At 42.6% G+C, this 144179-nt stretch overlaps 1 protein-coding gene and 2 pseudogenes across 2 annotated transcripts; all 3 read left to right on the forward strand.

Annotated features, from left to right (window-relative positions):
- Window positions 1-15995: 15995 nt before the first annotated feature.
- Cemip2 (cell migration inducing hyaluronidase 2) lies at window positions 15996-98737 on the forward strand. 2 transcript variants are annotated; one of them, XM_036207518.1, is made up of 24 exons: window positions 15996-16470; window positions 32034-32376; window positions 36375-36515; window positions 36904-37465; window positions 42229-42398; window positions 47764-47952; window positions 49641-49810; window positions 52022-52231; window positions 52495-52700; window positions 52820-52889; window positions 55840-55968; window positions 58990-59078; window positions 63829-63960; window positions 65240-65275; window positions 66163-66318; window positions 69608-69785; window positions 71164-71379; window positions 75412-75620; window positions 81158-81340; window positions 83647-83866; window positions 89094-89192; window positions 94206-94360; window positions 97221-97324; window positions 97744-98737. In XM_036207518.1, the coding sequence occupies exons 2-24, from the start codon at window positions 32046-32048 to the stop codon at window positions 97935-97937; spliced, it is 4149 nt and encodes a 1382-aa protein (XP_036063411.1). In that variant the 5' UTR covers window positions 15996-16470; window positions 32034-32045; the 3' UTR covers window positions 97938-98737. The 2 variants fall into 2 exon arrangements, with proteins under 2 accessions (XP_036063411.1, XP_036063419.1); XM_036207526.1 differs by lacking the exons at window positions 83647-83866; window positions 89094-89192; window positions 94206-94360; window positions 97221-97324; window positions 97744-98737 and adding an exon at window positions 81795-82061.
- LOC118587420 lies at window positions 77078-78260 on the forward strand (annotated as a pseudogene).
- A 13998-nt stretch (window positions 98738-112735) lies between the features above and the next one.
- LOC118580648 lies at window positions 112736-116473 on the forward strand (annotated as a pseudogene).
- The last annotated feature ends 27706 nt before the right edge of the window (window positions 116474-144179 follow it).

A 144179-nucleotide genomic window follows, 5' to 3' on the forward strand; every position in this document is an offset into this window, starting at 1 on the left:
CACAAGGAGTTGTCTAATATTGTCTAGATATGGGTCTTGTTTTCTGAAACAAGCCAACCAACCAACCAACAAAAAAACCACGGGAGTTGAATGGGATAATCTCTAAGTTTCCCTCTGTCTAAGAATCTAATTATGGCAGATATCCCTAAATTATAACATGGTTTTCTTGCTTTTGCATAAATATATCTTGCACAGATCAGATAAAATACTCATATCTTCCAAGGTTCAAAATAAGTAAAATTAACAGAGATGAGACTCAAATTTCTAGAAATCCCTGAAGAGTTCTTTGATAGCATGTTTTAATACTAAGTTATTTTAGCTGTTTTAATTTAGCTTAGAGCTGATTCTGTCAGGGAAATTTATTCAATTAATTTTTTTTCATTAGTAAAGTCTATCTTAACCCGCTACAGGATAATGCTCTTCATGGATACTTAGTAGGTTTAACAGTTCATTTTATCTTTTCTTATGAAACAGTTAGAGCTGTTCTTTACAAAAGAGAAAGGTTGAATTGACAGAAGCCATGATAATAAACAGTCACTAGCTTTTCTGCCTACACTAAGGGACATTATTCAAAACAATGCCTATGCTCTTTAACACTTATGTCATAGAGGACAGAGAAGTCCTGATAAGCTAGTTTAGACTAAAGGGCATGAAGGGACATGACAAGTGTGACATACAACCCTTGGCTGGATCCTGAGTTCTGGACTGGGGACATTATTGAGCCCATTGATGAAGCCTGAATGTACTGTGTGCTGAATTTGATTATGTGTTGTGCTGTGTCCTCAAGTTCTCAGGAGATGTACTGTTTAGGTATTAAAGGGAATGACATCTGTAATTTCTTTTCCAGTGATTCAGACACAACATATCTAAATGTAAAGAAGAAGGAAAGAGTGGAAGATGAAAATGTGGCCAAGTGTCAACAATTGATGCATATGGATGGGTTAAGGATTTTTCACACTATCCTTAGAAGTCCTGTAAGCTTGAAATGATGCCAAAATGAAAAAGAAAATCTGTGCCTTATGGCACAAGCCTGTAATGTCTGCTTCTCTCAGGAAACTGAGGCACAAGACCCAAGCCTCAAGGCCTGTCTGGGCAACTTAGTGGGACTGTCTCACAATGAAAGTGACTATGACTAAATAAAGAAGCCAGGAGGCATAGCTCAGATGTAGCTCAGTGATCTAAGTCATAGCGTGCTTGTCTTGTATGTACTCAATAATGCAAAAATGAGAGAGAGAGAGAGAGAGAACAAAGAAAGAAAGGAGAAGGAAAAAGGCCTTAAAACTTTTTCCGTGTGTTATGTGTTAGAATTGTATAAAAGATACAACCCTAAAATGTCAATCAAAAATGAGATTAGGCTCAGTCTTCAAATTATGTCTCATATTTACCAAATTTTCTGTAAAAAAAAAAAAGTGAAGCAAAAGATGAAAATTTAAAATAAAACAGACAAGGGCATTCAAGAGAAAACAAAGTAACTTGTAACAGGTTTTTTTTTTTTTTTTAAGATTTATTTATTTATTATGTATACACTGTTCTGCCCACATATATGCCTACACACCAGAAGAGGGCACCAGATCTCATTACAGATGGTTGTGGGCCACCATGTGGTTGCTGGGAAATTGAACTCAGGACCTCTGGGACAGCAACCAGTGAGTGCTCTTAACCTCTGAGCCAGCTCTGCAGCCCAACTTGTAACAGTTTTAATGAGAAAATAACATACAGAAAAATACTTATAGAGAATAGAAAAATCAACACTCATATTCACAACCTGGAGTTAGCAATTATCACCAGATTGCTACCAATGTTTCACTTACTGTTTGTGCTAATGTTTTTAAAATAAGGCCATCAGGACATTTGTAACTATGTTACCATGGTCAAGTCTGACTGGATTAACAGTGATCTCTTAATGACACCTAATTCTTGGTCCATGTCCAAGTATTCTCACTTGATCACAGATGTGTCACACTTTGACTGGTTGGGATCTGGATGCAAAGCACATATTAACTTGGCTCTCCCCCAAATCCCTGCTGCTCTCTCCCACTCTCTTCCCTCCTTCCTGCCCTTAATGGAGGATAATAACCTGGAGTGGGCTGAGATAGTTAACAAGGAATAAGTCTTTACCACATAGGCTAATTATACCAAAATACATGTACTTTTAAAATGAAGGGTGTTTTTCTCCTTAGGAACAAGTTGAATGGAGTTCCAAATAGTGTTAGCTATCCTTAGGATCCTCACTGCTGTCATTGTCTAATGATATTGACAGTCTACTCATGCATTCCAGAAAGTATCTGATGTGTATGGACATTCTTTTCACTGACACACACACAGCAGATTGTTTTTTCATCAGCAGAAAGACTTAACCACTGAACTTGAGAGTTAGCACAAGATACTATATTGTGGAATATTATTTTAACTATGTAAAGATGTGTTACATTTGTTTAGGCTGTGAAATATTACTTAACTATATGAAGGTGTGTTGCATTTGTTTATGCTGCATTTGTTTAACGATGGAAGGATGTGTGTTTAATTATGTAAATATGTTTTGCATCTGTTTCATCTTGCCTGCCTAAGGACCTGTTTGGTCTAATAAAAAGTTGAATGGCCAATAGCTGGGCAGGAGAAAGGAGAGGGAGGGCTAGAAGGCATTGAGAATAAATAGGAGGAAGAATCTAGAAGAATGAGAGAAGAAGAGAGGAGATAATGATGTCTGGGGCCAGAAACCAGGCAGCTGCCAGCCATCCAGACATAGAGAAGCAGTGGAAGTAAGATACACAGAAGGAAGAAAGGTGATAAACCCCGAGGCAAAAGGTAGATAAAGAGCAACAGGTTAATTTAAGTTAAAGGAGCTAGCCAGAAAAGAGCCTGAGCTAGGCCCTCATTTATAACTAATAAGTCTCTGTGTCATGATTTGGGAGCTTGTTAGTGGCTCCAAAGAAAAAGCCTGGTACAATACTACGTCTAAATAATTCTAAAAGTAGAGAGCAAGAGTTCTATTGAGACCACTTTACCCTTTTCTTCCCATTTCCCCCTTAAAATTCAACCTCAAATTGAACCTGGCACTAAAACTTCAAAAACCTGGTTTATAGATATTACAATGGTGGTGGGGGTGTTGAAGAGATGGTTCAGCTGCTAAAAGCTAGGCTCACAACCAAAATGCCAAGCTATGCAATGGGAGTCCATCCTCCTCTGCTGCACACAGACTGAGCTGTGTATGCAGCTGCCCCACATGGCTCAGGGCACAGAACAGGCCCCAAGCAGGCAACCTATTGGCACAAGGAAGCTGCTGTCCCACCTCTGCTTCTACCCCACCCCCAGCTCTGTGCGTCAGCATCCCTGCAATTCACACGGTGGGCAACTGTCAATGACAGTGTTATTTCCTGTGTAAACGCAAGTATGTCAGAGCCCCATGTCACACGGTGAACCCGAGTCATGGCTCTGTCTGAGCAGCATGGTCCAGGAGAAATGTCCCACTCCACCTAGCAGGATTCCTCTCCTTGGCATAAACCATGTCCAGCTTACTATTTTGTACTCTGTCAAGCTTGAATCCCTTCAGCTGTCCACCCCTGACTGGGATCCCTGTGCTTCCTGGATGGGAAATCAAAGTCAATGATGCCAACATCTGCCTCATGACAGTTAAACATCCTTGACACTGCAGATCCTGTGCCTTTGTTTTGTTTTCTTTTTTCTCTTGTGGTGCAGGAAGTGGTTAACAGGCTCATAGCGGCTGTATATGTACCACTATTTATTTGCAGGTTTTGTTCTATGCACTCAGTGGGAATGTGACGCCCCAATGCAACAAAATCAAGCAAAAATCACCAGCTGAGTTGAAGATTCTCTAGCTCCTAAAGTGAGATATGTATCTTTGTTCAACTCCAGCTGTCACACATGGCTTTTGGTATTGTGTGGGCTAGGGGAGGGAGCAGAGTGTTGTACAGGACTCTACTGGGTACCTTGTCAGGTATTTTATTATTTTGTAAGTAGTGTGTTGTCCTCTTGGGAAATTATTCGCTTTCATTTTATTGATTTATGTGTGATAAAACTGAAGCATGAAAGAATTGATAAATCTGTCTGAAGTGAAAGAATGAGTTAATGGGTGAGTCAGGACTTCTTAGGCTTCATTCATTTGTTCAACAGATACTCAATCAGAGATGAAACCTGAAGGAGGTTTGTAGAAAACATAACAAGTGAAATGATACAGAACCAAGTTCTGCATTCCTTGATCTTATTGGCATCACTTCTTCAGCTGCAGAGATCAAAGTTTATTTCTGGTCCTCACAATGACTCTTCATATACTTGAAGATCCTTTTCCAACTGCCTGTGTGATGAAGACTTCTTCTTCTCATGGGTTTCCTGGTGGCTTAGTTAGGGTTTCTATTACTGTAAAGAGACACTATAACCACAGCAACTCTTACAAAGGAAAACATTTCATTGGGGCTGGCTTACAGTTCAGAGGTTTAGTCCATTATCATCATAATGGGAAGCATGGTGGCGTGCAAGCACACGTGGTGCTGGAGAGGGAGCTGAGAGTTCTACATCTGGATCGCCAGGAAGCAGGAAGAAGAGTGGCATTGGGCCTGGCTTGAGCATCTGAAACCTCAGTGTCCAACCCCTGTAACATACTTCCTCCAACAAGGCCATATAATAATAATGCCACTCCCTTTGGGCCTCTGGGGGGCATTTTCATTCAAAACCACACCTTGTAAAGATAGTTTTTTCTTTAATATTGCAGACAACCTAAAGTTGATGAGGAAAAAGGTTTTACTCACTTTCTCTGAGTTTCAGTCATTTGTGAAATGAGGAAAGGTACCCTTAAGAGGAGATTAAAAATTCAGATATTATGCTACTTGTTAGAGGCAGAGTAATCATGTACATGTATTAGTGTGCACAAGTGTATTAGCTAACTTTAGCTGCTCACTCCTCTTTGTCATGTTGATTACCAGTTCACCGCTCTGTGGGCTGAGAATCATTATTCTCATTTTCCAGATGATTAAGTGGAGACGTGGAGAGGTTAAGTAGCTCTTTCAGAGTCACACAGCTGGTCCTCAGTAGAGCCAGGACTGAATCTGAGCCATTGATGGTGACTATTTTTTATATTAAGTGGGTTGAAAGAAAGAGAGAGGTCACAGGGGTCAGAAATTAGAGGGGAGCCAAGAGACTAAACTCGAGTATGACTTCTGCCAAGTCTCACTATTCTTTTAAGTAGTTTTGTGCATTTTGAAATCCAGTTTCTCAGATCCTCAGCTGCCTGGCCTCATAGGGGGCATTCTAGTGTCCTCTTTGAGGTACACAGTCCATCTGCCCCTGCTCATACATGCTGACTCTTTGTACTTCACTGTGTGGTTTCTGGCAGCAAATATTAGTATTTTTTTTCTCCAATACATACATCATTTGTTGGTTTCTTTCACTGGTTCAAGTTGCAGTATAAAAACATATTTTTTCACTTATGTCTACTTTTTTGGGGTATAGTTTGGTTCTAGCTATTTACCACTTTAAGTCAGTTTGCTAAGCAGAGCATCGTTTCAACTAAAACAATAAACAAAGGGACACATCGAAAGCTTTAGCAAATCGACACGAAGGATTGGCAACTTCAAGTGACTGTGCTTGCCTGGGTTTAATCCTCAGCACGATATAAAACATGAATAATCACAGAGAAAGAGAGCAGAGATATGGACAGACAGTATGAAACTACAACTGACTTCCATGTGGGAAATACATCCAGCCTCGTTACTCAAGAGCTATATCTCAAGATCATGGTATCAGTTATTCCTATTGAAATATAGGAATATGCTATATACTTACTAACATATTTCTGTGTGTCTGATGAAGGGACAGGAACATAGGATTTTCATTTAATGTCCTTGGTAGAATACATTGGCATGACCTCTGTGAGGGACTGTGTGACAATGACCTTTTCAAAAATTATACGAGGTTGGGGATTTAGCTCAGTGGTAGAGTGCTTGCCTAGCAAGCACAAGGCCCTGGGTTTGGTCCTCAGCTAAAAAAAATAAATAAATAAAAATAAAAAAAAATAAAAAATTATAGGAAACTGTCTTGTTTAGGTCAGAGTTTCTTAACATAATAGGTATTATTGAGAGCTTGGGAGAGTCTTTGCCCCATTCTGTAGATTGGGGGATATTTAGGATCTTGCCTGGCCCATACCCACTAAATGCCAGTAATACTTTTACCCCCAAAACCTTTAAGTGCAAAAAATCAAAACTGCTTCCAGATGTTGCCAGATACCTTCTGGGAGACAAGATCACCTCTATTTAAGATGTACTGATTGATTTGGGAATGGAGCGTCATAATGTAATCTCAACATGTGGGAGGCTGAGGTGGGATGATGGAGAGTTTGAGATCAGCCTAGGCTACAGAGTAAGACCGATTCTAAAGAGAAAGGGAATGAAAACTGCAGTTCAGTCTGTCATGTGTTTTCTTGGACTCAGCTGCAGTGTTCCTGTATGGTTGGTTACTTTAACAGCTGAATTTATTCAGTAGGGCAGGCAGGATAGGCTCAGCTGGAATATTGAGATGGCTGCATCTTCTCTCTCTGACATCTGTGCTCCTCTTTCCCTACATGTGACCTCTCAGTCTAGTGGCTGAGTGAAGATGCTGTGGTCTATCCCCCGCTCTTTCTAGCAGAATGTGTTCACATAGTAGCTATGTGCTGCCAGTAACACAGAATCCTGCCTGGCATGCGTGCAGTTATTGCTAATTTTCAACTAAGCAGTGTTTCCACGTATTTACTCAGAGTGAAACACTATCCATAAAAATAACTGCACATTCATGACTCCCTATGTTATCTGTGTTATCTGGGTAGAAAGCAGCTCAAGCAGAAATTAGGCAGAAGAGTTTGTAGCCGGTCTATCCCAGGTGCACGGTGTTTCAAGCTTGCCTTCCCAGACTCTCAGACCTCAGTTGACTGTTTTTCACCAACATAGCTTATCTTACTTGTCAAAATTCTCTTCTGCAGGTTAGTTAACTTCCTTTAGATCTCAGCTTAACTATGACATTTTGGGAGAAGCATTCCCTGTCTATGTTATCACACCTTTTCCTTCCCTCACCAAGTCCCATCTCTCCATGAAATGCTCTCCTTATAGAATGTGTGTGACAGAGAAAGATACATGTCTGGTCTAGAGTCCATGGGAAAGAGAACTCACAAAAATGTAAATGCCAGAAGCCAATATTTGGAAAACGTAAATAAGATGCATTGCCTTTCTTATATAAGGGTTAAAGAAGACAAAACTCCATAAAAAGGAAAAAAAAAAAAACTGGGAAGAAGCTACGTGACAGAAATTCAAATTCTTCCAAGGTCTGCATTTCTTGAAATCAAAATATATGCTCGAGTTTCATTTCTCCCTAGAAACCTGCTGCTCTGTGTCAGCCAATAGTGACAGAATGTGAGGCTAAGCTCTGGCCACTCAGGGAGAGCAAGCGAGGCACAGCACCCCATGGCTTAGGAATAAAAACCTTGTGAGACACCCAGATGGGTGGGATTGCTTCTTAGATTTAGCACAGCTATGCACCCTTCTGCAGAAGCAAAACTCTACCACTGAGCTAAATCCCCAACCCATATTTATTTTATGTATATGAGTGCTCTATCTGCATGTACACCTGTATGCCTGAAGAGGGCACCAGATCCCATTACAGATGGTGGTGAGCCACCATGTGGGTGCTGGGAATTGAACTCAGGACCTCTGGAAGAGCAGCCAGTGCTCTTAACCACTGAGCCATCTCTCTAGCCCCGCCTGGTCATTTTCTTGAGAACCCGGGATCATTTCTTACAAACATAACTTCCATCTCACTCAATACTCACAACTTTTGTGTACTTTGGAGAGTTTGTCACAGTCTGTACCATTGTGGTCCTTCGAATGAGAACCATCCCCCAGAGTCTCAGATATCTGAATGCTCGGTCCCAAGTTGGTGGCACTCTTGGTGGATGTTTAGGTGGCCCAGGCTTGCTGGAGGAAGTGTGACACTGGGGATGGGCTTTGAGATTAAACACCTTGTGGCACTAACAGTTTGCTCTCTGATTCATGATTGTGGTAAAGGATGTAGGCCTTCAACTTCCTGCTCTGGTGGACAAACTGCCTGCTTGCTGGCATTTCCATGGCCATTATGGATGCTAACCCTCTGGAACAGTGAGCCAAAACAAACTCTCCTTTCTAGATAGTTCCTTGATTATGGACTTTTGTCATAGCAACAGAAACATAATAACAGCCCCTCCCCTCAAGTGCTAGGGATTTGAATCCAGGGCCTTGTGCATACTCAACAAGAACTCTCCCATTGAGCTGTGAACTCAGCCCAGTTTGCTCATCAGGAGGAGGGACTTGGCCGTCCTTTGCTTCTCTGGTACTGTGATAAAACACTGACCAGAAGCAAGTTGGGGAGAGGAAGGTTTTATTATGTCTTACAGGTTATAGGGAAGTCAGGGCAGGAGCTCAAGGTAGAAATCTGGAAGCAGGAACTGAAGCAGAGACCATGGAGGAGCTCTGCTTACTGGCTTGTTCTCCATGGTTTGCTCAGCTTGATCTCCTGTGTACCTCATGACCACCTGGCCAGGCTTGGGCTGGGCTCTCCCACGTCAATCAGTAATCACAAAAATGCCCTACAGACGGGTCAATAGACTAATTAGTGGAGGCAAGGTTCTCTCTTCCCAGGTAACTTCAGTTTGTGTCAAGGAGACAAAAGCTAACTATCAGGACCCCCGCCCCCCCAAATGTGGGGTTTCTGTGGTTCCGTGTTTAGCACAGGGAGAAATAGCAAATAACTGTGGACTGACTGAGCTCTCTCTGAGTGTTCTGAGCAGCAAGTAGCTCATCTAGAAAAGATGTGGTAGTAGTGCACCAATTCAAGGTTCAGAACATTTCCTCACTTGTAAAGAAACTTACATTTTAACAGTGGCTTTCTGACAGTGCCTTAGATTGAGTATGTAGCTCCCCACCTCCCAAAACAAGGTTTCTCTCTAGCCCTGGTTGTCCTGGAACTCACTCTGTAGACTAAACTGGCCTTGAACTCAGAGGTCTTCCTGTCTCTGCCTCCTGAGTGCTGGTATTAAAGGCGTGTGCCACCATACCTGGCTGCATGTAGCAAATTTTTTATATCCAAATGGAACATAAAACCAGGTTTTCCACTTTTGTTATGAATGGCATTTTTCTATTTCTTTCTTTCTCCTTTTTTTTTTTTTTTTAAAGAAATAGGGAACATTTGACATTTTGTTAATTCGTTAATATTAAATAATTTGTATCTATATTTATTGAGGCATAATAGTATGTATTGGCTGGGCTGTGGTGGCACATGCCTTTAATTCCCAGCACTCAGAAAGCAGAGCCAGGTGGATCTCTGTGAGTTCGAGGCCAGCCTGGTCTACAGAGCAAGATCCAGGACAGACACCAAAACTACACAAGGAAACCCCATCTTGAAAAAAAAAAAGTGTATATTGAAAGCATATATGTGATAGTTTGAGACACGTGGACCTTGCAAGGGTGAGGGCTCACCACACATGGTAGGCCAGTGATCTTGATGGTCTTTCAAAGTAGTTTCATGCTCATTTTTTTCAGAGTGAAATGTAGAAAAGTAATTTAAAACTTGTAAAATTTAACTGGAATGGTAACTTTAAAATTTTGTGAACTAGGATTTCCCAAGTCAAGGTCAGCTTACAATTCCTAGAGAACACTCTTCCCACCCAAAGGGTCTGGGAATGCTGAGGGAATCTGTTGTGACTTTTGCATTTAAATTGGTTTTCGGTAATAACTTTGGGAAACATGGGGAGCTTTTGTATAACACACTTTGGGGTAATTTTAATAGTGACACATTACTGGAAATTACACATTTCCCTTCTAGTTCTCCTGTTTGAAGAGAACACAGGATTCATAACCTTTCGAGGCAGAGGGTATCTATACCTCACTGGGTGCCTGGAAGGAAGGAATAGGGGTTCCGCAATAACACATGATTCAGGATATTGGTGTTATTCCAAGGTGAAGTTTGTGTGCTGGGTTACTCCGTTTTTGGTGGCTATGACAAAACAGCTGGGCAGCTGGTAAAGAAGGGAGGTCACAGTTCTGGAAGCTGATGAAGGGCTTGGGGGAGGAGGCATCCCAGAGGCAGGAGCTCTTGCTGGAGACCACATGGCAAGTCAGGAGGCTCCAGACTCAGAGGTCCTAGTCTCACTTTCTAAAATTTATAATAACCCACTCCCTTGAAGAGCTAACCTAGAGTTTGAATAGGAGAGAACTGTAGATGTAAGTAAGGGTCTTATTAAATAAGAAACACAGAGCCAAATGCAGAATTAAAAGCCCAAGAGGTCAGAGCAGTAGCTGAGAGCTGAGACTTAAAACCGCCTTTCTTACCCTTCGCTGCCATTGTCGTCCTTCCCCTCAGAAAAGAGGGGATACTTTCTGTGTATCTGTCTTTTTATTGACTTTCTGTTCTGCCTTCTCATTGGTGGTAAACCCAACCACATGACCTTGTTACTGCCTGTCTACACAGACCTCCAAGTCTTCTATGGTTGTTATTGAGATTAAAGGCGTGTGTCTCCATGCTGGCTGTAGCCTTGAACACACAGAGATCTGCCTGTCATGTAATCTGGATTAAAGGTGTGCGACACCACTGCCTGGCTTCTGCTGTGGCTTGCTATTAGCTCTGACCCCCAGGCAACTTTATTTATTAACATACAAATAAAATATCACCACAGAGAACTACATTATTTTCCCCAACCTATTCTAGATCCTCTACTCAGCTTCTGCTCTTAGAGGGTCCATCACCTCTCCCATCACCACCTTGGGCACCTAGCATATGAGCCTTTGAGGGCCACACTTGTACCATATATATTTGTGTGTGTGTGCGCGCGCGCACATAAAACAAGTTCTCTCTATTGTCACACAAATTCATTATTAGAAATCTCTCGGTATACTGTATATATGAGCATAATGAAGAACTGCCATGGTGCTTATGTCTTTGTTCTCTTTATGGATGTCACGAAATACAATACGGGAGTAGTGAAGCTGCTTGTATCTTAGGCCTATATGCTAGAAAATCTTAATCCAAATCTTAATCCAAGTTAGGCTACAGAAGCAACTTCATTCAGCTTGAGAGACCTGAAACCACTCATAACCATTTTCAAGGGCAGTCCTCAACTGTAAAATGAGAATCGGCAAGAGATGCCCTTCTCAAATTCTTTGGTCTGGGTGTCGGCGGCAAAGAATACCACGGATGTGAAAGAGAAATACTACAAAGAAGAAAAGAAATTAGGAAAATACATCACTGAAAAGGGGTTGGGGAGATGATTCATTGTATGATAAAGTGTTTGCTGCACAGCCTAGGGACCTGACTTCAGAGCCCAAGCACTCAGGTAGATGGCCAGTGTAGTTGTGTGTCTGTAACAGCAGTTCCAGGAGGCAGAGACATGAGGATTCCGGGGGGTTGTTGGACAGCTAGTCCAGCCAATCAGTGAGCTCTAAGTTCAGTAAAAGATCCTGTGTATATAAAAAAAAAAAAGTGAAGAGGGATAGAGGAAGATGCTCAGTATCCACTTCTGGACTCCACATGTGCATGTGTGCACACACCCAGATACATTTGATATAGCATTCACACACACACACTACCATCACCACAACAAAATAGTTTGTACAATTTTTTTTAAGATGTTACATGAAGCTACCTTTTTCTCAGAGTAGAAAATCTTGGTTTTTTTTTTAATGATAAGAGATTTAATTCTTATCAATCAAATAGAATTTAGAGGTTTGAAATAGAGTAATACATGTTTTTCCTTTTTGTGAAAAGACGGTGTCAGAGTTTTAATGACACCAGGATTGCTTACATCATAAGTGAAGGCAAATGACCAGCAAGCTCAACAGGAAGCATCCAGCCTTCATTAGGATCAAAAAAGTGTGAGAGTGTAGTTGGCTGGACACAGGGAAATAAAGAAAGAAGGTCTGTAGACACACAGTTGTGCCCTGGTGGAGAAAGGTCACACTAACATTCTGTAATGTTATTGCACCCAGTGGGTGGGGCTAGGGCTGCTTCTAAAACGTAATTAAGGTGTGGATGGGAAATGACCTATCAACACCTTTCTCATGAATCATTTCCACACCCGTGCACTCACTGGTGCTAACAGGAACAAGTGTGACCAGGTCTACACAACTCTAAAACACTCGCTCTGACCTTCACAGGGTGCAAGACTGAAGGAACTGAGTTCTAGCAGACTGGAGGAGAGCTGCTGAAGGAGGAGGGGATGAAAGACAAGGGGTGATCTGTCATGAAAAGTTTAAGGCTGGAAACTGCCAAACAGGAGATAGCGACGGACATGCTGAACATGGGGCCCTAATTTGCTCCCTGTCTCAGCCTGAGGGTTTCCCCCCTTCCTCCCCCAAAGCACCTCCATTTTCATCCACCTGGTTGACAGCAGTAGGTAGTGGTTTTTATTTATCTGTGACCTTCAGGTATGGCCTGGGTTCCAAGAGCGACCAGTTTCCTGTGCTTCCCTAAAAAAATCACTGTGTAGCACAAATTGATGGGAACTTATGAGTTGCACAGCTAAGCCGCTCACAGCACTTCTGTATTTAATTCTCACAATGACTCTGTCAGCTAGTTACCATTGCTATTCCTCTTTTAAAATGCAAATATGCAACCCAGAGAGGTTGGGCATCTTGTCCAGAGTTATAGTAGTGAGCTGTGGACTTGGTTCTGACCCAGGCAATGTGACTAGAGGATCTTAACGCGCAGACAATGAGTTATCCTGCTTGAAGACATAGGCATGACCAGAGTGGGGATGGGGGACATGCTCTGAGCACTCCTTTCCCCTTGATGCTTTTAAACATAGTGGTGAGGACAACAAATACCATGTAAGTGGGTGGTATTCCCAGGATGGGCCATGTCCAGTGGCTGCTCCAGAAGAGGATCAAAACACCTCACCATCTAGACCCAGTTATTTTGCTGGACCATGCTAGCCCGAAGCCTCCAGTGGGGTTGGTGGTGGGCATTGAGAACACACTGCCACACAGCTTCTCCTCTCTCCCCTGCTTCTGGGCCCTTCCACTTCCAGGTGCCACCTGGTGGACAGGCCTAAAGAACATCCTGCCACTCTGCCTCAGAGCCTAGTTCCCTGGAACTCCTGGTGAGGGGTCTATTTGCTCTCAGTCTGTCCCTTTGTTGCCCCTTGCTTAGCAGTTTCTTTTGATTTTTCGTGTTCCAGAAGAAAATCTAAAACAAACTTTATAAAATTCTCAAAAGTAGTCCATGAAAAAAATATCCAACCACTCCCTTAACAGCCTTTAGTTTCACAAGAAAACTGAGCAGAAGACACAGGATTGCTGTCTCCCTGACTCTCGTGTTCCTTGGTTTGGCAGTGAATACAGGTAATGGAAGAGCTCTTTACAATCAAAACCTCTAGTAAAATGGCTTATATGAATTTGTGATGACTATTTTTAGTTATGGAGTAATTGGCCAACTTAATTCTAATACACTCTTGCACAGGCTATTTAAACATTCCAGGTTCAGTGTTACATCTCTGAAATTGGCTTCATAACTTTTGGGAGGATTTATATAACATATCTGAACTCTGAGCAAAGTGCCTGATGCTTAATAAAGATTCACAAGAAAGGCATTTTTAACAAATTTGGCACAAGTCAGGATGTAAGGTAACTCAGGACCACATGACCACAAATTGATAGATCAAAACAATAAATTAATTCCTGTATTTCTGGAGGTCTGGCATTTGAACTTGGCTTCACTAGTGTAGTCAGCTTCTAGGGAGAATTCTTCCTGGACCCTTCCAGCTTCTGGTGGCTTCCTGGGCTGTGTCACCCCATCATTGTCTCCCTGATTACACACTTTCCACACCTTGTGGTTTAAATTTCTCTCTGCCTTCCTCTCATAAGTGTGATTGCAGTTAGGGCTCGCCTGGTAACTCAGAAAATCTCTCAATCAAGACCTTTAATCACATGTGCAACGATGCCATTTCCACATTCAGAAGAAGTAGAATCTTGATATATAAGGATGTGTGTGTGTGTGTGTGTGTGTGTGTGTGTGTGTGTGTGAGAGAGAGAGAGAGAGAGAGAGAGAGAGAGAGAGAGAGAGGGAGTGGCCTGCCTCTCTTCTTTGTTTAAGAATAATTTTTATTTTATGTGTATTTTGCCTGCATGTATGTCTGTGTACCTACCGCTGAGGTCAGAAGAGGGCATTGGATTCTGTGGAGTTAGAAACAGTTGTGAGCTGGCAGCATGTAGGTTGCTGGGAATAGAACCTGGGTCCTCGGGAAGAGAAGCAAGTGCTCTTAACCACTGAGTCATATCTCAGCCACCCTCACCCTCAGGGGGCTCTCAAGTTCTAAACATCTTACTTTGAGGTCACTGAGGTATCCTTCTTCCTTTACAGTTTGTCGTAGAGAACCATCTGTGCTATTATTTTTAAGTCTTCCCTTTTCTCTCCCCAGAGGAACCGGAGCTGGAGCTGGCAGATGGTTAAGGAGTCTGTGACATCTCAGAAGTAGGTGGAGCTGCTCCTCGGGTGCATCTTTCCAAGGTTTTATGTTAATTGTGGATATGTTCTAGAAGTGGTTCCAAAATTTGCGTTTTGCAGACTCCTCTGACTCAATCCATAGTGCTTTGTTGGCGGAATCCAAGTTTTTCAGGATCTCAGGAGATTCTTATCCGCCCTAGTCTGGAAACACTGATTCAGTTCTACAATCCTGAACCAAACCTTGGAAATAGGGTTTTCCCCTTCCTGCCTGCTGGTGTGTCATGGTTACATGAGGGAATTTTTACTGGAACGATGAAGAAAGCAAAGCAAAGCAAAACAAAACAAAAAAAAAAAGCAAGCCTGAAAAATGAACAATCCTGTCTGTACAGTATTCACTGAAACAGCTCCTCAAGGGGACATGTCCAACTCTGAGTTAAAAAGAGGATGATGACTGTCTGGATTTAGCAATCTTGCAGCTGTCATTAGCTCCGGACCTCGTGGGTCTAACGGATCAAGTCAGATTGCGCCCTTTGCTGCAGGCAAGGCTTTTCCGCTGCAAGAGCAACTTCCGCGAGGGGACCAGTTGGTGGCAGGGCTACTTAGCCAGTGTATTTTGGTGTAGTGTGGGCTGAGGAGTGGCTTTCAGTGTTTCAACCCCGCCCCCTGCAAGCTTCAGCTACTATAGAATAGCGTGGGTAGAAGGCGTGGCTCGACCTAGGTGTATTTATTCTGGCCTCTGAGCGAGATGCTGGGGCTGCTCCAATCTCCCAACAGAACAATCTGAAGTCAAGAGCACGCTGCCTCAGCGGGGAGGGCTACGAACCCAGATCCCTTGCTGGCCAGGTGGGAACAATCGAGGCGCCATGACCTGAGGCACAGAAAGTTTGGGGTGTGGGAGGGCTTGCGAGATATTATTGGGGGATAATGCGGTGTCAGGTTCATTCGGGAGTGATCAAAGATCATGTCTAACTCAGTTATTGGGTGATGAGGGAAGAGAATAGAGATCAACCCTTGGGAGATGGAGGTGGTGGTAATGTGGGTTCGGCAGCGTGGCCAGACCGGAGAAAATGCAGGCTCAGTTTCGAGTGATGGGGACTGCAGGCTCACACCGGCTTTGTCAAGAGGTGTCAGGGAAGCAGTATTAGACTCAGCTAGGGGTGATGAGGGCAGAGGATCCGGCTTAATCCTGGAGGTGGTGGATGCCCAGTAACGTGGTCAGATTTCTGCAGGTGATGGGGCTGCAGGTTCGGGTCAGTAGGAGACGACGGGAAACCGATTCAGGCTCAGTTAAGGTTACTGAGGAGCGCAGACTCAATTTCAGCTCAGCCGGTTCCCGCGAAAGCCCAGGTAGTCATCTGCAGCCAAGCCCAGGGCGCCGCCTTGGAGCCCCAGCCGCAGGCTGTGCCGGCGTGAGCTCTTCCCGGCTAGAGGCAACGGGAGGCGCTGAGCGGGAGGGGCCTCCGCAGGCCTCGTCCCTCCCACAGCAAGCCCCGCCCACTAGCCGTAGGCCCCGCCTCTGCGCCCGCCTCCCCAGCTCCCCGCCCTCTGCCCAATCCGCAGCACTCTCGGCCCAGCGGAGCCGGCGCTTGTGTGGCCGGCCGGTGGCGGCCGAGGGGGACCCGAGCGAGCTGCGGCGCCCGCCGACCGACCGGGGACCTGCGCGGCTCGGGAACGCGCCCTGTCGCTATTGTCTCCGGGCCGCACGGGCTCGCGCCGCCTGGACGGCGATTCCCCTCCTCTTCCTCCGGGAGGGCAGGATCCAAGAGCGCCAAGCCGGGCTGGCTGGAGGAGGTGGCCGCGGAGGCGGAGGGAGGAGCGTTACTCCCCGGTCGCGACTGCTTCTCCTCCGGCCGAGGCTGCGGCTGCGGCTGCCGCTGCCCTCAAAGAAGCGGCGGGTCCCGGGTTCCTGGCCATGGAGAGGAGATCCGCACGCGGGGACTCCAGGAGCTCCTCTCCGGCTCCTCGGGCCACCGCGTAGACACCTGAGTAGACCACCGACGCCAGGAGGGGGAGGGGAAGGTAAGGCTCCGCTGGTCGCGGGTCCCCAGCCCCGCCTCCTTGGCCCCGAGGGCACCGACCCGGCTCGCGCACCTTGGCGTCCCGGAGGCCTGGCCGTCCCTGCCCTGGCCCTTTTGCCGAGAAGCCCCACATCCTGTGGGTCCCAGCGTCAGGCGCCTCTCTCCGCACGCGCCCCCAGACTCAACGTTCTTCCAGGAAAAGGGGCTCCTTGGGAATCAGGGCTTGATCCCTTTTTCGATCCCTTTGCGTTCCTGGAGAGGGTAACAATGGACTTTTTAAAGTCGGTGTGAACAGCCCTAAACTTTCTGGAGAGGCTGCGTGGAGGATTCGGACTGCAGTGGAAGATGGGTGGAATGTGCATTGTGGAGCCTTGGCGTCCGCAAGCGCGCGCTTGTGTAAAGTTTGTGGGGGGGATCTTTGTCTCCTATTCCCCTGAGTTAACTGTGACCCTGCTCCTTGTAGTAATTCGAGGCTTCAGGATCTGGGCATCGTTAAAATTGGGCACCAGTTTTAGCACAGGACTCCACTCCCTACATTTCCCCGCAGGTCCTGGCAGAGAATGCGGTTCTCCTGCGAGTGCCCCGAGGTGCTGCACTTTATACTACTGACTACTCTCCAGCAATAAAACCAAGCTCCTGCCTTGCCTGCATACCCTCTGCTGCGGTTGGATGTTTGTCACCAGACCTCTCTCTGGAGCGGAAACACCTCGCTTAAATCCTCCGCTTAAAGTTAGGAAAACAGACATTGATATATGTCTCCTTTCATCAGCATTGGGGTTAAAGATAGAGAGCCTAGTATTTTAGGGACTTCTGTTCAGCTCCACTCACGGTCTTGGACGCCCTTGTGCCAATGATGTAGTGTGATGCTGCTGCACAGTCGCACATGTTGAAGGTGTGCCTATGTCTTGAGAGCTCTTGCCAGTGAGAAGAGCATTTAGAAGGAGACAAGGCTGGAAAAAAGTTCCGAGGGAGGCCTGAATCCCCACTGCAGCCAGCCTATCTGTTGGAAGTGGCTGCAAACCCGAATACATACAATTATATATATATATATCCCTGGAGATTAAGGAAGCTTGAACCTTCAGCACTGGTCTAGGTGTCCTACTCAGGTGTGTTGCTCATTATCTGTCGAAGAATTCTTTTGAGTTTGCATTCTTAGGGGAAGCAGAATGTGCTCCCAGCATGCTGTTCATTTCATAAATAGAGGACCACTTGCAATGGTGGTTTCTCCTGCCTTTGAATAACTCGCCTTAGTTATATATATATGTGCTCTAGAATCAAAGGAGGTTGTGGGATGGAGCTGGAAATTTGTCTTCTGACTTATCTGATTTTTGTCCTTACAGGACAGAAAATTAAGGTTAGAAGTGAATTCTGATTCGTCACCTGTTCTCTCTCTGCCTGTGGATGAGAGTAAGCTGAGAAGTGTGTTGAGTGTGTATGTATATCTGTGTGTGTGTGTGTGTGTGTGTGTGTGTGTGTGTGTGTGTACAAGACATTAGGATAGAAATTCTTCCTTGGGCTCCTATGAAGTTCTGTGCAATTGTCTGAGGAAGGTCTGCTTTCTCCATCCAGCCTACAACTAGTAGATTTCCTGAAGCGTGAGAATCACATGAAAGCTGAATGTGGCAACACCCCGGTTCTGCTCTAGGAGGCACAGCCAAGCCTGCCCTCACAGCTACCAAGAAAATGGGCAAAGTGAAGTGGGCTTCTGGGCCATTATGACATTGAAAGGATACATACCACTTACTAGTTATGTGCCTCCGAGCAAGCTTCTGAAACAGAAAGATGAGCCACATTTCAGAAAGAGAAAACCAAAATCACTGTTGGATTTATAGATTGAGACCTACATTTATAAATGTCTATACATTATAAAGTACGCTAAAATACTTAGTAGTAATGCACCCATCTGTCCATCTGCCACAGATCCATTAACTGACGCCTTATAAATCACTCACCATGTGCCAGACATTCTGGAAGACTCTCAGCATGCTCTGTGGCGCTTTCTGTTAGTGGGAGGAGGAAGTGAAGGAGTGGCTACAGATGGGGAAGCCAGAGGGCAGGGGATCCCTGTGTGTTTTCCATGGACAGAGACAGTGAGACTGCAGCTGGGGACCCAAGCAGAACCCTAAGATCTTGTCAGCGTGTGAGTGGAGACTCACTGTGCCTGTGCTTTAGGAGGAAGTACTTCCTGGAGATTGGCAGTTTCTGAAACGATTTGTTAAATCAGATAAAATAGTAGAGACTGAAAACTGGCGTTAAGAAGGGCCACTTTTTTTTCCTCTGTAGTTTTTTGAGACAGGTCCTCACTGTATAGCCTAGGCTGGCCTCTCATTTCCACAGCCGCCGTGACTGTCTGGGTTACTGGCCTGCCGATACACCCAGAAAAATTGAAGGTGAGAAGTCAGTCAGGCTTGGGTCTGAAAGAAGGCTTTGGCAGTTGATAACAGTTTACCACCGGGCAAATCCCTAAATTTCTTCATCTTTGAGATAAGTTTTATAATGCTTGTTTAATCTACTGGAGAAAATTAAATTTGCAATTGATATGAAAATGACTGAGTTAACACTCTCAACCCAAAGGTACTTTATACTGTAGTTTTAAACAAGCTATAAATAAATAACTATAAATTATGGCTTAATCAGACTGGCCTTCGCGATAGGTTTCTATTTATTGGCTCTTTTCAGGTGGAAGCAGGTGTCTGGGACTGCCGCCTGCTGCTCTTCTGTGAGGTGCCTCCCTGTCAAAGCATCTACCCTTCTTCCCACTCACAGGAAATCTTCTTACTGGCTCTGGCTTGTGAGCATGGATTAGAGGGATGGGCGGTCTGGATGCGGCATCACTCAAGAGGGCCTTGTCTGAGTTTGTATCCCAAGCTAGCTAGCTCCCTTCTACTTCACTGTCCCAACAGGTCAACATAGGAATCGGGTGGGGGGGGGGGGTAGCTGTCTCTGAGACTTTTATTTTCCCCATTTGTAAAGAGGTATACTTTTCATCGCGACTGTTAAATGCTCTTCTAATGGCAGCTGTTGTCAGGGGAAACGTGAAACTGTAAGCAGTACTTGCTTAAGTTCTCCACTGGAAATGTGCCCTGGCCAGCTCCTGTGTGATCAGTATAGAAGCAACACTCTTCCTTAAGAGCGGCACAGAGGCCTCCTTGCTGTAAAAAGAGGAGGTTTAGCCCTCGGCGGTTTTGGAGGACCACCTCTGAAAGGGAGGTGAGGGAGGATTCAAGGGCGGAAATGCCTCGCTCGAGCTGTGCTATATCTTCACCTATGGACATTCTAAGCTCTGAATAATGTTGATTAGATAAGACCAGGGAGGTAGTGCCCGTACCGGCCCCTGCAGCCCCCACCCCCAGGAGGACGGCTAAAGTGACTGCGGTCACAGGCTCCCTTTTCGAGCGATGGGGGGGTATGAGGGCAGCTGTCTCTGCCAGAGTCTTCTCTTCCCATCTTCCGGAGAATTGATCTGGAGAATAATAGGTTAGCCTAGGGATAAGCTGAACCAATATGCAAAATAAGGGGGGCAGAGGGATTATTTAAATGAAGAGAAATGCATGGTGTTAGGCCATCAGTACAGGCCTACCAAGTATCATTGGCAGGGAGAAGATATCCAGACTTAAGGGAAGTACTTAGGTTGTCTGTGACATTGCAAAGTGGTTGATAAACAGGGGGAATGATAGCGCCTCGGGTGACAAGGCAGCGGCCTGAGCCCATAACTTGGGAGAGTGTAAGGCGAGATGTGGGTGGCTGTTGCCATCGACAATCATGTGGGTCAGTGGTTAGGGAGAAATCTAAATCAACAGCCACTCCTTCATAAAATGGTGGGGCAGAATGATAGCAAAGCCAGCAGGAGTCAACCAAATCAGGCTTGGAGGTATTAAGTACCTGGTAGGTTTTTGTGATAAGGGTGGTAATCATATCTTTGGTAGTTGGTGAGGGAGGTGGGAACATGGGAGAAAAACCCGTGGATGTCTGAGATGTATTGGTTGTTGCTGAGAAGAGAGTTGGGACCGATGGCAACAGCATTAGGGGAATTAACGGGCTGTTTTAAAAGTTTAATGATAAAGGTGACGCCTGTATCTCTTCCTTACTAATATAGGCGAAAGCCCCAAATGAGACTATCCTCCCAGGCTGGGGTGGGTGGGGAGAGAAGCAGCAAAGCCACTTCACCACTGACCAGACACTGTGGCCGCCACCGCAGCCACCGCAGCCACCGCACCGTTTTAATGGAGCGCTCGAGCTGGCTGGGCTCTTTCTGCCCAGGCGAAGGAGCCGCAGAGAGGTGCCGCTCTCATTCTGCTGTCCTCCCGGCTCCCTCTCCCCTCCGCCTTTCACCGAGCGCGCACACACACACACACACACACACACACACACACACACACACACCCTGCACACCGCACACCTCACACCCTGCCAGAGCTGCTGGCTGCCCTCCCTTTTTTCAGCATTTTCAGCAATCTTCCCTTCTTGGGGAAACCAGTTACAACAGTCCTCTAAGTGACTAAAGAATTTTATGAAGTCCTTTTTCACCAACCCTATCCCTCGTGTCTGGAGGGCATCTTTAACGCCCTTTAGGAACAAGTCCTGAGAAGTTCCCTGCCCCATGGTGAAGTCTATAGCTCAGACTCACCTCGTCCTTCCCGCTTTCCCCTGGATCACCAGGACGCCGAGTCGGGCGGTCTCGACAGGCGAATCGCTTCAAATCTCCACCAGACGTCTGGACTTTCCTGGAGAAGGACGTTCAACTCCCCACGAGGCGAGGGTCGAGCCCCAACGTTGGGTGCCAGATGCCCCGGCCAGCAGGGTTTCAACGGGGGCGACCCACCTGTGGGAGCGAATGAAAGAGACAGGGGACACAAGAGACAAACAGCAAGACAAGATTCTGATCAAGCTGCCAATCTTTATTTCTCTCTGCAAGGCTTATATAGCATAGGAGGGGAGGGGGCAGGAAGTAGGGAAGGGGAAGAGACGTGGAAGGCGTGCAAGACGTGGGAGACGTGCAGGTTGTGCAACTGCAAGATGTCGGCTAAGGTCACTGGTCAGGGGCCATTTGTTCTGTTGCTAGCTACCTGACCATGGAATACTCTTTACATTCAGTTGCCATGGCACCTGATTGTGGAATGTTCTTATCTTTGGGAGCCTCCCGTTAGTAAACAGGTGTTACTGCTCTGGAGAAGAGCAGTGGGCTTATGACTTGTTCTCTGGCTTAGCTAGTTCTTTCCATGGTTCATGTTTGGTTCCTGAAATCTTGGTCCCTAACAGAAATGGACATGAGGCCAGCTGATATTTTATAAATTGCTTTTGATGGAAATCCAAACTCAGATATTTAAAGTATAAAGTTAAATGTGGCTTTTTTTTGGGTGATGTGGATGGGATTGAGGGTGTTGGATACTGCTGTCTATGCCGAATCCCGGCCTGTGGTTCCAGGGGAGCCTAAAAATAATTATAAAGCAAGGAAGTGGGGATCCGAGAGGCTCACTAATTAGGTAAGGTCATGTAGTAAATTGATGGCTGAGCAGGGACAAGAACCCCTTTGTTCTTCTGTCCAGACGGTAATTTCCCCACCTCCCCTATTTATTCTTTTATTCCATTTTGCTTTCGTTGGCAGTTAGTATTTAAGTGTTTAAATAGTTTCACTTGGGCTTAGAAACTCATTGTACCCAAGTTTAAAAGGTAGACCCATGTCTTTTCATCTCCCATATTTATTTATGCATGATATGGTGCATGTAGTAGGTGATATTTGTGATACATTTCTGTCAAATAAGGAACTTCATGTAACAATGTTAGCTTTACTAGCATTTTCTCTAGACAGGATGCAGATTTGCAATATTGTAGAAGTACACTTTTATCTGAGAAGCAAGTTCCTGGAAACAGACATTTTTGTGAATCACAGAATAAAGGCATGCTAGGGATAGTATGGGTGTTCTTTTTTTTTTTCCTCTTTGCTCATTTTGAGAAACTTTTCATACTGGTTGTCAAAAACTATGTTCAGCAAATATTTTATTGCAGTTTTAGACTAGGCAAGGCACATGGCATCTTATAGATAAGGGAAGCATAGGCTCTTAAGTAAAAAAAGTAAAACAGACCCAGAAACTGTAATTATTCTCTCCTTACAAATTAGTCTTTTGATCTCTGAGACAAACCTGTTTTGAAATTCCCTCTGTAGACAGATTTGTAGCAAGACATTGTCTTTACAAGGTGGAAAATGGTGACCTTTTTACATGCCAAGACTGCTTCTTAGTTTGGACAGTAGGCAGAAGTAAAGTTGTACTTAACTAGAGCTTTTGTTGTTGTTTGTTTGAGATAGTGTCTCAAGTAGCTCAGGCTGGCCTTGAATTTGTATACAGCAAAGGATAATCTTGAACTCCGTGTCTGCCTCCTTCCACCTGTCACTTGGATGAGAATTTTATGCTACACAGGTTGCTGAGGAGTGATTGTGGTCGTAGCTTTAGTGTACTATAGTTTTTGCACTGTGTAGAAGTACTATTGGGGTATGGTTGCTGGAAGGAATTGCAGTTTAAGACAATTCATATTGAGCCGCTGAGAAAGGATTGTCCTTATCAACTCTGAGTTTGATGAAATATCTGTTTTTAAAATGTGAATTGGTGTTTTGCCATAGGTATTGAGTCCCCTGAAACTGGAGTTACAGACAGGTGTGAGCTGCCATGTAGGTTCTGGGGATTGAATCCTGGTCCTCTGGAAGAGCAGGCAGTGCTCTGGAGAGCCAGCTCTCCAGCCCCTTAATGAAATATCTTAAAACACACAACCTACTGTACCACAAACTGCGTGTCTTCTTGGTCAGATCTAGATACTGAGTCTCTTGAGTGAACCAGTTATTGATTTGGAAGCTTTTACTTAGTTATTGGCTTTCATTTTGGAGGCTGGAAGCCTTCAGTATTTTATTGGTTTTGGCTATTTGTTCCAATACTCTTTGCCAAAGAATGAATATTTGGCAAGTATGAATTAGTAGCAGAAAAAAATGGCTACATCCCATTTCAGAAGAAATGAGAAAAATTCATCATGGGTGTCTTTTCTTTGGAAATGCCACTACTATACAGCCAACTTTGTTGATTGACTATGAAGTCCTATATGAAGCTTCAAAGATTGTACTCAACAAGTTAAAGATGTGACTTGAATTGCTCAATGGGAATGCACTGATAACCACTCCCCAGCCACCGTATACCATAATCAAATATAAATAAAGGCTGTTCATGGTGAGGAGCTAGCACTGTGAACTGTGAAAGGAAATGGGATGTATTTGAAGGTCTAGCTCACAAGGCCAAATGTAGACCTAAAGCCATTTTCACCAGGGTCAGCCAGGAGCTAACTTCCTAGCTGCCCAGTTACCACCATGCTATCTTTCCTTGATTTGGAATCTTCTAGTCGTTTTTGTTTTCGTTGCTCTTGTTACTGAGTCTGGGACATCTGGGCTGGTCATACTTCTCAGGTTTTCAGCCCTCCCTTGTTTAGCTGTTCAAAGTTCAGCCACTATCTTGCTCATGGGAGAAGCAACTCCAGGGTACCAGGCATTCGGTCTTGGTGACAAGGTGTGTAACATGGCTGCTTTGCTTGGCTGAGGTTTCACATGGTCTGGGAGAAGATGGAGTATGCCTTGTAGTTTGACTTAGAACTTACCTGCAGGTGACATCATGCCTTCAGGATCCAAAGACTACGAGAGACTTCTTGGGTCTGCCATTTCCCCAATACCTCGGTTGTTGTTGAGTGGTGCGCTGTTGTCAGTGTCAGAGCTCAGAGGTGGCTGTTAGTGCACACTCACAAGGTAAGGGAGTTGGCAGGAGAGGTGGCTGTTAGTGCACACTAACAAGGTAAGGGAGTTGGCAGGAGTGGTCTACATTTGGGTGAGCCAGTTTGATGGGGCTTTTAGGAAACACAGTGTGTTGTATTCATGGAAATTGAATGAGATTGTGTAAATTCAGATCTACCAAACTGGTTTCTTTGTCCTACCACGAACTGTTGTTACATGTTGACTTGCATTATCTCCCCACTACCCTTAGCTTAGCGCTAGACTTGGAGCTTCTTGATTGGAGGGCCATCTATGCATGTGCAGGCATGTCTGCATGCTGTGCACATGAGAGAGAGGGAGAGAGAGAGAGAGAGAGAGAGAGAGAGAGAGAGAGAGAGAGAAAGTAAATGTGTATGTTGTAACCACCGTGTCTCTATTGTGAGGCACAACCCTTGTGTCAAGAGATGGTGGTGCACACTTTAAGTCCAGGCAGATGGATCTCTGTTGAGGCCACCTTGTTTACATAATGAATTCCCGGACAGCCAAGCTACATAGAGAAACCATGTCTCAAAAAACAAACACAAACAAAGGAATTTGTTCTTGTGTTCTCTGATTAGAAAGCTTCTTTTGGGGGCAAAGGTATACATGGGTCCTGGTCCCATGATTGAGTAGCCTGGATCATTTCAATTTGGGCATCTTTAATAATTGTCCTTGATTTGAAAGCCAGGCCACACATAGTCTTTATTCTGTGAGTCATAGCATTTCGGTGTCAGTGTGTCACTAGACCATGACCTTTTGGCTCGTCTGCTTAATCAAGCACACCTCTTCTTTTAGCCTTTTCCCTACCTTTCAGCTCTACTGACATAACTCCCTTCCCCACCCCTGTCTTCTTAGACAACATTTTAAAGGGTTGTCCCTGACGGTCTGCAGAGAATGCAACCCGCCAAGGCAGGCCCCTGGCAGCCCTGCCCTTTGCTGTATTAATTCAATTAGCCTCCTCCAGGTCAGACCCCAGCTTTGGGTTTGTCTTTGGAAGGTCAGCTGCAAGGGGCTGACGTATGGGAGCCTCCTTTGTGGGCCTCTGCACAGCCATCTGTCACTGTCAGCAGGTTGGAAGCCTCTCTGTGTCTTTCTAGCCAATGGGGAACAAGGGTGAGGGGAGGGTGGGAACTGGCCTAAGGAGCTTTGGAAGGGGGGAAGGAGCTTTTTAAGAGAATGGATGGTGGTGGGCGGGACTCTGAAGAAGAGTAAGGGGATAAAAAGAAACAGCCGAGGGGAGAGCCAAGATGCAAAAGACTCTTCCCCTTTGTCTAATTCTTCAGATTGAGGAACTTTTGAGGTCTGTCAGAAGTAGGAACCACACAATATACATTCATGGATCTGCTTGGCTTTTATTAGGGATTTGTGAATGGCGGCAGCTCTCACACTTGGGAAAGGGAGAACAGGGGCCTCGGTAGGGTATAGGAAGAAGGAAACAGAAGTCAGTCAAAACTGACTGGCTCGACTCTGCCTACGGCAGGCTCTTGTTTCCTGTGCACTGCAGCAGGAGGGTCCCTCTCACTGCAAGGGCTCAGGTAGACTGCAAGGTCTCTGGATTCAGGGGACGTTTTTGTTTTGAGACCTGTTGTTCTCCTTCTTTGAATTACAGGTTGATTATGTGGCATTGAACATGAGTGACTGGATTCAGTTTGGTTTGGTCTGGTCTCTTCATCCTATTGAAGGAGCTTATTCTAGAAGAATACCATTCATAATTGACAGCCACACTCTACCTGTGTGCTCTGCTCCCTTTTGCTTTCTTTCTGCTTGGACAAGTGGTACTAGCTAGATTTGTTGCTCCCTCAACCCCTCACTCTAGATAGGCAGTATTTTTCCTAACACTGGGGTGATGGTGTAACTTAGCCTTTAGCATGTTTCAGCTATTGAGGACTTAGGGTTGGGCTGTTTAGTATATTTATTATTAGACGCTTCCTCATATGGTGTGATGAACAGGGACATAAGAATTAATTAAAATGCTTAAGGGTTACTTTTACAGTTAGAAAGTATTCACTTGGCTGACTTTTGGTCTCAGACATTTGTAAATATTGGGTTTTTTTTTAATTTTTAAAGATTTACTTATTTTGTATTATGAATATTTTGTTTACATGTATTGTTTGTGCACCACATGCATGCCTCGTGCCCAGGCAGGTCATAAGAAGGAATCATATCCCTGGAACTGGAGTTAGAGATGGTTGTGAGCAGTCACCATGTGGGTGCTGAGAATTGAACTCAGGTCCTCTGCAAGAACAACATATTCTCTTAATCACTGGGCCACCTCTCCAGCCCCCAAATATCCTTTCTATGAGGGGGTCTGTGTCTGACCAGACTATTACAGTATAACTTGCTAAGGACGTACTCAGTGAAATTGTACCTAGGTTGCTAATTTCACTAGGAGCACTTACTGTTTTAAATGTAAGTACTTAGTTGTTATATTGTTTTTTAGGGCAGCCTCTCATTATTTCTAATTTTTGTTTTTTAAGTGCTTACTATATCCTGACTAGTTTTCTAGGACAGTATAACTTAATTGAAAAGTGATTTTTGGAGTAGGAAGAGTAATTTTAAATAAAAATACTTTTTCCAGTGTAAATGATTAGTGGTAGTGATTTTTTTATTTCTTTCTTTTTCTTTTTTCTTTTTTTTAAGTGCACTTGGTCTTTTTAGGGTTGGATATTTGAAAGATCTCTTATATTTTCCCTGTATTGTATGTTAATATTCTTAGTATATTTTAGAGGAGTTTTTGGTGGCAAGGAAGATAATGTGAATACTGCTTAGTATTTAATTTTGGTGATATTTGTCCTATGTATTGATGGAGTGGAGAAAACAGATGGGGATATAAAATAAGTAGTTTCTGAATCCCTGTCCTTTATTTCATGGGGGGATTTGTAGTCAGAGCCCATCTCTTCCCCTTGCACCCAGGAACCTTGACCTGGTACACAGTCAGGTCACTTCAGACAGGATCACTCTAGGCAAACTAGTTGCAATGGAAGTCAGCTGAGGTTTCAAAGCCAGGCAGTTGCAGGGATCGTGACATACCCTGATGTTGAGACTGGGCCGAAACGGCACGGATGCAGAGGTGGCGGAGCCTGGTGTATGTAGTGCAGTCCTTGTGGTAGCGGTCCATATGGGCTGGAGGGCCTGCAGTTCTCTGGGGTGTGCTCATTCAAATTGGAGATCTCAGAGGAAAGTGCACATAACTCTTTCAGCCTGCTGTTTTCTTCCAAGTAGCCATTATATGTATAGACGTGGGATTCATGTTGAATTCCTCACAGTGGTTACTTTGGAAAAACGTATTTTATACTGTATGCTTTGGGAATACAGTGTATAATATGTATTTCCCTAAACTACATCTACACATTCCCCTTTCCAAACTCTCCATTCCACAGAAATCTATATGTGTTCAAATACAAAATTTTTTATGACATTGATGATATTTAAGTATATACTTGGAAGTTTGAGAAATGAAAGGGCCTAAAAAGTCCCTGGGTGCTGTTTATTTCTTTTCTCTCTCTCTTTCTCTCTCTCTCTCTCTCTCTCTCTCTCTCTCTCTCTCTCTCTCTCTCCCTCTCTCCTCTCTCCCTCTCTCCCTCTCTCCCTTCTCTCTCCTCTCTCTCCTCTCTCTCCTCTCTCTCTCCTCTCTCTCTCCTCTCTCTCCCCTTCTCCCTTCCCCCCTCTGTCTCTGAGACAGGGTTTCTCTGTGTAGCCCTGGTTGTCCTGGGACTCAGGCTGTAAGCCAGGCTGGCCTCAGACTCACAGAGCCCCACCTGCCTCTGCCTCCTAGTGCTGGGATTAGAGGTGTGCGCCACCACTGGCTTTAAGTGCATTTCTTACTAAACAGTCTTGTGTGTTCAAGCCTGAGCTCATTGTTTAGCAGCAGGCACAATCTATATAAAGAAAAATTAAATGAGTCACCTAACATCATCCCTTTAAACTAAACCAAAGTACAAACTTGAAAGTCACTTTGATGTTATTCCCTGACATGTCTCTTTCTAAGACAGGAAGTTGGGAATATAGAATCTTAATTGGAAATTCAAAGCAGCTGGGAGCCAACAGCTTGATTGGGTCAGAAGTTCAGATGACTATAGTAGAATATATTTGCTTTTATAATTTGTGTACACCTCTTTTCCAGAATATTTTACTTTTTGTTGTATGTTTTTACATTTTAGACACAACAGTGATTACATTGTGAAGATTTTCTAAGATCTTAATAAAAGATTTAATGAGTCTCGCCAGATTTAATGAGTTACACAGACATTCTTAGAAGCAAAGATTGTTGACCATTCAGTTTATTGTTTTTCAAAAATTACTACCTTGCTTGGGAAATCTTTGATTAGACTATGCTGATATCTTGGCTGTTTGTAGAAGCCTAAAATTTGCATTTAAAAATAGATTCTCTTCCAGAGGTCCTGAGTTCAGTTCCCAGCACCCACATGGAAGCTCACAACTATCTACAGTGGGATCTGATGCTCTCTTCTGTCATGCAGGCACATATGCAGACAGAGCACTCATAACCAAAAAACAAACAAAACCAAAAAAAGTAGATTCTCTTTAAAATCAAAGGAGGAACCAGCCAGTGGTGGCACGTCTTTAATCCCAGCACCAAAAAAAAAAAAAAAAAAAAAAAAAAAGTTATAGGAGGAACTTGAAAGAGTATAAACAAGGCAAAAGGATTGCATTTTTTTTTTTTTTTTTCTCCTTGAGACAGGGTTTCTCTGTGTAGCCTTGGATGTCCTGGGTCTCACGCAGGCTTGGCTTTAGACTCACACAGATCTGCCTGCCTCTGCCCCCTGAGTGCTGGGATTAAAGGTGTGCACCACTACCCCTGGCTTTTGGATTCTAATTGAGTGTTCAGAATGATTGGGTGTGTGCATGTCTGATGAAGGACAGTGGGTAGAAGGGCTGGGTGGATTTAGGAGACTAATGATACAGAACGGGAGCACAGTGTCCTCCATCACTCTGTGATAGGCACCTGTAGTGTGCATCTGGTGTCTCCGCATGGAGGACTTTCCCTTTGATCCATCTCATCATTTCTTCCTGTCAACAAAAAGTTGAAGGGAAGGATTTCCATTTTATTTTTCTTGGTGTCTACATCGTTTCATGCCGTGTGATTGACACCATTATAGCACATTGGGAAAGGGTAACGTTAGCCAGCTGGTTTAATCAGCCTATTAGTCAGCAAGCTTCAGGTCAGAACCACATTTTGTAGTAGTTAAACAAGAACTGACTTTTTTCTCTTGAAATAATAGTCTTAATTTCTCCCAATGCAGTCAGTGACACAGATTAGTGAAGTTTCTCAGAGCCCCAAGAATACTGAAGTAATAGAAAATTCCTGTGGGGAGTGGGGGCACAGGGAGAAAAGACGAGGAGAGATGTGAAGAGAGAAAAATAGAGAAATCTGTAGTTTAACGGATTTTCTGGGATGAAACTTAACGCAAAATCAGATTTTTACCCATCCCTTTTCCTTCAAGTATGTGTGTGTGTGCATGTGTATATATACACGGAATAAATATGTGCCCTATTATACTTGGAACACACACATACACACACCTGTACATTTTTAAAGGCTACTATGGCACAGCACAGCCCCTGAAATAAGCAAGCCATCCACAGTGGGATTACTCAAGTCTTTCATGTAGAGATCAGATGTTAATTCCACAGTTTTTAAACTTTAATTTTTGGTGTTTAATGATATTTCACAAGTCCCTGAAATAATTATAAGTGTTTACTTATATGATGACTTAAAAGTACTTGCTCAGAAGACTTGGTAATAAGTTAAACAAGACTGGTAATGCCGGCCCACATGGTTAAAGCGAAACTCGAGGCTCCCGTAAAACCCATATTACGCCTGATGCTCACACTGAAGCTAGAATACCAGAGGGAACTTCAGTGCCTTTTCGATACAGGATTTTCAGGATTAAATAGCTGTTGTTGAGGGTTTGGGAAGCTGAAAACATTTTGGCAGTATTTCCTGCCTGAATTTTGCCGTATCTTCCAAAGAAGTGATTTAAAACTGAGTTTGGGAGCTAGATTTCTTGAGGATGCTGCAAAGCTTTTGTCTGACCCCCGGCATTGCGCTGAAGACAGTGTCAGCACCGCTGTCTCCTAAATTAGTGAGACATCATTTTCATGAATAATTTAGATCCCTAAGTAGCAATCAATATTTTTTAAACTAATGTATTCATAGTACCGTGTCTAGAGTAAATCCATCAATGTGAAATGAAACCTGAAGGAAACATGTTTGTTTTACAATTTTAATGATTTTTATGAATTGAAAATAAGATTTTTTTTTTTTTTTGCGTTGTTTATTCTAAAATATCATGGAAGTACTATTTCACTTTTGAGGACAAGAATGGTGGCTCATTTTCAGTTTTCAGCCAGTGGGCTAATGGATTCAGAAGGATTCATTTATGGCAGATGCCTTCTGAGTTTTCTTGTGAAGTTGCCATTTTGTGACATTGAGGACATGTTATTCTGTTATTTCCAGTAGATTGGTGATTCCTCGGGGCCTCTCACTGCTTTTTATTTTATTTTTTATTTTTTGTGGCTACATCTGGTGTGAAATATTATCCCCCAAAAGGGCTCTTCAGCTTGATAAATAACGCCAGCCTTCTCACCCCGAGACAATGAGGCAGAAGGATTGAAGCTCTAGGGGCGTCGACCCCATCCCTTTCACAGCAGATCATGGCAGTTGTGTCCCCTCCCAGTGAACCTGGCACTGAGGAACATCGGCTCTATCCCTTTCTTTGTTAATGGATGGCTTTTTTTCTTCTTGTCACACTGTGCTTAGCTGTGTTCGTTGTTTGAGTCTGCTGTGTGGCACATCCAGCAGTTTCTTCAATAGCACCTTGGATGGCAGTGTTTTTTCTTTGTCTTAAGTGTAAGCTTCAACTAAATAATGCCTTTAAGCTTCATCTTAACAATGGCTTTTATTCACACATCGAGCTCCAGGGACCGAATCATTTTGACAGACACACTGACTGGGATAATGGTCTTTGCCTCATGTAAACTCATGACCAATTCCTGATTAGACTTCCTTTGTGCTCCCTATTCATTTCCATGTCATTTGGGTCCTGGAAATACTTACTAGTGGGCCATTTTATGTTTAATGGGTTTGCTGATTATTTGGAGGCTCCCTGCACAACTAAGTTCTTCTTTATTTGGTAGTAGACATGGGAAATTTATTGTGAGGGTATTGGATGCAGTCAGGTGACTTGGGATGCTCTGGTTGTTAAGCAAAGAATGTAATGGGTGAGGTTGGGTATCATATTTCTGAAGCTGTTAAGCACATCACAGTTATCAACAGTTACTGTAGCAAGACATTATATGGTAGAGCTAGCTGGCTCTTCCCTTCCTCCCCCTTCCCTTCTGTATTCTTTCCCTCCTGCCCCTCCCCACACATACACACTAAATTAACAGTTTCATCCCCAACTTGTTCAGCAGGGCCTTTGTGTGTGGCAGTTTTTCTCAGCTTAAAAAAAAAAAAAAAAAATCATGTATGGTTAGTCGGCTGAACTTATTCATGGAAGAGGATAGAGATGAACATGCTATTTGAGGGCTGTTAGGTTCTGATTATGCCCTCACAAACTGTGAAGAGGCCAATCTTTAGAACAGGTGCCGGGGCTAGTGTGGGGCTCGGCTTTTTCATAAACAAAATGGGGATAATGGTGCCTACTTGTAGATTTGTTTGAGGGTTACATAATAAGTTCCAGCCCTCCCTGGTCTAAAGAACCCTGTCTCAAAACAAAGTTTTAAAGCCATTACAGTGTAAAACCTTGTTTTCCTTTTCACAGTGACAAGGTATCATGTATGCCGCTGGTTCCAGGGGACACTCCCCTGCTTTCCTGCAACCTCAAAACGGAAACGGCCATCGCTCACCTGGTTATGTTCCTGGCAAGGTGGTTCCCTTACGTCCTCCTCCTCCTCCAAAGAACCACGCTTCAGCCAAATTGACCTCCACCAGCCAAGAAGCCCCAGCAACCTTTGCTTTCTCCCCGGAGGAGCAGCAAACGTCCAGGGAGAACCAGAAGCAGAAGAGACACAAGAACACCTTCATCTGCTTCGCAATAACCAGCTTTTCGTTTTTTGTGGCGCTTGCAGTCATTTTGGGAATATCCTCAAAATATGCTCCAGATGGTATGTACTGCGTGCCCATGCATATGTGTGTGCGTGCACATAGAGCATGTGTGTGTGTGCACATAGAGCATAGTCTAAAAGAAGAGCTAAGGAGAGGAAGTAGAATACTTTTTTTTTTTTTTTTTAAGAATAAAACCTTGTGTTGCTTAGGCTGGCTCTAACTACGTAATCCACAGGTAGGATGAGGTGTAACGTCTTGTGAATGAGAGCAGTTGTTTGAGGAATCTGTGGGAAACTAGATGGGAAGGCTTGGCTTTCTTAGCATTTTTGGCTCCCCACTGTGTCTCAGGGTTCAAGTTGTTCTTGGAGCATCTCTTAAAATGCTCTTTACTAATTTGTGTGAGTGCAGGATTGTACTTTGTGGGAGCTGTGAGTTCTGGATTGCAATACGTTTATTTGGTCGTACGTATAGTGATAAAGTGGACTTCATTTTAAAAAACCAACAAGTGACTAAAAAAAAAACTGTTTTGTGATATGAAATAGGCTTGATAAACAGTGTAACAATTTTTAAATACTTTTGAGTTATGGAGTATATCCTTAAAAGAAACTTCTGTCCATGTGTGTGAATTGATGTATTTGTCCAGTCCTACCCATTCTGTTCATAGCTAAATATCATATAGGGAGTTTTAATTTCTTAAATGATATTTGTTTGTCAAGAAGTCAGGTCAGAAATTTAATGATCAGTGCTGAGGAGGTAATTCAGCTGGTGAGGATCTGAGTTTAGTTTCCCAAAACCTACAAGGGGTAGGACAGTGGCCCACGACCTCGTTGAGCTCTAGGGGCTCCCATACCTTCTTCTGGTTTCATTGGACTCCTGCATACACATGACATACATTCACAAACAAACACACATAAATAAAAATTTTTTAAAAAAGGTCTTAAAAATAAACAAGGGTTGGGGATTTAGCTCAGTGGTAGAGCACTTGCCTAGCATGCACAAGGCCCTGGGTTCAACCCTCAGCTCAAACAAAACAAAAGAAAACAAAACAAAACAAAACTTGATATGTTTGAATGTGTTTGTAATCCAGCACTGGGAAAGCGGGACTAGAAAGATTCCTGACTCTGAATGGAGCCAACCTAGCCTGACTGAGGGGTGACTCTCTGGGTTGCTCTCATCTCCACATGCATGACCCACTCCCCACTCCTCAGGTACGAGTGCACACACACACACACACACACACACACACACACACACACACACACACACGGGAGGGAGAGAGAGAGAGAGAATGAGAGAATGAATTTATTTAATGGTAATACACTTTATTTTGATTGGATTTGGAGAAACATGTTGCCTGTCAGCTTCAGTGTGTTTTCAATAAACAGTAGGGATTTTGTCAATTTAAAGTCCTGGAGGAAGTAGTTACTAACATTTCTAAAAGAATAAACGGGGTAAGAGAGAGGAGCTTGTCCACATCTTTGTTGGCCACACTGGGAATTTATAACGTTGATTTCCCTTGCATGTAGTACTCACTTTCTATTCCAGGTTCCAAACACAATAACCAAGTTCTGATTCACATTTTCCAAATAATCGTCAGGAGCGGGAAGCCAGGCTAGTGGGAAATCAGAGCTGCAATCTGTGGCTTTCCTTGGCATTTTCTTAGTCCATCTAAAACACTGGGCTGCAGATGTGGGTCTTGAGTCAGTGCTCTTTAGTTCCACATGCTGGCAGTGCAAGTGGAGATGATGGCTGGGAAGATCTAGGGAGCTGGAGGGTTTTCTGGTCAGCTTCACTGTGGCTTTTGCTCTTACGAAGGAACTTACTCCACAAGTGGGCTAGCCTAGGAGATGGGGCTGGCTGAGTTGATTTTAATGATTTCTGCACATCCTACATCTTCTCATTTAAGAATATTTTACTGGAAGGAACAACTCTGGGAATTTTTTGGGTGATAGTTCTGATGGAGTGTGCTCTCTAGGAATTGATTACAAGCAATGAAGAGGAGGTGCATGACTCCTACAGTGGACTCAGATCTCCACAGATTGGAATTCCTTCTCAGCAGCTCGTGACATGTGACATTTGCTGCTTTTTTTTTTTTTTTTGGTTTTTCGAGACAGGGTTTCTCTGTAGCTTTGGAGCCTGTCCTGGAACTCGCTTTGTAGACCAGGCTGGCCTTGAATTCACAGAGATCTACTTGCCTCTGCTTCCTGAGTACTGGGATTACAGGTGTGTGCTACCACTGCCCGGCATGACATTTGCTTCTTACCAAATACTCTGGAGAATTCCAGCTCTATGTTTTATGAGAAAACAGGGAGGTTGAAGAAAAGTCATTTTATTTTTTTGTAGTGCCGGGGGTTGAACTCTGGGCTTTTTCTGTGGTGAACAAGCATTCTACCACTGAGCTACTCCACTGTTTCCAAGGATCGCCTGTAGTATAATGGTTTATAATGAATTACGTGAAGAGTTAAATAGTAATTATGAATCTGCTATGAGAAAAATAATCTCATGAAATAATTGCCAAGGCCTTAGTGAGACTAATTTAATTCTCGTTGCTCACTTCTGAGTGACAGCATAGGCCACTTAAGCACCGAGCAATGGGACAGTTACAGCATTGGATGTGCAGTTCAAAGGCACATTTAGAATGCTTTCTTCTTTATCTGAGTCACCACTGTCACACATGAGCCTTCAGCCTCAGCACAGTGTTTCTCCTTGTTGTCCTCAAGCATCTGCTGCTCATTCCTACCTTGGCTGAATTTAAACACGGGTGCTTAATTTAAATACAGCTGACTTGAGTAATGGCGAGGGTGGTGGGGGATACCTGGAGAAATATGCCCGCCCCCATCTATAGTTTACAAAATTCACAGTAGCTGCTGCTGTAGAGTGGACAAAATGATCTCTGGCAAATCTTGAGTTGTTAGCTGATCAAAAGTGAAGCTATGATTTTTTCTTTCCCCTAGAAGTATTTCACTCATAAACAGCTGCCATTTTATTATCTACTATTCAAGAGACAAGTCCCAGTTCTGGTAAAGGAAGGTTGCGAGTTAACGGACCGCATTTCCTCAGGCGGAGCTTCCGCACCACTCACTTGCTAGCTCATCTTTGCTTGGGCTTCTCTACTCTGCAATTTCCTCATCTCTGAAAATGAGAGGTCATGGTTTGGGGCCCTTGCATTCTGTAGTTTTGCTGAGGAAGTGTCCATAGCGTCCATGTGGGGAAAGAGGTCCCCTTACTGCCCAATTTCTGATTCTCTGTGTTTAGGAAGGAACTTTTGAATAGCTAACATCTATGTTAGAAATTTCCACAATTTCTGTTTCCATTAGTCCAGGTTGGGGGGGGGGGGGAGAGAGAGAGAGAGAGAGAGAGAGAGAGAGAGAGAGAGAGAGAGAATGAGAATATGAATGAATGTGTCTCTTTGGCTGAAATTATGGGATCAAATTCAGGACCTCGGGCATGATAAGCTAGCACTATGCCAGTGTGCTACGTTACCAGCCTATTATTTTCTTTTCTAAAACAATTTCTCTCTCTCTCTCTCTCTTTTTTCTTTTCTTTTCTTTTTTTTTTTTTTTTTTTGAGACAGGGTTTCTCTGTGTAGCTTTGTGCCTGTCCTGGAACTCACTCTGTAGCCCAGGTTGGCCTCGAACTCACAGAGATCCGCCTGTCTCTGCCTCCTGCGTGCTGGGATTAAAGGCATGCACTGCTACCACCATCCATCTTCTAAAACATCTTTATAGTGTGGGTCCAAAAGAAATTTATTCTTACTGTTATTTTCAAAGTAGGTAGTTAGGGGAACTTCATTTTTATCTTGTAAAGTTTGGCCTAAACCAGGTGATGACTTAATTTTGTGCTAACATTTTTTTATTTAATATATTGAAGTAAATAAGTCATATCTCTTCTGTTTGGGAACGGGTGGGATTTCCATCCCAGGGGCAGGAGATCAGTGTCTCTGCACTTTCCATGCAGATCTATGATCAACGACAGCAATTCTTGGCTTTGGCTGGTCATGTGGTTTTCTTGCACTTTGTTGGATTGGATTCTACATCAGCGTTATGTTGTTTTGTAGAGAATTGTCCAGATCAAAACCCTCGTCTCAGGAACTGGGATCCAGGACAAGATTCTGCAAAACACATTGTTATCAAGGAGGGGGATATGTTCCGCCTGACCTCAGATGCTACAGTGAATTCTATAGTCATTCAGGATGGAGGTAGGTAACAGTCCCTGTCTGTGGGAGCCCCATGGATGCTCTGTGACGTGGGCATCATTTGCTATTCCTCATATAGAATAGCTGTAGTAGATTTTCGTCAAAAGAAGAAAGACAAAAGACAAAGGATGCACATTTTTTTCTTGTTACTGGGATTAAGTGCTTACAGGAGTGTATTTGGGCTCAGAGCTCCAGAGGGTGCCGTTCACAATGGTGGGGGAGGCCTGGAGACTGGAGTGTCTTTCTCTGAGGACCTTGTAGGTGGTCACATCATGCTGGCAGCCAGGAAACAGCTGGGATTGGAACCAGGGTACCATGGTCCACCGCCAGTGACCCACATCTGCTAGTCAGGATGCAGTTCCAAAGGGTCAAGTAGTATTGTTCCTTGCAGGACTGCTTGTGTTTGGGGATGATAAAGATGGATCCAGAAACATTACCTTGAGGACTCGTTACATCCTGATCCAGGATGGTGGGGCGCTTCATATTGGAGCAGAAAAATGCCGCTATAGATCCAAAGCAACAATTACCTTGTATGGCAAGTCAGATGAAGGTGAAAGTATGCCAACATTTGGCAAAAAGTTTATTGGCGTGGAGGCTGGTGGGATACTGGAGTTACATGGGGCACAGAGGACATCATGGACAATGCTGGCAAGGACTCTGCATTCCTCCGGCTTGCCCTTTGGCTCCTATGCCTTTGAAAAGGACTTTTCCCGGGGCCTTAATGTGAGGGTCATTGACCAAGACACAGCCAGAGTTTTGGAATATGAGAAGTTTGATACCCACGAGTACCACAATGAGAGCCGGCGACTTCAGGAATTTTTGAGAGCTCAGGATCCTGGTCGGATTGTAGCTATTGCTGTTGGAGATTCAGCAGTCAAGAGCCTGTTACCGGGAACGATCCAGATGATCCAGGACCGGTTGGGAAGTAAGCTGATCCAAGGGCTGGGCTACAGGTAGGTAGACCTTGTTCCTCCCTTCCCAGCTCTGTGATAGACTTTGTATCCTGTGAAAGCAGAGAAGGTGGGCAGAGAACCACAGACAGCTGCTGCTGATTTAGCTGGCTACATGCCCCCCCCCCCCAAAGGCCTTTCCTATTGGTGCAGCAGATTGCCTCTTATTTGCACCATGGATTTAACTACTAGATGGGGTACACAAAACAGTCTTGGCTTTGATTTATGAAGCCCTTTGTGAATTGTCTCTAAGGCCAGTGGAAAACACAGAGATGAGGTTCTGAAAAACACTGGGCAGAGTGAAGATAATTTGCTTCTGAAGAGACTTCCTCTTACCATTACCTTCTAAGCATAATAAAACTGAAGATGCTGAGGCCTAGGTTAATTGAGACAACTGAGTAGCTGAGAGATTAGAGCACAGTTCCATGGAAAGCCTGTCATAAAAGCCCTAAGGGTAGGGGTCTGTCTCTCTTTCTCTTTTGGGATCTTTTGCATGCTAATGACTGGAATCCCGTATATGCTGTTTTGATTCCACTTGCTTCATTGGCTCAGTTCTATCGACTTCTGGCATAGGAGAGGCCGCCAAAAGTTGGAGAGCTAAGCTAATCATTCATACAGAAGTTACTGCTACTAATGCTCTACAAATCACCTTTGATTTCCTTATACTTTCTGGAGGCCAAGGGAAGTGACTGGCTCACCATTTAATCAGAAAGAAAGAAGGAAGGAAGGAAGGAAGTGAGGGAGGGAGGAATGGAGGGAGGGAGGGAGGGAGAGAGAGAGAGAGAGAGAGAGAGAGAGAGAGAGAGAGAGAGAGAGAGAAAGAGAGAAAGAAAGAGAAAGAAAGAAAGAAAGAAAGGAAGGAAGGAAGGAGGGAGGGAGGGAGGAAGGAAGGAAGGAAGGAAGGAAGGAAGGAAGGAAGGAAGAAGGAAGAAAGGAAGGGGGAAGAAAAACAAAAAGCCCGGAGTTGTAATTCTACTGAATGTTCTTAGGAACTTTGGGAAATGTCTACAGAAGTGAGGGGCCTCGAAACTGCGCACTGAAATGACCCACTTAGATTCTCCTAGGCACAGTGTTGTCTACAGAAACTCTGGAAGATGATGTTAGTCGGGGAAAGAGGTCTGTTTTCATCTTGACTTACTTCTTACTCACTTTTTCTTATGAGATGTCAAAACACAAGAAGGAAAACCAACAGCCAAAGCGGGCCTGGGGAAATACTAGCAGGCTGCAGAGGCAAGAGGCCTCCAGGACTTGAGGAGTGTGCTGTCTAGGTAGCAGAGAGTGGCTGTCTAGACACAGGCTATCAGGAGCAAAGCCTCAGAGGGTTTAACTCTGATAACACACAAATGGAGAAGTGCTAAAATAAGAAAACACAGCTTAATGGTAGTTTACAAGGCGATCTCATGTAGTCACCGCCCAGGCCAAGAATCAAAACCTTGTCAGCATTATCTCCGACTAGCACTGCTAGGCACTAATCATTCCTTCCTCTCCAAAAATAAGCATTCTCCTGAAGTAGGGAGCATACTGAGGTTTAGGTTAGTCTTCTTCTGAGATTCATGTAAATGGTAGCAGACCAAATAGTTTGTGTCTGGCTATTTTTGTTCACATCATGAGTTCAGTTCATATTGCTGCACATAGGGCTGGCTTTTTTTTTTTTTTAACACATTTATTTATTTGTTTGTTTGTTTATTTATTTATTGTTTTCCAATACAGAGTCTCTCTGTGTAGCTCTGACTCTCCTGGAACTCACTTTATAGACCAGCCTGGCCTTAAACTCACAGAGATCCACCTGCCTCTTCCTCCCAAGGGCTGGGATTAAAGGCGTGCGCCACTATGCCCAGCTTCCCCCATTGTTTATTTTCTATGAATGAGAATACTGCAGTTTGTTTACTGTGGATATCAGTATGACTTTCCAACTTGAACCTACTATCAGATGTGTTTCTGACTGTTTCTTTACCTGTCTCTCTTCTGATGTGCGTGTGTATCCATTCCTATGATGCATAGACCAAGGAGTAGAAACATATTCTTGGCAAAGTTAGATGCCTATTGTAACTTTCAGTAACCATGACAAAATAAAAATCTAAGACATTCACTAACTTAGAAGGAGAGCTTACTTTTGGCTCACAGTTTGAGAGATTTCAGTCCATGGTCACTTGGCCCTGTGGCTTTAGGCCTGTGGCAAGGCAGAGACATCACAATAATGACAGTGGGTAAAGCTGCTTATCCCATGATGCCTAGGATGCAGAGTGAGAAGAGGGGCCCTGGGGTGCATGAAGCCATGCCAGGGCATGTCCCCAGTGACACGTGTACATGTGTTCGTGTGCGTGTGCGTGTGTGTGTGTGTCCATCCCCGTGTATGTGTCTGTGTTCATGTCCATGTCCCCAAAAGGCCCGAAGAGGGTGTCAAACCCCATGGAGCTAGGTTGTGAGCCGCTTCCTATAGGTGCAGGGTACTTAAGGCTGTTCCTCCAGTGCTCTTAACTTCTCTACAGCCCTTACCTGGCCACCCCAACCCCCTCTTCACCATCTCTTAAAGGTTCATCTACACCTGAGTAGCCCCAATGGCTGGAAAACAAGCCTTCAACACGTTGGGCCTTTTGGGGAACACTGAAGATCCAAACCAGAGCACCTCCTTGGTTTCTGGTGTATCGGTGGCCGCAGTGCCGCTTGTGTTCCTCTGTCTCATCCCTGCTTCTGGTCTTGTGTCGCCATTGGCTGCAACTGTCCCGACTTTGCTTCTCCCCTCTACTGAACTGCTCTCTAAATTCCCTTTAAAATATCCCTGCTCATTTAATGGAGAAGTTAGACTGGTGTTCACCAGCCTTCCATGGTATTGACATTATCTCCAGTGGACAGAAGCAGGCACCCTTGAAGATTGTGTGCAGGGCATTGAAATTTCCCACAAGTGGAGGAGGAAGTGGGTGTGTTCTTGAGATAAGGTTAATAGAACAGAACATTGTTTCATAGTTGCTGAAGCAGTTCTGGGCAGGAAAGGGAGCCTCTGACATTCTTCCTCTCCTCTCTGCTGGGAGATTGCTTGAGACGGTCTTTGTTTTATCCTTTCTGCTGTATCAAGGGATAGAAACAGCTCTGACTGGTTCTCAGCCCCTAATCCTCACGGGGCAGCTGCAGGACTTGGAAGGCTGGAGGCTGGCTTTATGCACTTTTTCTCTGAGTATCTAGCCATCTGTCTGGCATAGATTACATTTAGTATTTTTTTTTTCTCAAAGTATGAAGTTCACATTTTTCTTTTCATGTTTGAACCAGGGGGCTTAAGGCAAGTTTCCTGGCTTTTGTTGCTATACATTTTTTCTTTGACTAACTTTGGATACAAGCTGGGGCGAGTCCGTTAAATATTTGTTATTGTGGAAGTCAGATGGCATTTTAAAAACACATTGCTTTCTACAGGTAATCATTTGTAAAACTGAGATTCTGTTGGATAGTAATTCTGTGGCTTTAAGGATGTTTAGAAACTTCAAACTCAGTGATTCTCCACTGTGCCTAAATACACAGACATTAAAAACTGCTAATGCCCAGGGAGTCTTAGATCAGGTTTTCAAAGGGTAGGACAGCAGCCAAAAGAATGATATTTACTGTTGTAAACTGTGACCTCTAAATTAGGGGTGTGTGTGTGTGTGTGTGTGTGTGTGTGTGTGTGTGTGTGTGTACACCTGTGTGTGTACACGTGTATGTATACATGTATAGGCCCTTGAACAACCTTTAGTGTCTTCCTCAATCACTTTCCCCCTCATATTTTGAGACAGGACCTTCCACTGAACCCGGACTTCATAGATTTGCGTAGGGTAACTAGCCAGTAAACTATAGAGACCTGCTTGTGTCTGCCTCCCTAAGAGTAAGATCACAAATGTGTGCCACTGGACCCTGCCTTTTATGAGGTGGTAAGAATCTGAACTTAGGTCTTTATGCTTTTCCAGCAGGTTCTCTACTGACTGAGCCCTCTCTCTAGACCCTAAGTGTTCTCAGGGTTTGGTTAGGAGCATCATTTAGCATTACTGGGAAATTTGCTAGACATGCAGATTCTTTGATCCTCTGATTCTCAGGCCGTGGTGGTAGGGGAGTGGGGCAGTGATCTGATGTAACAGCTCTTCCCTCAAGTCATTCTCATGCTAAGGCTTGAGAGCTACTGTTAACTCAGTGTTGATCTACTTGAATATCCAGGTACCCAGACCTCCAGCATTAACTTGTAAAGCTTCCAGGCCATGAGTTCTATCCCTAGAAATATCATGAAAGTAACCAAACAAAAAATAAAACAAATTGAGAAGTCAGGTGTGATGGCAGTCCCAGCACTTTGGTCATGGAGGCAAGAGGGTCAGGAATTTAAGATCATTCTCCCAACTATGTAATTCAGTGCCAGCATTAGTTACCCAAGACTCTGTCTCAAAAACAAAAACAGCCAGCAAACACTACAAGAGAGCAGATGGCAGTCTTTTTAGGAGATAGCCAGGGATTTATGTCTAGAATGACACATGCTCATGTGTGTGTGTCCAGGAAGGAAGTCCACTAGTAACTGATACCATAGTCATCACTGTTTTACCTGTGAGCGAGCTGGAAAAACAAGTTTTTGAAAATCAGGTGCATTTGCTTCTGTGACATCAGTTACTTCAGCAAAAGCCTAGAAACTGCAGCCTCGTGGGAAAAATGAGAAATGAAACACAGATGTTGAAAACCAGCCTCCCACCATATCCATGTCTGGGGCTTGGGTCATTCCTGTGACAGATGACCAGATGTGCTTGCTGTTTTCCTTATAGGCAAGCTTGGGCTTTAGTCGGTGTCATTGATGGTGGAAGTTCTTCCTGCAATGAATCTGTGAGAAACTATGAAAACCATAGTACTGGCGGGAAGGCCCTGGCTCAAGGAGAATTTTACACCTTGGATGGTCAGAAGTTCTCCGTGACGGCCTACAGTGAATGGATTGAAGGTAGGCAAAGGGGGTTTAAACTCTGTGAGACACAGGTAAGTACTGTGACAGGTGGCTGTAGGGTATTACTCTTCAAACATCAGTGAGTCTTGGCAGGTTTGTCAGCTAGTTGGAGTTGGAGCTGATTTCCCTACTAAACTTAAATCTTGTAGACTCAGGAAGTCTGGACTTGCAACTGATCTATTTTAGTTTCAGCAGCCCTCCTTGGACTGTGATCTTGATCCTGAGTCATAGTGACTAATTAAGTAGTGTGATAGTTGATCTTGGTTGTCAGCTTGATGAGGTCTACAGACACCTGTCTTCTGGTTCTCCCAAAGAAGAAGCTATTCTTGGATGTTTAAATTTTACATGTACTCCTCCTTTCCCTTTCCATTTTTAACATGTTTTCTTTCTTTTTTAACTTATTTTTATTTTATATGCGTTGGTGTTTTGCCCGAGTGTATGTCTGTGTGAGGATGCCAGATCCCCTGGAACTGGAGCTACAGACAGTTGTGAGCTGCCATTGTGGGTGCTGGGAATTGAACTCGGATCCTTTGGAAGAACAGCCAGCGCTCTTAATCACTGAGCTATCTCTCCAGCCCTTAACCTGTTTTCTTAATCAGTTATTTTTAAAAACAAAGATTTTATTTGTTCCTATTTTATGTGTATGTGTGAATGCCTGTATGTATGTGTACCACATGGGTGTGTGCCTGGTACTTGAGGCCAGAGAGGGCATCAGATCTCCTGAATTGGAGTTGTGGGTAGGGTAGTTGTGAGCTGCCATGTGGGTGCCGGGAACTGAACCCAGGTTTTCTACAAGATCAACAAGTGCTTTTAACTGCTGAGCCATCTCTTAGGCTCCTAGAGAGTTATCTTAATTCTTTAATTTTTTTATTGCGTTTATTTATTTATTATGACATGTGTGTGCACAGTGCATGTACAGCATGTGTGTGGAGAAAACAGCTGAGGGTTGGTTCTCTTCTACCATGTGGGACCCAGGGGTCAAACTCAGGTCATCAGGTTTGATGGTGAGTGCTGTTTCCTGCTGAGCCATCTTTCTAGCTAAATTCTCTTCAATGTAAGTTTTTATTTTAATCCCTAAAACCCTTTTCTTTAAACAGCCTCTCACTCTGTAGCCCAGGCTTGCCTATCACTCATTGTATAGCCCAGGCTGCTATAATTTGTTTGACTAATGCTTTGCATTGGGTATTTAGGGAGTGTCTGACTTTGTGGGATTTCTTAATTTCCCTATTTGCTGCCAGGGGCTTTTTTTGCAATAGTTGTGGATTGGCTCCTTCCTGTCTTTGTTTTTTCAATATCTGCCTTTTCCAAGCAGGTGATGTATGAAATGAATGTGAGCTGAGCAAAATTAAGAGGTACTTACTGTATCTGCAGTTACCCAGGTTTTCTCATCTGTGTAGCAACCCAATTAATTTTTTATTAATTCGGACTGTTATTGATAGTGTGCCTGGGATCCCATCTTGGTTCTTTTACTTCCTTTTGATCATAGACATGGGATTCACTTCCTAACCTCAGCCTTCTCATTTGAAGAATGAGGATAAGAGGAGAAACAGTAGATAGGGATGCCACACATATCCAATTTGAAGTTTTAGCATAGCACATTCAGGCCCTGAATGTGGATTGATGGTGCCGCACACATGACTCGGGTTATAATAAAATCTTTTGTGTGATTGTGATTGAACACAATGTTCTATTTTAAAGCAAATAAATGGGGCCTAGAGAGATGGCTCAGTGGTTAGAAGAACCGGTGCTCTTCCAGAAGACCTGTGTTCAGTTCCTGGCACCCACCTGCAATTTAGAACTGTCTGCAATGCCAGTTCCACAGAATCTGACGTGCTCTCTTCTGTTCTATGCGGACACTGCATGCATGTAGTACATAGACATACATGCAGTCAAAACACCCATATACATAAAATAAACATAAATAAAATATTAAAGAGCCAAATAAATGGAATGTCTGAGATGTGACAAGAACTTCTCACATATTGCTTCTAAGCAATGTGGGTTTAAGAGAGGACGTGGTCTCTATGATGGGTGGAGAAGCTGGACCAAGCCCGGCTTCCGGCCTCAATAGCAGTCTCAGACAGAGGTGTTAAGCACCAGCCCTAGCAGTTTGGTCCTGTATGTGTTCAATAGTCCTGTCTCCAGGAAAGTTCCAGGCTGGAGGCGACTGCACCAAGGGTTGAGTCAGTTTCTCCTGCGTGGGGATCTTATTTTCCACATTATATTGGCTGCTCATTACTGAAAGTGGGAACTCCTGACATCTGCCATGGGCTGATGTCCTCAGTGACTCCTGCTTTCCAGAAGGGGTGGAAATTCTCCCTAGGAAGCAGGAGACTGAACTCACTTCCTTTTTTAGACTTCAATGAGAAGTGCCGGGAGGAGATTATCATAGGCAGGATTTTCTTCTCAGCCTAGAAAAAAGTGAGACCTTAACAAACACTAAAGTTTTCCCAAGACCTTTCTGACTTTTATTGTTTTAAGAGAAATAAATTCTAATGACTTTTCAAATCAAAATTTATTTAGTATCGTTATCTTGGAAAAAAAGAGTTGAAATTTAATGTGAAAAAAATTGAATATTTCCTCATTGTTCCTTTTAATGAAGTATTTTATTTTAATAAAATCTTAAATTTGGAGTAATGATTTGTGGTAGGATTTCTGATGATCTTTGTTCTTAAGTTGTCTATTTCTATTTTTGGAAGGATATATTATATGCAAATGAAGACATGTTATAAATAAACATTTCTTGTTTATAACATTTTATTTGTAAACAAATGTTATAAATAAAATTTATTATAATTCCTGGAGTTATTTATCTTAGTAAATGTGAGTCCAAGAAACATACTGAGAATGCACTCCAAGTGCATTGTGTGTGTATGTTTATGCTTGCATAGATGTGTACACATGTGTACTTTGCAGAAAATAGGCAGGGCAGATTCGTCTCTAGTGACAGACTTCAGACTTGGCCAGGTCAGGTTTTATCTGGACAGTTGACTAAGACTGTGAGACTATCCATATTGTTCTTGTTCTTGCCAACATTTCCTGTCTTCTTATTCTCCCAAATCAAGGAGACCTACTCTTCAGTTCATTAGAGTCAGCAATATCTTGCTGGAGATGTTAAGATGATGCTAGAGAAGCATTTATTCAACATGAATCTTTCTTGTCTATTGATTTTTGTAAAGTAGCTATCTTTTATTCTGTTCACATTGCCCTGAGATCAGCTTTTTGCTCATGACATTTTTTAGAATCACAGATATTGTAGGAACAGTAAATGCTTCAACACTGCACTGAATGCAGCAAACCCAAGTGTAAGCTAGAGAGACACTGGATTAGCACTTGAGTTTGTCTCTGCCTGATTAGGAACCAGCATTGACTTTCAAAGGCAATGTTTGGAGAGACCACCTGTCTTAATCACCTTTTTATTGTTATGATAAGCCACCATGGCCAAGGCAACTTTATAGAGGTAAAGCGTTACTCTGGGGCTTACAGTTTCCGGGGGTTAGACTCCATGAGCATCCTGGTGGGAGCGCAGCAGCATGTGGGAGCAATAGCTGAGAGTTCACATCTTGAGACGACCCTGAAGCAGAGAGCCAACTGGTAATGGCATGGGCTTTTGCAATCTCAAAACCCATGACACACCTCCTAATTCTTCCCTGACAGTTCCTCAACTGAGAACCAAGTATTCAGATATATTAGCCATCCTCATTCAAATTTTCATACCACCTATTAGTAGTCAGAAGTTTCCATCATTTACAATACATCATCCTCCAAAGGAGCTAAGATAGATAGGTCACAATTGTGTACTCTAGGTCACAGTGTATCAAACAGGCTATAATTATCCATTTGGCAACCATCAGTAACCTATACTATGAAGAACAAAGAGTGGTGAATACATGAAGGGTTTTACCCTGCTGCCTTCACTGATACCCCTTGCAAAGATGAGAAAGGTATAAAAACTGCCAGTGTTTTCTCAGGCCCAGAGCAGAGGTTACTTCCAGCAAGGATGGTGCGGGAGTCTTTAAAGACTTCTTGTGATCTCAGTTTGAGGTGCTGGGGGACCAAATCCAGGCACAGTTTGTGTGCTAGACTGGCGTTATACTCACTGAGCTTCCTCTCCAGCAATTTTGCAACATTTTATAAATGGGGTAGTGTAGTAGAATATTATTTTAAGGTGTGTTACTTTTGTTTATGTTCTATTTGTTTAACTCTGTGAAGCTGTGTTACTGTGCCTGTGTAAAACACCTGTTGGTCTAATAAAAAAACTAGCCAATAGCAAGGCAGGAGAAAGGATAGGCAGGGCTGGCAGGCAGAGAGAATATATAGGAAGAGAAATCTGGGAGGCTGGAGCAAAGATTTAGGAGCTAGAGAAGGAGGAGGACTCCATGGGCCAGCCACCCAGCTATAAAGCAAGACACGGAATCAGAGTAAGATTTACAGAAGTAAGAGAACAGGAAAAGCCCAGAGGCAAAAGGTAGACAGGATAAGATAAAATAAGAAAAGCTAGCTAGAAATTAAGCCAAGCTAAGGCTGGGCATTCATAAGTAATAATAAGCCTCTGTGTGTGATTTATTTGGGAGCTGGGTGATAGGCCCCCGAAAGAGCAAAAACCTCCAACAACAGGGTAGATAGTAATTTGTTTGGTGAACAAGAGTGGAAACTCCTCCTAGGCAAAGAATGCAGTGTATGTTTGCCCTTCCACTATGTACAACCAAGAGAGAAGTTGGCATTCACGAGGAGGCCAGCCTTTGCTGACTTTGTTGGTGCCTGGACCTTGGACCTTACAGTCTCTAGAACTTGGAAAAATAGATTTCATTGTTTATAAATTTTTAAAAAGAAATGATTAAAGCATGCACAAAGCACAGAAATGAGGCATGTTTTGCAGTTTACTTTCATTCCTAGCACAAAGAGGGTCTGTGTACCAATGTCCTGTCTCTTCTGATGACTTGGACCAAATAAAGCCACTGGCCATTTATTGCAGACCTATTCTGTGTCTGGCCACTTCTGTTCAAGTGTGACGTGTTCCTGGTATATGTGAGTATTTTGGGGGTGGCAGTTTTTGTGCTAAGATGAAGTAAGCAAAGGATGCCAGCACTGAGAATCTTCAGGCTTTTAAAGAAGGTTTACCGATGTAACAATTTGTGTCATGGCTGGTAGTGTATGGGCTCTCTTCCTTCCGGGGGCCAGAATCTATATTTTCTTATTTTTATTATTCAGAGACAAATGATTAGCATATGCTTAGCATTAGGGGAAAATTTATTGAATTGTATTTATTTTAGCTTTTGATTTGTAACTCAGAGACCCATGTTTATTTATTTAAGAAAACACTTCTCTTGATGCCCATTTGTTTGTTTGTTTGTTTGTTTAGGAATATCTCTTTCTGGTTTCCGGGTGGAGATTGCAGATGGAGCGAAGCTTCACCTGTTGGACGATATTAGCAGCTGGGAAGCTGGAGACCGAATTGTGGTTGCTAGCACCGACTATTCCATGTACCAAGCTGAGGAGTTCACTCTGCTCCCGTGCCCGGAGTGCAGCCGTTTTCAGGTCAAAGTTAAAGGTACGGGACTCCTCACTCTACTCTGGAAATACGCTTTCCTTGGCCTCTGATTCCTGCAATCTTTTCTCCTGATCACCCCGTACCAGCGTGGACGTTGATCCTGGTGTGAGTTTATAGAGGGCGGTGTACAGATTGCTGCCTCTATGGGCAGTGTTCCTGCCACTGGTGAGACAGAGCAGGTGATCAGTGCTCCTCTGTCTCCATTTCCTTGTGAAAGGAAAAGATGAGGACTGGGCAAACCGGTTTTCTAAAGCCCATTCCAGTTTCTTACTAATTTTTTTTTTTTGTCAGATAGTAGTAAACTCGCCTAACAACTAATTAACTTTTAACTTTTAATATTAGTCCTTTTTTTTTTTTTTTTTTTTTTTTGTTTTTCAAGACAGGGTTTCTTGTGTAGTCGTGGCTGTCCTGGAAGACTAAGACTGTCACTCTGTAGACCAGGCTGGCCTCCAATTCATAGAGATCCGCCTGCCTCTGCCTCCTGAGTGCTGGGATGCTGGGATTACAGGCATGTACCACCACTACCCAGCATTTAACATTAGCCTTTCTTAAGTGAAGAAATTATTTTTTGAATTCCTACTTGCTTGACTAAAAAAGAAAAGAGATCATTTAAAATGGACTAAGTAAGCTATTTTGATTAGATTTTTATCTCTTACTGTAATTGTGAATAGTCCAGTTTTTGGAAGAGAGCAGCTCTCGAGGAGATTCCTACTGTGAGCTCTGAGTGGAAAGAATGGCTGCTGTCTGCCGGGTGGTGCTCACCCCTACTCATACCTCCGCTCACTGGTCCTGCCCAAAGCCCCTTGGTACGAGTTTCCCTTGTGGGTTTTAGCACACTGTTTCCTTCACATTGCATTCTTGTTTCTGTACTCATGATTACACTGACGCCAACGCCACAAAGCAGAAGCTACAGATGCCCTTCAAGAAGTACTTGCTTGTTTTTGAGTAAAGAATGTTGAAGTTTGAAACTTTTGTGCTTTCAAAAAGAATAAGTAGAATGTTAAGTAAAATTCTTAGTTTAGAGTTGGCATTTCCCCCCCATGTTTGTTCAGTTTTCTACTTTTCCTTCTTTTCATAATACTAGACACATAGGAAAAAAAAAAGGAAATTCCCAAGTTACAGTGATACCATCCATCATCACTATCTGTGGAAAGTCCCACACTCCTTCCTGAAAAACATCAGAGGGAGAAAACAAACTTCTTTGAAATTGCTTGCAAACTTCCAGGAAAGATATCTGTTTAAAGGACAGTAAGCAGGGGGGAAAAGATGGCCATCTCCACTGGCTAGTGTGCAGAAGCTGATCACATACTTTGAGGTAGAAGCACAATGTGACATGCCCTAAGCAAAAGCGTTTATTTCTAAGATGCCCTGGCATTTGGTTCTTCATATGTCCATCGGGTGGCTGCAGAATAAGGGCAGGAACCAGGGAGAAAGGGTTAGGCTAGTCCCACGGCTTTAGTGCTCACTACGGAAGGGCTGAGCTACAGAGGACGGAGCAGCAGCAGGAGTTCTGTCTGGCTTTGGGCGGGCAGTTGGATTGACAGTCTTTAAGATCCCCGCTTCTGGGAGTCTGTCATCCTGAGGTAGTAGATAATGTCTTGTGATTGTCCAATGACAGAGAATGCTTTTCTGGGTGGTTTCACATTATCTTTGTTCTGACGTTGTCCTTCCTTCATGCACATCACCAGAGACCCCCCAGTACCTGCATGTTGGTGAGATCATAGACGGGATAGACATGAGAGCTGAGGTTGGAATCCTCACTCGGAACATAGTGATCCAAGGAGAAATGGAGGACTCATGCTATGCTGAAAATCAATGCCAGTTCTTCGAATATGACACCTTTGGAGGACATGTGATGGTGGGCAAAAGGATTTGATGACTTCTTTGAAACCTAGTAGCTAAGTACCAAGAAATTTTCAAGTTGCTAAGGAATTTTGAGTGGTGGAGTTAGGTAGATGGTGTGTGTGTGTGTGTGTATGTATGTGTGTGTGTGTTATTCATATATATGGATATTAAAGACATTATAATTCTTTTTTAAATATTAGAAAATGTTTAAAAACAAAACCAAATAAACATAAAAGGGAGCAAAGTGTGATTGTATATACCTGTAATCTCAGAACTTGGGAGGCTGAACCAGGAGCATCAAGAAGTTCAAAGCTAGCTTCGGCTACTATATTGGACTGGACTGTGTGAGACCCTGTTTCTCTCTGTCTGTCTCTCTGCCTGTCTCTTTCTCTCTGACACACACACACACACACACACACACACACACACTCACACAAATGAATAAATAAGAAGAAAGTTGTGCCTTTAGGTAGCCTGGACTGTAGTTCATCCATTAAGAATTATTCTGTGAAGAATTATCAACTCTATGCATCAGGAAGAACCCAGTCACACAGAGAATACCATGATGATCTTGATCCCATGCCTGCAATTTCTCAGAATCTCTTGGCCTCTTAAGAACCAGATACTACTAAAGGACTGACATTACTAATATGCACAATCAAAATCTGGTTCTGTAAAAGTTATTGAGTGCAGATTTTTATTCTGGAGAAATACCATGTGGTAGATGGTATTCTGTGTGCCCAGTTGTTGGGTCTGATCCACATTTGGCTGTGCGTGTCTGAGCTCTCTTTCTGTGTTGGGTGGTCTTTGGTTATTAGCTTTGCTTCTGAATCTATGGCTTCAGAAATGCTGGTGCAGTGTTACTGCTGTATTTTTAGTTATGTGATTGGAATACCCAGTGCTTGAGGAGTGCTCCAACTTTGTATCATGGGGGAGTTTTTTCCCATATGGGAATTTTTAAGAGAGTTTTCACAAACTGAATACTGGTACAGATTTAGAAATTTAGTAGCTATCCAGCTATGGTGGAGAATATAGAGATGAAAGAAAATAAGACTCTGAATGACCAAAATAGAGACAGCCTCTGGTCTAATTTAATGATTATCTTGGCATCATTATGAGTGCACTTAGCAGTCACCATATACTGAAGTTAGAACTTTGATCTCTTTCACTGTGGAGGATGTTCTATGGTTATGGGGCTGAAGTACGTCTTTAGATTTTGAGCTGTTTAGTTCAGCAGTGGCTTTCTAATGTTGCAGCCTTACTGACACTGTTGAGTCTTCCGTGTACTTGAACAGAATACACAGGTAGGTGTAGTGGTGTGCTCCTGTCATCCCAGGGCTTGCTAGGTAGGCTAAGGGAGAAGAATTCTTGTAAGGATGATGATGAGGCCAGCCTGAGCTACATATTGAATGCCAGGACTACATAGCTAGGCCTTGTCTGAGGAATGAAACCCAGCTCTACCCCAAAACTCTATCCTACCCTGTCCCATCCCTAGCCCCAGAAAGCAGTTTGTGATTTTCCTTGTTTCAGTTTTCCTTCTTTCTGATTAGAACTTAGTTCCATGGCTCTTTCAAACATGCACCTGTATAAAGAAGCGGTTACTATTGTGTCCCTTTCACAGCACTGGGAATCAAACTGGAGGCCTTCCTCACACAAGGCAATCAAACACTACTGCTGAGCTACATCCCTAGCCCCTAAAGTACTGAGTTATTAAGTGAGGCTCTGGTAAAATACAAAAGGAAAAGAAATATACTTATTTTATTTTATTGGTGTACGTATGTTTGTGTGGGGGTGCAGGTGTGTGTGTGTGTGTGTGTGTGTGTGTGTGTGTGTGTGTGTGTGTGTTACATGTATGTAGAGATCAGAAGTCAGCGTTGAGGGGTTGTCTGTCCCTCAGGAGTTGTCCACCTTGATTTTGAGACAAGGTCTCATTGGGACCTGGGAATCACCAGTTAGGCTAGAGTGGCTGACCAGCAAGCCCCATGAATCTGCCCGTATCTGCAAACAGTTACCTCTGGTCCTTAGCTCTTTACATGGGGCTGGAGATTGGACTCAAGCCCTTACGTTTGCATAGCAGACCGTCTGCCAACAGATCCATCTTCCCACCCCTCAAAATGTAAGATCTCTGTAGACATCTTCTGTTTCAATAACATATATGCATACTTCTTGCTTCTTTCCTGTCCTGAAAATGATTCCACTTGATTTGGAATACTTTGCCTTGTAGATAGAGAAGAATTTTACTTCCGTCCATCTTTCTTATGTGGAATTAAAACACATGGGCCAGCAGCACCTGGGACGTTACCCTGTACATTTTCACCTGTGCGGAGATGTAGATGCTAAAGGAGGGTACAGACAGCCAGCGTCTGTTGATGGCCTGTCGATTCATCATAGTTTTTCAAGGTGCATCACTGTGCACGGGACCAGTGGCTTGCTGGTAAGTAGCCTCACATTGTGCTGACATGCAATCGTTGTTATTGCCATGTTAGCTCTCCTTGACTCTCAGGATTCCTCCATTTTACACAAGTAAATTGTTTGACCACATGCTGTGCTTCAGCCTGCCCTTACTGGAGATTCTGTCTTTCGGTCTACAGAAGCCTCCTCTTTTTGTTAATCACCTAAATTGTCTTATACGATCACTTTTTACAGAAGCCCCAAGCAGTCTGTGTCCAATGACATTATGCACCTACTTTTCTGCAGATCAAAGACACCATTGGATTCGACACATTAGGTCATTGCTTCTTTTTGGAAGATGGTGTTGAACAGAGAAATATTTTGTTCCATAACCTGGGGCTTCTTACCAAGCCAGGAACTCTCCTCCCCACGGACAGGAACAGCTCCATGTGCACCATCATACGTGATGGAGTGTTTGGAAACTACATTCCTGTGCCTACCACAGACTGTATGTGAGTAATTAGTGGACAGGGAGTTGTGTGGTGGTCAAGGCCTTTGACTTTTGGGAAGATTTTAGTGGAGAGGGTTTTTGGTGAAGAATTCTTCAGTCACCTTCAACAATGCCTTGCAGGGCCGTTTCAACTTTCTGGATTGCTCACCCCAACAACCATCTGATCAATAATGCAGCTGCAGGCTCCCAGGTAAATCACACTCTTTTGGGTATCTTCATGCTTGTGGCTGCTCCGGCTCTTATATGGGTGTGATGTTTGTGGTGAGAGCCCAGTACTGTTTCCTGGTGCTGCTTGTCTGACTGAGAGCAAGCCAACTGGGGTGGTCCTGCCAATTCTCTAAATCCTTGGCAGTTAGGAACTTCTGTCTAGAGACAGAGGTGAGCTGGCCTCTAGGGGAATGCCATCTCCAGGATGGATTGGTAGTGTGTCATATGTGACCTTTATGGCTTCTTGCGTTTACATCTTTGGTGAACAAGCAATAAATCACTTCCAACTCTAGAGCTACACACTGTATGGGAATGAGTCAGTGTGTAGAATACGGTGCCATTCTGGCCAACGTACATATCTTTTTGGTAAATGTAGGGGTTAGTTACATTTAGGAACATCTTGATAAAGCAGCTAAAATCTTAGCTGATTTGTTTAAGACAGACAAATAGGCACATATATACAATGTCTAGGAGAGAAAAAAACATTATTTTTAAATGGTAGAAATTGTCCTGTGGATAAACATGGGATAAGTTATCCTTATAGTTGAGTGTAGTTCAAAACTACTGATTTATATGAATGAATTTTTAACGAAACTATTAAAACTGTAACTGGGCTGAAAATTACAGTGTAGGTCTGTGAACATCCTGTAACATGTAAATGTCCATATGTATACATCACAGTTCAACATGTTGAAAAGGACAGAAACGTGGAACATCATTTCTGAGACATGTAGGAGGGGAACTGAAGAGAGCATTTCCTTGAGCAAACCAGGATGCAGGCATCACTGTGTAACCACTGTACCCACACCTGTGATGTCCTTAAAACATAAAATGGAACTTGAAGGACTCTGACATCTGAAGATTGTCTTTTGACTGGGCAGACACTGGACATTTGATGATTTCATATTTCCACTCATTCGTTCTCCATCAAGTATCTGAGGAGCTTGTGTGAGTCTGTGCTCAGCATTTCTTATTGGAAAGTTAGGCCAGAGAGGCAAGCCTGCAGCCTGGCCTGCTTTAAGTCAGCAGCCAGAGAGCTGCTTCCTCTTATCTTTGCCAGCAGCTAGGACCACAGAGGAGAGCAGTTGTGGAATAGCCCATAAAGAGCCTGGGGCAAGGCTGTGAGACGCCCTCCGGAGCTTGAGCTAGAATAATGAACATGTCTCATGCATGTTCTTCTGATCATTCTTGAATTTTTTATCTTCTCTCTAGAAAAATTGCTTCAGATAGCATTTATCAGGGCCTTCTGTTCCCAGAGTAGGCGAAACCATTTCATTACACCTTTTCCAAAGCGGTCATTACCTGTTTAGACATGACAGTGCCTAACAGTGAACAGCTGCTGTGTGCCTGTACATCCCTCATCCCCCAAACCCATGGCGTCTTGGGAGGGCTAGCTTTGCCCTCCGCTTGCAGGGGCGTAGTCTCAAGCCTCTTCTCCAGCCCTGTTATATTTTCTTCAGCTGTCTGAATTGCATCCAAAATGTTGAGGTGAGCAACGGTTTTTTCATAATAGTTTATTTTATTAAGACCCACTTGTAAACTTCGATCATGGAAAAATGTTGACATTATAGTCATTTGGGTGTGTAGATATATATACTTAACACATTTGTGTTTCCTCTGTGTCCCTAAAGGACTTCAGTAACAACCAACAGGATACTACATATGTCATATTTTAATTCTCTTCATTCATACATATTTTAATTCTCTTTCCCCTCCTTTGCCCCCGTTAGATTGTTAATTACTTGACAATAGTCTTACTATATATACATAAGCACTTAGTGGGCACTAAATAAACACGTGCTGAATTTGAACCAATATCTTTTTATGCTGTATGTTTAATTAAAAAAGCTGTTTTATCAATGTTCCAGAGTGTGAATTTATCCTTCACTTTGAGCTAATTATTAATTCAGTTATAAAATAAAAAAAAATGGGAATGGAGTTAATAAGAGCTTTTATTTCTGTTTTCATGTCTCACTTTATGTCAGAAACTTTTAAACTGTTCTCCTGTTAGGGCCAGTAGTCCTTCAGTAAAACAGACAGGGTCCACACTGAGAGACAGCACCCTGATTCATACATGTGGCGTTTTCTCCCCCACGTTGGCACAAACTTGCCCGAGAACAGGAAGGGCATTGGAGTTGTTTGAAAGAAGCCAGTGAGCTCTGTCTGCCAGCAGACAGTTGTTTAATAGGCATGACTCATCTATTGATCAGGTTTGGAGGTAAACATGAAAAACCACATTGCTCAAAGGCTCTGCTGTCCCAGGCATCCAGAAGGCAAGCAGAGTTCTCCATCTGCATAACATTGTAGACATGGAATGATGGGAAAGCTGGATTTGAGTCCTTGCCAACTACATCTTTTGTCCAATCCTGCAAGTAAAACTGTATTTGCTTTGAAAAATAACCAGATATAACTGCTTGGGGGTTGCTATATAATGTGGGCAACTTTTTGCACTCAATTCTGAAAACAATGGAAAACATTTGTTACAGAGTATTTTATGAGGCTGTTTCACATGGTGGCTTCATAAAAACTGAGGCTTTACATGCATGAAAGGACAATGTTGTATATTCAGAATCCAGATATAATACAAATATGTGTATAGATGACATGAAACGGGGACTGTAGGGGTCAGGAGGAAGTCTATTATGGGAGGGGGGATGGGGACGAGGAAGGGATGCAAGGAGGAAAGAGAAATATCACATTATTTTCTTCATAGAAAGAATCTGGATTGTACATACGTATGTGTGTGTCTGTGTATATAATATCTAAGCAGAGAGGAGGGGGAACTTGAGGGAGGGCCAGAGGTGGATGGGATGCATATGAGCGAGGCATAGTGATCCATGCGTATGAAAATGTCATAACAAAACCTGTTATTTTATACATTTAAAAAAATTTTAGAGATAGTGTTTTTAATGACCTTGCCCTTTCATTTGTAGGATGCTGGAATATGGTATCTATTCCACAAGGAACCCACTGGGGAATCCAGTGGGATGCAGCTCCTGGAGAAACCAGAACTCACTCCACTGGGAATATTTTATAACAACAGGGTCCATTCAAATTTTAAGGTAGGCCTCTGGCTTTTGAAGTTGTGGGATGCACAGGGTAAACCCACTGCTGCAATCAGGTCTTCCTCTTCCTGCTTCCTGTGACAGAGTGGTACAGATGGAGGAATTTATGATGAGCAGATGCTCACTTGGCTCAGGGTTCTGGTGGCTGGGATTCCTAACCTAGGGCCAACATCTGGTAAGGGCTAGTCTAGTCACATCCTCCCAAGACACAGCACACACTTGCATATATAATCTGTGTAAATCTATCGTAGACTCGCTGGTCAGTCCTCCTCTCTTGTCCCTTGCTGTCCGCCTGCCCATCTGCCCTCTTTCTCACCTTCCTGTCTTCAGTGTCGGGTTTCTGGGATCGCACATGTTAGAGGATACATATCTGGAGCTTGGGGCCCCTGCTTTGCTTCCCTACTTCTCTCCACAGTGCTCGTTGGGTGCCTTTTGGCCATTTACTGCTACCAAGTATTGACATGGTGAAATACCATGTAAGAACACTACACTTCATTGAAGTCACCTAAAGGTCTTCCAGAAAGTCCAGTTTCTGTGGTATTTATTGGTCACCCCTCCCTTCCATCATGATGAATATCCATGATTCATTTCCTGCTCACAGGTCACTTTAATCTTTTTTATTGTGTATGTAATCATTAGATCTTTTGCTGTGACATGAGTCGTATCAGAGTTCAACAAACCTTTCCATGTATGACCATCAGAGGATGCTCTAAAACATATCTCAGTGCTGGGGTTAGAGATGGTTTAGTAGGTAAGATGCTTCTTGTGCAAGCATGCGGACCAGAGGTAGGATCCAAGCACCTGTGCAAAGGGCTGGATGTGGCTGTGTGCCCTGTAGTCCCAGAGCTGTTGCAAGCAGAGACAAGAGGACGTCTGGGGCTTGCTGGCTACCAGCCTGGTTCAGCAAAAATCCTGTCTCAAAAGAATAAGGTGAGGAATGATAGACAGGACAGCTGATCTCCATACATAATTTGATTAAATTGCTGTCAATCCACGGAATCAGCTTAATGATCAAAGGAATTTATTTAGGGGTTAACTCACAAGACAGAAATAAGGGGCTGTAGCAGAATCCTGGAAGGGTGAGGCATGGTCCAAGCTGTTCTCTGGCAACCTCTGCCCTGGTCTGTCTCAGCATCCAAAATCCACAAGGTAGAGAGAGCGCATATGTGCATCCCAGGTCTTAAGGGTCCCTGGTGGCTACGCCCCAGAGGCAGCTACCTACTGCCTAACTAGGGGCAGTGCTTCAGGGCATGGCACAAACCACCCACTACACATACACGTGCACACAGGTTCACCCCCCCACACACACACACACATGTGCACATACAACACTCCAACACCCAAACCTAAGTGTTAGGAGAAGCTTTGGGTGACTTAAAGAAGTGAGATTACTGTGAGAAGAAGCTGTGAGATGGGCAGCTGACTAAGGCTAATATTTGGAAAGTAGCATTTCAGAGGGGAAAAAAAATCTTTAATTTTTAAAAGTTACATTTGTGATATGAAAACTCTAATTCTTAGCGTCATATTAATTATAATTATATATATTAATTATAGGAGTAGTAAATCTGAGCATTGAATTAGGTTTTAATTTGTTGAACTTGGGAATGATTATGCAGAATATTTTATAACTAAAGGAAATTGAACTTCGGAGTCCTCAAAAGAAACCTGCCATGTTGGGATCACTTGTCATGAATGTGCACACTCTGACCATCCCCTGTGGCTTTGCTTGTCGAGGCTTCCCGAACCTTTGCTTAGTTCCAGGTCAGCCATGTTTATGTGATGCTCACTGGGTTACACTTCAGTGTTTCATGGACACATTAGAAACACAGTCAAATTGGAAGTCCTTCCTTTTATGCTTGCCCCATTTCTCCATTTCTGCATCTGTGAATCAAACAACTAGTTAACTCCATGTTTGACCTAATTTAAAAAACAACTAGGGGTTGGGGATTTAGCTCAGTGGTAGAGTGCTCAGCTCTAAAGTTCCTCAGCTCCATTAAAAAAAACAAAAACAAAAACCAAACAACTAAGCTGTTCTTCTTGGCCCGATATTTCATCAGTTAGACCATGGCATCACTCTCGGCTCGCCACAAACCCTGGTCATTTCATTTTCCTCCTGAATGACTGCCAGTGTCTCCCGGTTCCTGTCTGGTCTCTTCCCTCCTGCCCCCTTTAGCCCATCTTCAGCAGCAGTACTTTTTTCTTGTTTGTAGAATTGCTTTGATGCTTTGCTCAGGTCCCCATAGTCTTACATCTTCAGCTTACCCTTTTTAAATTATGTTTATGATATGAAAACCATCTCTAATTCTTGATGTCATATGCCATAACAACACAGACTTGTCTCATTAGCTGTGAGAGGATTAAATCTGAGGGTGTAAGTGTGCCCGGCCCGACTTGTGCTCTTCTCTTTTCTCTCCCTTGTTTGTGCTGTCTGTCCTGTTGAGGACATGTTCTCTAGTATTCCATGGCATCTCATCTCTCTAGGCATTTTTTGGACAGCATCTTCATGTGACTACTTTTCTCTGGGACCTTCAGCTGCTTCATGCTCACCCCCAGCCCATTCTTCTGCTCAGTCAGTTCCTCCCCATTTGAGGATTTCAGCATCATGTAGGAGACACATCTGGAGTCCTCTCGCTGTCCCAGGAAGCGTGGTCTCAGTGCTTTTTTCCTTGTCAGTGTCTCCTGTTTCCCTGTCCTTGACCTTGTAGTATTGGACCACAGCTGTTTGTTTAATTGCATGCCCCCCACAGTCTTTATATCAGCAGCAGCAGCAGGGAATGTATTTTACTTGCAAATTAACATATAAACCATTAAGTGAACAATACATAAGTGTCTGTTGAATGACCAAGTGAATAAGCTAAAAATATCCAGGGAGACTGTTGCTTTTCACAGCACCTTTGCTTTGGGGGTCCCCACCCCCCATTCCCAGTTTTAGGTGAACGGTGAGCTGAAAAGTCTTTTCACACCTTGTTATGCATGTGGATGTACCTTAGGATCGATATTCATTGTTGTCTATTTCAGGCTGGTTTATTTGTTGACAAAGGTGTCAAAACAACCAACTCCAGTGCCTCCGACCCAAGGGAATACCTCTGCTTGGATAACAGTGCAAGGTAGGGCTGCCTTTTCACTTACAGCCAGACTTATCCTCTCAGGGCAGAACTTTCAAGTACATGGTGGTCTTTCTGATGGCAGCATACGTAGATGAAGTTTTGAAAGCTCATATAAGAGTTTTGGGAAATGTCTCTGTTGTCCCAGTCCTGAGCGCAGGTACTTTTTAGCGTAACAAAATGCCAAGGAAGTTGATGCCTTTCTCCTTTTTCAAAATGGAAATTGGTGTGAGAGGGAGTTACAGGAAGAAATGGAAACAGAAGAGAGGTAACAAAGGTTTCCAATTTGGAAACAAGTATGAGTCACTGAAAAGCAAGTTAGTCCTCCAAACCTAAGTATATCTGAATTCATGATTAGTGGTCAGATGGAACATTGCATTGGATTTATTTCAAGGGAATGATCCCAGATGTGCTGATCAAGCTGCCTCTGGTTTTGCTGGTAGCCTCAGGTTCACTTCCTGGCAGGTTGTGTTACTTCTCCATGTAACCACATAATGTGTTTGGGATGTGGGTCAGTGTTGCAGCAGGCTCTCTCGTGTGCTGTGTGCCAGCCAAAGTAAACAAAACGTCTCAGGTGGAAATAAAGTGCTCTGGATAATGTGGGAGCCTGAAGCCATATTCAGTAGAAACCATGAACGTACTTTTTTTTTTATACATACTTCAAGTTTATTGACCAGATTATGAAGTTGAATGGGTGATAGCTTGCAAAGGCTTTTGCTAGACACTTGAAAGAATAATGACTGGCTCAGTTGTTAAGAGAAGAAAGCAGGAACCACACTGGAGGCTGATGAATCTGACTTAATGTGCAAGGCAGGGTTCTTGCCATACATGACTAAGATGTGAGGTCAGGAGAAAATGAGAAAGTCCACTTGGTGAATCACCTATTAGGATTGCTCAAGGTCAAGTTAAGCATGAGACCTTCGAAAGCAGTAACCAGGGAACATTTAAGGAGGCCCAAGGTGATCACTATGTAAATAAAACACAAGGTTGGATGATATACCTTGTTAGATGATCAACCTGAAACAGGAAAAAAGGAGAAAAGCTTAAGAAAAGGGAGCAAATAGATGAGAATAAAATTATGAACTACACGTATTGGCTGTCTGTTGCACTGATAAAAAAACACTGTGGCCAGGTGGTGGTGGTACACGCCTTTAGTCCCAGCACTCGGGAGGCAGAGGCAGGTGGATCTCAGTGAGTTCGAGGCCAGCCTGGTCTACAGAGCAAGTTCCAGGACAGCCAGAGAAACCCTGTCTTGAAAAAACAAAAACAAAAATAAAAAACCACCACGACCAAAAGCAAGTTGGGGAGGAGAGGCTTTATTTCCACTTACAGGTGGTTACAGTCCATATTGAGGGAAGCTGTGGGAGGAACTTAAGGCAGGTGCATGAAGCAGAGACCTGGAGGAAAGCTGCTGTTTACTGCCTCTCTCAACTTGCTTTCTTATACAGCCTCTTACAGGCCCAGGGCCACCTGCCTAGGAATAGCGCCACCCACAGTGGGCTGGGACCTCTTTCATTTAGCAATCAGGAAAATACCCCACAGACAGCCCAGCAGGCCAGTCTGATCTAGGAAATTCCTCAATTGAGAGTACTTCTTCCAAGGTAACTCTACTTTATATCAAGCTGACAATAAAAACCAATCAGTATATTGGCAGAGCCAAAATAATAACAAAGTTGCTATGGAAAGTTTCCCCTGGTTTTGTTTGTGTGTGTGTGTGTGTGTGTGTGTGTGTGTATGAGACAGTTTCATGGAATTCTGTCTGTTCTAGAACTCACAGGGAATTGCCTGCCTCTGCATCCCAAGTGTTGAGATTATAGACAGGAGCCACCAAACCTGGCCACACTTGCTTTTAAAAAGTCTTCTATAATTGATAGTTTTAGTGAGGTATGCTTTGTCAAGTTGATGCTGCCAGAAACAGTGTTAAACAATTGGCTCCTTTTCCTGCTTTGAAAGAATTGATACAGGGCTGCAGGCAGAGGGCTCAGCTGGCTCAGTGCTTGCTTCACAAGTATGAGATGTCAGTTCAATCTCTAGCACCCCCATAAAAGCCAGGCGTGGTGGGAGGCAGAGGTAAGAGGAGCCCAGGGAATTGCTGGGCAGGCAGTCTAGAGGAGCCTGGGGAATTGCTGAACAGGCAGTCTAGTGGAATCATCAAGTACCAGTTCGACTGAGGGGCCCTGTCTCAAAAAATAATGTGAAGAGTAAATGAGGAAGCCAGCAGACAGGAACATCTGCCCTCCACATGTGTTTGTTCCCTCACTTGTGAGCATGTGTGCAGAGGTACATTATATACTTTGTATGTTTGTATGTACATGAACAGAGGAGTAGATATATTTAAGAAGCTGTTGACATGTAACTGCACTACCCATTATGGCTTCAGAAGGTCTTTCTAGATGGACATGTGCCTAACTATGAAAATGGTAGTCGTTCTTCTGCACTCCATGAGTTCTCCTGCCAGGTTTCAAATGCATACACGTTGGTAAGGACTCCCCTCCGTTAGGAAGTTGTTACTAGAAAAAACTAATTGTAGAAGAAGAATGACAAGATACTTGGCAGCTGTGTGTGTGTTTAGTTTTGTGTAAACTGGCGTGTAGACTGTGCCCACATGTGTTCAGACAACACAAATGAGTAATGAATCAGGCTGTGACTTGAACACCATGATCGTAAGATCCAGCAGACATATTCATTCTGTTCCAGAGAGGAAGCTGACTCAGTAATTATCAGATGAGTCTTTCTCAGGGTCTGCAAGATATGAAATGATGGATTTCAAAGATGGCGACTCTTAAGAGAACTTAATTTGAAATTGGAGAATTTCGTAAAGAACTTTTTAAAAGGGGTGGGGTGAGACATTATAACCAATTAGTGCATTATAACTAATTAGGACATTTAAATTGGGAGGGGGAGTGTTGTACCTAGTTATTTTTGTTATTGTGACCACATATTTTACAGGAAGCACCTTAAGAGGAGAAGGGTTTATGTTTGCTCACACTTTAAGAAGGGACATCATGGCATAGAAAGAAGGCGTAGTGGAAGGACTGTGAGGCAGCTGGTCACAGTGACTCCACAGTCATTGAGCAGGGAGGGAGGAATGCTGACCGTCAGGTGCTATTTCCTTTTCATTTCATCCAGGACCCCAGCCTAGGGAATGGATCCACTGGCATTTAGGGTGGGTCATCCTATTTCAGTTAACCCAGTCTAGAAAATTCGTCAGACATAGCTAGGGATGTATTTCTGTAATGATTGTAAATTCCGTCAAGTTGTCATCAGTAATAACAATCAAGGGACTCGCGAGATGGCTTAGTGCTCTTAACTGCTAAGCCATCACTCCAGCCCCTGGGTTTTCTAAATGCCAAAGGAAGATGCTGAAATCGGGACCACTGCTTTGGTGCAGTGATTGGACAGTGTGAGGAAGTCAGAAAAAATGAGAAGCTGTAGCAGAGGATCACATGTTGCTTTATGGTACCTGGGTGTCTTCATTTAGAACATTACGTAGTTCCCTTCCAGCTCGTCTAGTTGTTTAACTTTCTGTAACAACTTTAGGTAAAGCTTTTCAACAGTGAGTGCAATGCCAGAAAAGTTTGTATTGGACCAACATAAGGCCTTTTACCTCTTCGGTCTGAGCTAGTTAGGGCACCAGACTTGGGTATACTCTTCATCCCTGATGCCCCGTTCCAGTCTACTCCACCAGCATCTATCAGAAATACATAAGGGGCTTCGGTATGGTCTTACAATCCATTCATCAGATGTCATCCTGTGATATGTTGGGAGGGATGGGAAGTTGGGGGTGGGCTGAGGTGGGGATCTGATCACATGGCTTCCTGGTTTCCTGCATTCCCTAACCTCCCATTGCTTATCGAGTAAAGGGGCACACGTGTGCCTTTCTGTTTCCCTCTTTCCCACGTCATTTCTTCTTCCCCAGTGACTTGTTTGGTGTAGAGTACTGTGGTTGGTATGGAGTGTGGAGCTTACAGGCCTGGGACACCTGTACTGGGTTCTCTTCCCACAAAGATGCTTCTCTTGTTGCCATTTTCAGGCACCTACCACGGGCCCACAGTTATAGTAGCAGCATCATGCAAAAACTCCTTCCTGTGTGATTGAAATACTCAGTGCAATGAATTGATTTTTGAAATTCAATTAAATTTTTTTTTAATTCTTTTTCCCATCTTTGTAAAGTGTTAGGCATATGGAATTGTGTTATGTGACCAATTTTTGACTTTTTCAGTAAGGTCCTTATAAATGTTGTTGAGTGAAAGAAATGAGAAATGCAGTCTTTGCAATAAATTCAGTTGGTTTTTTAGGTTTAGCCATCTGCTAAATTTAGATTTGTCTCTCTAGTTAAAAACATCTAAACAGCATACAATTTAATAACATAATTCATATAGGTGTATGTTGCAATATATGGTTAGTTTTTGCAGTGAGCACATGTTAATAACACATAATTTAAAATTTTGTGAAGATAGAGTGGAGTGCCTGGTCTGCATATGGATTTCTGTGTGCATGTGTTTACAGAAGCCTTCTATACATTAATCTTTTAAGAATACATGAAAGCATTTTTTCTGGAAACTTACATGTAAATAAATATAATTGTTTTATGTATTTGAATATAAATAATTAAGTTGTATTTTAACTTTTTTTTTTTTTTTTTTTGATTTGTTTGTTTTGGCCCAGTTTGAATCCTGCCTCTTGACCTGTAGCATGCATATACATAGACAGTTTCTATTTCCTTTGCTCACTTCACTTTTTCACCCCACAGGTTCCGGCCTCATCAGGATGCGGACCCTGAAAAGCCACGTGTTGCTGCTGTCATTGACAGGCTAATTGCTTTTAAAAACAATGATAATGGCGCCTGGGTCAGAGGAGGCGACATTATTGTCCAGAACTCAGCGTGAGTATTATCTACAGAGATAACGTCTGTTGACATTGCTGGTTATTTTTCAGTTTTTTATTTTTATTTTTTGAAGACAGGGCCTTGGGTACCCCAGGCTGGCCTTGAACTCACTGTGTAACAGTGACCTGGAAGTCCTGATCGTTCTGTCTCCACTTTCCTTCCAAGTACCGTTAGAAGTGAATGCCACCACAGCCGGTTGGATTTTTTTTTTTTAACTGAGGAGAATGAAGGTACAGCTGTAGTTTCCGAAATCATTATATTATTATTATTAATGGACAGGATGAGCTCTGAGGATGAATACTATAATTCACAGACTGCATATGTCTTGAATCTTGTCATTCTGGAGCTTTTGTGGGAACTGAACTTGTCTGGTCACATGAGAAAGCTTCAGTGGGCCGACCAGAAACATGGAATTTAGCTTTAGATAGCCAAACACTATTCATGTTGAAGAGCTAAATAAAAATTTGAAACTACCTGGGGTTTTAAATTCTGATTTTATTGTATTTGTACTGTTGTTGTTTTGGGAATCTCTTTAAAATTTGTCTGATCTTCTTGCCATGCCTCTCAAAACCAAAGTTTCCTAAGCCCATCCTAAGACGCCTGCTGGTTTGTGTGTCTTACTGGAGGCAGAAAGTACCTCCTTTTTTTTTCTCTCCACTTGCATGATTTTAAGAGAGGCCTGGTGCATAGTGAGTTAAGTTTTAGTGTTCAACAGTCTAGAAGAAAAGGTTTCAATTTGCTTTCTCCCACTCACCCTTATTTTCTTGGCTTTTCCCACCATCTCTGGGTGTTTTCACTCCCAACCTTAACACTATTAAATCTGTAGGGATGGCTTAGGTCTCAGACTGAAAAAAATTTAAAGCAAATAGAAGAAGTATAATTCTTTCTGAAAAATAATGATTAAAAACAGACGGTTTAGCTAATACCTTTATATGGTATTTATTATGTTCCAGACACTATTCAAATACTTGAAATGATTTAATATATTTAATTCTCTCAAGAATCCTATGAGAAAGATCGTATTATTATTTCAAAAAAGATGAAAAAAGGGAGGGGAAGGGGTTGAGAAACAGGTCACAGTTGGCAAAGTCAGGATTTGAACCTGATACCCTTAAGGGCCTTGGAACTGATACTTTGGTGACTGGGAGGTTGAACTGTGTGGTTGGAGAGTGAGTGTCAGGACTCTGGGGTTTCCTGGTCACACACTGAGGGGATTACCTACCGCTTCCCTGTTTCCTGATGACTTAGATGTACTGTCATCTTTTTCTTCTTACAGATTTGCAGATAACGGAAAGGGATTGACCTTTGCCAGGTTTGTTATAACTTAAAACATTTGATCACTTTAAAGCTGGAGTATTTTTGTTTGTGTGTTTGGAAATGGGGGTGGGGAGGTTGCTTTATAATTTATTAGTTAAAAAGAAAAGAAAAGAAAAGAAAAAGATCATTCTCTTCCTGGTACCACTAGAGGGCCAAAAAAAACCACTTTTTTTTTTTTTTAAAAGACTAACTGCATTTCTGACAAAGTTGAAGGTTAATTTCTCCGAAATTCCACAGAAGGGTAGGGTAGTTGTTAACTGTGCTTAGAAGAAAACTCTTGAACTTTAGACTAAAAGTCTTTAAAAAATAGAGGATGAAATGAAAGAGGAAAATAAACAGTGTGAAGATTAAAAATAATAACTTTCCTCTTAGAACCTGCTTTAACTTAGAAATGCGAACTAAATATTGTGTGTGTGTGTGTGTGTGTGTGTGTGTGTGTGTGTGTGTGTGTGTGTGTGTGTTTCCACAGTGCTAGGGATCACATTGATCCATTCTGGTGATACACTCTGCAGCTGCCCTGCAACTCCAGCCTTTTATGTAACTCATTTTTTCTGTAGATAATGAGTTTTCTACTGGCCACATTACACATGCTTGTCACTTAATTGCTGTGTTCTATGCAAACTCATTGTTCCTTGAGGCTGATCAGCTGTTGCTAATAAATTAAACTTCATGTGTTTATATATAATTTTCAAGTAACTCACAAATTGATAAAAGGAACTTTTATAGTATAAAGACAATTTCTAAGGATTTCACAACATACATTCAAAAAAGGTATTAGGTTAAGTTTTTACTTTTTAGCTTTTTAAATGATAGCTTCCCTTCTTTGGGGGGCAGTTTAAACTTGCCCAAGAATGTCTCTAAGCACTGTCCTCATTTCACCAGTGATGGGAGCTTCCCAAGTGATGAAGGTTCGAGCCAGGAGGTGTCGGAATCTCTCTTTGTCGGGGAGAGTAGGAATTACGGATTTCAAGGTGGCCAAAACAAGTACATGGGTACAGGGGGAATAGATCAGAAGCCTCGGACGCTACCCAGGAACAGGTGAGTTGGACTTTGGCAGTGGAGAATTAAACAGTGGAGACAGAGCCTTTTCCTGTAATAAGCCTCGATAGATTGCCTTACTCTGGTTCTTTTCCTGTCTTATTAACAGCACTCACTATTACCATTATTACTAGTCTTTATTATCCTCATGGGATTTTGGAGCATTAATAATTATGCATGTCATAGGTTTTATTATCAGTCTTATGAAGGAGCCGCTCTTGTTTCTTATTCCTTACATAAGACCTTATATAAGTGGATTTTTTTTTTTTCCTCTTGATGTTTTTCTTTCTTGAGACCAAGAAGTTGCCAAACCATAAACTATGACATTAGGTCAGTTTCCTTGCAATTCATGTTGCTGGTTTTTCAGAAATAGCCACTGGAAAAGGGAAATTACCTCTGAAAAGAGCCCTAGAAAATGAAAGTCGGTAGATGCCAAAGCCGACTCAGAACCCAGCTGAGGCCATGTAATTACATGTGGTTGAGATGGTGAGGGGGTGGGGGCAGAATGGGGCAGATTTTCTGTCATCATAATGAGTCCTGTTTCTTTGTGTGTGAACCTTTCTTAAAATTGAAAATGGATTCTTCTCCTGTACGATACACCCCAACCACAGGTTCCCTTCCCACCACTTCTAGCTTCCCTCCAACCCCATGTGTCTGCCCGCCCCCACTCTCACCCCCTACCACATTTTCTCTTCTGAAAAGAGCAGGTCTGCCAGGGACAGTAGCCAGACAGGACCAAACAAGATACAATAAGACAGGGCAACAGCCCTAATGTCCAGGCCAGACAAGGGAATCAACAGGAGGAAAAGAGTCCCAAGAGCAGGCAAACGAGTCAGAGACATGCCAGCTCCCACTGTTAGGAGTCTCACGAGAACTCCAGGCTAACAGCCATGACACACGTGCAAAGGACCTGGTGCAGACCCATGCAGGCCCCATACTTGCCCTTCAGTCTCTGTGAGCCTGTGTGAGCCCTTCTTAGTTGATTCAGTGCACCATGTTCTCCTGGTGTCCTTCATCCTCTCTGACTCCTACCGTCCTTCCTCCCTCGCTTCTGTGAGGTTCCCATTCTCTGAGGGGAGGGACCCGATGGAGACCTCCAATTTAGACTCTTCTCTTTCTGGCTGTAGGTCTCTGTATCTGCTCCCATCTGCACTGGAGGAACAGTCTCTGATGACAACTAGGCAAGGCACTGATATATAGCAGAATATCATTAGGAATCATTTCATTGTTTTTTTTTTTTTTTTTTTTTTTTCTTTTTTGCCAATGGTGTTTGGTTCTACCCTAGGTCTCTGGGCTATTCAGTCTCTGGTTTCTGGCCATCTAGGTCATGTAGATCATGAGCTCTCTCTCTCTCTCGTTGAGTAGGCCTCAAGTTAAACCCAATATTGGTTGGCCACTCCCTCATGTTCTGCTCCACCATTGCCTCAGCACATCTTGTAGTCAGGACAGATTGTAAGCTGAGTTGGTTTAAATATTAAGGCAACTTCACATAGTTAAAAGGGAGGTTTATTTTGTGGGGTAACTTACAAGTGAAGGAATAGGTTACAGGGTCTGGGAAAGGTGTAGCACAGTACAGCGGTGTTCTCTGGAGAACTCTGCTTGGTCTACCTCCAGCGTCCAGGATCCAGGAACCAAGAGAGCTCACCCATCCAGATCTTAGGTCTTCAGGGTCCTCTCTTGGTTCCACCTTGTAGGCGTGACAGTTACCAAGGCCTCAAAGGGTGTGGTACTTCCAAGTCAAAACTGGAATAGCTACCCACTATAAGTTGGTGTTTAGGTTTCTCTTAATGTAGCCTACAGAATCCCTTCTTGTGCCAAAGAGACTAGAATGTATGTGTGAAGGCTCCAAGTTCACACTAGACCTCTCTACGTTCAGTGAGCTGTGTAGAAGTCATCCTTGCAATGGGGCCTCTCTGTCAGTTTTCAGAGGGCCACCTTCTGTCCTAGCATCAGCCTGGGTTGTTTAGAGATCTCCACAGGACTTCCTTGGCTAACAACTTAATGGAATATAATCCAGTCCTACCACTGGAAGCCTTCCCCAGCTATAAAAGATGGCCAGTTCAGACTCTGTATCCTTCATTACTAGGAGTCCTCACTGGATTCATCCTCATAGATTCCAGGACAATCAGAGTTCGTAAAACAGCAATTAGCACTGGCATATCCTGCAAAGCTAGTTAATCTAGCACCTGGGTCTGAGGCAGAGGAGTGGGACAGAGAGATTGTCTATGTGAAGTAGTGCTTGTGTTTCCTGAGGGTTGAATGGAGGTGAGCGATTTAGAACAGGCCTTGGCAAACATTTGATAAATGTTAGCTACTCAAGATTCTTGAAGTATGACTGGGGATACAGTCAGGTACAGAGAGCATTTTCCCCAAATATATGAATCCTTGGGTTCGGCCTTGAGCACCACAACATACAAAACGGAGTTCTTTTTCTAGTAGTATTCATGATCCAACAGGATTGGTAGAGTCATACATGCTCACTGTTTCACAAGGACAAGAGCCCAGTCAGGATCTAGCACAGGACACCAGGAAAACGGACAGTCTGTCCCACTCCCCTGCCTCATCATGACTCACACCCAGAGAGAGCATTCCCACAGTGGCTGATTCTCGATGGACCATGGCATCAGCTTGGAACTGGGATCTTGAGAACATCACTGAGATTTCCCACAAATATAATGAAGATACCTCCAAAGTGAGCCTCAGACTCAGGTGCTGGGTTAGCCAGAGTCTATACATGAAGTATATATAGTTTTAATCAGACAGTTGGGGTTCCTTTGAATTTAAACAGGAGGCATTTGCTGTCCACACAGATTTGTCTTTTAGAACAACAAAAACACAGAATTACCAAATGAAACATTCTCCTTCTCCTTTCTTCCTCCTTCTCCTCAGTTTTTGCATGGTACCCAGGACCTTGGACATGCTAGGCAATCACTCTACAACTGCAACACTCTAAACTACATTCCCAGCCCTAAACAAGTAGATTCAGGGAAGTTCTTTAGAAAGACCTGTTGTACCCCAAACATTATGCCCCCCCCCACACACCTGGTCTATTGTATTCCCGAATCTTAATTGTCTCCATAGCACCAATTATGTTCAGTTATCTTTATTTTTATTTTATTTTTGTAATCTCTTCTAAGATATTATATTTTTCACTCTATTAGAACTTGTGTCTTGCTTACCACTATGTCTTGGAATTTTATTTGGTGCTTATGGGATACTTATTCATAAAACATAAATACTGTGAAGGAGATTGGCCCACATTTCTTAAACATACCTTGTATTTTAATAGGACATTCCCAATTCGAGGCTTTCAGATTTATGATGGGCCTATTCATCTCACAAAGAGCACTTTCAAAAAATATGTGCCAACTCCAGACAGGTACAGCAGTGCGGTTGGCTTCCTCATGAAGAATTCCTGGCAGACAACACCCAGGAATAACGTTTCCCTTGTGAAGTTTGGTCCACAGGTAAGTATGTTCTCATGGCTCCTTCACAGGGACTGTGGTGGGGGAGAGGAACAACACATACCCAGAGACAACGTCCAGACAAAGGACTTGCACTGAATCTGAAGTGACAGGAAGAAGTGGGTATATAGTTGCAACTCCTAACTCATGCACTCCATCCCATTGAGTTCAGGGTGGGAACAGAAGTCTGATATGACTTAGGCTATTTTTGACAGTAGATGATATCTTCAACAGGATAATGACTTAGATGGTATGGGGAGATTGTCTAGCTTCCTAGGAGTAAGATGGCATATGATTTTGGGACATTGAGTAGTAAGCTGGACAATAGACCCATCTCCACTGAGAGATTTGGGTCCTGACTAGTGGTTACTTTTCTGTGGCTTGAAGGAACCTTGGGGATAAAAAGCTAAGAGGCATATTGAAGTAATGTGGTAGAAACTGGGTTTGGACAGATACTGTAAAGAAGACTTAGAATTTGTGTTTATGTTGCAGTTGCCTTCAGAATGTTTTTCTTAGCAGTTTCTCCATTACCCACAATGTACAGTCTTCTTGGAAACTCAGGCCTGCTTTCATCCTGCTGATTCCATGATAGCAGCTCCCTGACCCACAGATGGCCGAAACTAGAACATAGCTTACCCACATAAAACGTGGACTTGCCTGGTTTAAAATAGGGCTTGAGATAGCTTTTTCGAAGCCATAGCGTTCTGGGCTACTGTCCCTCTTTCTCTTGTGGCAGTTTTGGGTTATACTGATTTTTTTACTGGGTGGGAGTAGTCAGTATGGATAAGTAACTAGATCATTTGGAGCAAAGTAAAATGATTATTGGTGTATTTATTTAATTCAGGTTTAATTTCCTTATAGGGGAATGCACAGAATCTCATATGTGGCGTTTATTTATTTATTTTTGTTTTTTGAGACAGGGTTTTACTAAGTAACAGTCCTTTCTGGAACTTGATTTGTAGACCAGGCTGACCTTGAACTCACAGATTTGCCTGTGTCTCCCTCCCAAGTGCTGGGATTAAAGGTGTGCACCACCATGCCCAGCTACATGTGGAGTTTATAACAGTTTACAAGTAAACACGGCTGGTTCCACTTTCTCTTCCCCCAGCTTTATCATTTAAAAATATATGATTTAAATATATATCATTTAAAAATATATGGGGGGAGGGGGATAAAAATGAAGTTGCAGTTTAACATTTCCCAGTTGAGCTTCAGGAGGCTTTAGAAATGTTTTCACTCAAGCATATCATTTTATAGAACTCAGATCAATTGGCTACCATGGTCGACGACCTCACTGACCTGTGACACGCCCCCCACCCACCCCCAATGCTCTGTGGCAGGAATCTCCTTCTGTGACGTCTTCGGTTTTCTCTGCTGTCAGGTCTCCCTGAACGTCTTCTTTGGAAAGCCTGGCCCCTGGTTTGAGGATTGTGAGCTGGATGGTGATAAGAACTCTATTTTCCATGACGTTGATGGCTCCGTGACAGGCTACAAGGATACCTACGTGGGACGGATGGACAACTACCTGATCCGCCATCCGAACTGTGTCAACGTTACCAAGTGGAATGCAGTGGTCTGCAGCGGGACCTATGCCCAGGTAGGCCCACAGGTGGCCCAGGCCTGCAGCTCTTGGCAGTACTACCCTCTGGGAGGAGATGGCAACTCCTTAGGGTGATTGGGGGTTTCCCAAGCACAGTTTTTATGGGGGAGGGGAAGAAAGCGAGTGATAATGGAAGGGAAAGGAAGAACATTTTACTGAAAGCTCCCCAAAAGCAGTTAAATCAGAGAAGTGAGTCAGGAGGGGAGGGGAGGTCAATGCAGTTCCTCAGATATAGTTGGGAAAGCTTGGACAAGAGAAGCCATGTTCTCCAATCTTCCTGGCTGTGTCTCCACTTCCTGTGGGCTGAGACTATAGGCAAGTACCATAGTAGGTAGTTAGGTCTGATGTTTCTTGACCCTTAGGTTTTTCTTACAACATTCCAAGTATGTCCTTTGCTTTCGGGGTTCTTCTCTCTGTGAAATCTGACTTTGAGACAGAATGTCAGTGAGTCACTGAGAAAGTTCCAAGGAAAGAAATGAGGTTTGGCAATAAAAAGATAAGAAGGAATCCAGGAAAATCTTAATGGTATTCTAATAGTCTGTGGAGACATGAGAGGGGTAGCACAGACAAATGGGAAATACTTCTTGGAAACCATTAAGCTAGGGTGTATTTTAACGGACGAGAGGCTTATTTGCAAAGTATGCATTAACTTTGCACAGACTCTGAAGTCAGGCTGACTGGAATTGAACCCTGGATTTTGTTATTTGCTGAAAGGAGAGGAGGGTATGTTAAAAGGTAGTCTGTGCCCATGCAGAATTCCTTTGAACCTTTTCATGAGAATACCTTGTCATGAGGAGAGTGACAGGACATTTAGCATGTGGTCTGGCTGGCGGAAGAGCCAGCTGCCATTTGAAGAGCGGGTTCTAAGTCACAAAGCTGGTTTTAACTGTGAGATTTGGGATGATGGAAGATCTTACAGAGCTGAGGCATCAATTACCCTGAAATTTGGAGGAAGAGGACAGAATCCTTAGCCCCATGTTTAGGGCAGTAAAAATGTGGAATTTAGTAATAGATTGCTAGGCTAGGCATGGTGGTTCATGGCTGTGATTCCACCATTCAGGGGGCTAATGAAGATAGATTTCTATTTCATGGTTAGCTTGAGCTACATAGTACAAATGTGTTTCAAAAAAAATAAAATTAAATAAAACAGAGGAGATAAAAGAATAAGAAAGGAGCTGGTTTGAGCAGGAAGAAGGAAACTGGAGGAGGATCAAGAGACAAGAGACGCTCTAATCTCACTAGACTGAAGGCTGTTACCAGATGCCTGTCTTTGTTGTGTGTGTGGTTTTTTTTTTTGTTTTGTTTTGTTTTTTTATTTCCCTGCCACTGACTTTGGCTTAGCAGCCTGCTAAGCACAAGTGAATGCATTTGTGGGTTCTTGCTCAGTGCTTCCCCCAGCACCCCAAGTCTGATGTGGTTTTCATCCTGTTAGCCTTCTGTAGTTGGCTTAGAATGCCTTCGAGCAGAATTCTTCATTACTCTTCTGACTTTGAAATGACTGTAAAATAATGTTACTCTTAAAAAAAAAAAAAGTCTAGATTGTTCTCTGTAGAGCAGCAAAGGGTGTCAGGGATGAAGACTGGACAGCATTTCCTGTAACTCCTTTGTTGTGGGAATTTTTCATTCCTTTCAACAGATGGGGGACAAAAAGGTGACAGAGTACCAAGTCCTTTAGAGGAGTGGATAGAGAGTTAGTTACAGCATAATAAAAAAGAAAAGATGTGATCCCCATCTTTCATTTTGTTCTTCTTCAGACTTGCCCGGATCCACATTAAATGGCCCCATCACTATTTAGACTCCATGGATCCTCTAAAATTAAAACCAAAGAAAAATGAGGAGCAGCCTTTACTCTTTTTGTAGCTGCAGTTCTTATTTAATTATTTTTTTGCTAACCATGCGTACTTGTGTGTGTGTGTGTGTGTGTGTGTGTATGTGCGCGTGCGCGCACACATGCATGCATGTACATGTCAGACTGACTGAAAATAGTGAATGCTCACTAATGAAGATGTTGAGTCTGTAAAGTATGTAGTAGATATTATATACTCATAGTTTTCCTAAGTTCTAGTTTTTAACTAAATACTATATATTCTTATCAGCCATTTGGCCCTTTGCATTTGTAATGCTATTTCAGATATGAACCTAATCATTCCACCCTTAGGAAGCAGGGTAGTCATTTTATTTCTATTTGTAGCTGAAGGAAGGCTTGAGTCATAATGCTTCCCAGGAGATTCTAAGACTGGGAGAACCACAGGTCAGGAATTCTTTCCTGAAGATTTGAAATTTGGGCAGAAGCCCAAATCTGTGGCTGTTTGCCTTCACTTAGAAGTAATATAGTGTGCATTTTTGACATGGGATGTCAAGACACAATTGTTGCTTGTTTGATTGTTTTTCTTTTTGTTCTTTAGAGACAGGGTTTCTCTGTAGTCCTGGCTATCCTGAAACTCGTTCTATATACTGGCTTCGAACTCAGAGATCTTCCTGCCTCTGCCTCCCGAGTGCCAGGATTAAGAACATGTGCCCCCACTCCTGGCTTTTCAGAATTGCTATTCTTTATTTGCTTGCAAATATTTTGAGGTGGAATTTCCATCTGCTCCTGATTGGCCTGAAGGATGAAGCACTCAGGAAGAACAGAGCTGATGTTGGTTATGCACACTACCTCAGATTGTCCTGTGGCAGAAGGCAGAAGGTGTATCTGTCTGTCTGTTTCTCTCTCATGTATATGCTAAATATGAATATACTTATGCTAAAACATCATGTATGCCATGTCTATACTAAATATATATTTAAAGGCTGGGGAATAACACAGTAAAGTAGTACTTGCTTGTGATCCCAATGCTGTGAAGACAGAAGCAGATGGATCCCAGGGACTTGCTGACCAATAGCCTAACCCTAACTGATGAGGTCCATGCCAGTAAGAGGTCCTGTCCAAGAGAACAAGGTGGACAGTGGCTGAGTGGGAATGACCCCTGGGGCATCCTTTGGCCTTCACAATGTCATGCACACATGTGCCCACACACTTGCACACATGCAAGAATATCCAGCTGTGTGCACACTCACACACACACACACACACACACACACTCACACTCTCTCTCTCTCTCTCTCTCTCTCTCTCACACACACACACACACACACACACACACACATATGTAAAGATAATCACTAGTCGTCGTATGTTTCCTGCTTCTGTTTTGAATCTTTGAGTGGTGTCAGCACAGGGTTATGGTTCTCAGCAGGAATGAGTGTTGAGAAGATACTCTGACTCCACATTCATTAAGTGGAGGAGTCGGTATGAGCAAAGTCATAGGAGTCTAGTGCATTGTGGTAAATTGTCAGGAGTCTGCATATGATTTTATTCTCCTGGAGAATGTGTTGCTGGATATTGATTTATTTTAGAAAATTGCTCTGAGGCGTGTCTTGCAGAGGATGCCTTGGCAGAAGGCTTCAGTTTGGCCTGGAACGTGGCTCAAATGCTACTGGAAAAAAAAATCAGGACCTTCCAGTTTATCTAAGCTTACCATGTTTTTCCAGATGCTGTAGAGAGCTTTTTCGCTTTTATTTTTGAATGGTGAAAAATGACTTCTTGGGCAAGTGGAGGACTTCAGCAAGAGCTTTCCGATAGGAATTTTCCACCCCATGGATCAGGGGGGGAGTCTTGGATTTGCCTGGAGGCATATCGTTTTCCCACATTTGCTGATTTGTTTTGGATTGGTGTTCTTCAGATGGAGTGGTTTCTGTGACAAGCTGTGTAAGCCACAGACATTCTCCATCCTGATGAATCAGCTGGGCTGTGGTGGTGGAATTGATGATGGTCTTGGCTGGCAGCACGGGGGTCTGGTTTTAACCATATCTACCTTAAGTGGGCTGGATCGCAAACATGGCTTAGGCCACTTGGCCACTGCTTATTTGGTCTGGCACTTACCACAGAATCTCTTTTCAAAGTACAGACCCTTGATGTGTAGTGGGTAAGTTCTTGGAGCTGTTTCATCTTTTATTCACTTCCCTTCAATTCTTAACTTTCTCTTAAAGGTGTATGTTCAGACATGGAACACTCCGAATCTTAGCATGATCATCACACGAGATGAATACCCATCCCACCCAATGGTGCTTCGGGGTATCAACCAGAGGGCCATTTCCCCACAATACCAGCCTGTCGTCATGCTGGAGAAGGGCTACACCATCCACTGGAACGGTCCAGCGCCACGTACCACTTTCTTGTACCTCGTGAACTTCAACAAGTAATGTTTCTATTTCTGTCTTTGCCAACAGTTGAGCAGACAGTCACAGCAGAGAAAAGAATGATATAACATGAAGTGGTGCATGCACTTTACTCTTGTGGAGAAGCAGTCTACGCTGAAGTATGGTTGTGCAAATTGATTATACAGATCAGTTTGGTTTTTTGAAATCATTTCTTTTTCTCTGTTATCAGGTGTTGTGTACAGAAAAACTACCCCACAGTGGGGTCTGTTTTGCTTTGTTTTTGTCATCTGAGGTAGTCGGGATTAAATCCAGGACCTCAAGTACATTAGCAAGAGCTGTACTCAAAGCCGTATCGTCTACTCAAAGGATTGGTTTTAATACCATCTGCTGAGTCTTGCAGTTTCCTAAAGCTGGCCCCAGTTTTGTGTGGTTTCTGAGTAAGCACGTGGAAAATTAAATTAAGAGGCTGGCTTGCTTTCTTCTCTCTTTCATTCTCCACCACCGCGCCCTTCCCCCTCCCCCACCCAAGTGGGGACGAAGAATGACACACCCTTGCTATGTCCACACTGGCCTTGAAATTGTGACAATCCTCCTGCCTCAGCTTTCTAAGTGCTAGGATTATGGGGTGAATCACAGTAGCTGACAAAATGGAAAGAATTTCGAGCCCGAGCGTAGACTGGACAAAAGGAAGTGCCATGATTAGTTGGTAATGGCTTCCAGGACAAGAGGAAGGAATGCTGGGGAATGAGTAACAGGCATTTCCCACTCCTGCCTTGATGTAGCCTCTGTCCTGTCTTGTGTCACTTAAGTGCAATAATAACGACCTCTGAGTCCCCGCAATGCCATGATGTTGCAGCAAGAAAAGAAATGAAAGCACTTTCCTTCCAGGAGGTTTACCAAGCCCAGATGGGGATTCTCCATTTCTCTTTCTCCACGCCTCCTCTCTGTAATCTGCCCATGGTATGAGTCTGAATCTGCCTGCCTGAATGCCCTTTGTCTGTCCCTGTCCCTTCACTCTGTTTATTGAACAGCACAGAAAGCCTCACCTGGGGAAGGAATCAGGGGCACTTTAGAGAAATCTTCGTTTCACAAGGAATGAGGCTTTACTGACTCACTGAGCCCAACTGTCCCAGATAACAAATAGTACTGTAAACATCACTGCAGACAATCTTCCCAGCCTGTATCCATGTAGCTTCCAGCGTCTATGGTGGATATTTGTTTTCTAAGGTTGCTTTCAACCTATTTGCTGTTTTCAGCATTTATTACCACGCCATACCCTGGGTCAGGAACACAGAAAAGTACTTAACTTGAAATTACAACTTAGTTTGTAAAAGTTGATTACATAGGAAATCCAAGGCCAGTAAGGTTGATTGGTACACTGTTCTCTTAAAGGCAGGCTAATCAGATAGGCTGAGTCTTAAGTTAAAAGTGGCCTCAAGGAGTATTCTTAACTTGGCTGTGAGGTCCAGCAAAAGTTCCAGTCACACTAAGGATCATGTCTATGAGTTGGGATTCTCCATCCAGAGCCAATGGCTCTGATAGGATGGGGTCTGCAGGCATCATCAAGAGTCACTGGAATGAGGTTTGATGACATGAATCTCTCAGAATACCTCCTCTGTAGTATTTATGCCTCTGGTTTTGAGAAGGCCTCTGTCAGCCAGCAGGGAACCATTCTTTTTGTGTCAAGAGGGTTATGATGTGATTGCTCAAGCCCACTCTGGGACTGAGAAAACAGCTATGTTCGCCATATCAATTATTCAGCACATTGGATTACATATAAAGGCCACTCATGAATTGGCTCAGCAGCTACAAAGCATAGTTATGGCACTAGGAGACTGCATGGGTGCCTCTTGTCTTGCCTGTTTGGGGAGCACCAGTGTATATGCTTAGATGCAGAAGCTGTAGATGGAAGCTTCCTAGTATCATTGTGAGTACTCCTGGCCAGGTGTTTGATATGCTTAACCAGAGATTCCTGTCCCCCAAATACATCAAGATGTATAAGGCAGATGAAATGTTAAGCCATGGGTTCAAGGACTGTATCTATGATATATTCAACAGTACCAGGTAGTTTTGTCAACTGCAATGCCTTCTGATGTCCTTGAGGTCACAAGAAGTTCACATTCAGATTCTTGTCAAGAAGGAAGAATTGACCCTGAGGGGTATCTGCCAATATACATCAGTGTGGACAAGAAGAGTGGAAGCTTGACACGCTGCCTTGTACGATACACTGACTGTCACCCAGGCAATAATCTTTATCAATACCACAAGGGAAGTGTGGACTGGCTCACTGAAAAGATGCATGCCCGCGATTTCACCCTTTCTGCCATGTATAAAGATATGGACCAAAAGGAATGCAATATGACCCTGAGGGAGTTCAGTCTGGTTCTAGAAGAGTATTAATTATCACTGATCTGCTGGCCAAAAGCTATCATTTATGACTGTCCCACCAACAGGGCAAACTACATCCACAGAATTGGTTGTGATGGTCAGTTTGACCATAAGGGTGTGGCTTTTAACATGGTGACAGAGAAGACAAGAAGACTCTTTAAGACATTGAGACTTTCTACAATACTTCCATTGAAAAGATTCCTTCCCTCCCCCCAGTGTTGTGGACTTCATTTGAGGTGCTGTCCTGCTACCCGGCCCTAACTAGGGTTCAATCCTGGAGGAGTGACTAACAGCTGGAATGGGAAAGGAAGGGATGTAAGAGAGATTTTCCTAACAACATCTCGCCACAGTGTCACATTTAATCCAAGGCCACAATTTCTCACTGATTTATTCATTTACGTATATCAGTTGGTATAAAGATGAATGAGCTCACATTAGAGAGGTGGGAAAAATATCAAGTAAATAGATGTCTGTTTCCTCCTCTTCCTTGTCATCTTCCAAGCCTTCTTTAGTGGATGCAGGATGGGGATACTAATTCTGCACTCTGCCTAGGGGAATAGAGCCAGGACACAGAGAAGTAGTGAGATTCTATAACTTGTCAGTCTTGTTTGGGAGCCCAGAGTTGAGAAAGGGCCTGCTCTGCTCAGAATGGTGGGCTTGGTGAATAGGAATGTAGGGGATATCAATGAAAGGATAGAAGTTTAAACGGAGAACAGTAGTCTCTGGGGAGCTGTTTTTTTTGTTTGTTTGTTTTTGTTTTTGTTTAGTTTTTTAAGGAAACCTTGCAAATATTAAACTCCATAGATGTTCCCAATCTTGTATAAAATGACATGATATTTGTACACAATCCACACGTACACATGTCCTGTATTTTCTGGTCATCTGTAGATTGCTTTCAATGTTAAAGCACTGTAAGAAGTTGTTGCACTATGTTGTTTAAGGAACAATGGCAAGGGAAAAGTTTGTATTTTCAGAACAATTAGAGTGGTTTCGTTTGGTTTGTTTTTGTACATATTTTCAATTTGCAGTTGGTTAGTTGGATCTGATGATGTGGAAGCCGCAGAGTAAAGTAATCTAGAATTGTGTTGTGGCCAACCTCTTGGGATTCCATGCAGTTGCTCAAACCTGTACCTGAAAATTGATTAGCTTGTTTATCCTATTAGTCCTGAAGCCTTGAGTTATTGGCTTTGCTTAGTAAGCAATTGAGATAAACAGAGTACTGGGAGTTTGGGTGTAAGTAGCTGACTTCCAAGGGTGAGTGGTCATGATGATGGGTGCCCTTGGTGTGAGATTGGTGGGTGCTGCAAATGAACCATCCTTTTCTTCTCTAACATTGCTCTTTACCTGTGTCCTTCTGATACCGCCAAGCCCCAGCACCCAATTCATTCCCTATGGTGATCCTTCTTCCCTTTCCATCCCATGGCTAGCAAACTCTCATTTCTGGCTCCTTAATGTCATTCACATATTTCCAGTCCAGCCTCCATAGTTTATGGCTGAATTGAGGCCCCATCATCTGTGCCCAGATCTTGCAGCAGCCCCCACTCAGTCTCACTTTCAGTTGTTAGTTCACATTGGGTTCCTGCTAAGAGTTCTTCAGGCCCAGCCTCATATTGCCAGTGAGCTGCAAGAAGCCACTGGGAAAAGAGCTGTAGGGAGGATGGGGAGGGATGCCAAGAGAGTCAGTGTTCTGAAAAGTCACATGGAGTGGGGTCATAGGTTCCAGGTGAGGCATTCCAGTGAGATGATGGACAGGTTCTGTAAAGCACAAAGCTAACTTTTCATTCGATTCTGCACAAGTAAAACTCTTAGAGGGAAAGAAGAGTGAGCCTAGAAGTTTCAAAAATCCACATAATAAAGTCATTTTTTCCTTGCCTAATTAGCTTAAAGTTCATAAAAATTACATGATGGGCAGAGGCAAGAGGAAGAGATGAATAATTTTTCTGAATTTAGTGTAATTACAGAGAGGTCATAGCACTATTTCTGAAAATAACACTTTAAAACTTTAAATACTACACTTATTAAACATAATAAGGAAAATACAGACAAACCAAAAAGAAAATTGAGGTAATCCTTAATCCTAACTAAAGCAAGGCAGATCAACATTATGGTCCCCTTGCCCTTCACCCTCAGGTTTTTCTGAACTATGGATGGACTGTAGCTCTTTAAATAATTATGAATATTGAGGATTTCTACCCCCTCTGCTGTTATTAACTATGCCTCATAGGAACAGTGTTAAATTCTCGCTATCTAATAAGGCTCTTTAGAACGATATAGAAAGGATATAGCAAGGGCAGTGGCGGTGGAGCCTTGTGAATGTAATTAATGAACTGAACTGTACGGTTGCAAATATTTAAAATGGTAAATTTTAGGGCATATTTATCTTGTCACAATAAAAAATGTCACAAAAGAAAATACCAAAAAGAAAATATTTTAATTTTTTTAAAGAAATAATTTTACATCTAAGAATGTTCAGGAAGACCATTATAGTAGTTTGGTGGTATGGACAAATGACATGTACCTTCATTTCTCTCAACTGTGCCACTAGAAAAATCACTTAACTGCTGTTTTAAAAGATAGAGCCAGGTGGTGGTGGCACACGCCTTTAGTCCCAGCACTCGGGAGGCAGAGGCAGGTGGATCTCTGTGAGTTCGAGGCCAGCCTGGTCTACAGAGTGAGTTCCAGGAAAGGTGCAAAGCTACACAGAGAAACCCTGTCTCAAGAAACAAACAAACAAACATACATACATACATACATACATACACACACACACACACACACACACACACACACACACACACATATATATATGTATATATATATATATATATATTTGTGGCCAGACACTCTCTCAAATGATTTTATTAGCTGACAAATCCATTGTCAGGATATTGGTGGTTTCATGTGTGCCCATACCCAACTTGAACATCTGTTTGAAGAATATGTTTTCTAACTTTAATTCACGAATAAATTACAACTTCTCTTGAAACTAGGGGTTGTTTTTTTATATTTTTTTGGTAGATTTCTGTTGTATGTATATTGATCCAAGATATTTGGGAACTAAATGAATGTATCAGGCTCAGGACTCAAAAGGCAGAGAGAAATCACGCTTAAAAGTTCCATGTGCTGCAGCAGTCAAAAAGAGATTAGCTTAAGTGTGAATTTTTTGTTTTTCTGTCTTTCCTTTAAGGGATGACTGGATCCGAGTTGGCCTCTGTTACCCATCCAACACAAGCTTTCAGGTTACATTTGGCTTTCTGCAGCGGCAGAATGGTTCTTTATCCAGAATTGAAGACTATGAGCCTGCGCAGTCGATGGAAGAGCTACAGAGGAAGCCATCCGAGAGGAAATTTTATTTTGACTCTGGCACGGGGTAATTCACAAAGCAGTGGCTGAGAACTAATGATTTTTTTCTTTAAGGATGAAATTGCTGCTTCTCTTAGCATAACTAAGAACGGACGGGATGTAACGGCTCTTCAGCAGAGCAGCTGGCGTGGGCACTTGTGCATGTCACCATTAGGTTTTAGGAGTACAGCTCAGATGACTCATTATAGTTGGCCATAGGACTCAAGATATTTGCTGTTTATTTATCAAGGCAATTTAGGGGAAGAGATTATCATTGTCAAGAGCCATCAGTAGGCCCAATTGAAAAGAAAAGTAATTTGTTCTTCCGTAACAATTCTGTAATAGTTATTTGTATAAGATACTGTTTATATTTCACTGAAAACCCATTTCCCCCTTCTAACTTAAGGTTATTTCTCAAGCTGACCATGAGTTTTTAAACATCACTGTGTAACCATGGTATATTTGCTTCCGACTTTCTCTAGGCTGCATCTTTCCACTTTTTAATTCTTAGCCTGCTCTCCTGGGTTCCTGGTGGCTTTGTCTGCTTTTGTCCTGTTACAGTCTCTCAGCCTGTGGGTTATGGTAGGCTTGATCTCCTCTTCTCTCCAGCAAGTAGCATGCTCCTTCCAACTCTATCCTTAAGCTGACCGTCTACTGGCTAGGTATAAAGATACCAGTGGAGACAGGCTTCATCACTGCAGGAAATTCAGTCACTGAAGCAAGTTATTAGAGAACGAAAAGCTTAAATGCTGTAAGTCTGACAGCAGTGTAGTTAATGTGACTTAGGGTTAACTAACAGGTTAGCAGAGAGCACAGTGACATCCTGCAAGGGTTTCACGATAGCTAGTTCTTGAGCAATTAGGGGGAGATAAAAACAGCTGGGTGAGGATGCTCTGATGGAAGAAAGAGCACACAGATGCATGGAGGCATGGACTAACATTGGCATGGCATGTTTGGGAAGGACAAGAAGTTCAGTGGGAAGAAGTGGGAGCAGAGTTGCTTGGGGGAAGGAAGTTGGGGCTCATTTATTAATTATCTGATTAACCTCTGTTGACGAGGCAACTGTTTGCCCTCTAGTATTCCCAGCAGCCAGTGTGGTAAGCTTGAGAGTCTCCAAATTTCAATATGTAATTAAATATAAATAGTCCATTTGGATTTTGTTGACAACAGAATTTCCACATTCTTAGTTGAAAATTCAACTAAGTTGAAAATTCACAAAAATAAAAGGAATGACCAAATTTGTAAGGAAATTCCAATAGCCACAAATGAGTGATGGGACATTATTTTCTGGTTTGGTTATTCAAAAAAAAAAAATCCAGCTTTTGAAGATTTATTTCTTTTTAATTTTATTCATTTTGACAATTTAAATTATATACTAAAAGGCTCTTGCCCATTTAGGCCCCTGTTATTTTTTAAGTATTTGTGCTAAAATTATTAGATGTTGGGACAGTCACCAATTTTCTTACCTTTTTTGGAGGGTAAGTGGGTCTCGTTATAAACTCTGGCTGGCCTGGAACTCTATGTATAGACCTGGCTGGCTTTGAACTCACAGAGATCCATCTACCTGTCCTGCCTCCCTAATGCTAGAGTTAAAGGCATGTAACCACCACGTTTGGCTCTTACCTTTTAAAAACAATTATTATAATGTTTTTATTTCTTCTTTGAGAATTTTGTACAATCTATTTTGATTGTATACTTACCTTTTAATTGGTTTGGAAACACTTGGTTTTCAGATAATGCTGCAGCATTTCTTAGATGTCAGATTTCCCTTTCATCGTGGTAGGGAGACTATGATTCGGAACTGGTAAAACTGTTCCTTCAGCCTGGTGTTGGCCCGTTGAGAAGGATGGACCCCAGGCCCATGTGCTCTTGGAAAGCATCACAAGGTTTTGATTGTCTTGACCTTAGTTACACAAGTCACAGTCACCACTTTATTATCCCTGTTTTCACAACAGTTCATGAGTAGCAACAGCCAAAGGAATAGTTGATATAATGTTCCCTTTCTAAACTCAGTATAAATATAGTTTTCAAAGCAAGCTAAATTCCTTCCTCTCAGATTTTGACCCTTTGAACTAATTTAAACCAGCAATCACCTTTGATGTCTTTCAGGACAACTGAATTTTTATTTTGATATCACAATGCTCCCCAAGGCAGTGACCTGCGACACTAGGGGATAAGGAAGGAAGTGAAACATTTTATTAGCTTTGCAATTTATTTTTCTTGTAAGGAAAGGTTTCTTTATTGGAGAAATATCCCCTTGGCCATGAATCAAGTTGAGAAATTTTGTGCTTCTGAGAGGAACTTATATCAGTTGGCTTGGTTTTTATTTTACAGGTTATTGTTTCTATATCTCAAAGCCCATAGCCACAGAGATGGTCACAGTTACTGTTCATCTCAGGGATGCGAAAGAGTCAAAATTCAGGCAGCAACAGACTCCAAAGACATCAGTAACTGCATGGCCAAAGCGTACCCGCAGTATTACAAAAAGCCCTCGGCGGTCAAGCGCATGCCAGCCATGCTCACTGGACTCTGTCAAGGCTGCGGCACCCACCAGGTAAGCAGGGAAGAGGAGGGGGCCTTTGGAGGGAAATTTTCTTGTCTTGGCAGTAGGAGTACTTGGCTTTGAACCATATATCATGCAACTTTATTAACTCATGCTGATACATGAATTTTGATCTAGTCTAGAATGTATTGTTCATAAGAAGCAAAATAGTCCCCATTTATAGCAAATATGTCTTTTTTCTTGATAGGTTCATTAACGTTGATTAAGAATTTTATAGTTTCAAATTAAAAGTTATTGTGTTGGTTAAAATTGTTTCCTAGGTTTAGGATTCTGTTCTAATATTACTATTGGGTTTATATGTCTAAAAGTGTTATAAAGTTGTTTAATTTATATATGTATGTATGTGTTTAATGTTTTTTGAGACACAGCCTCATCAATTGAAGGATAGCTTTGAACTTACTATATAGCTTAGAATGACCTTGAACTCCTGATCATGCTGACTACCTTTTGAGTCCTGGAATTAGAGGTGCATGCCACCATGCCCCATAATTCTTTATTAGTATTATGAAATTTCAGCTCATGTCATAACCTGCTTTCCTTTTTAAAGGCATAAGGTCACTATTTTGAAGCATATGCTTGTAATTGAAAATACAGACTGACTTTGGTTAGAAGGAAAACTGCTTCTTTTGCTGTGCTCTTGCTTAGACTATATCCCAGTTATCTTGAAGAAAACATGGCAGTACATTTCTAGAACTGCACACAGATGGGGTTCCAAGGAAAGTCAGACGAATTCCAAAGGAAAAAGGAATATAGAACTAATGACCACTTGACATGCTTTTTTCTTAGAGGAAAAAATAAGTGCAGGGAAAGATGGTCTCTTTATGACATTTCTAGTCCTATGCATCATTATACTTTGCTCTCATCTACTCCCACCCAAAACCTCCCTCCCTCTCCTTATAGTTTTCTTCCTTTAATCTTGTAGTCCCCTCTGCTCTGCTGTCACGCACATATTTATTTTAAATCCAGGTTCTGCATAAGTGGGAACTAGTGTTGTCTTCCTCCCCCCATCATCCACTGTGTACCCCTTCCCTGTCCACCCCCATCATCCACTCTGTACCCCTTTCCTGGTCCTCCCCCATCATCCACTGTATACCCCTTTCCTGGTCCTCTGTAGCAGGAATCTTAAAAGTTTTTATGAATAAAATCAAACCTGAGGCCAGGTATTGGGGTGAATGCTGGAAGATCAGAGAAGCAGAACAAGCCACCGCTACCTCACCTTGACAGTTCCTCAGCTGATCCTGTTTCCTCAGACTGAAAGCCTCTGAGTCCTTATCCAAATCTCATCTGAATTGTGCTGCTCAAAAGCCTAAAAGCTTAACCACCAAATGCTTCTAGTTTCTGGCCCTCACACCTTATATACCTATCTGCATTCTGCCATCACTCCCTGGGATTAAAGGCGTGTGTCACCAAGCTTGGCTGTATCTTGTGGCCTTGAACTCACAGAGATCCAGAGGGATTTCTGCCTCTGGAATGCTAGGATTAAAGGCATGTGCTACCACTGCCTAACCTCTTTGTTTAATATTGTAGCTGTTCCGTCTCTAACCCCAGATAAGTTTATTAGGGTGCACAATATTTTGGAGAACACAATACCACTGCATTTCCCCTTTCTTTGTCTAAAATTAAAAAAAGCTTATAACTAATACAAGAAAAACTATCCAATAAGTATATACAATATACACAGTCAAGATTACATTAATGATGTCTAGTCCATTAACATTTGACAGGTTCAGATGAAAAACTCCACTATATATTAACAATGTTCAGTCCAGTAACATTTGATAAACTCAGACAAAAAATTTTCATTACTTATCCTATGTAAAACAAGTTGTTCCTTTTTAAATGTAGATTCAGTAATTGACCTTTTTAATCTTATCATATCTATATTCTATCTTTTTTCTTTTTATAGTAGATTTAGTGATCTACCCATTTATCCTATTATTCTTTATCTTTTTTCTCAGAGTAGATTCATATTTACCTCATATCTATATTCTCTTTTTTCTTTTTTTTAAACAAAACCTCTGAATCTAATCTCCTTGTTCAGCTTTTTTTCTGACCATTAACAATGAACAACTGGTAACCAACCATCATAAACAATAACAATTATCCATAAGCCATTGAACGACCAAAACACACCCACCCCACCTCTTGTGAATATGGGCGTCCTTTTCTTAAAATTACTTCCTGCTTTCTGGGGGAGAAGACATCTTTAGGGGGTCCTGAAAAGAAAATTTTTGAGTTAATTGTCAAGTCCTGTATCATTTGTCCTGCCGCTGCACAATGAGAAAGTGCAGGGCTTCAAGTCCTTGTTCAAGTAGTCTGTCAGGCTGGATCATCTCAGCTAGCTATCTTGAAATTGTCCTGAACAGTTTGTAGTCCAAAGTCGATCTTTCCGTGGTGTTAATCCACTTAATGGCTTTACCATAGTCCATGTGGCATCATCATTGTGGAATCCTATCATCCTTTTGAAGATTTCAAAGTCGCTGTTAGGCATGGTCATGGTTCCCTTTAGAAATTTTTTTTTTTTTTTTTTTTTTTTGTGCCTCTGTGGTTTGGAGCAATCACAGTATGATAAATGTCTGTCTCTCGGAACCACGAATGTTCTTCCCTAGAAGAGAACATCTTCACAGCAATTTCTCCCCACCATTTGTCTTGCCAAACTTTTCCAAACTGACCTTCACCAATGCTTTCTTGTAACACGATGGTCCTGGCAATTCTTCTCTGAACAAGCAGCGGGAAAGCCTTTGTCCCAGACAGCAGCATCACCGCAGTCACCAACACGATGAGAAGGAGCTGGCAACTCGGAGCAGTAGCCGCTGCCTCCTTGGTCCCACAAACCACATTTGTGGTTCGGTTCAGGCTGAAGCTTCTCCTTAGCAAGCTTCCTAGGCCAGCCTCAAACTCCAGATCCTCCTGCCTCACCTCCTTCAGTAAATCCAACCAGTGTGTCACCACAACTGGCAGTGTGTAGCTCGGGCCTGAACTGGGGCCTACAAGGCCACAGGCAAGAGGCTTTTTTGTGAATTCTAACCATGAACGTTGGGTGCCAGATGTAGCATGAATCTTAAAGAATCTTATTAATAAAATCAAACCTGAGGCCAGGTATTGGGGTGAATGCTGGAAGATCAGAGAAGCAGAACAAGCCACAGCCACCTCACCTTGCCAGTTCCTCAGCTGATCCTGTTTCCTCAGACTGGAAGCCCCATCATCCACTCTGTACCCCTTCCCTGGTCCTCCCCCATCATCCACTATGTACCCTTTCCCTTCTTGCTTTGTTTTGTTTTTTTGAGCCTGAGTCTCTGTAGCCCAAGCTGACTTTGAAATGTAGCTCCTCCTGCCTCAGCCACCACACCCAGCTGGCAGTTTTTTAATGGCAATTCACTATCACCACCTCACTCTCTCATATTCATTAAAGATCTCTGCTTTCCCATTCAAGTAAAACAGAAAGCCAGCCACAAACCCCAGACTCCATGTGCATGAAGAGTACTTGCGTGTGGGTATATGTTTTTAGATAGGGGTTCTTGCCTAGCTCAAGTAAACTTTTTCTTTTCCATATTTTTCTGGAATGTAGGGCCATGAACATTCTAAATTCTAAGTACATATACTCTGCCAGAATAAATAGTCCACCACTGAGATTCCAAGCCCCATGCAATATTTTCCCTTTTAATGAATATGGGGGAGACATTGAGTGCTGCTGTAGCTCAGTGTTCAGAACGTCCTTCATTACTAAATAAACCTGATAACTTTTCAAAATGACTTGATCATCACTGGTGTCCCAGGCTTCCTCTCCTATGTTTAGCATTCCTAGTCGCTATGCCATAGACATCTGGAAGAATTCATTTAAAAATATTGATGCCAGGTGTGGTGATATATGCCTCTACTCTCGAGTACTTGAGGCTGAGTCAAGACGATTTCAAGTTTGAGGCCAGCCCGGTCTGCAATAGAGAAAATCCATCTCCCAGAGAAAAAAGGAAGGAAGAAACAGCACTGCTGTTTGGTTGTGCAGTTGCAAAGCATTTCAAGTGTTTGGGAGCATCGTGTTTCCTTGGAAACTCGAGAAGTGTTTGTATTGTGTCGTAGAGCCAAACACATGTGTATTAGAAATAATTAGGTTCACTCAGCTCTGCCCCAAACTAAGACTCAAAAGAAATGCTTAACTTCCAAATGTTGCTTGGTATAACGATGATGATTCTGGCGTGAAATTGTTGATGGTGATTTATGAGGACTGTATGCTGTCCATGCCTGGGGATTGGGAATGAGACACATTGGTCAGGGGAGGTAGACTTTAGGGACCGAGAGTAAAGCGGAGCAGTGAAAGGGAAAGAAGAAGGTGGAGTGGACAGCATCAGAGAAAGCAGAGTCAGGGAAGAATGGGAAGTGGAGGGCTGCCCTGACTCTCGGAGGTGATGGGACAGAGGGAAATGGGGGCCTGAATGTATTGACTGGCTCTGTGTATGAAGCACTTCTCAGACAGTGGAGAGGGGTTAAGACCTGGCCCTGTGCAGGACATTAGAAGTTGTTAAACAGTATAGCCCTCCTAATGTTAGAGACTTTCCTCGGTCCTAGATTGATGAACCCCAGTTCAGGATAATTGATCTGAAAAAGATCTTTTAAAAAGATGTGTCCCAGGGCTGGAGAGATGGCTCAGCTGTTAAGAGTACTTGCTGCTCTTGCAGAAGACAGGCGTTTGGTTCCTTGTACTGACATGGGGTGGCTCAGTTCACATCTATCTGTAACTGCAGTTCCAGGGGATCTGCTGGCCCCTCCCAGCCTCCATGGACACCTGTACACACATGCATACTCACACAAACACACACACACTAACTTAAATACATAAAAATAAAAAAGAAATCATTTTGGAAAAGATGTACGCCTGTTTTCCCACAAAATGTTTACAAAGATTTACATTTAGAACATATTACTGAGTTAATTTTATTGACTTGTGTGTAAGAATGCGTGCTAAGCATGTGATGTACCACTGAGCTAGACCCCCAGCCCCTATTGATTTCATTAACAAGATTACACTTCTTTGAAACTGTAATTGTTTCAGAAACCAAGAAGCATACACTTCCTGTGTTATATGTATGAGATAGAACGACAGGTCATGAAGTGGGTGTTAAAAGTTCAGATAAAGAAATAGCCACTTGAGATAATTATGTTTTGAAGGACCTGTGGGATGTGGATACAGTTGCCTTTAAAGATGCAATGTGTTCTTGTCTAGATGGTGTTCAGCAGTGACCCTCACAAGAGCTACCTCCCTGTACGATTCCAGTCCCCCGGTAAAGCAGAAACTCAGCGTGGAGAGCCGTCTGTTATTTCTGTAAGTCCAGTCTGATGTTGTCTCAGTCTTTGGGGGCTGCTGTAACAAAATGCCATACACTAAGTAGCTTAGAAGCAACAGAACTACTGCTCACAGTTTACAGCTGGGAAGTCCAAGCTGGAGGCTTGTAAAGTGCTGTGGGGAGGAGGGGCCATTTCCTGGCTCATAGACAGCACTTCCTCTCTGTGCTGGTCTCTCCAGCTCAGCTCCTAAGCCTCATTCCTCAAAGACTGCCTCCTAACACCATCACTTTGGGGATCAGAACCTCAGACTATGAATTTTAGGAGAACAGATAACAACCTACAGCATCACTTCTTGGCCTTTGGCCAAGTGCAGACCACCGCATGTCTGTGAACTGCTGTGGCTTCTTGCTTTGATCTTTAATCCCAGTGATATACATTATTTCTGGGACCAGTCATGGGTTTGTCATCCCGTTTGATTTACTGCTGACTGGAATGCAACTGGGGTGTAAATGCCTCTCAAACGGTTGTGTTTTAGTTATTTTTTCAAGCAGATTATTTATTGAGTACTCTTAGGCCAGTGGTTGTCAAGCTGTGGGTAGTGACCCTTTTGGGGTCACATATCAGATATTTATATTACAATTTACAACAGTAGCAAAATTACAGTTATGAAGAAGCAACAAAATAATTTTATAGTTGGGGGGTCACCACAACATGAGGAACTGTATTAAAGGGTCGCAGCATTAGGAAGACTGAGAACCACTGTCTTAGACCAATGTTAAAAATTTGTTTAGATTACTTTTCATTCACCATTACACAGGAAAGGCATCTTTAGTTAGAAATTAATTCTCATGCTCATTAAATATGGAGAAACCCATGTTTAATCTTGTTTTGTAAATTAAACTAAACTCCCAGGTTGTTTAAGATAGGGGTAATGATGGCTTCTAAATTCCTTTGGCCTTTTCTTTGAAGGCCACCTGTCTCTTTTAAGGACAGTAGTGAAGAAAACAAAGAGACAGGGCGTTGTCTCTTCTGAGGGCATCAGTGGAGCAGATGTGAGTCACAGGGTCAGCACTAGAATTTGGGCTTATGGCCCAGTTAGGAACTAGGACTCAAGTGCAGTCTGTCTGAAGTCAGGGTGGTCTGGGGCTTTCTGAAAGGAGTTCTTTGCTAGTGGGTGTCCAGCATCCCTCTCACAGTCTCTTGTGGCCTCTGCAGGAATTCATTTTGCTAAAGTAATGAGTTAAGATCATCGCAAATCTTAGGGTGTGGGGACAAAATTAGGTTTACACCTGCCCTGTTTTTTTTTAAGGCAGTAAGATACACATAACATGAAATTTGCCATCTTACCTCCACTTATGCCAGTCATATGATGTGTATTCACCTTGGGCTGCTGTCAACTCCACTGAGCTCTGGTTTCCAGTGTTTCTTACCCACAGTTGGCACATTTATCCCCAGAACTTTCACATCATGACCCACTTCCGTGATGGTAGCCCCTTCTGAAAGCTGCTTCCCCCTCCATGTGGTTGTTTTTACAGGGGGTGGTGCTTTTGGCAAGCACAATTTAAGTTTCTGAGAATCATTATGGAATTTCTTATGTTACATGAAATTTAAATATTCTGATATTAGTGAATAGTGGATCATGTCCTTTTTTTTTTTTGCACATAAGATTTACAGTGGGTAGACAAGATGGCTCGTTGGCTTGATACAATTGCCATGAAGCCTAACTACCTGAGTTCAATCCCTGGGACCCCACATAGTAGAAGGAGTAAACTGACTCCTGTAAATTGTTCTCTGACCTCCAACACTCACCCCATAGTACACTCACCCCATAGTACACACACCCCATAGTACACACACCCCATAGTACACACACCCCATAGTACACACACCCCATAGTACACTTACCCCATAGTACACACACCCCATAGTACACTCACCCCACACATAAATAAAATGTAATTAAAAGAGAAAAGATTACGTCAGGAATTTGCAGAACTATTTCCTGAATTAGAGAGACTTAAATATAGCTAAACAAGTAGTTTTGAGTTCTCAGGAGCTAAGTCATGGGTTAGAAATGATTTTTCAGGAAGGGCAGGGGTAGTGCAGAGAACCTGTGGAGCTCTTGTTAACTGTCAGTGTAGTGTGATGTCCTCTTAACAGACAGAAGAAGTGGCTGCCTAGTGTGTAGTTTTTTTTTTTTTTTTTTGTTTTCCATTTTTTCATTGAGAAATTAATATTTAATAATTCTGGCTTTCCTCTTGTTATTTTAGAATTTATTTCATTCTCATTCTCTCTCTCTCTCTCTCTCTCTCTCTCTCTCTCTCTCTCTTGAGCTAAGATTTTTGTTTTTTCGAGACAAGGTTTCTCTATGTAGCTTTGTTTCTTTCCTGGATCTTGCTCTGTAGTCCAGGCTGGCCTCGAACTCACAAAGATCCATCTGCCTCTGCCTCCCGAGTGCTGGGATTAAAGGCATGCGCTGCCGCCACCACCACTACCCGGCTGAGCTAAGATTTTTATAAGTAGCCCAGGCTAGCCTGGCACTCATGATCCTCTGCCTCAGCATCCTGAGTGTTGAGATTACAGGCATTGCCTTCATGTCCTGATTGGCATTTCTCTTTCTTGATAAGATCACAGAGCCTGATATAGGGAAGGTATTTGTGAAAGTGTGGTGACACTGTCAACAGTAGGGAGAGGAAGTCAGTATTGCCACTGGAGGCCTTAGGGACCATCTCTCAGCAGATCTGGATCCTTCAATGCCATAGAAAATAATTGCAAGACAAGCCAAAATTAATGAATTTATTAAGTAGAGTGTTTGAGTTAGTTTTTTGTGGCTCTGAAGAGACCATGACCAGAGCAACTTATACAAGAGTTTATTGGGCCTTAATAGTTTCAGAGGGTGAGTCCATGACCATATGACTATCATGGCCCAGAACATGGCAGCAGGTAGGCAGGCATGGCACTGGAGAGGTAGCTGAGAGCTCACATTGTAAGACAGTAGCCAAAAGACAGAGGGAGGGAGGAAAGGAGGGAGAAAAAGAGAGAGCATGAGAGCAAGCTAACTGGTAATGACATGGGCTTTTAAAACCTCAAGCCCAACACCCCACACACACCCCACCCCATACACACCCCCTGTGATACACCTCCTCCAACAAGACCCTGTCTCCTAATCCTCACCAAAGAATTCTGCCAAATGGGGACCAAGCGTCTGAGGCCATTCTCATCCACACTACCTCAGAGGCAGGGGAGAATCTATGCCTTAAATGTCAGCTGAGCACAGGCAGGCAGGAGAGCGAGGGTGTGCAGTGGAGGGCCCAAGGGACAAACTGAAAAGGAGGGGCACACTCCAAGATGTGTGGGCTTCTGAGGAGGACTGGGCTTAATATTTGTCAGCTCTGTGGCTTTCTAACTTATATTGCTCAAGAAACATCATCTGCAGCAGTGTTCAAAGATTAAACATAAAAGTTGAAGGAAACATACAAGCTGGCATTCTTATTCTGTAAGGGAGTTTTGTGAGATGTGTTTTGGGGTTTAGGGTTGGTAGGATGCTTACATGGTAAAGCTCACAGTCACACACACATTCTGACCCTACATGGCTTCACTTCTTTAAGATATCTTTAGGAAGACATGTGCTATTTTAGTGGATGGTTTTGATTTATCAGTGTCTTGACTCAGCCAGGTTCCAGGATGAGGGCTCCTTTCTCTTCCATGTCTCCTCCATCCCCTCATTCTATTTTGCTTCAATACCTCATAGCTTACGTGTCAGTAAAAGTCCCACTTTGCGATTTTGATGTCAGAGGAGGAGAGCTGTGTTTGGAAGAGAAGGGACTCAGCAGCTTTGGTATTCCAGACCTAGATGCCGAAGGGTTGTGTCCTGGGCACCAGCACCTGAGCTCTGACTTCCAGACCCCTCACTTCAGAGTCATCTGTGCGGCTGAATAGGGCCTGCCCCATCTTGCTTAGAGTATGTTAGGTAACCAGTAGTGATTCCCCAGGGCAGCAACTATTCCCCAGGGCAGACCCTAGCAGGACATCTTAACCTTTTCTCATTCGTAGCCTTCTTTTTGCAGAGGAATTTTTATAAAAACTTGGGCATATGTTTATGTAAAATAATGAACACAAATCAAACACTAAAAGAAATATATTTCAAAACAATTCTTTGGTCTGCACATAATTTTACTAAGTATTGTCAAAGATTACATTTGAATAGTGAGATACTTGGGTTTGTTCAATTTCACAAAAAGAATGAAATTTTGGCTGCATTTCTGATACTTTAAGATACAGGACATCTTCAGTGTTTTTTGGAGTTTGTCCATATTTTGATGTTATAGTCATCAATGCTGAGAATGCCACCTCACATAAATACATAGTACAAAAAGGCCAAAGGGTCTTTAGGGCCATTTTAGATTGTTGGTAATTCTGTCCTAATCCTAAGCCAATTTTTATTTGATGATTTAAAAATTTTTTTAATGAGACACAAGTCAGCACTTCAGAGTTTTAAAATCAAACATTCTAACACAGTCCAACCCAAAGATATAACAAGTTGATGCTTATACACAGAGGAATAATGGCAGGAAAATATTAAAGACTTTTGTTTTCCATAATTCAACCATTATTTTTTTTTTACCAGTGGGATGCAGTGCCCTTGACTCAACTGAGGTGTTTGAAACAGCATTTGCTGGGACTATGAGGATGAGAACAAGCACAGTGTAAAATAAAGTATACATGGTGTGTGTTTAGAACACAAGATGCTACATGACTCATCACAGACAAAAATACCCTGGATGCATTATGTGTTTTATTTTTGAGTGGATTTTTGGTTTTTGTGCATCCAGAAACCTTCCAGTCATGGGACTCTATGTGGGATCATGACCTACAGTTGAAGAAGCTAAAATCTGGAGGAATATGGGTAGAATTTTAGACATTTCAGGGAAACAGTAGACCAAACATAATGTATTTTGAATCCTGGGCTTAGAAGAAGCTAGAGAAAATTCAAGCATCCTAGGGATTTTCTGAAATGAGATGACAGCGTGAGATATTTTTGTATTCTCAGGTCAATGGCACAGACTTTACCTTCCGGAGTGCAGGTGTTCTCCTCCTTGTTGTGGATGCCTGCAGTGTTCCCTTCCGGTTGACGGAAAAGAAGATGTTCCTTCCTGCAGATGTCAGTCACATGGAAGAGTATTTAAAGGCTAGCATCCCTCCACGGTAGGTCAAGCTTGCCCTGCACCAGAGAAAAGCTATCCTAAGGTGCTTTTCATTACGATGCCTGAGCTCTGTTCACTCCACGAGCATTTCAGGCTCTGAGGGATTTTTTTCTTCAGTGGCCATTGGTCCCATTGATGGACTCTCACACAGCTTTGTACGGTGACTGGGACTCAGGAAGTCATTGCCCAGGTCACGTGGTATCTGGAAAAGAGTAACTTTTAAGAAATTGTGCATCCCAGCTCTCTTTTAAGAGCAGAGTCTGGCTTTTGTTGTTGTTGTTTATCTCTGAAAAAAAGAACCACTGGAGAACGTTTGTTTGACCAGATTGTGCATGAGGACAAGGAGATGAATCCAATATCCTTGCTGCTCTGTGGTAGATATTAAGTGCAGCCATTTACAGAAAGGGCGTAAGTTTCCTGCGGAGTGAGGCTAGCCTGGCTTTCCAGTCATTTCCATTGATCTGATGATATATGTTCTGGTAGCCTGCAGAACTGGCTCCAATAAGTCTCATAAAGTCTTTAGAATATTTTGGCGTAACATTTGTATGCATATGTTCATGCTGTTTGTGTGGGGAGAGGGGGTAGCATGGCGTGTGTGGAGGAGGTAGTCTTCCCTCAGTATCCAGAGAAGTTTGGTTTTAGTTCCCACTGCAAATACCAGAATCTTCAGATGCCTATTCTCTTATTTAAGATGGTGTGATATTTGCATATGACCTTCATAGGCCTTCTGTACACTTTAAATCCTCTGAATAATGGCAGGACCCATGTAAACGCCATGTAGATACTTGTTCTGTTGTATTGGTTAGGGAACAGTGATAAGGAAGAAGTATGTTTGTATCCAATACACATGTAGATTTGCCCCCCAACTCTTCATTATGTTTCTTTTGTATATGACGGGAATGGAGGCCCACAAATGCCAAGGTGACCACGCATGCACATACAGAGATCAGAGAATTCTGGGAATCGAACTCAGGTTATCAGGTTTACATGACAAGTACCTGTACCCACTGCCATCTGGGTGGTGCTTTTTCCCAAGTAACTTTGATAAATGTCTTGTTGAAATAATGTATGCAGAACCTGTGGATAAGAGGATCAGCTATAGAGCTATCTTATTGTTCAGGATAATTTTAGAGGATTCTTTTCTGAGGCTTCAGGATTTCAAGGTTTTTCTCAGTGTTTAAAAACCCATATACTCACTTTTCCTGAGACAACCCAGCATGTTAGTCTCACCAGATAGAAAACATAGATTTTCAAGTACCCTACGCACGGAAGATTTAAAAACAACCACCTAAGGAGAGACGTTTAGGCTGAGCTATTTCTCCAGCTGCTTGTTGGTTATATTACTTTATATTACTTTTTTTAGTTTGCAGAAGCTTATGCATTGGACCCTAGGATTGCTATGTGTGTATGTTACATTTTAATACAATGTCGAGAAGTTATAGGGCAAGGCCCAGGAGTAGTGGTGATCTTGCATTCTAGAAGCAGAGGCAGGAACATCACCATAAGGTTGATGCCAACCTGGTCTACTTAGCAAGGTCCAGCTGGCCAGGGCTTCAGAATGAAGTTATTGTGTAACTGACAGCGACTTTTTGAGAGCTTGTTGGTGGACTGTGTGCGTGCATGCATGCGTGCATGCGTGCATCTGGTAAGGATCTCTCCAGACTGGCCTGATAATGCCATCCTGTTGAAGTTCAGATGTGCAGGACTTCTGTGGCCAGTCCTCTGCAGCAATGCAGAATCCAGTCATCACTGCTTTAGGAAGAATACAACCAAGAGCCTAGTTCAGTCCTAAGCACTTGTTGAAGCCCAAATTAAGAAAGTATCTGCATTGCTAAAGGAGTTACAGCCAGAGTTGAAAGGAGAGGTTCTTTTTCTGAATGGAAATTAATATTACAAGACGCCCCTAACTAAATTAAATTATATAAGTAGCACACTTTCTGTACCTGGGAGCAAACAGCTTACTTTCCTGTTATGCTTGGCAGCTGGTATTGTAGTCCACTTTGAAGAGTAGTAAGCTTTTTTTTTTTTTTTTTTAAGACTTTCAAAGAGCTTGTTGGTCAGATACAAAATAAACTACGAAGCCATAGCAACAATACCAGGAGGAAAGGCAGGAATCCACAAACAGCTCTGAGTACTGTTGAAGATGACATTTTTTTTTTTTTTAATTTTTACTATTTTATGTGTATGTGTGTGCCTTGTGTCTGCAGAGACCAGAAGAGGTCATCAGATGTGTTTGAACCGGAGTTGCAGGTGGTTGTGAGCTTTCATGTAGGTGCTGGGAATCACACCTCAGTCCTCTTGTGGGACAGCAACTGCTCTCGATGCTGAGCCACCTCAGCAGCCCTAAAGATGGCAATTAAAACAACAAACAAATTAAAAACACTCTTTCAAACCATCGAGAACAGCTTGTGTTTGTATTTGTTTCTTGCTGTTATTTGTAGCACTGGGGAGTGAGTCTAGGACCTCCCCATGCCAGACCAACACCGCACCAATGATCTGCACTCCAACTCTTATCTTTACGTTTTAAGTTTGTTTACCTATTCGTAATAAAGAGGTAATGACACACAGAGTAATAGAGCACTTGAGAAAATACCAAATCACCCTCTCTGAGTCGACCAATCCTGGAAAGACACACCTTTCGGTTTCCCTGTATTACTATCAACTCCTAAGAACATGAGAAGTTCCCTTTGCAGCAGAGAGTTAGGACGTGTGTCATCGGGGATGAAAAGCGTCTGGACTGGTTTCCTTTCTAAATTTGCTTTTATCTAATACTCCTCCACTACTCTCAGTCCAGACGGAGTCTCAGTAAATCCACGCTGATTGGCTGCCATCGGTTCTGATTTTCTGACTTTGACCCACAGGTCAATCGTTCTGTTGAGCACAAGAGGAGAAATAAAGCAGATGAACATCTCTGATTCATTAGTACTTCTGGGATTGGTCAAACCAGCACATCTTTATAGCAAAGGTTTGTATTTTCAGTATCCTATGATGTTCTTATGATGCATACAGCAGGGAAAATATTTTTATGGTGATGTCTTATCTGCTAGCCTGTTTCATGAGCTCTCCCCAGAGTGAGCATCATTGAAACAATTTATTCATAAAGACTATGTCAGAGGAAGTGTGTTGGGATATGGTCTGTCATTTGGGTGGCAAGAATTTGTTGCTGACATAAGTAAGTGCAGGTGTTTTATCAGTGTGTGTGTGTGTGTGTGTGTGTGTGTGTGTGTCTGTCTGTCTGTCTGTCTGTCTGTCTGTCTGTGTCTGTGTGTCTGTGTCTGTGTGTCTGTGTCTGTCTTTGTTTTGCTCAGCTCTGACTCACCTCCCTCATTATCTTGCTGGAACTGGTAGCTATACACTTCAACTTTTCTCTCTTTCTTTTTATAGGCAGTGTTGTATTTTTGGGATTCAGCGGAAACTTTAAACCATCATGGACTAAGCTGTTCACCAGTCCTGCTGAGCAGGGCCTCGGGGTGCTCGAGCAGTACCTCCCTTTGCAGATGGAAGACTATGGGTGCTCCAGGACCAGTGTCCACAGAAGAGACCTCAACCTGTTCCAGCAGGCTTTGAAAGCGCGTTAGAGACTGACTGTAATTTAAGTGCTGGGAAAGAAAAACAATGTGAACTAACTTATTTAATTTATGGCATTTTAAGATGACACTGTTAACCCAACGGAACCATTTTCCTGTTTGATACAGAAGGGAGAGAGAAAGAACTCAAGAGCACCTGGGCATTGCGCCTACGTTGAGAACCCTTTGTCTTCCTGAGGCTGCTGAGTTTGGAGAGCAGTTCTCTCCGCCTTCGCATCATCGATAAGCCAATCAGCAGTGTAGCGGGGTGCGGGGAGAGCTTCCCAGCAGCTGCTGTAGCACCTTGATACTTGAAGTCTAATGCTTATTGTGCAGACGACTCCAGTGGCTGACCTGTTGAGTGATGCCTGGGGCTCATTTCCGGACAGCCTGTGAGGGTTTTATCTGATGCCAGATACGTTTTAAGTGGCAACTCAGGTCCAGCACATGCCCTTCTTGCCTGGACATGGACTCTTTTTATTGACTTGTATATTGATCACTTTTGAGAGTTCACCTTTTAAAGAGGGAACCATGTTGGGACAAAAGGGCTTTTGAAATCTTTTTGATCTGTGACCATTGAGCAAAAAAACAAAAAACAAAAAACAAACCCCATGATCTGAAGCTGGTGGACCTTGTGCAGCTTTAATCCTTATCCAGTCTTGACTATGTATTTGTATTTAAATTGCAGGCTGAACTGACTTTTCTTTAAAAGAAGCAAGCTACTTCCCAAACTGTAAACTCCTGTCATTTGAACTTGCAAAAGGGAGCTGGGCCTGGTGACACATGCCTTTACTCCAGTTCCCAGAGGCAGGCGGATCTCTCGATTTCAAGGCCAGCCTGGTCTACAAAGAGTTCCAGGACAGCCAGGGCTATGCAGAGAAACCCTGTCTAAAACAAACAAACAAACAAAAAACCAACCTCACCTCTCCCCGCAAAAAAAATTAGCTTGCAAAAAGAAACCTATCCTTGGTTTTGATCTTGTACTGGTATTTTATTGTTTTGGTGTGTAGATATTTTAAAAATCCATCTCTGCTCATCATCCTTCCAGAAAATCCCAGAGAGCTTACTGCTTCTCCATAAATATTGTGTCCAAGGGGAGGAAGGAGACACCTTTTTAGGTCGGAATCATGGAGACAACATGAACCTCTTTGTAGCCTTAAAAAAAGGAGTCTCTCTTAAGTGAATGTAGTTGTCAAACACAAGAAGGATGCCATGATGCCCGGTGCCCCTCATACAGGGCTTTTCTCCAGCCTGTGGGGACACATGGCAAAGGAGGCCGGCCTTGCAAGATGAGGAGGAAGATGCATCAGAATGCTGCTGTGCGGCATGAAGGTGGGTGGATGACTAGCCAGGTATGTCCGGGCTGACATTAGCAATGAATACAGACAAGCCCATCTTCCTGTGTGAAGGGCCGAGGCTGATGCCAGACTCTGTGTCTCTGTGACTTGTGTTTCTTTACAGAACATGCTACCTCAAAGTGCTGTGACAAACCATGCCGACTGTAAGTGCTCACAGGAAGGGCACACGTCTTAATCAAAGTCTGGTTATTTGTTTGGTTGGGGCTTTTTCAGATGTGGGTTTTTTGGTTTTTGGGGTTTTTTTTCTCTTTTTTTGTACAGTAAGATCTTACCTATTAAATATATTACTGGGTAATGGTTCCTGAAGGTGATTGAATTGTGTGTGGGGATGTGTGTGTGTGTGTGTGTGTGTGTGTGTGTGTGTGTGTGTGTTATATTATGACCTAAATATATTTGATGTGTGCTTTTTTAGAGTCAGGTTTTTAAAAAAAATATTTGGAGAGGGTATGCAAGTTTCAAGGCACTCAGTTTTTCTGATTTATGTACTAATAATTAGAGCCTAAGTTAAGTAAATAAAAATGTGTGCATGTATTTTGTGTATGTGTGTTTGTGAATCTCTGCGGTTGTTCAGATCTCAGATCCCAGCTTTAAAGAAGTTATTGGGAGAAATAAAGGATGACCATCCATACAGATTTGCAAGACTGAGTTAAATGGTCAGGGAACAAGTTTTACCATGAAGAGGAGCCCAGATTTGGCTATGGGTTGAAATCACCTGGAGAGCCTTAGAAAATACACAGGCCTGGACCCCACTGTCTTACTCCCAGATGGGAGTTAATAAATTAATTGATTTTAGGTGTAGCTGGGGCATGTAAGGTGTTTTGATTTTTGATTTTTTTTTTTTTTTTAAGCTCCCTGGTCATTCTAACATGCAGCCATGTTGGAAACACTACTTGCAAACTCACTGTTCAGCTTCCATGTGCAAAATTGTTGTAATTAAGAAACAATTGCAAGGGGCTGGAGAGATGGCTCAGCAGTTAAGAGCCCTGGCTGCTCTTCCTGAGGACCTGGGTTCAATTCCAAGCACCCACATGGCATCTCATAACTGTTTGTAACTCCAGTTCTAGGGGACCTGACACCTTCACACCAAATGCACATAAAATAAAGCTAAATAAATTATTTAAAACAATTGCATGTATCTGTGTTATTTTGAGATCCCTATGTCACTCACAGGATTCTCAATCCTAAAGTATTTTACTGTTGTTACTTTTTGAAAGGCTTTTTCCCCCTCAAGACAGGCTTTCTCTGTGTAACAGCCCTGGCTGCCTTGGAACTCTCCCTGTAGACCAGGCTGGCCTTGAACTCATAGAGATCTAACTGCCTCTGCCTCCCAGGTGCTGGGTTAAAAGGCGTGAGCCATCACTGCCCAGTTGGAAAGTTTTTTGTTTTTGTTTTTACTGATTCTTTGAGAGTTTCCCATCATATACCCCAATTCCACTCACCTCCTCGTCCCCCCCTGCCAAAAGAAAACAAAACAAAGCAAACAAAACACACATGCAAAAACCTAAACCAGAACAATAAACAAAACTCCCTTTGCTTCCCCTTCTTTCCTGCTTTTCCAACACCTCTTCATGTGTTGTGGGGTGCTCTGGGGGCTGTGGTGTGTCACTCAATATACTCTTTTATCCTATCAGCTTTGCTAGCAAATGTTCATTGCAATGAGTCTGGTTCAGGGCCTCTGGTTTCTGGTACACCATCATCACTGAATCCTCACCAGAACTCCTCTGGGATGTCCTGGTGTCACCCTGAGTCTTGGAGATTCTTTGGGTATTGTCCCACAGGACCAGTCCCTTTACGAGTTCCAGCAGGTCCTAGATGGTGTAGATGCTAGGGTGGGTGATGTGGGCCTGGGTGGTAGCTGAGCTGGTCAGTCTAAACCACTGGAGCTACCCACCTCAGGCGAGGGGGTGGATTCAGCTCCCCTACCTCCATGCCCTCGGAGGCCTTTCACCTTCGCTTGTGGTGAGGGGTGGAGCCATCTCTCCTGAGTGCAGGGGCTAGCACTCCTGCTGTAGTGCCCAGCTAGAGGCAAGACCAGTTTTCCCTGGGCCAGCGAAGGGTGGGACAGTTGAGCATGGTTTCTAAGGCCCCCTGAGGTGACACGGGCCACAGACATCAACACAGACCCCAGCTGCAGCTGGACCACAGACCCAGACATGACCCTCAGTAGCAACTTGGGCTCAGCCGACATCCTGGCCTTGGGTGGAAGCAATGGCCACTCGGATGGTTCTGGTGACCACCTGTCTTTTGGAACACCATCAAGTCCTCAGGTTGCAGCCCCAACCCTTGGCTTCTATGTGACCTCTGGTGGTAATATGAGACTCAGACTTCAACACAGACCCCAGCCTCAGTACCCAGACATGTACCTCGGCAGCAGCTGGGTCTGGATGTCATCACTGCCCCAGGTGGCAGTGCAGGCCACTCAGGTCAGCACAGACCCCAGCAGCAATATGTCCCTCAGACGCCAACATGGCCCTCGATCTCGGGTGTCAGCACAGCATTCCTGGTAACAAGAGCCTCAGACATCATCAGCACAGACCCTGGCTGCAGTAGGGCCACAGACCCTGACATGGCCCTCAACTGCTGTTCTGACCTGTATAGATTACGCAGATTCTGGAAACTGCTATGCCCATTGTGGGATATCTGAGGGGAAAACAAAAAACAAAACAAACAAAAACTATGTACACTATACTCTGTGTCTGTTAACTTTATTCCTCTAAAACAAAATTCTATCTATACAGCTACAGCTCCGTCAGACATTCAGGGCAGGGATAAATCTAGATCCACCAAGCTCTTTGTCCATCTACTTTATTTCTCTGGGATGAAATCCTGTCTACATAGCTTCAGTTCTGTCCTGACACTCAGTTCCTCTTTGTCCCCTCCTTTACTGCCCTCTCATAGTCCTGCTAACAACTAAGCTCTTATGCTTCCCGCTTCATCTTGGTCCTCTGTTTCTTTGCCCTCCATCTCTACTTGCTCTCCACTCCTGGCTCTGATGAACTCTACAAGAGTTCTTCTGCCTTACCATCTACAATACCTCTGTGTTCTTCCCTTCTCTCTGGTCATGCCCGGCTGTCCATCTCTACAGAAAACATCTGTTCCTTCTTCCCTTCACCACCTCACAGGGTTCTCTGCCTCCTCAGGAATATTGCTCCACCCTACCTACCACTTTGATATGTAAAAACCTCTTTTGTTTTCAGTCTATTACTCTGGAGAGCCACTAGGCCTCAAATAAGGGGGTGGTCTGAGCTTCATTAGCACAAGAAACAAAGCTATGTGTCTCTGGCCAGCTTGTCTCCCAGGCTCTGCCAGGGAGTTAGTTACCTAGAAGTTCTGCAGGTCTGAGGAGCTGAACTGTTTGCCAAATGGTCTGGGAATATTTGGACACACAAGAATTTCATAGCAGAAGACACCTGAAATATTAAAAGCTGTATAACACCAAATATTCATAATAAATGTCTTGCCTTTTGACAAACCCTTGGCCGGTCAAAGTATAGCTTTAATACACAGCTGAATCTCTGTAATATATTCTTGTGGCTCGCCACAGACCTGGGCATCATGACATTGAGAAACAGCACAGGACACTCAAATCTGCATGCATCCTGTCCCTTGGACACCAAACTGAACTCAGGTGCCTGACATGACCCTGGGTATCCTCATGGCCCTCAGTGGCAGCAGGAGCCATGGGGTCCTGGCTGCTATAGGGCCACGGACCTAGACATGGCCCTCCACAGCAGCCTGGGTCTGGTTGTCACCATGGCCCCAGATGGCAGTAAAGGCCGCCCAGATCATGCGGCAGTGTGGCCCCTGGACCCAAACATGGCCCCAGGAGGTGGTCCAGACCACTGGAATCAGCATGATACTCAATGGCAACAGGAGCCATGGACATCAACACAGACTCTGGCTACTTTAGGGCCAGGGACCCAGACATGGCCTTGGCAATAGCTTGGCCCAGACATTAACATGGCCATGGATGGCAAGCCGACCTAACCCCTCAGTCTACTCATCACCTTCATTATGGCCCCAGGTGGCAAGCAGGCCTCCGATATCTGCCCACTCCTCACTGCCCTCATTTCTTCCTTTCTGAGTCTTTCCACAGCGCATGAGCCATTGGGCTTCTCTTTCTCTCTATTTCTCCACCACATATTTGTTTATCATAATGAGGCCCACTGGCCTTCCCATGGGTGTCTTTCTGACAGCCAGGGCCTTGAGGATCCCGACTGGCTAGTCCTATCTGAGTGGAACTGCGTCAGGTGGGGCATGGATTTGAAGGGCTTTTTTAAAAATAGTTTTCAGTCTGCAGCAATAGTCTTTGCTTATTAGTCATACAACTGCTGCCAAGGTTCCACTGTGTTCTTTTTGTGCAGAGAAATTGTATTCTAAGGTGGTTTACAACTTGGTGGGCATTTTCTATCAGGCAAGGGGCTTCCCTGGGTTCCAGAAACGAGGCTGTCCACAAATCAGCTGACTGAAGAGAAACACAGTGGCTTTCAGATGTCAACCGATGGTTGTTTTTATGTCTTGGATTGAGGGTCCACCTGAGCCAGCACTGCATAGATTATTTTGAAAAGTGAAGACTGTGTCTGGGAAGATGAAAGGCAGGTGCATGGCCTCATGGGCGATAACTCCCAGGCTGCCTCCAGGCTGATGTTTACACAGCGTGGGGTGGAGACAGGTTCAGGGCTCCTCTGTTTTCCAACTTCACCATACCCTTCTCATATCTATGCTATTAAGCAGGTTACTTTGTGTGGAGGAGGGCAGGGCATGGAGGAGATGGGCAAGGGTTGAGTGCTCCTGATAACAGGGCTTTTATTCCTTAGTGGGTGAAGGAATCTTTGAAGCAGCCCAGTGGAAAAGCATTTCTTAGGAAGGCATGCACTTAACCCCAATGCACATTCTCTTCAGGCTGACAAGTGCTCGGATCCCACTGAGAATGCTTATTAGCTCTGTTCTGCAGACTTGGAGTTTATCCTCTGCAATTCTATTTACTGTTTGAAGGTAGGCTCTGCCTATGTAGCTCAGGCTAGCCTCTTCCTCAAAAAGTTCTTAGCCCCTCAGCCTTCTGAGTACTGGAGATACTGGTAGTTGCAACACTCAGCTTTGTCTAGGACCTTGTACAAGTCAGGCCTCTGGAATTCTTGTTGAGGTTTCAGGTCCTTATTTAGCCACGTTTAATAACCTGAGGGATTCCAGAGTGAAGATCTTCAATGGGGTCACAGATAGTATCTTTACTGTTACTCTGACTTGCTGATGACATACCTCAGGCTGCTACACATGGGAGTAGACACTCTGGACTGGAGCTAGTCTGTGTTCTCTCTGCCCACCCCTTCATGCACTCTCTGGCTCCTTACTCTTCCCACCGCTCTCCCTCCCTCTCCCCCTTTCTGTCCTTCCTCTTGGCATGTCTTATCCATTCCCCCTCTAGTACAGGGGTTGAATACGGGGCCTAGCACATGCTAGTCAAATGCTCTAACTGCTGATCTAGATCCCAAGCCTTTTCAACTGTGAAAAAAGTCCTTGAGAGCCCATCTGGTTCCTTGTTTACAAGAGACAAGATGTTACTCAGAGTTTGTTGGGTGGATGAGTCAAGCCACTGGGAAAAGAAGGTTTTTCACTTTTATTTAGCTTCAATGTGAAGAAGCTAGCTGATTTAAAATACTCATTCAGGTCCTTGTGTTAATCCTGAAATTTGCAGGAGAAAACTCAGTTCCACCATTTTGGCTGAATTTAAGCAAGCTTTTACTAAAATGTTAAATGCTGACCAAGAAGAAACTTGGTCAGAACCACCACCTGGAAACTTCCCAGCTGTGTGTCCTCAAGACACACAGGCGGGCTTACATGAACAAAACCCATAGGCCATTGTACTTTCCCATGAGGCTTTGTTGCTATTTTCCAAGAACTGTAACTCTCAGAATCCCAGAAAGTTGCCTCATCCTTGGGCAGGTGGGGCTTATAGGTTATTTTAGGGTCTAACTGGCACACACTTTATTGTTAGATGGTATAATGAGAGACCAGCTGACTGAACTTTGCTTTCTGAATGAGCAACTCTGCCCCCTGCCCCAGAGGAGCCCCCAAAACGTTAGCCTCAAGATGAAAATGTTTTAACTGAAAATACTATGAAAGTTGGGAAGTATATTCATAAATTATTTTTAAAACTTCCTTAAATAGACAAAATGATTGTCTTATATAAGAAAAGTGACACATTTAAAAGCCTCCCCCTGAAAAGGTCAGGAGCTATGATCATGGTTCTATAATTTGAGTTGCCAAACTAACCCGGTGGCTCCTCCCTCCACATTTAAGAATAGAAATTTTTGCTTTTTTATTTTCTCATGGTTTGAACGTCATCATTGCACATGCAAGGTACATTATAAAGTTTTGATATATATACATTAGATAGTGATCTGCTTCGAGTAATGGCCATATCTATCACTTGATGGTTCATCGTTCATTATAGTGAATTCCTTTGAAATATTTAATACTGGGGTTGGGGATTTAGCTCAGTGGTAGAGCGTTTGCCTAGCAAGTGCAAGGCTCTGGGTTCGGTCCTCAGCTCTGGAAAAAAAAAAAAGAAATATTTAATACATTGTTGTTGATGGAGGAGTAAGTTCTGGTGTTCTGTGGCTCTGCTGAGGGCTAAGAATGGTTTTTGATTTTAGGGATATTATGAAAAGGAAAGCCTTTTACTGTGTGAAAATGATATGCAAATTATATTGACTACTGATAACTTTATGGTGGCTTGGTAACAATGAAGGAGGTTTTTGCCCACAAGGCCCCCAGATTCCTACTGTTAAACTCTTTTCTGGAAGAGTTTGCTGAGCCTTGATCTTGGAGAAGGGACCACTGGTCAGGCACCTTGTTTCATTCTTGGTATTTGTCAACATGTAGAGAACTTAAAAAGTAGTGAGAAAAAAAAACCTTCAACAGAGTCACATGAGGCACTTGAAAGCACAGACTCTGCCCTTCTCCCACCCCACTGGCCTCCCCAGCAGGTGGAGGTGGCCACGAAACTGCAACACAGGCTCTCCAGGAGCTGCTTAAGAAGGCTGCCATTGGAAAACCCCATAGGACCCCCGTAAGCCCCTCATTTCTTCCCCACACTTTCTACAGTGGAAACACATGCAGTGCTGCACATTCTTAGCTTGCTGGTTTCATCTTTCTACGTCTCTCCCAAAATTTGCTTTGATTACTGCCAACCAGATTTGATGCACACCAAAATATATGGCAGTTACCAAGGCAAGCTTTTATATGAAGCCCATGATCAGGTTTCCCCTTAATGATGTCTGAGATTCTTGCTGTTTAAATTATTCCTTTGGCTATGGTTATTCCTAATTAGAAATCTCAGGCGTCTTTTGGATTTTAAAATTCTTTTTAGTTTTTGTAAGGAGTTGAAAGAAAAATATGTAGTTAGCTATGATTAGAATGCAGAATAACAGGCACAGGTGTCTTGGCTTTGGCTATAGAGAGAATTATCTTGTATGTATCAAATCTGTTAATACAAATGTGTTGTAAGCAAATGCCTTTTAATACAAGAACTTTATGGAACTTGGCAAGAGGTGGTTGGATGACTTGGGGATAAGGAAATTGATCCTTGTCTGGGGGAAAGGGTGGGACCTTGGATGGGCACACCCAGTTTCTCTTCTCCATCAGCTTATCAGCACCTACTTCCTGGGGGAGGCACCTAGGCCAGGAAGGCTTCTGAAGGAGGAGAACATGTCTCAGAAGGTAAGGAACATGAGTAACTCCCAACCTTGGAGAGAGAAGAAAGTTCTGATGGTAAAAAAAAAGACCCATTAGAAGAGAAACCTTGTTAGTGCCTTAAAAAATATATGTGTACACACACACACACACACACACACACTTCTGAAGCCATCTTAAGGAAGACAGCTCTTAGTAGTTAAGTGCTGTGGATATGGCTCTGTGTAAATAAAATTCTGATTGGCCAGTGGCCAGGCAGGAAGTATAGGTGGGACAAGAGAGAAGAGAATTCTGGGAGGTGAAAGGCTGGGGCGGAGATTCTGCCAGCTGCCACCATGACAAGGAAAATGTAAGGTAATGGTAAGCCACGAGCCATGTGGCAAAGTATAGGTTAATAGAAATGGGTTAATTTAAGATAGAAAAAGTAGATAACAAGAAGCCTGCCACGGCCATACAGTTTGTAAACAATGTAAGTTTCTGTGTGTTTACTTGGTTGGTTCTGAGTGTCTATGGGCCTGGCAGGTGAGAGAAATTTGTCCTGACTGTGGGCCAGGCAGGAAAACTCCAACTACAGTTAAGGGCTGGAGGAAGTGAAACTTGGTAGCTATTTGCCACTGCTATGATAGATGTTTTGGTAAGCTACTTAGGTCTGATGCCTGTGGAGGCATTCAGTGACATTACTGGGAGCAGCATCCTACTTCTGACCCTCTGCCTTCACAACTGGCAAGTAGGACTATAAACACTTTGTGTAATCACAAGAGGCACTCAATGAGAAGGGCCTGGGCTCACAAACAGCTGGCAATCTAAAACACTGGGTGGGTTGTTTAAAAATTTATATCAGAGTTCCCAATGCTGGTAAGTTCTTTAGTATTTTATAGCAGTTAAGAATTAGGAACTCAATTTTAAAGCAAGTTTGAAAGATAGTGGGGGGCACACTGAGGCTGCCCTGTGCTCAGGCTCTGCCCTTGTCTTATTTGTATCTGGGCAGCAGCACCTGGAGGCAGGCAGTGCTTGTTTAGGGGACTGGTTTGAATACCCACAGGAGGATGGCATTTATGCTGGTGGTTTTGAGGGTGCCACAACTCAGTAACCCAGATGTTACAGACCGGAGCTACGGAAATGTGGAAATGACTCTTCTGCAATGAAAACATGTGGCTGCACCCATTCTACAGCTGGGCTGTATAGCGAGCTGCTCTTGCAATTCTGGTGAGGGGCAACGAGTCTAGCTCATAGTTGGTCTCTTCCAACCCCCTTTACCATAAAGGAACAGAATGAAAATTAATGTTGATCATCTCAGCTTTTCAATCACCTGTGTTTTCACTTCCTACCCAAGAAGAGAAATCGCTAGCATTCAGCATACGGGTTTGAGTTAAGCTTTATGTAATAAGCTAAAACTAAACTGGAGACTTGGGAAGAAATGCTATGGGCAACAAATCTGCCTTCTATTTCTTCTTGGTCACATCATAGCAACACCTCTTGCCTTCTGTTGAAGGTTCCAATAGGTGTGGGTGGGAGGTGGGGGGCTGGGGGGGAGTGTGCGCGCGCGCATGCATGTGTTGTTGGCAAGATTGAATTCCCAGACCTCTTTTGTGACTCTTCATCCTATTTATGAGTTCCCTGTTCAACACTCAGGATTTTTAGTTCTTGATAATTCAGAAATGGCTTCCATGTCCCAAATGCTTTCTCATTTGGGCAATAATTCCATTTAAATATCTGCCCACAATACTTACAGTGCTAAAAGTAACGTGTACCTGAAAGTTTTAATTATCTAATCTGGTTGATTTGTAAGGCAATTTGCCCTCCCACATATTGACCTAAATGCAGAAGTGTGGCCATCTAAGTGTGGGGAGAATTATAAACCTGGAAGAGACACAGCTTGGAGAATGAGTCACTGAGGAATTCAGTCAATACCAGCAACAGCATGTGAGCACTTACTTGGGTTTGAAAGGGGTCCATTCTGTTGACCAGGAATGTTGTAGACGACAGCCGATTTTTCTCCCGGTTTAAGTAACAGTCTAAGAACACAGACCAGACAAGCAGCACTGACAGGCTCTGAATCATCCAGTCGTCTTGAATTTGAGCCCAGGGATTTCGCCACACGAAAGCACATTTACCCCAATGTATTTCCGGAAGTTCTCTGTGTTTGTAGTGTCTTGCATTCTCTAAGTCGCCTTATTTCAATAGCTGAAAGGAAGAGATTTGGAAATTACAACTTTTCCCTGTTGCAGCTCCATATTGGAAGCACATGGCAGCAAGGCTGGGTAAGGCTTCCAGTGGGGAGATGCCACACGAGCAAGATGAGACTGGGAAGGATCAAGGAGTTTCTTATGTGCAGTTTATCCACGGGGAGGGGATCAGTTACAAACATGAATGATTTCAGAGGAGGGGTTGTTTTACTACTCTCTAATTTCTAGCTCTTGTAAACTTCTTGGAACAAGTTGATTTTATCTCAATTAAAAATGTAGTATCTAAAATAGTTGAAACCAAAATCCTTGGATAACTATTGGACATATCAGGTAGTCATCTTCTAAATCATCCCTTCAACATATGTGTCATGACCTGTTTAGAAATGACACAGGATTATTTACTTTTTTATTGGTCCCTTATCTCTCTATATGAGACACATGGTTATTGGGAAATGCAAAGTTAGCCAGTTGGAGATTTAAAGATAATAACATTAGAAGTTTCAGCTCTCTGTCTGCCTCTCTCTCTCTCTGTCTCTCTCTCTCTGTCTCTCTCTCTCTGTCTCTCTCTCTCTGTCTCTCTCTCTGTCTCTCTCTCTCTCGTGTGTGTGTGTGTGTGTGTGTGTGTGTGTGTGTGTGTGTGTGTGTGTGAGAGAGAGAGAGAGAGAGAGAGAGAGAGAGAGAGAGAGAGAGAGAATGCTGGGGTGGAGGTCAGAAGACAGCTTCCATATTGGTCTTCTCTCACCTTGTTTGAGAAAGGGTCTCTTTGTTGTTTGAAATTGTAGAGTGTACCCCAAGCTAGTTGGCCTGCAAGATTCCAGAGATTGTCCCATCTCTGCCCACACTCCCCACACCCCTACCTCCACCCTGTCTCATTCTAGAAACACTGAAATTGTAGGCTTCAATCCACCCAGTTTAACATGGGCTCCAGGGATCAAAACTCTGGTCTTCATGCTTGAACATCAAATGCTTTCCCCACAGAGCCGTGTCTCCTGTCTAACAAGAAAACTGGAGGAAAGAATGCTGTGAAAGAACAAGTGGGTGACTGACTTCTGCTGGGAGAAAGGGGGATTAGTCTAACATGTTGGCTCTCACTTCCCTCCAAAGAAAGCAAACAGAGGGGCTACAGACATGGCTTAATGGTTAAGGTCACTTGTTGCTCTTGCAGAGGACCCAATTCAGTTCCCAGAACCCGTATGTCCTGTGAGGGTGGGTAGAGGAGGACTCAGAGCTGCCTGTAACTCCAGCTGCAGGCATTCCAACAGCTCTTCTGAACACCTGCACTCAGGTGCACACACCTATACACAGGCACACTGTAAATGTAATCGTCTTGTTAAATAAGAAACACAAAGCCAATTACAGAGTTAGAAGCCAAGAGGTCAGAGCAATAGCTGAGAGCTGAAAACCTTACCCTTCACTGCTGCTCTGTCTTTCCTCTCCGCAAGAGGAGCTACTTCTGTGTGTTTTTTTTTTTTCTTTTTTATAGACTTTCTGTTCTGCCTTCTCATTGGTTGTAAACCCAGCCACATGACCTCCTCATCACTGCCTGTCTGTACAGACCTCCAGGTTTTCTATGGTTGGTATTGAGATTAAAGGTGTGTGTCACCATGCTGGCTCTATCCTTGAACACACACAGATCCGCCTAAATCTGCCTCCCAAGTGCTGGGATTAAAGGCATGCACCACCACCGCCGGCTCCTGCTATGGCTTGCTCTGACCGCAAGGCAACTTTATTAACATACAAATAAAATCACATTTCAATACACATAAAATATCACTATAGCACACAGGCACACACATAATTGAAGATAATACTTTTTTTTTTTTTTTTTGAGCTGGGGATCCAACCCAGGGCCTTGCGCTTTCTAGGCAAACGCTCTACCACTGAACTAAATCCCCAACCCGAAGATAATTCTTAAAAGCAACTGAAAGTGATGAGGAACTGTAGGAAAGGATTCAAATCAACAGAGCTGTGTTGGGAACACAAGGCTCAAGGTCTCAGCCAGTTTTCCTGACACTGTCACAAGCTTTAGGTTTCAGAGAGAGGAAGAAAGCGTTGGGCTGGGGATGGGGGCATAATTAAGCCAGCTTGGTCAAGGGGTGGCATGGTTGAACATTATCAAAGTTCTGATTTGGAAAGGTAGTTGAGAGAAATCATTGTTTTGTGGGGACAAGCTGGTTTGCATGAGACCTTTGCTCCAGCACAGGGGTGACCAATCTGCAAGGATTTGCTCTTCCTGGAATCCAAAGTGACTACAGATTTAGGATAATGACTAGAGACCTTCCGGTGCCTTTTGGATATCTGGGACAGGACACTGTAATAGGTGACATATCTCAGTTATCTTTATCTTTGTGCCTTTAGCCTGGAGGAGGTATAAGATAGGTAAGATATCGGCAGCTTGGATAGAGACTCCTGGAGTGATTGATTGATGTGTCTATGTGCAGAGTTGAGCAAGAATCTGACCCAGTTTTACCACAAAGGAGAGAGATGCAAAATGAAGATAGGGATGCCAAGAGTGTACCTGTGGGCCCAAATGAGTCAGTGCTTTTTAGCAAAAGCAGTTTTGAAGTAGTTGTTATTTTTACTTTAAATTAGCAAGTGGGAGCCCATGGACTAATTGCTTAATTTTTGAGTTTGCACTGAGTATGATAGGAGACTTTAAAAAGCAAATTCTGCCCATTGTAATCACTCCTTGTGTGTGTGTGTGTGTGTGTGTGTGTGTGTGTGTGTGTGCGCGCGCGCGCGCGGTACTCATATAGCCAGTAATTTATTCTTTGTGCCAATGTCATTAACTTGTTGAGGAGTACAGAGGTAATGTTACACTGTTGTGTGGGGGAGATAGTCCTGTTCCAGGGCAGAGTCAAGCCTCCTGCTAATTACTATGCTGAAGTTAGCTGTTCAGATATACCCACCTGCTTAGTGTAAACTTTCTAAGTTTAGCATGAAGGATGGTTTAGCTTCTCTGATTAGATTTCTGTGAGTCAAATTGGCTTAAAATGAGCTGCTGACTAGGGGGTGTTAAATTGCTAGGTGCCACATGGTTGAGAATGGACTGTGAAAAGAAGGAACCCCTGTATTCTAGAATATTTTCCTTGGAACTATTAACACAGCATGTTTACCAATGCCTGGGACCATGTTCCTTTCATGTATGTGGTATGCACATGTATATGGGTGTGTGAACATGCATGTGCTCATGTGTATGGAGGCCAGAGGTTGATATATCACTCTTCACCTTATGCACTGAGACCGGGTCTCTCACTTGAACCCAGAGCTCTCTGACTGAGCTTGCCTCTCTCGCCTTGGTTTGTTCAGGGGTTTCATCTCTTCTTCCTGGGTGCTGGGATCAAGGCAGCTCTGCCTGCCTGGCATTTACATGAGTACTGGGGATCTGAATTCTGGTCTTCATGTTTGCATGGGAAGTGCTTTTCCTGCTGAGCAATCTCACAGACCCAGGATTATCTTTCTCAAAGTAAGGTTTATGGGCGATTTCCTCCTGGAATTGTAGATTCATGGTCTATATTCTAGATGGATTATATTAGCATCTTGGGTTAAAACTCATTGACAGGGGACCACAGGGATGGCAGCCGGTCGGGCTGGGGGGCTGCGGCCCACTGTAGGGCTACACTTGCTGCTGGCAACTGCATTTCAAGCTGTGTCTGCTCTTGGGGCTGAGTTTTTGTCAGAGGCATGCAGAGAGTTGGGTTTCTCCAGCAACTTGCTCTGCAGCTCTGGTGATCTTCTTGGACAGTCTAACCTGCTTCAGCTGGATCCTGCTTGCAGAGGGTGCTGTTAGGAAGAAGGTCAATTTGAAACCAAAAAGCTGTATGCAGGAGCTATCCTTTGTAGTTGGAGTTTTCCTGTCTGGCCCAGAGTCAGGACAAATCTCTCTCACCCGCCAGGCCCATAGACGCTCAGACACAACCAAGTAAACACACAGAAACTTACATTGTTTACAAACTGTATGGCAGGCTTCTTGTTATCTACTTCTATCTTAAATTAACCCATTTCTATTCATCTATACTTTGCCACATGGCTCGTGGCTTACCATTACCTTACATCTTCCTTGTCATGGTGGCGGCTGGTAGAATCTCCGCCCCAGCCTTTCACCTCCCAGAATTCTCTTCTCTGTTGTCCTGCCTATGCTTCCTGCCTGGCCACTGGCTATAGTGATATTTTATTTGTATTGAAATGTGATTTTATTTGTATGTTAATAAAGTTGCCTTGAGGTCAGAGCAAGCCAGAGCAGAAGCTGGGCGGCAGTGATGCATGCCTTGAATCCCAGCACTTGGGAGGCAGAGCTAGGTAGATCTCTGTGTGTTCAAGGAAACAATCAGCATGGCAGACACACACCTTTAATCTCAATACCAACCATAGAAGACCTGGAGGTCTGTACAAACAGGCAGTGATGAGGAGGTCATGTGGCTGGGTTTACAACCAATGAGAAAACAGAACAGAAAGTCTTTAAATAGACAGGACACACAGAAGTAGGTCTCTTGCGGAGAGGAAGGACAGCAGAAGCAGTGAAGGGTAAGGTTTTCCTCTCTTGCTCTGACCTCGTGGTTTTTAACTCTGCAATTGGTTCTGTGTTTCTTATTTAACAAGCCGGTTACATCTACAACTGGCCATCAGAATTTTATTTACACAGAGCGATATCCAAAACACTTCCCCTTTTCTTTGTTTTTTTTAAGGAAGGTTTTAACTTTTAGATAGTAAAATTACATATAACAAAATAATTATCAAGCAAGAATTATAGTTACAATATTAAAGAAGATATCCTATCTATCTTATATTTGTGAGTCCAAGGTTTTATATCTAATTTATCTTTTATCATAACTGAGAAAATTATAACTATCTAGTCTTCAACCACATCAAAGACCTCAGAAGGATATAATATTACCTGAGAACCAGGAGAAGGATGTAAGCAACTTTTGGGAGTCTTGCAGGGTAGACAGAGACAGCTGGCAGCCTGGACAGTCACCTAATGTTCTTTTGTAAAGTTGGGGCATTTGTCTTCAGCCCACAGGGCTAGAGTCTCTTGGTCATTTTCTTCAGTGTCCTGTAGAAAGTCTGGCAGTTTCCTCTGTAAAGCAGGAACCTGAAGGACCATTTTGTCAAGCAAAGTTCAGTGGTCACCTTTCTTTCTATGGGTCCTGCATGTCCAGTTGATCAAGCAGTCCAGGCAAGAACAGTTTCTTGCCTAAATGGCTATTTTTGCCAAGGTGAAGATAAATTCCATATGGAGTGTCTTCAATGGCCATCTTCCTCTCTGAAGTAAATTGGTGTCTCACTGTCCAGAAAGTCTAAATTTTAAAAATATTTTAAATGCCATATTCTGTAGGTCTTTGAAGTATTTGGAGATTACCTATCTATCTGAAATATCTCTATGTATATGTAAAAGACTTAACTAACATGGCTACGAGTATGATTATCATAGATGATTAATTATTAATCTATTTTTAATTATCCATTACAATTTTAAATGAGCTATACAAACATAATACCTTAAACAAGAGTAGAAATATACACATAGTATAACAAAATTAACTTTAAGTTTGTATCCATAGACTAAAATCTATACCAATGTAAAACATTTTAAACAAGTTGTTGCTCTTTAGAAGTAAGTTCATTAATCTACCCTTTCATCCTATTATATCTATATCATATCCTCTTTTCTTCTTTAGAAAGAGATCACATTTATAATCAACCTGCTTTAAATAAAAATATTGGTTTTTTTTTAATGTCCCACACCAGAGGGCTCTTCTGATTTGGAACACAAGAATCTCTTAACCTTTTCTTTTAATAATAGGCCTGGGTTTAGAGAAGGAGTGAGCCAATTCCATCTCCAAAGCCAGCTGGGAATTTGGGCGTAGTTTCTCTTACTACTTCATGCTGGAGGGGGGCACTGTATCTTATGGGGACACAAAGAAAATTTTAGGATTATGGAGTAGTCTGTGAGGGTAAACTTCTGAGCCAGTTGCCTTGAAACCATTCTGGATATTGGATCATCTGGGCCATGGTGTCATTGGAGACCTTTCAGGTGGTCTTGGCTGATCAAACCTGATGTATCTTAATCTGGAACAAATCCACAGCCTCTGGCTTTCTGTGGAAACAAAAGCAGAGACTCTTTTCCAAAGCAACATATCCTTATATCCAAATTTTGAAGTCAAGGTACCTTTAAAATTTACATATTTGTTTAACTCAACAGCTTTTATGATCAAATCTTTTTCTGCAGTGAAAAATCCCAAAGACGACATAAACCAGATTCTCTGTATAATATCCATCTTTGTAAGACTAAAACACTGCTCTGGATGCTGGCTCCGCCCACCTCAGCTTCCCAACATGGTGGTGGTACAGTTTACCGCCAGCTCTGGGTCTGGAGCCATGTGTACCATCAACTATCAGAAGCAGTTCTATCAAGGCAGTGCATAGCCCAGAAACTTTTTCTTTCTTTCTTTCTTTCTTTCTTTCTTTCTTTCTTTCTTTCTTTCTTTCTTTCTTTCTTTCTTTCTTTCTTTCTTTCTTCCTTCCTTCCTTCCTTCCTTCCTTCCTTCCTTCTCTCTCTCTCTCTCTCTCTCTCTCTCTCTCTCTCTCTCTCTCTCTTTCTTTTAAACTAGCAAAGGCTAAATCCACCATGCAGCAGAGTAAAGTGCCGCTTGTAGACTCCTCATTTCCAACACACTGTAGGTCAGACACACATGCCAGGAACCTGCCATAGTAGCTCAAATCAACAGGCTGCCACTAACTTGAGAGAGACAATTAGGAAGCTGTTTTTAGTTCTGTTTTAGAATGTTTTTTCTCAGGTTTTAGGTGGAAACTCTTGCCAACACGTTGAGCGCCATTTGGAGTTGGAGTTTTCCTGCCTGGCCCAGAGTCAGGACAAATCTCTCTCACCTGCCAGGCCCATAGACACTCAGAACCAACCAAGTAAACACACAGAAACTTACATTGTTTACAAACTGTATGGCCGTGGCAGGCTTCTTGTTATCTACTTCTTCTATCTTAAATTAACCCATTTCTGTTAATCTATACTTTGCCACATGGCTCGTGGCTTACCATTACCTTACATTTTCCTTGTCATGGTGGCGGCTGGCAGAATCTCCGCCCCAGCCTTTCACCTCCCAGAATTCTCTTCTCTCTTGTCCCGCCTATACTTCCTGCCTGGCCACTGGCCAATCAGAATTTTATTTACACAGAGCCATATCCACAACAATCCTTGAAGTCTGGATGAAAATTGGGAAGGTTCTCTAACGTCCAAGTATGTTTGCAATTCAGACCCTGCCCTAAAGCTCTTGGATGACAATGGGAACATTGCTGAAGAACTAAGCATCCTCAAGTGGAACATGACAGTGTGGAAGAGTCTCTCAGCGAAAAGTTGGAATGCGTATAAACCTTGCTTTGTTGTTCTTTTCTTATCAAATGATCTATCAGAACACCTAGAAAATAATTGAGTTTTGCAGGCTTACATTGGTAGTCCTTTTATGTATGCCGTTAATCTTCTAATTAGAAGTTGAAGAAGCACCACAACCTGTAATATGTAAGGAGCTGGCAAGCTTAGCAAAACCCATTTCTTAGTCATTTCTATTCTTCTGAACTGGTTGATATCACTAATGAAATGTTTTGTAAGAGGCTTCTGGTTAATTATGCAAATAATAGCCTATGACAACTGGTCCAGTTTTATAAACAACGGAATCTTAAATAAGGGAAGGTAATAAAGGAGATGCCTCCTTTGCTATGTGCTCTGTTGAAATTAATTGACAGAAAACTACAAAATAAGTAAGATATACTGAGCCTCAACAACATACCCGCTCCTCGGATCCCCTCAGATCTTTTGTATTGCCTGGCTTTCTTCTTAGTAGAAGTATTTGTGCCACATAAAATTTTTGTAGCCTTATTGTTACTGAACAGATTGAATATCTACAGTAAGTGTGTAATGCTCATAAAGGTTTTCACTAATGAGGATTATACAGAAAACCTTTGTTAAGAATTTGTGTAGATCTGATAATTGGCAAATTTTTATGTTTTTACATATTCTTACAGAAGAGTTCCATTTAAGAATGTTCACTTATAGAACCAAAATATAAATAAAAACTTTTAAAAATGAAAAAAAAAACCCTCATAGATCTGCATTTATACAAGCAACTTAACTAATAAAGGCTTCACAGAACCTCTCAGATGTAAAAAGGGACACATTATAAGTGAGTGGATATAGGACAAATGATGCAGTAAATGATGTAAGAACAGTTGGATTCTTATAAATGAATCCTTACTCAAACCCCAAAGGAAAATAACCTCCAGATAGATTAAATTTAGAACTATAAACATTTCAAGAGAAAATGTAGGAGAATATCATTGGGGCATTGAAACAGAGTATTTTTCATGCTTCAAAAACAAATCAGAGGGTCTGAAGACATGGTCCAGAGATTGAGAGAGTGTACTACTCTGTCAGAAGATGTGAGTTCAATTCCCAGTACCATTGGGAGCCTTGAGAAATCCAGTGCCTTGTTTGGCCTCCATGGGCACTGTACTCACATAAACATACCCATACACAGACATACACACACACATACATTAACAAATAAAAATAAATTTTGACAAAACAATCAAGAATACACATGGCAATTCTACTACAGTACACTCTGTCTCAGTTCATTAGCATTCCTGTAACATACACTATGCTGGGTAACTTAAAAGGAAGAGAAGTTCATTTTTCACAGTTCTGGGGCTGGGATATCTGAGTTCAAGATATCGATGGGTTTCGTGTCCACATTATAATAGACAGACAGCGGCTCCTTCCTGCATCCTCACATGATGAAAGGCCCAGGGCAGCTCTCAGACTCCTGTGAGAGCAGTCTTACTTCTATCATGAGGCTTTCACCCTCCTTCCCTCGTCACCTCCTGAGACCATCATCACTCGGGGGTTAGGTTTCCATAAGTGAAACTTAGAGGGACCAGCATTCAGATTACCGCAAAATCTGATACATCTGCCAGGCAAAAGAGATCAGGAAAAAAGTCAAAAGACGGGTTGGGGATTTAGCTCAGTGGTAGAGCACTTGCCTAGCAAGCGCAAGGCCCTGGGTTCAGTCCTCAGCTCAAAAAAAAGTCAATGGACACACCACATAATAGAGTGAGCATTTGAGTACAACCAGTAAGTGGTTAATGTAAAAAATATGTAAAAAAAAAAAAAAAAATTAGGCAGATTAAAGAAAGCAAGAAAAAAAAATATTCATTACAACACAAAATACAGGAAATCTGAATAGGACATACACATAAAATGTTTAACTTTTTAGTACTCATAGAAAATATAATTAGAAAATGAGATGACATTCAAAACATTATATGTATATAAGATAAAACTCTGGGATATGGTGTTGGCTGGAAAGTAAGTTGGTACACTTTGAGAACCAAGTCCACTTGGTAGCAATTAAAAGCTTATTTATTTATTTATGTATTGGTTTTTAGATAGGGTTTCTCTGTTTAACTGTGTAACAGCCCTGGCTGTCCTGGGACTTGCTCTGTACACCAGGCTGGCCTCAGACTCACAGAGATCCACCTGCCTCTGCCTCCTGAGTGCTGGGATTAAAGGTGTTTATTTTCCATTGCGGTGCTGGAGATTGAATCCAGGGACATGCATATACATGCTAATTGTTATGCTGATTATGTTTGTGTGTGTGTTCTTGCTCATGGGAACAAGCAAACATAGAGATACATTCATCGCTGGGTTGAAAACTCTAAAATTAGATGATTGCCATCAGTGTGGAGCTACACAAACACATTGTAGTATACTCATGCACTGGATTGCCATGCTGTAGTAACTAGGACTGAAGTGTGCCTGTGCTATCCTTGTGGGTGCATTTAGAAAACATAATGTGAAAAAGGAAAGTGACCAATAGATATATGTGAAATGATAACAAGATACTTATGAATGTGTACTTACAGTTGAGAACTCATGACCCAATTTTAGATCATTAATAAGAGAATTTCTTTATACTCTTATTAAGTTGGAGATTCACTATTTTATGTCTCAGAATGCTGAGGCTAAAGCCTCTCTTAGAGACTATCTCATACAATTTCCCCTATAATTTTTGAAAACTTTTTTATTGCTATGTATGTGTGGGCACACACACCAAGCACCTGTGTGGAGTCCAGACCAAGTCTGGGAAGTCAGTTCTCTCCTTTCATCTTTCCATGGATTCTAGCGGATTGAACTCGGGTCCTTAGGCTTGCAAGGCAAGTGCTTTTCCTGTTGAACCATCTCTCTGGCCCCTCTGCTATATGTTTTTGTTGTCTTTTTTTTTTTTTTTTTTCCCCGAGACAGAATTTCTCTGTGTAGCTTTGTGTCTTTCCTCGAACTCACAGAGATCCACCTGCCTCTGCCTCCCAAGTGCTGGGATTAAAGACATGAGCCACTACCACTCGGCTTTTGTTGTCTTTTTTTTAATGGACATTATTTTGGAGTAGTTTTAGATGTACAGAAAGTCTGTAAAGATATTACAAAGGATTCTGCTTTAGCCACACTTAACTCCTATTATTAATAACTTACATCAATATGGGATGCTATTTTCTTATAAATAATAAAATTATGCTCACATAATAAATTAAGGTCTATACTTTAGTCATCATTTTTTGTTTGCTTACTCTCATATATTTATCCTAGGCTGGTTTTGAATCAGTGATTTTGAATTTTGAATTAGCACCACTACCTCAGTTGAGGATGGCTTTGAACTTCTGGTCCTCCTGCTAGGATTAGAGGCTGGTGGTGTCAACACATTGGTTTGTATAGTTCTGAGAATGGGACCTAGAGCTTCACACATGCTGCATAAGCGCTCTACCTACTGAGACACACCTGCTGGGTGATTGTGTGTGTTTAATGGATTTTTACTTCTAGGCCTTAGATCCCATCTAGGATACCACATCTGACTTCTTACTCTTGTCTTTCAGGAGCCTCTCAATTGTAATAATCTGCCTGGTTTTCTTTTGGGTTATTTTTTATTCTTTCTGCTTCTTTATGACTTTGACAGTTTATTTTGTTATTCTGTAGAATGTTCCTCATTGGCATCTGATTGATAGTTTTCTTGTGTTTGCATTTGGTTTGAGGAGGAAATATGTAAAAAGTGCCAGTCTCATCACATGGCAAAGTGTACATATTGTTAACATGACATCCTGTTGCTGTCACCTTTGACCAGCTAGTGGAGGACACCCTGTCAGGTCTCACTGGCAACACCACTGTTTTGACAACCATTGCTGTGGATATCGCTCTGTATGCTGGGCAAAACCAAGAAAACTTCAGCTACAAACCTTCCTTTCTCTCCCAGGCTAAAGTCTTTGGAAGGCAATCACTGCCTGCAACCCATACCAATCTCCTTTATAGTCATTTTATTATAAAACAATAGTGATTTGTTCCAGGTTAATCACAGTCCAAGGTATGGTTTGGACCATAGAAGAGTTACTTAATCCATAATTAGATAATTTTAATCTTAACCTAATTTGAAAATCAGCATGACTCAAGTACTTTTATTTCATTTAATTTTACATTTAATTGACAAGTATGTCAAAATAAGACAGTGAATACAGTGAATTCAAAGATCACTTTTCCTTTTCAACAACCCTTCTGTTTTTCATTCTAGGATTTAGATTTATTCGTTATGATATTTTTCACATTAACACATATACCCACACTTCCACAGAGCTGACTTCAGAACGAGCAAAGGAAAATTTGTACATATTAGAATGTAGGACAGAACCACTACCAAGTAATAATGAGGAGATAAAGCTCCATGGAAACCAGGGAACTTTACCAAAATCCTTTCCATAGCATTTGCCATCTGGGCAGGAAGCTCCCAAAGTCCTAGGTCTTGGGACTGTAGTAAGAAAAAGGTCCATGTGTAGCTGGAGTGTCTTTTAGGAATCCCAGATTTCTTGATTCCTGGGAGTAGGCGCTGTGCTTAGATCCTATAACATGCTGAAAAATACTACTCAAAGCACATGACTAGCATGTGCAAAGGCCTAGGGCTGGTTGTTCATATTCCAGATAGATGATAGGTGGCTGGCAAAGAGTATCATTTAAGTGCTGGGTGATAGCCGAGGCCCAAGAATGGCTTGCTTTGTCACCATGAGGACTACTCTTAAGTAGAAGTGAAAACGATTGCCAAGCAAAGTAATGAAGTGATGAACAAAGGGAGGAGTAAAATAGAGCTCAGCTCTAACAAGTCATCATAACATAATGACAGAACTTGGAAGGGAAGGTATCAGCTCAGGACGTCCTAGACCAAGTTCCCACCTCAGAGGAGGGACAGAGGGAGAGAGCAGTGAATAAGAGACAAACACAGGAGACAGAGGACGAGGGAGAAGGGGAAAGGAACAGGGGCAGGGGGCAGGGTATTTGTCCTGGAGGGAAAGGATTGCCTCTATATAGAGAGGAGACAGATGTGACCCATAGGAAAATGGAGGTTTATAAAGGTAAAGTGGGAAACCCCATGTTAGATGAGGTGTTTGATTTTAAGTGAGTATGTTAATTAGGCGAACCAAAGGGGGGCTTTTGATTTCTAGACTTCAATACTTGGAAAACTGGACCTTTGTAGTCAGTCTCAGGAGGAGGAAGTAGCCAAGTAAAGGAAGAGACCTAGCTAGGCTAGCTTCAGAAGTGTAATCTAACTGTGTTTAGCAGGGGGATGGGAGAGAAGGGCAAGGCCTGACAGAGCCACATTTTCCATGCTCAGGCTAGCTAGAGTCCCTTCAGAATGATTTATATTTCATAAGAAACTGGCAACAAAATACTCTGTGATAAAGGGGAGCCATGAAGTAGAAGCAGGAAAGAATTCACAGGTGCTGAAGGCCCTGCCCCTTTCACTGAAGAAAGGAATGCTGATTAACTTGACTCTGCCATTTATTAGAAATCTAAGACTATATATGCTAAAAATAAAATCAGCTGCATAATTTCTACATTGGAAAAAGAAAGAAATGGATCTGTCTAGTGCTTGTTAGCAAAAAGAAACAAAAGCAGAGAACAAAATACTAAGAGGGTTGATAGTAATAATTATGAAAATGAATAAGGGTTGAACTACTAGTTACTAATATTTATAACTACTGGTTACAGAAACCTCTAACGGCATTGAGAAGTAAACTATAGTTTGTGTTGCTCCTGTACATAAACTTACACAGAATAATTAAAAGCAGCATATATACTATATTAACTATAAAAGTTGATATAACAATATTAATAACACAGATCTTAATAGAATTCTTAGAGAAAACGAAGCACAACCTGACAGTAGGAGAATGCATTAGATACAAATGCCCTTGGCAGAAATTCAGATGAAGGAGCTAGTTACTGTGATGGATCTTGATATAGGAAATAGCACTCTCCCCTGCCCCATGGCCCAGGGCAGCTCCCAATGTCACTATGATGAACAAGATGAAGAGATGGAAAAGGCAGAGGAGCAGAGAGGTACAAATACAGTGTAATTGGAGATGTGGCAGCTGTGACTGGTATGAGAGAAGGTTGGTATTAATAGACCAGAGGGGTCAGTAAATGTGGTGGTGTGAAAGAAAATGGCCCCATGGGGAGTTGTGATATTAGGAGGTGTGGCTTTGTTGGACTAGGTGTGGCCTTGTTGGATGAAGTGTGTCACTGTGGGGGCAGGCTTTGAGATACATAGTTGCTTCTGTTGCCTGTGGATCAAGATGTAAAACTCTCAGCTCCTTCTCCAGCACCATGTCTGCCTGCATGCCGCCATGCTTCCTGCCATGACAATAATGGACTAAACCACTGAACTATAAGCCAGTCCCAATTAAATGTTTTCCTTTATAATAGTTGCTGTGGTCAGGGTGTCTCTTCACAGCAACTGAGACCCCAAACTAAGACAGTTTTTTTTTTGTTGTTGTTGTTTAAAAAAAATTTTTTTTTCTTTTCAGGAGCAGGGGTGCTTTACAAGGGTGGAAGCAGATATGGAAGGACTGGGGAATGAGCAGGATTGGGGTGCATAATGTGAAATTCCCAAAAGGATCAGGCATGAGGACCAGGAACTAAGTGAGTAAAGCATGTAGTTAGTTAAGCATTTGGTTGGTTAAGCGTTCAGGCTTTGGAGCAACACAGTTCAGCTGAGATTCATGTGGAGGAGGACTCAGAAGCTTCCAGCCTGAGGACACAGGATCACCTGAGGAACTAGCAAGGTGAGATAGCCGTGGCTTGTTCTGCTTCTCTGATCTTCCAGCATTCACCCCAGTAACTGGCCTCAGGTTTGTTCTTATTAACAAGTACCTTTAAGATTCATGCTACAAGGATCAATAAACAATTATGTTTAAAGAACTAAAAAGAGGGTTGGGGATTTAGCTCCGTGGTGGAGTACTTGCCTAGCAAGCACAAGGCCCTGGGTTTGGTCCTCAGCTCTGAAAAAAAAAAAGAAAGAAAGAAAGAAAAGAAAAGAAAAAAAAAAGAATGTAGGACTCTCACTTTCCAGTGGTCCAGTCATCAGCTTGTGTGCCGCATACATCCCCATGCTCAAGTGTGTCGTCTTACTCTTGAACTCATCGGAAGTTCTTTCACCTCGGTCCTTCACTCATGTTTTTGTCTACCCAGAGTCTCTCTTCTACGCAGTTCTTCAAGTTTTTTTTTTTGTTTTTTTTTTTTCTTCAATTGTCTCAGGCTTAAGTTTCACTCCAGATTTTTTCCTGGGTATTTGTCAAAGTGCCATGGACTGGACAGCACCTCATTTTCCCTGAGGTAGCATTTGTAATCCTGTCTCTTTCCTCTCTCCTCTGTGCTTCCCAGGATGGGGACTGTGCAGGGCCCCTTGCTGCAGCATGGTGACAGGCAGGTAGTTTGCTTTGGAAGCAATCCATCCCCAAAGGAATGAGTTACATAAAAATGTTGTGTGCTCACAGATGGCGGGATTAATACTACCAAGGGAAATGCCTTCAGAGGAAGTAACTGTTAAGAAAAAAAAAAAACATGGAGAAGGAGAAAGAGTGTTTTCCAGGCAGAAGGAACGTAAGATGGAATGGCATGGCATGGCATGGCAGGATAGCCTTTCCCTTCATCCTTTTATTAGTCTGTTGAGAATGTCATACAGCGTATTTTGATCATATTTACTCCTCCCCCAGCTTCTCCTAGATCCACACTGCCCCCTCATTCTCTACCCACCCAATTTTGTGTCGTATTTTTCTTTTTAAAAACCCATCAGGTAGTTTGTGCTGCTTTTACATTCTTGGATGTGTGCCCTTTTGCTGGAGCATCGTCCACCTGCCCTGAGTCCACACCCTCAAAGAAAGCTGGCTTTCCCTATCCTAGCAGCTATCAATTGCCAATGACTCCTTAGCTAGGTAGTGATGGGAGCCATAAGCCTAAGTGACCCTTGTCACACATGCTGCCATATTTGGGCTTCTCTCCTCTTTTCTTAGATCTAGGCCTTGCTTAAGTCTCCATAGCACCAGAACCTCTTCTCACAGATACCAGAACTTCTTCTCAGATATCAGGTGAATGAGCTGCAGTTAAGCAATTAGGCAGTTAGACAAGAGTAGATAGATAACCTCCATAGCAACATTCCCTGCTGGCCGAACAGCCCATAATTACCATTCCTGCTTACAACCCCCATTACTAAGTCCCTTCCTGCTCACAACCCCCTTTGCCTACCCTTATATGCCTTGAGAGAAAAATAGAATTTTGGAGCTTGATCAGACGTCCTGTCTTGCTCTCATTCTTTGTGTCTTTTGTCCCTCTCATTTGCTGGCCCTCCCTTTAGGTCCCTGTTGAGGACCCTGCTGGCCAGGGCAGGTAGGGTTTTTAGGGTTTTGTGCCCACCACCCCCTTCACTCTGGAATTTTACCTGGCTTGACTTGTGCAGCTCCTGTGCATGTTGTCACAACTGGTGTGAATTCATAGGTGCAGCTGCCCTGCTGTAGATGCAACTATCCAGAAGACGCTGTCTCCTTGGAGTCAGCCACCACCTCAGCCTCTTACAATCTTTCCACCTCCCTTCTGCCATGATCCCTGAGTCTTGGAAGCAGGAGGTATGGTAATAGAATTTTGATTTGGGCTTAGCATTCCAAAGTCTCTTGTTCTCTGCACCTTGACCACTTGTTGGTCTCTGTGTTGATTATCATGCACTGCTAAAGGAAACTTTTCTGATGAGGCTTGGGAGATCCACTACACTTTGAGTATAACAGTAAGTCATGATAGGACATTTTGCTTGGTCAAATTTAGTGTAGCTAGAGTATATGGGGCAATGAAGAAGGGAAAAAAAGGAAGCTTAAGGTAGAGACTTGGGATCGTTAGATGGGGCCTGAAATGCTCCATTCAGTGTAAAGTTTAATCTACAGGTAAGGAATGCCCTACATGTGTTTAAACACTGAGAGTACATTGGGGTTATTCATAGCATATTTTCAGTTTGTTCTCTTTGTTTTTGAGACACTATCTTATGTAGCCTGCACTGGCATAGAACTCATATACAGCTAATGACTTTGAGCTCTTGATCCTTCTGCTTTCATTTTCTAAGTGCTGGGATTCAGATGTGTGCCTCCATTTATCCTTTCCATTAGGTGAGTGAGCCTGATTAGTGGTACCTATTTTCTGGATGCTCTTAGGCTTGCTGGTTGCAAGGCAGCATACCACCACTTATATTGCTAGCTGTACATTGTAGGTGAAGTTTTTCTGTGTTCCAGCAGTTGCTCCCAAATAACCACACAAAGACTTAATATTAATTATAAATGATAGGCCAGTAGCTTAGGCTTGTTTCTAGCCAGCTCTTATAACTTTAATTAACCCATTTCTATTAATCTATGTGCTGCCCCAAGGAGGCTTGTTTATCTCATCTACGAACTTTCCATGTCACTTCTTCCAAGTCTGGCTCAAGAATCCTCCAACTCCACCCTCTTTCTTCCCAACATTTTCTTATTCTGGTTCTCCCACCTAATCTTATCCTGCCAATCAGCTTTTTATTAACAATGAGAGCAACATATCTTCACAGTGTATAGAAGGATTATTCTACAGCAGAACACATATGTACTTTGCAGACTCCTTTTAGAAGGACCATGAAGTAGACTTTTATGAGGCTAATGTTTATGCATGCATATGCGTATTTGTGCATATGGTCATCGGGGGCCTCATTTGGGTTGCAGACCTTAATGAAATTCACTTATTTCTATGCCTCAGTTTCAAACTTGGAAGGCAAGGATATAAATATTCTATTAGCTATTCCTCACAGACAGCTTAGCTTACTTGGTGAACTTCTAGCCAAGTTTAACAAACTGTGTGGATGACATCTGAGAAAGGAGACCTGAACTTGACCTCTGATCCCCACATGCATGTACATACATACACACATATCTACATTCACAAGTGTACTCATATGTACCCAAAACACATGCTCATATGTGCTATGACTTGAACAGCTTAGGGATAGACCTAGCTGGGTGACAAGAAATGAAGGAGTGGCACACATACAGAAAAGCTGGGATCAAGTGGGCCACATGCTCTGATAGAAATGGCAGTGGCCGGGAACTTCAGCACATTATTTTATACATTGGAATTGAGGGGGTGAGTTTGTTGGATCCAGTTGAGCAAGTAGGTGAGTTTAGCTAATGTTGTAGGAGGTCTCTAAAGGAAGCAGACTCAGGCTGTAAACACTAGGGAGGGTGTGGTGGTATTGTGTTCCCCGAAATATTGTGTGTTCCCTGAAATAAACTTATCTGGGGTCAGAGAACAGACAGCCACTAGAACAGAGCCAGAAATGGTGGCTAGAAAATGGGTCAGAGCAAGCCATAGCAGAAGTTGGGCGGTGTTGGTACATGTCTTTAACCCCAGCACTTGGGAGGCAGAGCCAGGTGGATCTCTGAGTTCAAGGCCACTTTAGAAACAGCTAGGCATGGTGACACAGCCTTTAATCCCAGAAACCCAGCCTTTAATCCCAGGGAGTGATGCAGAAAGTAGAAAGATATATAAGACGTGAAAACCAGGCACCAGAGTTAGTTAAGCATTTGGCTGGTTTAGCATTCATGCTTTGGAGCAACACACCTCAACTGAGAGCCATTGGGATGAGGACTCAGAAGCTTGTAGTCTGAGGAAACAAGGCCAGCTGAGGAACTGGTGAGGTGAGGTAGCTGTGGCTTGTTCTGTGTCTCTGATCTTCCAGCATTCACCCCAATAACTGGCCTCAGGTTTGATTTTATTAATAAGAACTTCTAACAATTCTGCTACAGGAGGGGGTAGCTGCAACTGATACTTTCTGTACACACTGTCAACATCCACATACCACCAGGGGAAGGCTTTGCCATTCTCCTGAGCCTGACCTGGGGAAGGATTTGCCAGACTGACCTGAGGAATACTTTGCCATTCCCATGGGTCTAAGATATTGGGGTTTGTGATATGGCCACACATGTCAACAATATACATTCACTTAGGACTTTACTTGTTCCCCAAAGGCATACACACACATACACACACACACACACACACACACACACACACACACACACACACACAGAGTATAATAAAATAGATATTTAAAACAAAATTACATATGAAATAAAAAATTACTGTTACTGGTTTTTTTGGTTGTTGTTTTTGTTTGTTTTGTTTTTTTGAGACAGTGTCTTGACAGACTTGCCCAGAACTTGTAATCCTTTTGACATAGCATGACCACATCACAAATGAAAAATAATTATAATAGAAACCATAGGAATTACAAATGATTATTAAGATTTATCATCTATGCTAACACATTGGTAAACCTAGAAAGAATGGATGTATACAACATGTCAAAGTTGAGGAGAAGAGTTAGAAAATCTCTGCTGACCAATAAGCAGAAAGTGATTAAATAAGCAATAAAAAGTCTCCTAATAAAGAAAAGGTTGGAGTCTGGTAGATTCACTGCCAAATTCTCTTTCTTTCTTTCTTTCTTTCTTTCTTTCTTTCTTTCTTTCTTTCTTTCTTTCTTTCTTTCCTTCCTTCCTCCCTCCCTCCCTCCCTCCCTCCCTCCCTCCCTCTCTCTCTCTCTCTCTCTTTCTTTCTTTCTCTCTTTCTTTCTTTCTTTCTTTCTTTCTTTCTTTCGAGACAGGGTTCTCTGTGTAGCTTTGTGCCTCTCTTAGAACTCACTTGGTTGCCCAGGCTGGCCTAGAACTCACAGAGATCCACCTGGCTCTGCCTCCCAAGTGCTGGGATTACAGGCGTGTGCCACCACTGCCCAGCTTCCAGCTTAAATATGTTTAAAGAACTAAATCTTTTCAAACTAGACCTAAATTTGAAAAGGAGAAAATTCTTCCAAAATAATTTCACAAGGCCAGCGTTATTCTTGTTTGTTGAAACAAGACAAAAACATAGGAAAAGAAAGAGAGGAAGGAAGGAAGGAAGGAAGGAAGGAAGGAAGGAAGGAAGGAAGTCAGCCACAGGCTACATACTTGATTAACACGGATATAAAAAAAAAATCTTTACCAAATCTGAGCACATGAGGCCAGTGAGAAGGCTCAGCAGGTAAGACATCACTGCCATGCCTGATGACCTGAGTTTGATCTCTAGAAGCCATGTAGTGGAAGGAGAGAAACAACTCCTTCAAGCTGACCTCCACATGCACTCCACAACACATACAAGCCTCCTAAAACAAATGTAACAAAACAATTGAAAAAGGGTGAGAGAACTGAGCTTGATAGCACATTGAAGACCCATGCGATCTGAGATTGATACAAGATGCAAGAATTTTCAACATGTGATATATAATATTAGCATGAACAAATGATTATTGAATATATTAAGGAAAAAGATTCAATAAAATGTAATATCCCTTCCGGTTAAAAATTCAACTTGTGGGCTGGAGAGATGGCTCAGAGGTTAAGAGCACTGACTGCTCTTCCAGAGGTCCTGAGTTCAATTCCCAGCAACCACATGGTGGCTCACAACCATCTGTAATGAGATCTGGTGCCCTATTCTGGCATGTAGGCATATAAGCAGGCAGAAAACTGTATACAGAACAAATAAATAAATCTTATTTTTAAACAAAACAAAAAAATTCAACTTGTTAGGTATAGAAGAAATATTCTTCAACATAATATAAGGCAATATACACCAGACCCATACTTACAATCATATTAAACAGGAAAAACTGAGGCTTTCCTCTGTGATATGGAATACAACGAAGTTGCCACTTTCATGTTACATGGACTGAAAGTTCCAGCTAGAGTCATTAGACAAGATAAACAAAGGGCATCAGATATGAAAGAAGGATATCAAATTGCTCCTATTTGTAGATAACATGATCATGGATATAGACAAACTTAGATTATACCAAAATCTGGTCAAATTAATGAATGGACTCAGTGGGTTGTTGAAAGGTGTGGGATACAAAGTCCGCACATGAAAATTGCTTCTTGAGGGTTGGAGAGAGTTCAGCCGTTAAGAGCACTTGCTGCTGTTTCAGGCAACTGGAGTTCCGTCAGTTCCCAGCACCAGCCTCAGGGAGCTCACAATTGCAGCAACTTCAGTACCAGAGGATCCAACCCTTCTTTTGAGATCTTGGGGTATCTGCACTCACACAGATACTACATGGGCATACAAATAGATAAAATTAGAAATAATTTGTTATTGTTGTATATAGAAAAGCTATTTGAAGAGAAATCAGGAAATTAATCCTACTTAAAATAGGTGCAAAAATTTTAATTGAGAATAATGTAGGTAACGAGGTAAAAGACCACTACAAGGAAAATTATAAAATAAGGCTCAAAGTGTAATTCCCTGGTAGAACTCTAGCATGCACAAGGCTCTGGGTCTGTGTCTCTGCACAAAACCCAAACCAAACATAACAGAACCACCCAGGAAAGAAAAGAGGACACAAATAAATGAAAAGGTTTCTTTCTATGCTCTCAGATTAGAAGGATAGATATTATTAAAATATCTGCACTGTCCAAAGTGATCTACAGGTTTCCTGTAATCTTTACCGAATACCAATAACATTCTGTCTAGAAACAAACAAAAAAGGAAAAGCAATGCTAAAATTCATGTGAAACAAAAGGACCCCATCCCCAGTAGCAATCTTGAAGGAAATTGAAGCTGGAGGAATCACTCTATCTTACTTACTATCGATAGTACTCCCATAGTACTACAGAGCTATGGGAGCACAGCCCAACAATCTGGTGTGGTACTGTCCTTTGCAGACTGACTCAAGGAACTGAGCACAGCAAACAGGCATCAGTCCATCCACTGATATGAGATCAGTTTTCTACAAAGATACCAAGACTTAAATCTGAAGTAAGGACAGATGCTTCAACAAATGTTTCCAGGGAAAATTGGATCTGTACTTGTAAAACAAAAGCAAAATAGATCCTAGAAACTGAGCTTCCCAGAAAAAACAAAAGCCATGCCTCTCAGAGCTTTTACAAGGCCACAGGAACTTGGTGGAAAGTTACAATGTTGCAGACCAGAGCCAAATGATCTTGGGCTATTTTAGTCCCCTTAAGAGCTTTTCATTTTCACACCCTTGTCTGAACTAACATCCTTACAACTATGAAAACCTTTAAAAGCAGTTCTTTGAAGACCACCAGCTTTCCACCAAGTCAAAAACTAAGAATGTGATCAGACATCTGAGACCTATGGCAGTTCCCCCTATCTTCTGTTACCTGCCTTCTTGCAGTCCCCATCAATGCATTTGGTCAGAGCCATGATTGATGACTTAGTTTGTTCTGTAATGAATAAAATCTCTAGTTGATCTTTGCTAGAAGGTTGAGGTGCAATATGGCTAAGAAGATCTCATGTAACCATCTCATGTTCCACAGTGGAACATGTCTTCTGGTGCAATCTAATCCAGTTCCTAAGCCACTGTCATATGGCTCAAGAATAAATTAGCACTATTGTCCTTGAAGCAAGAACTCCATTTTGTATTGATAACCTCTACCTTTCAAAATATAAAAAAATTTAAGTAAAGTGAATTGAAAATCTGCATGTAAGATTCACAATCATATTTACAATAATAAAATTAGTAAAAAAAATGGAAAACTTTATGATTTTTTAGGAAAGAACTCAAAAGCACAGGAAACAACACCAAAAATTGCACATATTGGGTTATGTTAAATAAAAAGTTTCTTTACAATAAGGAAAATAATCAACAGAATGAAGATATAACTTGTAGAATGGGAGAAAAATATTTACATAGCCAACAAGCACATGTAGAAAGCACATCTTCCATACAAATTAAAACCACAACAAGAGTCCCATAATTTCACCTCAATTAGGATGGCAAGCACAGAAGTCAAACCCAAAATAATAAGTTCTTGCATGGGTGTGGAGAAATAGAAAGATTTATTTATATGCTATTGCTGGGAATATAAATTAGTTTGGCCATAATGGAGTTTCCTCAAACAATAGTAGACCTAGCATGTATCTAGCAGTCTCACTATGAACATCCATCCAAAGTTCTGTTAAACTGCCTCTTTGTGCAGAACCCTCGCTCCAGCTAACTACTTCTCCCAGCTTCTGTTAAACTGTTTGCTTCCGTGAAGCCCCTCTGCAGCTGCCAAGTGAGACTCCAGGATGTTTTTAACCTTCAAAAACCCTGTGCTCTGGATACCGAGGGCTCCATCTTGGTTTCCAAACACTTGGCTGTAGTCCCCAGCTGACTGAAATAAAGATTTTCAGTTGGCGAGATAAATTCTGTCTGAGTGATCATCTGGTGACATCATATGAGTAGCTATGGCTCAGTGCTGTCTACACACACTAACAGTGACCATTTTTTCACCAGGACTTGGCGACAGAGACTGTAAAGCACAACCCCAATTGTAAAATGGAACTACAAATCCAGAGATGTTAACATCTCTGAACAAAAAATGTGTATCTTAGTAGTGCTGAAATATGAAAAGTAATTTTTATATAAATGCAGTCGTTGAAATTTATAAAATTCAATCATAATTTTTTTTTTTTTTTTGAGACAGGGTTTCTCTGTGTAACTTTGGAGCCTATCCTGGAACTCACTCTGTAGCCCAGGCTGGCCTTGAACTCACAGAGATCCGCCTGTCTCTGCTTCCTAAGTACTGGGATTAGAGGTGTGTGTCACCACCGCCCAGCTCAATCATAATTTTTATAAACCCTTTTCTACTTTCTATTTAGCACTTCTAATTGATGCTAATTGAATTGACTTGAGTCTAAACTTTTCTTATAATCTTTCATCTCTCTCAAAGGAAGCATGAAATACCCAAGAGACCAATGCTCTGGGAAGGGGAGAAAATAAACACTTGATATTTTGCCCCCAAATAACTTGCACAGGTGTATGTCTCATCTGCAGATGTCATTTTGTTCCTAGGCAAAACTGGATCTGATTTAATTTCTGAAAGTTTAACTTCTTAATTCTTTTTTTTTATTAAAACATTAATTTATTTATTTTTAATTGAATATAGTTTTTTTTTTTTTTTAGTACAATATATCCTGATTATAGTTTCCCCTCCCTCTACTCCTCCCAGTTCCTCCCCATCTTCCCTCCCTTCTGGATCCATTCTCTTTCTCTCATTAGAAAAGAACTGAATTGACTTTTAAGAAATAATAACCAAATATGGCAAAATACAATATAATAAGATGAAGCAAAAACTTGAATTTGGACATGGAAAGCCAACAGGAGAAAAGAGTCCCAAGAGCAGGCAAAAGAGTCAGAGACCCGCTTGTTCTTATGGTCAGGGGTCCCGTAAAAAATATTAAACTAATAGTTATAATATATATGCAAAGGAGCTGGTGCACACCCATGTAGGCCTTGTGCTTGTTACTTCAGTCTCTGAGCTCACCTGAGCCTTGCTTAGTTGATTCAGAGGGTTGTGTTCTCCACGCCCCCTCTGACTCTTACATTTCTTTTGCCTCTTCCTTGACCTCTGAGGGAAGGAACCTGACAGAGCTCTCCAACTTAGACTCTCTCCACATAATGTCAGGCTGTAGATTTCTGCATTTGTCCCCATTTGCTGTTGGGGGAAGCTTCTCTAATAATGACTGAATAAGGCACTGATCTATGACTATGGCAGAATACCATTAGGAATCGTTTTATTATTTTGTTGTGGTGGTTTTGTATTTTAATACCAGTGGTGTTTGGTTTTATTCTGCATCTGTCTAGTTTCTGGTTCTTCTTAATTTTTAGGGAGTGGGAAAGAAATGTCTTTGTGAAATCCTGGTCACAATGATTCATATATCTGTAATGCTGGAGGATCAGAAATTAGAATTTCTAGAACAGCGTGCTTACAAGTTGAACAACTACTGTATAGAATTTACACTGTGACACACAAGCTATGCTTCACAGAGTTATTTATTCTCCGATGTGAAGGGAAAAATCAAACCCAGGTTAAGCAAGCACAGTTGGATCAGATCGCTAGGAAGTAAAATCTCAGGCTCAGAAGACAAGCATGTAAATGCCAGTCAAGTGTTCCTTACAATGCACATTCCTGAAAACAAGCCCCCTATCTTGGCTCTCCTCTGCCACCCATCTTGTCTCTCCTCTGCCACCCACCCATCACACCTATTTCTCTTCCCTTCAGTTGCTCTGCTGTGTTTTGTCTCTTGTGTCAAGGTTGGTTAGTTCTGTGGAAATAACAAATGTCCGGATTTCCTGCTTCCCGGAGCTCTGGGGACGCGTTGAGTCTACAGATGTTGATTCGTGGTGACAATCCCTGTTGGCAGGTAGTGCCAGTGTTTTTGTTTGAGGGCTGGCTTTGCTCTGTGATGCTAGCTGAAGGGGAATCCTAGGAATTTGCTTTCATTTAGATCAGACAGTTGAACCCATTGAAGAATGCTCCCTCGCTTCTCTCCGCTCTTATAAGTCTTTAGAACCAAATTTTGTTTGTGCAATCTGAGAACAATTTTTTGTTGTTGTTGTTTTGGTAGGGAGTGGAAGAGAACTGCTCAAAGGGAAGCTCTTTGTTCGCCTTCTCTGATCTATTTCATAGGAAAATTTCCGTAGGAATTCTAGGAAGGGAAACAAACGGCCGAGGCAGAGAGCAACATTTGCGCTATTGGTTGTTCCTGACTCTGGCGAGCAGGACAGCCAAGCCTGAGGAATGTTGACAGCCTTTGAATGAAGCCCCACGTCTGGCCACGATGCTAATTGTCTCACAAGGGAACCTTGGTATTTTGTGCTAGGAAACTTCATTGGCTTCTTTTGTTAGACACAAGCAAACTCCTGAGGCCCATTCAAAAGGGTTGCAGTGAGGCAGGGTGGTAAAACAGCTTGAGGGGGTAAACATGACTCTGGTGTCCCTTTCCTGACCGCCATTTCCCCTTCCCACTTCTGTCCTTGTCAGATGTTACTCCTGACCCAGAGACAGCTTCTTGGCCTCTCTCTTTCCAGGTAGGGAGGGGCATGGATCTGGGAAGCAGATATAGGAAGCTGTGGTCCAAAGAGCTGGCGTAGGAAGCAGGCATGGAGTGGAAGCTGAGGTGAGCGGAACAAAGCCCAAGCAGTTTACAGGAATCAAGAGAACCTGGGAAAAACCCCAAGCCCGGGGAAGCTTTTGTTTGGAAAGTTTTGCAGGATAGAGGCTGGCCAGGTCTCAACAAAGCTTTTCCACCAGGGTTTCAAAACAAAACACTGGGGGGAAAAAACCCTCAAGCAAACAGCATCTCTCTTTCCTTTTTGATGGCCAGGTTTTAAGTTCAGCAAGAGGACTGGTGAGCTGGATATGAAGATGCAATCAGTCTCTAAAGGACTGGAGACCCTCTCATCTTGGATCATGGAAGGGTGGCATTGACTAAAGCTAATTGCTTTATTAGGCACACTCTCCAAGACCCTTCACCTTCCTGAGAACAATGTAGCCTTGCTACATTGTTACAATTAATCCCAAAGATGGAAGGAGAATGAACACTTACCCAAATCATCATGACCAAATTAATTAAAGAAAGCTATTTAATTTGCATACATGGGCTGCCTCCCCCTAAGATGGGTTCAAGAGATCAGCATTGAATGTGAGGAAGGATTTTATAGCCCAGGGGTAGAATGGTTCTGTAGTTGGATTTTTCTTTAGGTCATCAGCTCATAAATAACAGACATTATTAATTATGAAAGCTCAGCCTCAGTTTAGGCTTGTCCCACTAGCTCTTACAACTTAAATTAACTTGCTTTTATTAATCCACATTTTTACCATGTGGCTTTTAACCTTGTATTCTGTATGTCTGACTTCCTATGTCTCCTTGTTGTCTCCTGTGTACCTCAATTAATCTCTTCCTTTCTCTCCCCAGAAGTTATGCCTGTCTTTCCTGCCTAGCTAGCTATTGGCCATTCATCTTTTTTCCCCCCAGGAAAAAGACAAGTCTGTCAACTCTCTTCATATCTATTCAATGTAGTACTCAAAGTTCTAGGTAGAGCAATAAGACAACAAAAAGAGATCAACAGTATACAAATTGGAAAGGAAGAAGTTAAACTTTTGCTATCTGTAGATGATATGATAGTATATATAAGTGACTCCAAAAATTCTACCAGGCAACTCCTACAGCTAATAAACACCTTCAGTCATGTGGCAGGTATTGTAGAATATTATTTTAAGGTGTGTTACTTTTGTTTATGTTGCATTTGTTTAACTCTGTGGAGCTGTGTTACTTTGCCTGTCTAAAACACCTGATGATCTAATAAAGAACTGGCCAATAGCAAGGCAGGAGAAAGGATCAGGCGTGGCTGGCAGGCAGAGAGAAGTAATAGAAGGAGAAAACTGGGAGGAAGGAGATCAAAAGAGTAGCCAGAGAAGGAGGACATCAGGGGCCAGCCACCCAGCTATACACCCAGCTATACAACCAGCAATGGAGAAACAAAGAAAGGTATACAGGAATAGAAAAGGAAAATCCCAGAGATAAAAGATAGATGGGATAATTTAAATTAAGAAAAGCTGGCTAGAAATAAGCCAGGCTAAGGCTGGGCATTTATAATTAAGAATAAGCTTCAGTGTGTGATTTATTTGGGAGCAGGATGGTGGACCCCCCAAAAGAGCAAAAAACCAAACAACAGGTGGGATACAAGATTAACTTAAAAAAATCACTAACCCTCCTAGATATAAATAATAAATGGGCCAAGGAAGAAATCAGAGAAACATCACCCTTTACAATAGCCACAAACAATATAAAATACCTGGAGGTAACTCTAACTAAACAAGTGAAAGACCTGTATGACAAGAACTTCAAGTCCTTGAAGAAAGAAATTAAAGAGGACATCAGAAAAGGGAAAGATCTCCCATGCTCATGGATAGGTAGGATCAACATAATAAAAATCGCAATCTTACTAAAAGCAATTGACAGATTCAATGCAATCCCTATCAAAATTCCAACACAATCTTTCACAGACCTTGAAAGAACAATACTCAGCTTCATATGGAAAAACAAAAAGCAGCTTGGTATTAGCATAAAAACAGACATGTGGACTAATGGAATCTAACTGAAGTCCCTGACATTAATCCACACACCTTTGAACACCTGATTTTTGACAAAGAAGCCAAAACTGTACAATGGAAAAAAGAAAGCATCTTCAACAAATGGTGCTGGCATAACTGGATGTCAACATGTAGAAGATTGCAAATAGATCCACATCGATCGCCATTGCACAAAACTCAAGTCCAAGTGGATCAAAGACCTCAACAACATAAATCCAGTTACAATGGGACGTTCAGCTTTTTATTATACCAATCACAACAATACTCCTTTACACAGTGTATAAATATCCCACAACAAGTTTCCAAATGGTGGATTTGGCAGCAAAATAAGTGGGGTTCCAGGAGCAGACACTTTAGTCCTAACGGCCTCCTGAAACAAAGATATGGTTGCAAGGTGAACCTAACTAGGTTGTCATTGTAATGATTTAACAGCGGAAGGTACCTTGGGAGATTGGAGCCAACAGGTGCCCAAAAGTCAAAAAGTCTCACCATGCAATGGCACTCACATTTGGGGAGGGGGAGGGGTTCAGAGACAGCTTCTGAGCTAGTAGAAGGAAGAGTGAGTGAGAGAGGGTGAGGAGAGAAAGTGCTAGCTTTTTGTAAGGGGATATACACATGTGCATAGCATGAGTTCATGACTAGTGGGGGCAGTAGCTACAGTGATGCATCTTCGCTGCTGCTGACTTGTCCTGCTGTCGCTTGGGCAGGCTAGTGTAAAACAGTCATAACCACAGGTAGTCATAAGAAGGAAGTCATAGGTGGTCATATAACCTTTTGAAACAAAGGTAAGGTTGCAAGATGGTTATAAACAATCTTTTGAAACAAAGACATGATTGCCACTCCTGGAATAGGCATGTGTTGGGGAATATTATTTTAAGGTGTGTTTCTTTTGTTTAACTCTGTGAAGCTGTGTTACTCTGCCTGTCTAGAACACCTGATGGGCTAATAAAGAGCTGAGCAGCCAATAGCAAGGCAGCAGAAAGGATAGGTGGGGCTGGCAGGCAGAGAGAATATACTGAAGGAGAAATCTGGGAGGGGAGGAAGAAAGGAAGAAACAGAAAAGGAGGAGGACCCCAGGGCCAGCCACCCAGTTACACATCAAGCCGCGGAATAAGAGCAAGATTTATAGAAGTTAGGGAATGGGAAAAGCCCAGAGGTAAAAGGTAAACGGGATAAGTTAGGTTAAAAAAAGCTGGCTAGAAACTGCCAAGCTAAGGCCGGGCATTCACAATTAAGAATAAGCCCCCATGTGTAAGATATTTGGGAGCTTGGTGGTGGGCCCCTCAAAACAGCAAAAACAACAGCAAGCAGTAGAGAACTATTTGCAGTTAAGGTTACAGGTGAGATATAGTCCAATCCTTGAGAAACAGAGATTTAATCATAAAGAAGAACTAACCTAATTTATCGTTACTATAAAATGGGTTTTAAGCCAGAGGAGCCAGGGGTGGTGGTGCACACCTTTAATCCCAGCACTCAGGAGGCAGGGCAGTTGGATCTCTGTGAAGTTGAGGTCAGCTTGGTCTACAAAGTGAGTTCCAGGACAACCAGGAAATCCTGTCTTGAAAAACAAACAAACAAACAAACAAACAAAAGAAACAGTTCAAGGCCAGCCTGGTCTATAGAGTGAGTTCCAGGACAGCCAGAGCTACACAGAGAAACCTTGTCTCACGTGGGAGCCTACAAATGACTACATTTTGAATCTGGAGTCCATCTTGACTCACAGGTCAAGAGAGTTCAAGCTTGTTTGCTCCTTAAGTGTTGGAAGCCTTGAGAATGTTTTGATTAAGTCCATGGGAAAGAATATATTATCTAGTTAGATGCACAATTCAGGGCTGCTGATGCATGCAGGAGGTACATTGTTGGAGATAATGAAACTTCCCGTTCCTTGACTCAAGGACAGAATGGGGATATAGTTATCTTGAGATAGTATTTGCCTATGCTGTGTGACTGTAAGTAAGCATTGTTCTTGTTTATATATAAGCAGGCTGAGAAATAAACTCAGGGCTGTTCAGTATTGACAGAGAGTAATCTGGACTCTTATTTTCTGTCTGTTTTTTCCTAATCCTTGCACCCCTACTCAGGTACCCCAGTTGACTCCTCAGCTGGCTCCAACAGTTGCAAAAACAAAACAAAACAAAAACAAACAGAAAAGAGAAACAACAAAACAAACAAAAAGCCTAATAGGTAGGCAGGCTGGTTCTTCACATATACCTAGAACATTTCTCAAGGGTGCTTTTTTTCCCAGGGTATGCTTTTTCTGTGAGTTGCCCTTTCTTATGTTAAGTATAGAAAATAGATTGGTTGTGATTATTATATTGTCAGTTGACTTATTTATTTTTGCTTTTTTAAAGCTAGTGATAGAGCACAGAACCATTCCCCCTCCCCCAACACACACACACACACACACACACACACACACACACACACACACACACACACACACACCTTTTCCTGGTCAACATCAAGGCTGTGGTGGAGGTGGTGGGTGGTGGGAGTGGGTGGGTGGATGGGTTGGTGTGGCGTAGAGCAGCAGCTGGTTGAGAACACGCTTGGGTTTTGGCAGCCATTTCTCTTTCCATTTTTGGACTTGACAGCTCACTCCTGATTGGTCACATTCTATATCTCATTTGAATATACACATAATCTCAGTTGGGGTCCACCTGGCTTTTAATAAACAAGATGCACAGAGGATTTTTGCCAGTCCAGCTCCCAGGCCTTCCTGCCCTCTTCAGGAGGAAAAGCCTGAAGACAAGATCTCACAATCGGGTTTCTGGTCCTCAGTCAGGTCTTGGTTCTGGCCAGGGGCTTGGCTCTTAGACGCTCCTGGGAGAAGGAAGACATGTCTTGGGACAAAGGCAGCACACACAGGCAAACTCACCCTGGATCCCATTGCTCCTGCTTCCCAGACATGGTGTTTGTTCTTCCCTTGAGAGGCCTGGGTCTCAATTTGAGAGTCTGCATTCTGTTCTTGCATTGGCCTCTGAAACCTGCCACTTCAGCTGTAAGCAGGGGCTCTTCCACATGTGCCAGAGATGGGAGATGTGCTGCCTCTGCTACTCGTGGGTGACCTCCTCTCTACAGACTTGTTCTCGATGGGCAGCCCAGAGCATTTGCTAACAGCTCTCTCAGCTGGGCACCTTGCTGAGAACCAAGGGATGCTGCACCACCAACCTCCCCTGACTCACTGACATCCTGTTCCATTTTCCTATTCAGTGTTCCACTCTCCTGTTTAAATTGTACCCTCCTGGCAAGTGAAAGTTGCCCCTCTTGCCTCCTTGTCTGCCCAATCCATCTTCAAGGGAGGGCAAGACATGAATCTGAGATGGAATCGACTGTCCATAGGGCCTTGTTGGTTTGCACTGACCAGCTTCAAACTTACTATGTAGTCCAGGCTGGCTTTGAACTCATAATTCTCTTGTTTCACCTTCTCAAGCACAAGGATTATAGATGTATGCCATCCTGCCTGGATCAAGAATTGATATGATATGCTTTGGGTATTTATTTGACCTTTTTTTCATGTTCAACAGAAGTTACCACAGAAAACACCTTTAGAAATGTTGCTAAACAAAATTCTTTTTTTCCCCTCACCATTTCCAAAAAATTAGAAGTAAATGCCAAATGTACTATGCTGAGAAGGGTCATGAAGCCCCCACAGGAACAAGGAGAAAGTATCCATCAGGTGCTACCCTCAATCAAGCATGGCATATGTGTTGTGAGCTCTCTAATGGTTCTTTAAAATTTCATTCAAAGTACTTTACGGTGATGGTGGGTAGGATGTCAATCTTGCTCATAAAAGGTGGGGCTTTCAGGACACTGGTGTGGGTCATGATGTGATTGCTCAGAAAAGGACAATATTCTAGTTAATCTTCCATGGTTACTATGTACTTTGTTACGTTTTTGCATCTACAATGTCCCTCACAGGCTCATGTGTTTGAACATTTGGTCCTCTGTTAGCAGTGCTATTTGGGATGTTGGGCCTAATTAAAACTAGGTCACTAGAGGTGGGCCTTGGAAGGTTTTCTCTGGTTCAGGCTCTGGTCTGCTTATTCTGATTCTTGGTCTGTGCTATATGGGCAGCCACAGCCTTGTGTTCCTGCCACTATGAACAGAGTTGTGCTGTTGCTATGAGTTCCCTGCTAGGGTTGACTGAAATCCCTCTGAAACTGTGGGCTACTATAAACATCTCCTCCTACAAGCTATTTCTGTGAGGTATTTCCTTACAGTAGCAAGAGAGGCAAAGGATTATAATATCACTCTTTGAGTCTCATGATATGACTCAGACCTTTTGCAGTTAGCTCACAGGTCCTGCTATTCTACCATGCCTCTCTTCCAGTCTCTTTTTTTCTCTGCTTGTCAAAAAGTTCTCTTGACATGTCCTGAAAACCCAGACTATGTCCAGCAAAAAGAATTCTTTGTTTCTGCTACAGAGCTCTTTTTTAAAATTTTTAAATTTTCTTTCTTTCTTTCTTTCTTTCTTTCTTTCTTTCTTTCTTTCTTTCTTTCTTTCTTTCTTTCTTTCTATCTATCTATCTATCTATCTATCTATCTATCTATTTTGTTTTTTGAGACAGGGTTTCTCTGTGTAGTTTTGGTGCCTGGCCTGGATCTCACTCTGTAGACCAGGCTGGCCTCAAACTCACAAACTCATAGAGATCCACCTGGCTCTGCCTCCCAAGTGCTGGGATTAAAGGCATGCACCACCAATGTCCACCTGTTTCCACTACAGACATCTTAACCTCTGGTATTTTCCTTTGATTCTCAGACTTCCTGTCTCTCTGTTCACATTACCCATCTGTCCTTGCATGCTATAATTTTTTTTTTTTTTTTTTTTTTGTGAAAGACTTTTACATATTAGTCATTGGTCATATCTCAGTGACTCGGAAGCATGCCAGAGTTTGAGCAGCATTCCTGTAGAATTACTCAGGGTCTACCTACATAATCAAAGCCCTTTTTCCTAGCCAATGAACAGACCCCACAGTACTACACCTTCTCTATCATGCTCAGCTACAGTTATTATTGTGTATAAGGGGAAGGGGCAGGGAATGTGTCAATGGTGCATTAAACATAACAGCATTTGGGATCATTAGTCTCTTGTTTTTGTTGTTTTGCCTCCCAATCCTTGGTTATCTGTTAAAGGCTCTTTTGTTAATGTGATGATTTTTGCTTATGTCCCTTTGAAGTGGTCTTCCTATAGTCTTCATGTTTGCATCATCGTTATCTGGGTCCAGAACTCAGGCTTTGCAGTGACTTTCTGTCAGCACTTGAAGGGAAGACTTGGCTGTGCTCTGGCATCTGGGGCAGACATGAAGTCTGTTGTTTGTCTAATGAGTGCTTGTTAACAGGAATTCTGTCTTCCTCTGTGTGGCTTTGAGAATGGTTCCCTCTGTGTGAGAATTGTTTCCTTTGTGTGAGGGGTCTACTTTCTTACCATCTCCTGTTCATTTCTCATTATCCTTTTCATTTTTGCTAGTGTATTTTTAAAACATGAAGATTTGTGATAATCATAAACTTTGCTTTTATGTTGGCTCTGGAGATTTGAACTTGGGCCTTCACACTGTGTGGCAAGTCATTTCCCTGTTGATCCAGACCCCAACCCAAATCATCTGTCTTAGAGGCAATACTTGAGCAGAGCAGCATACTCTGGCATGTTTCAAAATAGCTCCTTTTCAGAGAGATTATTCCTGGAGGTAAAACTCCTAAAAATGCATCCATGTTGTAGAATGGATGATGGGTACCTGGAGGAATTTTAACTCCAGACATGTCCACATCAATGCAGCCTGCCAGCTACATTTTAGGGTTTTCTACCCTTTCCCTTGGAAGTTTGCTGTTCACAGATTTACCCTTTTATACAGTGTTATTCCCTGTGATGTGCCATCTGTGTCTTCCATTTCAGAGGCTGTGGTTCACTCTGTGACCTCATTTCTCTGGTGGATTTAGGCAGATTTGTTCATTTTTGTTTGGCTTAGTCTTTTGCTTATTACGGGGATAATAACTGCCCATCTTCTACATGTAACTAGAAAGAATAAATCAACATTGTTCTTTATACTTCAGGGGCTTTGAGAACAAGTCAAAGATTTTTGCCAGATTGTATCTGTGTGAGGAAGCATTATACACTTGTCCTTTTAGACTGGGGGATGAAGCTTGGTGCTTGAGGGTTTTATCTGGCATACAAATTTTTAGCACCACATGGTCTGCAACCTGCATGGCTTTAGACTTGATCTTACTGGGGTGATGAAAGAATGAAGAAATGACATACAGACACATGTACAGAAGAGCTGGGCTTGAGTGAGCTGCTCACTCTGATGGAGATGCACCGGCAGTCCCCAAACTCCATTCATTTATTATATACTGGTGAGCAAGGAGGAGGGATTGTGTGTGTGTGTGTGTGTGTGTGTGTGTGTGTGTGTGTGTGTGTGTGTATGTATACACATTAAGTGTATATATATATATATATATATATATATATATATATATATATATGTGTGTATGTATATTTTGCTGAATGAGGAAGAGATGGGTTAGCTAATCTGAGTAGAAGTTCTTTGTTGGCAGGCAGTTTCAGATTGCAGTCATGGAGGAGGAGGGAGCTGTGATTGACTGTTTCTATATACACTGGTTGAAGCTAAAGGTCAACCATTCATAACATCCATAATTGGGCCCGAGAAAGGCTTTGCCTTTCCTTTGAGACTGACCCAAAGAAGGCTTGGCCATTCCCACAAGTCTAATCTAAGGCATTGGGTTTCTTGACATGGCTGTGCAAATGTCAATAATACACATCTACTCTGAACTTTATCTTGCTCTGTCTTCCCTTTTTTATTTCTTAAGTGCTCCTGATGCAGCTTGACTTCTAGTCTGGTGGCACTTCTGCATTGTCTTTGGAATTTGACTGAGATGAAGAAGGAACATTGTGGCTTCTAGCCTGAGCTATGCAGGTCATGGTACTATGGGATGTTCTGTATGCTGTGAATGTGTTGCTCCAATTGGTTGATAAATAAAAAAACAAAAACAAAAACAAACAAAAACAAAAACAAACAAAAACAAACAAACAAACAAACAAACAAAAACCACTGATTGGCCAGTAGCCAGGCAGAAAGTATAGGCAAGATAAACAGACAAGGAGAATTCTGGGAAGAGGAAAGCTGAGTCAGGAGATGCCATCCCGCCATCCAGGGAGCAGCATGTAACAGCACACAGGTAAAGCCATGGAAAACGTGGCAACATATAGATTAACAGAAATGGGCTGAATTTAAGTGTAAGAACTAGTCAGTGGTAGGCCTGAGCTAATGGCTGAGCAGTTTTAATTAATATAAGCCTCTGAGTGATTATTTTATCAATGACTGCAGGGTCCATGGGGCTGGGCAAGACCTGGGAAAACTTCAGCTACATTATCCTGTTCAAAAACTAGAAACACTGAAACAAACAAAACAATAACAGCAAACAAAACAAAAACTCGAGATAACCCTACCCATGTAACAAGCATCTCTCAGGGATGCTTGTGAGGCCTGGGCCACAAGGTATGGGCTCAATTCTTTTGGGACCTGGTGAGTCTCTGTGACAAGGTTTTGTTTTTGTTTTTGTTTTTCTTTGGTAGGCAATTCTCTTCATGCCTTTAAGATGGCTATACAGATTTGTTTAAAAGCTTACAAAAGGTAGAGTGATTTGTT

This window comes from Onychomys torridus, chromosome 1 (genome assembly GCF_903995425.1).
Source record: "Onychomys torridus chromosome 1, mOncTor1.1, whole genome shotgun sequence".
NCBI classification, from domain to species: Eukaryota; Metazoa; Chordata; class Mammalia; order Rodentia; family Cricetidae; genus Onychomys; species Onychomys torridus.

Bases quoted from the DNA above. Each gene is read 5' to 3' on its own strand.
- Cemip2 (XM_036207518.1), top strand. From the start codon at position 32,046: ATGTATGCCGCTGGTTCCAGGGGACACTCCCCTGCTTTCCTGCAACCT. The intron at 52,232-52,494 runs GTAAGTAGCCTC...ACTTTTCTGCAG, and splicing joins ACGGGACCAGTGGCTTGCTG to ATCAAAGACACCATTGGATT. The intron at 65,276-66,162 runs GTTTGTTATAAC...TCATTTCACCAG, and splicing joins AAGGGATTGACCTTTGCCAG to TGATGGGAGCTTCCCAAGTG.